This window comes from Sorex araneus, chromosome 2 (genome assembly GCF_027595985.1).
Source record: "Sorex araneus isolate mSorAra2 chromosome 2, mSorAra2.pri, whole genome shotgun sequence".
Taxonomy (NCBI): Eukaryota; Metazoa; Chordata; class Mammalia; order Eulipotyphla; family Soricidae; genus Sorex; species Sorex araneus.
Window position 1 is genome coordinate 265,164,188 of NC_073303.1, and position 104,389 is coordinate 265,268,576.

The 104,389-nt window shown below is 60.5% G+C and overlaps 3 protein-coding genes across 4 annotated transcripts; 1 reads left to right on the forward strand and 2 right to left on the reverse strand.

Moving 5' to 3' along the window:
* The first annotated feature begins 25,694 nt into the window (after positions 1-25,694).
* Positions 25,695-42,248, forward strand: ARHGEF26 (Rho guanine nucleotide exchange factor 26). Of its 2 annotated transcripts, none has more exons than XM_055127998.1 (14): positions 25,695-26,257; positions 27,406-27,445; positions 29,608-29,726; positions 32,314-32,370; positions 33,710-33,930; positions 36,587-36,739; positions 36,838-36,967; positions 37,357-37,431; positions 37,866-37,955; positions 38,220-38,374; positions 38,493-38,702; positions 40,012-40,079; positions 40,805-40,909; positions 41,536-42,248. In XM_055127998.1, exons 1-14 carry the CDS (start codon positions 25,829-25,831, stop codon positions 41,676-41,678), a joined length of 1,995 nt encoding a protein of 664 aa, XP_054983973.1. In that variant the 5' UTR covers positions 25,695-25,828; the 3' UTR covers positions 41,679-42,248. The 2 variants fall into 2 exon arrangements, with proteins under 2 accessions (XP_054983973.1, XP_054983974.1); XM_055127999.1 differs by having other exon boundaries at positions 25,696-26,257; positions 33,770-33,930.
* A 1,708-nt stretch (positions 42,249-43,956) lies between these two features.
* Positions 43,957-67,064, reverse strand: DHX36 (DEAH-box helicase 36). Its single transcript, XM_055127997.1, has 25 exons — positions 66,892-67,064; positions 65,352-65,479; positions 64,748-64,979; positions 61,932-61,970; positions 60,740-60,910; positions 58,568-58,647; positions 58,160-58,234; positions 57,909-58,075; positions 57,732-57,813; positions 55,811-55,951; positions 55,371-55,473; positions 54,894-54,981; positions 53,890-53,945; positions 52,925-52,989; positions 52,285-52,428; positions 51,105-51,222; positions 50,450-50,548; positions 49,136-49,309; positions 48,969-49,055; positions 48,348-48,431; positions 47,572-47,671; positions 47,393-47,483; positions 46,334-46,454; positions 45,907-46,059; positions 43,957-45,544 (listed from the first exon to the last, which is right to left on the reverse strand). The coding sequence occupies exons 1-25, from the start codon at positions 67,060-67,062 to the stop codon at positions 45,356-45,358; spliced, it is 2,958 nt and encodes a 985-aa protein (XP_054983972.1). The 5' UTR covers positions 67,063-67,064; the 3' UTR covers positions 43,957-45,355.
* Positions 67,065-71,849: 4,785 nt separating this feature from the next.
* Positions 71,850-102,876, reverse strand: GPR149 (G protein-coupled receptor 149). The gene is made up of 4 exons (XM_055128000.1): positions 102,179-102,876; positions 100,986-101,163; positions 97,733-98,115; positions 71,850-73,397 (listed from the first exon to the last, which is right to left on the reverse strand). Exons 1-4 carry the CDS (start codon positions 102,836-102,838, stop codon positions 72,819-72,821), a joined length of 1,800 nt encoding a protein of 599 aa, XP_054983975.1. The 5' UTR covers positions 102,839-102,876; the 3' UTR covers positions 71,850-72,818.
* Between the last annotated feature and the right edge of the window lie 1,513 nt (positions 102,877-104,389).

Below are 104,389 nucleotides of genomic sequence, written 5' to 3' on the forward strand. Positions count from 1 at the left end.
GCCCGCGTCTGAGCCCGCCAAGGGACTTGAGCACTGAGGCCAGCCCGCGTCTGCATGGCCAAGAGGGGAGGAGGCGAGCAGGCGCCTCCTGTCACCCGTGGGCCCCGGCCCAGCCCCGTGCCCCTTCCTCTGAGTCTCCCCGAGGCCTCTCCTCACGTGAAGGAGGGAGAGGAGCCCAGTGACAGAGCCCGCGGGAGGAACAGCAGAGGAAAGTTCTAGAACCTCCGTGAGACCTGGAGCCCCGCGAGAAGAGCACCCTGAGAGGAGCTTCCCTGGGGGCAACGGGGAGCCTGAGCCACATGGGGCCACGGGGCCACGCAGCAGACAGGAGCGCCCGCGGGTCTGACAGAAGCTGAAGACCAGGAGCACTTGCGCGGGCTGGTGCGCCTCCGAGAGGCTGAGGGAGGACCTTCGGGGAGGAGGGAGGAGGAGGCGCCGGGGAGCAGGTGCTCGGCCCGCGTGGGCAGGGCTGCAGTCGGCACCACAACCCAGGCTGACGGGCCTTACGGGGGTCCCCGGCCCCTACACCCCTGAGAGAAGGCAGAGGAGATTGTGAAAAAGGAAGGAGTGAATTTCGCATCCAGGGCTGGGTGGGGGGGAGAGACCCCCTTTGTCCTGCCCAAGAGCGTCCACAGTGAGGAGCGCTGAGGGGCCAAGAGCAGCGGCCGGCAGAGGAGCAGCTGGACAGCCCAGGCCCCAGCCTGGGAGGAGGGTCCGCAGGGCTCGGACCCAAGCCTCGCACAGCCCCGACCCCCAGGCTAAGAGGCGGGGACTGGAAGGCCTTGAGTCACAACAGGAAGCAGAGCGGGGCCGGGAGTCACGACAAGGCCACCCCAGCAGGGCGGTCAGGGGCAGCGTCTGCCCTGCACCACCGGGGGGACGGCTCTCTGGGCACTTCACTCACTTCACTCCCTGTCCGCGTTCACTGCTCGCCGTGCCAGCCATCATCAGCACCCACCGGCTCCGTGGGGCTCCGCGCAGTGGGCACCCGGGCACCCGGAGACCTTAACGCCGTTATTCACGTTAACAGTGCTCGGGGTGTTTGCTCTCAGCTCCTCCACTGGAGAAGGAAGGCCAGCTCGACCTGCATCGTCTACGGGCTCCGAGCACTGACCTCCGGGAGTCTCTGCAGACGGGCCAGGCCCCGGGTGCTGCCCCCTCGTCGTGGAGGGGCCACCCCCACCCTCCCTACCCCCCCAGGCCCTCTCCCTGGGGCCGTCAGGCTGAGACAAGGAAAGAGGCTTTCTTAAACACAACGTCAAGAAACAGTGTGCACGTTATAGACCCGGAAAGTGCTCTCTGGGCCTTTACCACTCTCCTCTGGCCAGTCAGTGATTCGCAGACTATTCCACACAGCCGGGCTGGGTCCGAGCTGGGAGCCTTCTTGTGTCCTGAGAAGGACTTTGTGCTTCAGAACCGTCTGTTTTCCCTTAAACCACTGCGTTTGTGGCTTACCCTCACGACTGGAGTTTTCGCTCTGCCAACGACACAATATAAGCGTTCTTAGACCGCCTTGCAGGGGGGCGGCCAGCCAGGCCTGCGGGGGCAGGGTGCGGCCTGAGCCGAGCGTCCCCTCGACCCCAGCAAGAGTCCGTCCTTTCAGATCACAGCTGAGACGCGATTCATCGGCCGTGACACCGTCTCCGAGGAATGCGGGTGCTGCAGAGGAAGCCGCCGGCATGAGGGAATGCGTGCATGCGTGGGTGTGTTCGTGTGAGCTGAGGGACGCGGCACGCGTGTTCGTGTGAGCTGACGGATGCGGCACGTGTGTTCGTGTGAGCTGAGGGACGCGGCATGTGTGTTCGTGTGAGCTGAAGGACGCAGCACGTGTGTTCGTGTGAGCTGACGGATGCATCTTTGTCTCCCACTCTGCGAGTCTGAGGGCATGGTTGTCGCCACCCGCAGCTGCACGCCTGCCCTGCCCCCGCGCTGTCGAGCTAACTGGAGCCAGCAGTTAGCCGCAGGCCTGCGCTCGTGCTGGTGCCCGTTTCCGTGCGGCTTCAGCTGTGGAGTCCCAGAGCAAGCGGCTGGAGAGTGAGTCCGGTCAGCCGGAACGTCGTCACGGGGCAGCATCCGGAATTCGGGTGGTGGACCTCACACCACCGAGACTGGCACACATCCAAAAGAACAAAGCAACCGCTGTCGGAGAGGATGTGGGGAGAAAGGGACCCTTCTGCACTGCTGGTGGGAATGCCGACTGGTCCAGCCCCTTTGGAACACAATATGGACGACTCTCAAAAAAATTAGAAATTGAGCTTCCATTTGACCCAGCAATACCACTGCTGGGAATATATCCCAGAGAAGCAAAAAGGTATAGTAGAGATGACATCTGTACTTACATGCTCATCGCAGCACTGTTTACAATAGCCAGAATCTGGAAAAAGCCTGAGTGCCCAAGAACAGATGACTGGTTAAAGAAACTCTGGTACATCTATACAATGGAATTCTATGCAGCTGTTAGAAAAAATTAAGTCATGAACTTTGCATATAAATGGATCAACATGGAAAGTATCATGCTAAGTGAAATGAGTCAGAAAGAGAGAGACAAACATAGAAAGATTGCACCCATCTGTGGAATATAGAATAACAGAATAGGAGACTAATGTCCAAGAATAGTAGAAATAAGTACCAGTAGGTTGGCTCCACGGCTTGGAAGCTGGTCTCACTTGCTGGGGAAAAATCATCCCAGATAGAGAAGGGAACATCAAGTAAAATGTGGTTGGAGATCCCGCTCGGGAAGGGAGATGCATGCTGAGAGTAGTCTAGAGACTGAACACAATGGCCACTCAATACCCCTATTGCAAACCACAACACCCAATTGGAGATAGAGAGAGCTCAAAAGGGAATACCCTGCCACAGAGGCAGGTGGGGTGGGGGGGGAGATGGGACTGGGGTGGAGGGATACTTGGTTTATTGGTGGTGGAGAATGGGCACTGGTGGAGGGATGTGTTTGTGAACATTGTATGAGGGAAAACAAGTTCTAAAATGTGTGAATCTGTATCTGTACCCTCATGGTGATTCACTAATTAAAGAATAAAATAAAAAAATTTTTAAAAAAAGAGTTCGGGTGGTGGATAACAAGAAGCGCCCGAGGCTCTGCAGAAAACTCGGGACCCGTTTCTGGCCATCTGCCCACCCCCTGCCCATCCCTGTCCGCCACCAGCCAGCGTCCCTGGGGCCCCCGGGCTCCTGCTGAGGGACTCGCCTCGCCGGCCTCTCACCCGCCCCCTCAGGCTCAGTGTCGCTGGCGCAGTGTCTCCTGTCCCATCTCTCCGGGCAGAGCCCCCAGCAAGCCCCCGAGGGCGGCAGCACCAGCCCAGGCCCTGGCAGGCGCTGCCCGCACTGACCCTCCCGCCCAGACCGTCCGAGCCGCGTCCCCTGGGCTCTGCTCACGCCCGCCGGGCCCCACCCCTCCACCTCTCACCTGCTGGCTTCTTCATTTATTCCCTTCATGAGTTAGTCCCTAGTCTGCGTGGTCGCTGTGAGCTGAGGGCTGGAGCCTGAGTGCAGAGCACTGTGGGGGGAGCAGGGCTGCGGGACCCTTACTCAAACCGTCAACAGACCAGAAGCCCCCATGCCCACACCTGCAATCGCCCGGCTGGGTCGGCTCATTCTAAAGCCACTTCCTGAGAGGTTTGTTGTGCGACTACCGGCCTGTCTCCCACGCCCTCCTCGGTGCTGCCCGGTAATCTCCTGCCCACGGGGGTCAGTTCACACTAAACACTGCTCTGAGACAGAGATGGTGCAAGTGTTTCCGAGAACCCTTCCTACTTTCCATTTTAAAGAATCACAGGCAATCATCCATCTCGAAACCACCTCACGTCTTATGGATAAATGTAGGAGCTAAATATTTTTGTCTAAAAAAATCTGTTTAGAGATGAACTAAGTCTGACATGGTTAAAAAATAAAACCTGGACACAATCTTCTGAGGTCAGAAACTCAGATAAGTCTAAAAGGATGAGCAGTTCTTCACATCTCACTTCAATTCTGAGCTGTTTTTAAGACACAGACACTCCCCCCGTCTCTCCCCACACACAAACAAACACATTTAAATTAGCAACTGCGTGAGTGAAAGCCATGGACTGGAGCAATAGCACAGCGGGTAGGGTGTTTGCCTTGCACGTGGCTGACCCGGGTTTGATTCCTCTGCCCCTCTCGGAGAGCCCGGCAAGCTACCGAGAGTATCCCGCCCGCACAGCAGAGCCTGGCAAGCTCCCCGTGGCGTATTCGATATGCCAGAAACAGTAACGACAAGTCTCACCATGAAGATGTTACTGGTGCCCGCTCGAGCAAATCGGTGAGCAACGGGATGACAGTGACAGTGACCGATGAGTGAGAGTCGCCCTGCCACGCGCCCCCAGGGCGGTCAGGGCTCGCTGTGGCGTCTCCACAGCTGGCTTGCTCTCGGACAGTCAAGGGCGGCTGGTGAGAGGGAGGGCTGGGGGGTCTCCAAACAGGGCGTCTGCAAAGGCGCGTCTCCCCAAGTCTCCAGTGTCTCAGGGCGTCCCGCCGCTGAGGTCGCAAGGGCCGTGCCCCGAGAGGGCCCCGGGCTGCCAGCCGTGGAGGGGCAGCAAGGACAAAGGACTTTCTCAGACAGCTGCAGGCTCCACGCACTGAGTGGCCGTGAAGGACAGGGCCAGTGGTGGGCGGAGATGGTGGTGGACACTCTAGAGAGTGGACACGGTCGGGGAGGGGACTCTGCAGCGGGGGCGGCAGGGAGGTCTCTGAGAGTGGGGACCCCACCCTAGGCAGACGCAGTCGGAGGGCCCTGTAAATGGTGGCACGGTGGGGGGGGCCACCAACCGGGCTCGGCCAGCAGTGGACAGTGTCCATGGTGGGCCCAGGCAGAGCAGAAACCCCCATGGTGGGCACTGTCGGTGCTGGACTCCATCCGGGGGACACCTCACAGTGGACACGACCAGCGGTGGGTCCAGTCACTGGGGGACCCAGACAGTGATGGACACAGTCCATTAACGGTGGCCAGGCTGCGCAGTGAAGGATGGGATGCGTGGACAGACCTCTGGGCCGGTCACTGGGCCTTGAGCACTGAGGCCCCGAGCACAGCCGAGACTCTCTGAGCACTGCTGGCTGAGGCCCCCAAATAGAGCTTTTAAAAGATATTTTTTCATTAGAAATAGATAACGGAACTCAAGCCCGGGTCTCTGGGAAGCCTCCGCCCGTTCCCACGTGGCCGGCCCAGCCGTCACGCTGCGTCTCCACGTGTGGGCCCACGCCTCTGCCCCCCCCCCCAGCAGAGTCTCTGAGGAGATGCCGTGGCTGTTCCCATGGCAACAGGCAACTGGGGGTTGGCTCCCCCGAGCTCCCGAGAGAAGGTTCCTACAGAGAAGCTCATCCACAAGCTGCTGAGGAGGGAGAAGCCCAGGGGCACTGTGGCCAGCCCGGGAGGGCCAGACACTGCCCAGCTGACCCCGGTTCCATCCCAGCTTCATGTACAATCCCTGGAGCCCTGCCAGCAGTGAGCCTGAGCACAGAGCCAGGAGTCATCCCTGAGCACTGAGCCAGGAATCATCCCTGAGCACTGAGCCAGGAGTCAACCCTGAGCACAGAGCCAGGAGTGACCCTGAACACAGAGCCGGGAATCAGCCCTGAGCACAGAGCTGGGAGTGAGCCCCAAGCACAGAGCCAGGAGTCAGCCCGGAGCATGGAGCCAGAGTCAGCCCTGAGCACCGCCAAGGTTGCCCCCCAAAACAGACAAACATAGAAGTCACATTAAGAGCAGCATCTTCCTCTGCAGCTGAGGGGAGCTGGGGTCTGAAGGAGGAGCCATGGCCAGGGGACAGTGAGCCGTGCTGCTCCAGGACCAGCCAGCGGGAAAGGGGGTCGTCTCCGCCTGGCCCCCAGGCACCTGCATGCCCCGGGTCAGCCCAGGGACTCGGTCACACGTCGTCATGGGAAGGGCCTCCTGCTCCACCCAGGCGCCCGCCTCGGCGTGGGGGAGACTTCCCTCAGAACCCCAGTGGGGAGCGGGAAGAGGACGCGTCCATGAGGGCCGAACATCCTGAGACAATGCTCGGAGGTGCAGGCCACGGTGAGCGTGAGACACGGCCCCACGCCAGCAGGTCGGGAGTGAGGACCCTGCGTCAGGCAGGACAGTGAGCCCGGGAGGGGCACGCGTGGGTTCCTCCCCGCAGCTAGGGCAGAGGCGACCCGGGTGCTGGGGGTGGTGAGCGAGCCCCGAGCACTGTGAGCTGCTGGACCCAGGGAAGGGCATCCGCCTGCCCTGGCCCAAAGCACGGACGGCTGGGAATTTATGCTGACAGGGTCACCGGCTCTTGCCCGCCCGCTGCCTGGCTCCCGGGCGACGGGACCCCTCCAGGCCGGGCTCTGAGACCCGCCCCTGGCCAGAGCCGGCCCGGGGCAGCGAGGGCCGAGAGTTGGTGACGTGGCCGGGGGGGCGTCTGACAGACACAGCACAGCTCCTTGGGGCGCCCACCCCGGGCTGTGGGAGAAGCCGCGGGCGGCCACCGAGACGTCCTGAGTCCCCGACCCGGGCCCAGAGCGCCCCCACCCTGCCCGCCCGCGCCCTGACTCTCCGTTACCCCCGCAGTGGGAGAAACGACGGGCAGCAGCGCCGTCTAGTGGCGGCTTTTGTCATCGCAGCCAGCGTCTGGCTTGCTCCTCAGGCCAGTTTTCCCTAAAAGTCTGAAACGCGGCAACAAGCGGCCGAGGTGGCGGTTGGTCCCCCTGGGCCAGGAGCCCGCGGGGCGGGACGGATGCCGAGGGTAGCAGACGTCTCGGAGGCAGCTCCAGCTCGGTCATCCCGACTCCGGGGAAATACCCTTGCTTGGGAAATCGTCCCTTGACGATGACTTTGCTGTGAGTCCCGAGTCCCGCCTGGGCCCCCCACCTGGCCCCGCTCCTGCCTGTCTGGCTCTGGCCGTGGGCAGGGCGGGGGGCCGGGCAGAGGTTCTGAGGCTGCCCACGAGCCTCAGGGGGCTTCTGACTGAGCTCCCAGAGCGTCCCCTAGGGCAGCGCCTTCTGCCCGCCCCGCCCTCCTCCCGTCCTACCCCCGTCCTGAGCGCGTGCTGCCCCGTGGCTGACCAGACCCCGTTGGCTCTGCTGGCCAGGCCGAGAGGGACACGCGGAGCCACACATGCTCCGAGCACAGGGACACGGCGGGGAGAACCGCCTGAGGCTCGACGCAGCTGGCTGGGGTACAAACGCCTCGTCACACCCCCACCAATCTAGGCTCGGGGACGAGAGGGCGGAGGGGCTCTGTCAGGGCCGAAGGACGAAGAGGACGGCGGGCACGGGAGGGGCAGGACGAGAAACCCAGAGTGGACGGAGCCGGGGGGGTAGGAAAGCGGCGGGCGAGGGCTCGCCAGGGACACAGCTAGGACACGCGGGCAGCTGGCGTCCACCCTGCCGGGGCCTCCTGAGCCTGAAGGGCTCCAGCCCCCCGGGGAGGCCCGCGCCCCGCAGGCCCGAGGGACAGGTGGGCGGCTGGGTGGCAGAGCCTGAGCTGCAGAGACGCCGACTGGGCACCCAGGCAGAGACCCCTCCCTCCCGCACCCCTGGGTGGGCTCTGGGCGCTCAGCAGGGCCCCAGAGGCCTGCCACGCCCTCCGTCTACCTCAGCAGGGTTTGCACGCCCCTTCCTGCTCACTGGGAGACTCTGGAAACAGTGCTCCTCGGCTGGCACTGGGCTGCCAGAGGTGCAGGGAGAAGCAGACAGGGGCTTGGCGAGGAAGTGAGGCTGAGGGGCGGGAACGGGGGCTCCTAGTGCCCGTGGAGGCCACTGCAGGACTGTCCCGGAGCGCAGAACCCCGCAGGAAGGGCAACCCTCCCCCACCCGCAAACGCCATCACGAGTCTAACCCCAGGGAGACCAGCAGAGAGAATCTAGTCACGAGGGGGAGATCGGCGTCACTGTGCTCGCTGGCTCTCTGGCGGAGGCAGCAGCCGGCCAGGAGACCCAGACTCAGCTCCGGGACCACGTGAGCCGCAGGGACAGCCCCACTGTCCCCATGCCAGCCGCCCCTGCCCGGCCCAGCACACAGACCCCAGAGCCGGGCAAACCCGAGACCCCTCCCCAGGCTCCGAGACAGCACGGAGGAGCTGGGCGAGAGCGGGCAGGGCGCTGCCCGGCCAACGTGGTCCTCAGGGCAGCTCAGATGCCCAGCGGGACCCAGGAGAAAGGCCCTCAGTCCCCGTCAGTGTCTGGGGGGGTCAGCAATGTCACCACACACGCACACTCACACTCATATGTACAGACACCCACAGTCACACACATACATACACTCACGCACATTCATACTCACATACATCTACACTCACACACTCTCACAGACACAGTCATGCATAGACACAGTCACACACATTCAATATGCACTCACACACATACACACATACATACTCACACACTCATATATGCACTCACACACATACACACATACACATTCACACACTCATATACTCACTCACACATACACATATGCATGCACACATAAATACACCCACATACATTCCAATACCTATACATATGCTCATTCACACACACATCCACAGACATACACACACACGCACTCACACACATGCATATACTCACATATGTTCACACACTCAGACCTGTAGTGATTCACATACACTCACATAGACTCACACACATACACTCACACACATACAAACACTCACATATATTCATAACGTATATTCACACACTCGGGAACTGCCCATGGCCGCGTCCACTGTCCCTGCAGAGGGAGTGACCACAGGCAGAAATGAAGGCGGGCCTGGGGAGAGGCGCGAGGGTGTCTCGGCTCTGTGACTGGGGTGGCTGGACAGTGACCAACGGGACCTGTGCAGGGGTCAGCCCCATTCTGACCTGCCAGCAGGGCTGTGGTGAGAATGGACCGCGGCCAGCAAGCTCAGGAGGAGAGTCCGCGAGCTCACTGCACGGGGACTCGGGGAGAAAGGCCCGCAGGGGGGCAGCACCCAGCGGTGCCCACCTCAGACCTCCAGGCCAGGGTCCAGCTGCTCGATGCAGCCTCTGGGTGGGGAACCAGCTCCCGGGTCTGTGCGGGACTGTGCGGGGTCTCTGTGGGTCTGTGCTTATCTGTGAGGGGCTGTGAGGGCCTGTGAGGGTCTGTGCGGGTCTGCGTGGGATCCGTGCGGGTCTGTGAGGGGTCTGTGTGGGTCTGTGAGAGTCTGTGCGAGATCTGTGCGGGTCTGTGAGGGTGTGTGGGTCTGTGCTGCTCTGTGAGAGTCTGTGAGGGTCTGTGCAGGGTTGTGAGTGTCTGTGTGGGTCTGTGCGGGTCTGTGCGGGTCTGTGTGGCATCTTTGAGGGTCTGTGTGGTCTATTAGAGTCTGTGAGGGCCTGTGAGACTCTGTGAGGGTCTGTGCAGGTCTGTGCAGGTCTGTGAGGGTCTGTGAGGGTCTGTGAGACTCTGTGAGGGTCTGTGCAGGTCTGTGAGGGTCTGTGAGACTCTGTGAGGGTCTGTGCAGGTCTGAGTGGGTCTGTGAGGGTGTGTGAGGGTCTGTGAGGGTCTGTGCCTGTCTCTGCAGGTCTGTGAGGGTCTGTGAGGGTCTGTGTGGGTCTGTGAGAGTCTGTGTGGGTCTGTGTGGGTCTGTCAGAGTCTGTGTGCATCTGTGAGGATCTGTGTGGGTCTGTGTGGGTCTGTGAGGGTCTGTGAGGGTCTGTGAGGGTCTGTGAGGGTCTGTGCGGGTCTGTGAGGGTCTGTGAGGGTCTGTTCAGAGTCTGTGCATGTTGGGTGCAGGGTCTGTGCAGGGTTGGGTCTGTGCTGGGTCTGTGCAGGTCTACGTTGGGTCTGTGTGAGTCTGTGTGGGTCTGTGTGGGGTCTGTGCAGGTCTATGTTGGGTCTGCGTGGATCTGTGGGTGTTCTTGCAGGTCTGTTTGGGGTCTGTGTGAGTCTCTGCGGGTCTGTGAGGATCTCTGAGGGTCTGTGCGGGGCTGTGCAGGGTCTGTAAGGGTCTGTCTGGGGTCTGTGCGGGTCTGTGAGGGTCTGTGTGGGGTCTCTGTGGGTCTGTGTGCATCTGTCTGCATGGATCTGTGGGTGTTCTTGCAGGTCTGTTTGGGGTCTGTGTGAGTCTCTGCGGGTCTTTGAGGATCTCTGAGGGTCTGTGCGGGGCTGTGCAGGGTCTGTAAGGGTCTGTCTGGGGTCTGTGCGGGTCTGTGAGGGTCTGTGTGGGGTCTCTGTGGGTCTGTGTGCATCTGTGAGGATCTCTGAGGGTCTGTGCATATCTGTGAGGGTCTTGTGAGGGTCTGCGCAGGTCTATGAGGGTCTGTGAGTGTCTGTGTGGGTCTGTGAGGGTCTCTGCGGGGTCTCTGCGGGTCTGTGGTTCTGTGAGGGTCTGTGAGTGTCTGTGCGGGTCTGTGAAAGTCTGTGCGGGGTCTATGTGGGTCTATGTTGGGTCTGTACAGGGTCTGTGCAAGTCTGTGAGGGTCTGTGAGGATCTCTGAGGGTCTGTGAGGGTCTGTGCGGGTCTCTGAAGGTCTGTGAGGGTCTGTGAGGCTCTCTGAAGGTCTCTGAGGGTCTCTGAGGATCTGTGCGGGTCTGTGAGGATCTCTGAGGGTCTGTGACGGTCTGTGAGGGTCTGTCTGGGGTCTGTGAGGGTCTGTGCGGGTCTGTAAGGAGTCTGTGTGGGGTTGTGAGGGTCTGTGTGGTGTCTGTGAGTGTCTGTGTGGGTCTGTGAGAGTCTGTGAGGGTCTGTGAGGGTCTGTGAGGGTCTGTGTGGAGTCTGTGTCTGTGTGGGTCTGTGAGGGTCTCTGCGGGTCTGTGTGGGTCTGTACAAGGTCTGTGAGGGTCTGTGTGGGTCTATGCGGGGTCTGTGAGAGTCTGTGAGGGTCTGTGTGGGGTCTCTGTGGGTCTGTGGTTCTGTGAGGGTCTGTGAGTGTCTGTGTGGGTCTGTGAAAGTCTGTGCGGGGTCTGTGTGGGTCTATGTTGGGTCTGTACAGGGTCTGTGCAAGTCTGTGAGGGTCTGTGAGGATCTCTGAGGGTCTGTGAGGGTCTGTGAGGCTCTCTGAAGGTCTCTGAGGGTCTCTGAGGATCTGTGCGGGTCTGTGAGGATCTCTGAGGGTCTGTGACGGTCTGTGAGGGTCTGTCTGGGGTCTATGAGGGTCTGTGCGGGTCTGTGCAGGTCTATGCGGGGTCTGTGAAGGTCTGTGAGGGTCTGTGAGGGTCTGTAAGGAGTCTGTGTGGGGTTGTGAGGGTCTGTGTGGTGTCTGTGAGTGTCTGTGTGGGTCTGTGAGAGTCTGTGAGGGTCTGTGAGGGTCTGTGAGGGTCTGTGTGGAGTCTGTCTGTGTGGGTCTGTGAGGGTCTCTGCGGGTCTGTGTGGGTCTGTACAAGGTCTGTGAGGGTCTGTGTGGGTCTATGCGGGGTCTGTGAGAGTCTGTGAGGGTCTGTGTGGGGTCTCTGTGGGTCTGTGGTTCTGTGAGGGTCTGTGAGTGTCTGTGTGGGTCTGTGAAAGTCTGTGCGGGGTCTGTGTGGGTCTATGTTGGGTCTGTACAGGGTCTGTGCAAGTCTGTGAGGGTCTGTGAGGATCTCTGAGGGTCTGTGAGGGTCTGTGCGGGTCTCTGAAGGTCTGTGAGGGTCTGTGAGGCTCTCTGAAGGTCTCTGAGGGTCTCTGAGGATCTGTGCGGGTCTGTGAGGATCTCTGAGGGTCTGTGAAGGTCTGTGAGGGTCTGTCTGGGGTCTGTGAGGGTCTGTGAGGGTCTCTCTGGGATCTGTGCGGGTCTGTGCAGGTCTATGCGGGGTCTGTGAGGGTCTGTAAGGGGTCTGTGTGGGGTTGTGAGGGTCTGTGTGGTGTCTGTGAGTGTCTGTGTGGGTCTGTGAGAGTCTGTGAGGGTCTGTGAGGGTCTGTGTGGAGTCTGTGAGTGTCTGTGTGGATCTGTGAGGGTCTCTGCGGGTCTGTGTGGGTTTGTACGAGGTCTGTGAGGGTCTGTGCGGGGTTGTGAGGGTCTGTGTGGCGTCTGTGAGGGTCTGTGTGGGGTTGTGAGGATCTCTCTGGGGTCTGTGTGGGTCTGTGAGAGTCTGTGAGGGTCTGTGAGGGTCTGTGTGGGTCTATGCGGGGTCTGTGAGAGTCTGTGAGGGTCTGTGTGGGGTTGTGAGGGTCTGAGAGAGTCTGTGAGGGTCTGTGAGGGGTCTGTGCGGGTGTGTGTGGGTCTCTGAGGGTCTCTTAGGGTCTGTGAGGGTCTGTGCAGGGTCTGTGCGGGGTTGTGAGGGTCTGTGAGGGTCTGTGTGGGTCTGTGTGGGTCTGTGAGGGGTCTTTGCGGGTGTGTGTGGGTCTCTGAGGGTCTCTGAGGGTCTCTGAGGGTCTGTGTGGGCATCCTGGTCACGTGGCCTTGCCTTGACCTGCGCCTTGGCAGGCCCTCAGGCCGGGGCAGTGGCTGCTCGTGGCTGAGGTTCTGCTGCCCCAGCCGGGGGTGGACTGTGCCCTGTCCTGGGGCTCCCACCACCCCCTGCGTTTCCCAAGCCCGCAGGCCGCTGCACATCCTGTCCGTGTGTGGGCAGCCGAGGGAGCCCTTCCAGCACAGGCCCGAGGCCTTTCAGCAGGCGCCAGAGGCTCTTCCTCGCCGGCAGCCCGGGCCAAGGGGCCTCCCATTCAGGACGCAGCGCAGCCCAGAGAAAGGCCGCGGGCACTGTGAAGGGAGCCTTTGTTGGCGGGAATAACCAGCCATTCATCCTCTCGGCACTCTCAGGGGCAGGAAAGTGGGGAACTCCGAGTACAGGCGGGTTCTGTCCAGCATGGCCGCCGTCCCTCCCAGAACACGTCTGACTCCTCAGGGACTCCGACAACCCCCCAGAGAGCAGGGCCCGGCTCCTGCCCCGCCCCCGCCACAGCACGCGTGCACACGCATGCTTACATGTCAGCGCCTGGCTGGGGCATGTGTGCCTGTGACAAGCACACCTCATATGTGTGCAGCTGTGTGCCCACGTGTGTTGTGGGCTGTGGCAAGTGTGTGCACATACATTCCTGTGTGTTTCTGTGTGTGCATACTCATGTGTGGATTGTGTGTTTCTGCCTGTGTGCAATGCTGGGAGATCTTGTCTCAGGTCTTGTGCTGGGTCTGTGTCCACACATGGATCATTCCTGTGCCCTGTGTGTGCCTACACGTGTGTGTGCAGGAAGTGTGGGCTGGGGTGTGTGTGTGTGTGTGTGTGTCAGTGTGTGTGCATGAGTGTGTGTGCATGAGTGCATGCAGGAAGTGTGTGTCTGTGTGTGCATGTGCGTGTGTATGCATGTGTGTGCGTGCTTGTGCGTGTGTGTGCATGTTGTGTCTCTGTGCGTGTGTCTGTGTGCATGAGTGTGTAGGAAGTGTGTGCACATGTGTATGCATGTGTGTGCGCATATGTGTGTATTGTGTGTGTCTGTGTGTACATTTGTGCATGTGTGCATGAGTGCATGTAGAAAGTGTGTGTGTGCGTGTGTGCATGCATGTGCGTGCTTATGTGTGTGTGCATGTTGTGTCTCTGTGCGTGTGTCTGTGTGCATGAGTGTGTGCAGGAAATGTGTGTGCACATGTGTGTGCATGTGAGTCTGTGTGTGCATGTGTGTGCACGTGTGTCTGTGTGTGCATGTGTGTGTGCTGTGTTTGTGTGTGTCTGTGCATGAGTGCGTGCAGGAAGTGTGTGTGTGCGTGCGTGTGTGTGCATGTGTGTGTGTGTGTGTGTGTGCGCGCACACCTTCAGGAGGTGTCGGCAAGGACCAGCCGTGAGCACAGGGACGCGTGGTCAGCGGCAGCCACAGAGGGCAGGGGCCAGTCACTGACCCTCAGCACCAAGACCTCCCAGCTCCCAACGAAGCGTCGTCTTAGTGCTCCTCTTAGTGCTCCTCCCTCAGGGAGACCCGCCCCAGGAGGCAGCAGGAGCCCTAGAAGACGCTGGGCAGGGCCCAGCCAGTGCTCAGGGCCACCTGGAGGAGCACAGCCGGGGGCTCACAGAGACGCCCCCGCACCGCGGCCTCGGCCCCTCTCCCATGTCCATGGCTCTTGTGGCGGGAGAGCCGGGGTGCGGCCGGCTACAGACAGGCTCAAGGGCCGGCCCGTCGCCAGCGCCCCAACCTGTCCCCAGGTGCCGAGACTCGATGCTGAAGCGCGGGGGCCATGTCGCCAGGAGCCACGCGGGGCCATGCTGGTCGAGAGTGGGTCACGGGACAGGGCAGGGAGGCCCGGGAGCGTGGCACGGCTCTGGGCTCGCCCGTGTCCCGCCTGGGCGCCGGCCTGGACACACCAGAGCAGCCCGTCACGTGCACGGCAGCCGCTGCCCGGTGCCAGGGCCCAGAGCCCGCAGAGCCCGGACCCATGCGTGTGTCCAGAAGCTAGCGGCAGAGGTGGGGGCTGCCCGGCCCCACGTCTGCCTTAGCCGGGCGGGCGGATAGGGGTGCCCAGGCCTGCAGGTCTCTGGGCCTGCTTGCCTCCCCCTCCCCTCCTGCCCTGCTCCTCCTCCTCCTGCTGCTCCTCCTCCTCCCTCTTCCTTCCTTCCCTCCCTCCCTCCCTCCCTCCCTTTCTCCCTCCCTCCCTCCCTCCTTCTTCCTTCCTTCCTTCCTTCCTCCCTCCCTCCCTCCCTCCCTCCGTCCTTCCTCCCTTCCTTCCTTTTTCCTTCCTTCCCTCCTCCCCTCCTGCCCCTGCTCCTCCTCCTCCTGCTGCTCCTCCTCCCTCTTCCTCCCTCCCTCCCTCCCTCCCTCCCTCCCTCCCTCCCTCCTCCCTTCCTCCCTCCCTCCTCCCCTCCTGCTCCTGCTCCTCCTCCTCTTGCTGCTCCTCCTCCTCCCTCTTCCTTCCTCCCTCTTCCTCCCTCCCTCCTCCCTTCCTCTTTCCTTCCTTCCCTCCTTCCCTCCTTCCCTCCTCCCCTCCTGCTCCTGCTGCTCCTCCTCCTGCTCCTCCTCCTCCTCCCTCTTCCTTCCCTCCCTCCCTCCCTCCTCCCTTCCTTCCTCCCTCCCTCCCTCCTCTCTCCCTCCCTCCCTCCTCTCTCCCTTCTTCCCTCCCTCCTTCCTTCCTCCCTTCCTTCCTCTTTCCTTCCCTCCTTCCCTCCTTCCTTCCTTCCTCCCTTCCTTCCTCTTTCCTTCCCTCCTTCCCTCCTTCCCTCCTTCCTTCCCTCCCTCCCTCCCTCCCTCCCTCCTTCCTTCCTTCCTTCCTTCCTTCCTTCCTTCCTTCCTTCCTTCCTTCCTTCCTTCCTTCCTTCCTTCCTTCCTTCCTTCTTCCCTCCCTCCCTCCCTTCCTCCCTCCCTCCCCCTCCCTCCCTCCCCTACACTGACTTCACACTGACACCAGCTGCCCTTGAGGCCTCTCAGGTGACTGGGAACGACTCTGCAGGTGCAATAACAGGTGATTTTTAAAGGTCCCTTTTCCCCATTTTCCTACACCAGGAAATCAGAGCAGGTGCCCCCTGAGCGCTGGCCAGGCTGTGATGTCCACGGGCTCAGAGGGTGGTGCTCTGTCCCCGCGGCCCCCCTCCTGCCCAGCACTTCCCAGGAACTTCTGGTCCTTCAGCGTGTTCCGGAAGTGCCGCCTGTGCTGCTGGCAGTGCTGTGACCAGACCGGCCCGGACAGAGGTGGCCGGCGCGGCCCCCTCCGGCAGCATGGCCTGCAACAGTCCCCTAAGAACCTGGGCGGGTCACTCACTCCCGTGGACAGGCCAGCCCTTGCTCACGGCCACAGCCGCCGCCGGGCCTGGAGGGGGTTGCTGCTGCAGGGCCGTCCCGCGGTGGGAGGTGGGCGGGCAGCGAGTCACCACGGGCAGGAGCGAGGGGCAGTGGTCCCAGGAGCTCCCGCCAAGGAAGCCACAGGCAGCTCTGAGTGGCCCAGCCTGCCCTGCCCTGAGGGTCTCTGGTCGTGTGTGTCACGGGGGCCCTGTCCTCGCTGCTGTGTCCCCGGCTGCTCTGCAGACAGTGTCAGCTCGTCTCGAGAAGGAGCAGCCCAGGGTTCGACCCGGGTCCACGCCAGGGAATCCCCCGAGCAAGCCACACGTGCCGCAGCAAGTCGGAGAAGCGAGACTGGCGAGGGGCCAGGCAGCTCTGCGGAAGGGGCCCAGCCCCGGGAGGGCCCTGCAGCGAGCGGGAGCAGCCCTGAGCACCAGCGAGTCTCTGAAACGGAAGTCTAAGAGGTCCAGACGGCCCCCAGCAGGCCGGGCAGAGGCTGCCCAGGGAGCGGGGCTGAGGCCGCTTTAAGGAGAGGCTCTTGGTATCGCTGATGACACACGGAGCAAAGAATCTGCAAAGCAGATATTTATGGCGTGGACGTGGCCGCCCAACACCGACCTTCCCGCTCTTCCAAATAAGAGCAGGGCTGTGCTGCAGAGGTGGACGGCGCATGGCTGCCTGTCTCTGTGGGGTGTATGTTTGCCTGTCTCTGTGGGGTGTGGTCACCTGTCTCTGTGGGGTGTGGCCTACCTGTCTCTGTGGGGTGTATGTTTGCCTGTCTCTGCAGGGTGTGGCCGGCCTGTCTCTGCGGGGTGTGGGCCGCCTGTCTCTGCTGGGGTGTGGCTGCCTGTCTCTGTGGAGTGTGTGACCGCCTGTCTCTGTGGGGTGTGTGGTCACCTGTGTCTGTGGGGTGTGGCCGCCTGTCTCTGTGGGGTGTGGCCGCCTGTCTCTGTGGGGTATGTGGTCACCTGTCTCTATGTGGTGTGGCCGCCTGTCTCTGTGGGTTGTATGACCGCCTGTCTCTATGTGGTGTGGCCGCCTGTCTCTGTGGGCTCGTGGGCTGCCCGTCTGTGGGGTGTGGCTGCCTGTCCCGTGGGCCTGCTCCCCCCTGCAGGAGAGCTCCTGTGCTCCCCACATCTCCCCCGCAGGCGCCGTCAGAACACCCTGTGCTTGAACACCTCCCACCCCCCACACACCGTCGCCCTGCTGTGGAGAGTCTGGGCTTCCGGGCTGCGGCCCTGGAGCAGTGCCCTCCTGTGTGCAGAGACCCGTGACCCTGACCGGGAGCCCAGGCCAGGCCGTCCCCGTGGGTTGACGGCTCGCAGCGAACGCCCCTCAGGCTGGTCCGGGGAGCCGGGGGCGGCTGCCCTCTCTGTGTCAAAAACAAATCTGGCCGCTTTGTGGGAGAAAAGCAGCAGAATCCAGAGGCCCACGCGGGGCCCGGAGCAGCTCTCGGCCCCATGCTCAGGGGCCCTGGACACGTCTCGGCCCTCCTGGGGCAGGTGCCTGAGGGCCTGGGCGCGGCCAGCTGCCCGCAGTGGTCTCCCCGCCCCGCATCGCAGGCCAAGGAGAGGAGACGCCCAGCCCTTGGCACAGCCTCTGCTCTGCTCCCTGGACGCTTCCCTGCCAACAGACAGGGACCCACGTGGCAGGTGGGGCCGGAGTCAGGGGCCTGCGTCTGCTCTGACCCAAAGACCACACAGAGGAGAGCGCTCTGGGAGGGGGAGAGAGAGAGAGAGAGAGAAGAAGGGGGAGGGGGAGGGAGAGAGGGGGAGGGAGGAGAAGAAGAGGGAGGAAAGGAGGGAGAGAGGGGGAGAGAGGGGGAGGGAGGAGAGGAAGAGAGAGGGGGAGAGAGGGAGGGAGAGAGGGAGAGGGGGAGGGAGAGAGGGAGGAAGAGGGAGGGGGGAGAGAGGGAGAGAGGGAGAAAGGGGAGGGGAGGGGAAAAGGAGGGAGAGAGGGGGAGAGATGGGGAGGGAGAGAGAGGGAGGGAGAGAGGGAGAGGGGGAGGGAGGAGAGGAAGAGAGATGGGGAGAGAGGGAGGGAGAGAGGGAGAGGGAGGAAAGAAGGAGGGAGAGAGGGAGAGAGTGGGAGGGAGAGAGACGCGAGGGGCGGGCGGGCGGGGGATGGGAGGGACGCGGGGAGAGACTCTCCCTGTCTGTGCTGAGACTCGTGGGCTGATGAAGGTCTGTGAGCCCTTTCCTGCCCAGGTGCTCTGTGCTGAGTGCCGGGTGGGGAGGCAGGAGCCACCAGTTCTGCCCACCCCTGGGGCTGGACATGCCTTGGGGCGGCCCCCTCCCCCGTCTCAGACTTGTGTGCCCGGCTGCCCTCTGGCCCCCCTGTCACTGCCCCTCGCAGCCGCCCTGTCCTGGGCCTCAGGACTCTCAGTCAGCCTCACAGAGCACCCAGCTCGGGACACAGTCGATGAGAGAGGGACGGGGTGTGTGCCTCTGTGCATGCATGTATGCATCACACGCATGTGCATGGGTGTCTCTGTGCATGCGTGTTTACATCACACATGTGTGCATGGGTGTCTCTGTGCATGTGTGTTTGCATCACACATGTGTGCATGGGTGTCTCTGTGCATGCGTGTTTGCATCACACATGTGTGCATGGGTGTCTCTGTGCATGCGTGTTTGCATCACACATGTGTGCATGGGTATCTCTGTGCATGTGTGTTTGCATCACACATGTGTGCATGGGTGTCTCTGTGCATGCATGTTTGCATCACACATGTGTGCATGGGTGCCTCTGTGCATGCGTGTATGCATCGCACGTGTGTGCATGGGTGCCTCTGTGCATGCGTGTTTGCATCACACATGTATGCTGGCTGCCTCTGTGTGTGCCTGGGTTCACATGCAAAGCCATGCGCTTTCTTCTTGAGGACACACTGAACACGCTTGAACACGAGAGCGACCGCGGTCAGCAGTGAGCAGTTTCTGCAGATGGGCTCAGAGAGCACTGTGGTGCTGAGTGTTGGGAGTCACAGGCTGGGCTGGTACCGAGAGGAGGGTCCCAGGCCCTGAGTCTCAGCAGGGAGCAGGGCACTGGGCAGCTGCACGCCGAGGCCCGCCTGGACCACCCGCTGCTGCCCAGGCTCAGTGCTTTGTCCAGGGCGGTTCCTACAGGTGCGCCAGGCCCCAGGACTCCTCGTGGCAGTGCTCAGGCCGGCTGTGCTGGGATGCCCCAAGACCGAGCAGAGTCCGGGTGCAGCTGGGTCACGGCAGCCTCTGGGCCCAGCACTTGACAGCGAGGCAATGAAGGTGACGCAGGCGGGACCCAGAGCACCTACGACACTGATGCTTGAGCTCGGTCGGAGCCTGTGGCTGCCAGAGGCAGGAAGCAGAGCAGCAGCAGGACGGGCTGAGCAGACAGGCCAGCGCGACAGCGGCCCAGGGCTTGACACGCAGCCGCACACACAGCCGCACACCCAGTGCCCTACACACACAGTCACACAAACAGCCTCACACACAGCCACACACCCACTACCCCACACACACAGCCGCACACACAGCCACACACACAGCCACACACACAGCCACACACCCACTATCCTACACACACACAGCTGCACACACAGCTGCACACACAGCCGCACACCCACTACCCTACACACACAGCCACACATACAGCCGCACACACAGCCGCACACCCACTACCCCACACACACAGCCGCACACACAGCCACACACACAGCCACACACACAGCCACACACCCACTATCCTACACACACACAGCCGCACACACAGCCACACACCCACTATCCTACACACACAGCCACACATACAGCCGCACACACAGCTGCACACCCACTACCCTACACACACAGTTGCGCGCACACAGCCACTACCCTACACACACAGCTGCACACCCACTACCCTACACACACAGTCGCACACACAGCCACACACCCACTACCCTACACACACAGCTGCACACCCACTACCCTACACACACAGCCGCACATACAGCCACACATACAACCTCACACACAGCCACACACCCACTAGCCTACACACACAGTTGCACACACAGCCGCACACCCACTACCCTACACACACAGCTGCACACACAGCCGGACACTCACTGTCCTACACACACACACACACACACACATACACACAGCACACCCCACAGGGCTGGGAAGGAGGTGACAGCTCTCCCCACCCACTGCCTTAGTTCTTAGTGAGACCCTGTAGGTGGGTGTGGGGGTCCCACAGCCTCAGCTCCAACCCTCACACGCAGCCACTCCCACCCCGGGACCTCTGGTTTGTCAAAATCCTGGGCCTATGAACACGCCCGAAGTGGCTCTGGGCCTACGGACCCCCCTGAAGGTGGCCCTGGGCCTACAGATGACCTGAAGGGCCCGGGTCAGCACTGTCGCTGCGTCAGGTGTGAGCCGAGACGGGTTCCAGCACCTTGTCCCCTGCCCTCACGGCACCCCCACTCTGCCCTGGGGGTTCCGCCTTCCAGAGCAAGTCTAGCGGCCGCGCCCACCCCAGCACCCCCAGAGGGGCCTCGGCAGCTGGTCCCAGGCCCCTGGCTGTCCTGCCGCAGACGGAGGCTGGGCACGAGAGCAGGACCTTCCCCGGCCTCCAGGCAGGCTTCGCTCCGGTCCAGCAGGCCGGAGCCGCCCTGGTGGGCCGCGCAGGCAAGCGCCCCCTGGAGCGAAACCAGGGCTGCCTGCAGCCCACCGGTCCCTTCACCCCGGTGTCCTTCCCTGCCCCCACCCGCCGTGCCCTTGCCGCTCGGGACTGTGTCCGCCTGAAACATTCCACTCAGGAAGCTGGAGAAGAACAGAACAGGTGGTGCAGAAACGCAGGCCGCCTTGCTCGAGCAAGGAAGAAGGGCCGGGCCGGCGGTGAGGGTGTGAGGTACAGGGGCCTCCTGTCCAGGGCCCCAGCCGGCTCGTCCCAGGAGGCAGAGGTGACCCTGACGCCAGCCTGGGGGCAGCCCCCACAGAAACGAGGCGAAAGGAGGACGGAGAGCGGTGTGTGCGGACAGGGCCCGGCTGCGAGGAGCTTGGGAAGGCGCCCCGTGACTCCGGCACGGAGAAGTGTGGGCCGGCCTGCAGGCACCGCACACCTGCCCGAGGGCGGGGGCTCCCCTCCTGATGCTCACGAGGGCTTTCCCGCCCTGCCCGAGACGGCCCAAGCGCCCGCCCTGCACCCACCGTCAACACTCCCCGCACAGCCCCAGACTCAGGGTTTGTCTGGGTCCGGCCCCTGCCTGGCCGTAGCTGAGCCCAGCCCGATGCCCGGCACCGGGCATGCCCTGAGCAGGAGCCCGGAAAGGCCCCCGAGCACCGTCAGGTGTGAATGAATGAAGGGAGGTGAGGAGAGCGTTGGGCCCGGCCGCTGCTGACCGTCACTGGCTCGGCCCTAGCACCCAAGAATGGAAGCCAGAGACGCTTAGTCACGCGACCCTCTGAAGGAGGGGTGCGGCCGCGGCCCGGCCGGGACTGGACGTACCGGCCAGCCCAGTGACACGCACGTGGGGGTCCACCCCAGGAGTGTCACTGCCCCTCCCTGCAGGCTCAGCCCCCGAGCGCCAGGCTCTGCTCCTTCCTGCCGCTGACCTGCTTCCGGGGTGCTGGCCTGTGTTCTGGGGTCTGCGGAGTCCGGGAGGAGGAGAGGTGGCGGGAAGGCAGAGCCAGGCCCCGCCCAGCTGGACACTGCTGGTGGGGAGCCGCATGGATGGGCAGAGATCCCCGCCGGACCCCCGGCTGGTCCCCACCCCGCAGCCCCCTCCCTGGGGCCCCTCCCCCTCTCGGGCCCTCAGGCTCCCTCCGCCCTGTGCCCCGGGGCCTTTGATCCACGAGGGCAGCAGCTCCGGTGAGGGGCCATCCAGGGCCCAGCCTGAGGGCCTGCCCCCTGCCGCACCAGGCAGGCCCCCGTCCGGTCCCGTAGACCCAAGCTCCAGCCCAGCTCATCTGAATTGCAGATAAACGAGCCTTTCGGTGCAATCTTTAATCTGTCTTTCCCCTGCCAACCGCATTTCCAGACCAGCTGAGCGGCGAAATGAAACCAGCCTGCTAATCTGCGTGTCTCTGCCCTGAGAACAAAGCCCTCCACTCCCTCCCAGCCTCAGGCCCACCCAGGGCCTTGCCACTTATCCCAGGGCCCTGGGGGTCCCGGCTCTGGGGGGTTGCTAGGCACCCGCCTCGACTCTGGAAGCATTTTTCAGATGCTGTTACCAGTGCGGCGGCCCCGGCTTGATCTGGGCCCAGGCGTGCATACTTGCTCGACTGGGCTCTGTTGCCGTGTTTTACTTCCAGCTTGAAAGTTCTGGCCCAGCAGAGTTTAAATAACACTTCTGAAAAGTTCTGTCGCTTAGCCAAGTGCCAGAATGTCTAGGTAAACAGCGCTGCAAGCACTCACGGGCTTGATTTATTTCAGCTATTTTCCCCGGCTGGATTTCTGAGATGGGTTCAGGCTGGATTTCTTCCAAGCGGCTCTGGGCAGGAAGAAAACTAGAAGGCCCAGGGCAGCGTGAAGTACCTGCACTCGGACCTGATGCGGTTACCGGGAGCTGAGTGTGTGCGATCTGAATTCTCCCCCTTGCCCCAGGTTCTCCTGCAAACTCAAGACTCGCTCTTCACACGCTTCTCTGGTCCGAGTACGGGACACACATGGTGAGCCGTGAATCGACTCCACACACTCAGTGACGCACAAAAGGAGCAGGCTCAGTAAAAAGCCTGAAGACGGGGAGCCAGGCCCCGACAGCCCCGGAGAGAAGGGTGAGGGGCCCTCCTCAAGGCCAGAGATCTGCTCAGAGCGTAACTGTCCCTTTCTGCTCACATTTATTAGCTACTTGGTCTGAGGACCACGCCAGCAGTGCTCGGGGCTTGCTCTTGGCTCAGTGCTCAAGGATCGCTCCTGGGGAGGCCCAGGGGACCATCCAGGGCTTGGGGACAGAAGCCGGGCCAGCTGCCTGCAAGGCAAGCAGGTCACCTGCCGGCTATCGCTTCGGCTGTGATTCTGCAGTTTGGTTGTCACATGCTCAGTGCTCAGGGCTCTGCTGGGAGCCGGGCCCATGTGCTGCTGATGCCCCGGACCCAGGCCCCATTTCCGCCCTCGCTGCTGCCCGTTGTGGGATGAGCATCGTGCTGTGACCGGCCCCATCCACGGCCCCTTCTCCTTCCCTAAGGGTCTCCGTTTTTCCTGCTCTTTGCGGAGCCGAGACTGGAACCCAGCTCTCTGCACGCAAGGCCCGCGCACTGGCCCGGGGCCCCAGGAACGCTCAGCAGCAGATTGGCTAAGGGGCCGTCCCGCGTGAGATCTGGAGGGGCCAACGGAGAAGGACGCTGGCTCCGAGAGCCCCGCCTCCTGCACGCCAGCCCCCTCACTCTGTTCTCCTAGGCCACACCCGGCTCCCTCTGGCGGGTTCGAGGACCCCGTGTGGTGCCGTGAGGGACCCGAGCCTCCCCTGGTTCTCTCCTACCCAGCTCGGCCCTGCCTCTCAGGCCACGCTGGGCGGGGCAGACGGGCGTGTGAGCGCACACTGATACCGCGTCTGTGTCCGGGTCCTCATGTCTGCGGGCAGAGGCTGCACCGGCACCTCCTGTCCGACATGCCGAGAGAAAAGCAGGAACATCACGGAACGTAGGACGGGCTTAGTGCAGGCACAGCCCTGCCGACAGGGTCCCGGGCACCGGCGAGGGGCAGCCACACCCACTGCAGAGCCCCCAGGGGCCCTGGCCTGGCCTGGGAGAGGCGAGCGGCCCGGAAAGGCAGAAGCTGGGAGGGAGGGAGAGAAGCTTCTCCCGGCCAGAGCCCCTTCCTGGGGACAGTCTCAGACGCCCCCTCCTCTCTCGATGAGGAGGCAGAGGCAAATCCGCTGACCAGGGGGCTGACCCCCGACACACGCAGCAAAGGGGGGCTGTCAGGGACACACCCCGACCCGCAGGAGGGAGAGAAGCATCTCGGAGCCACCTCCTGCCTGTCCCAGGCTGCGCTTCATGGCCAGGGGCCCAGGGACTCGGCCACCAAGGGCACTGCGTTGTTCTGAGGGCCATGTCCAGGGGCCGGAGCTCGGAGGGGCCCCGTATGAAGGCCCCGGGTCGGAGGAGCCCCCGGCCTGCGTCTTTGGGTGGATAGTCTTTGAGTGGAGGCGGCTGTGTGGCTCGTCGCGGTCATGAGTTTTCCTGGCGAAGGTGACACCAAGGCTCCTAGTAGCTGTGTTAGGCTTTGTGAATCTGAAGGGTTCATGGGGGATTTTTCACTCCGACTCTGATGTTAAGACTGACTGCACTCGTCTATACAGTGGAATACTACACAGCTGTTAGGAGAGGTGAAGTCATGAACTTTGCTTATAAATGGATAGACACGGAGAGTATCATGCTGAGTGAACTGAGTCAGAAAGAGAGGGACAGACATAGAGGGACTGCACTCATTTGTAGGGTGTGGGGTAGCATCACATGAGGCTGACACCCAAGGACGATAGATACAAGGACCAGGGGGATTGCCCCATAGCTGGAAGACTGCTTCATGAGCAGAGGGGAGAAGGCAGATGGAATAGAGAAGGGATCACTAAGAAAATGATGGTTGGAGGAACCAGTCGGGATGGGAGATGCGTGCTGAAAGTAGATAATGGACCAAACATGAAGACCTCTCAGTGTCTGTGTTGCAAGCCATAATGCCCAAAAGTAGAGAGAGAGTATGGGGAATATTGTCTGCCATGGGGACAGGGGGAGGGTGGGAAGGGGGGGGGGGTATACCCGGGATATTGGTGGTGGGGAATGTGCACTGGTGGAGTGATGGGTGTTTGATCATTGTGAGATTGTAACCCAAGCATGAAAGCTTGCAACTATCTCACAGTTTAAAAAAAATAAATTTAAAAATTTTTTAAATTAAAAAATTAATTTAAAAAAATTTTTTAAAAAAGACTGTACTTTGGGAGTTTTGGCTGCACTTGTCAGCATTCACGGGGCCACACTCCTGTTCTGTGCTCAGCCTCATGCTGGATGTGTGAATAACATGACTGTCACTGTCATCCCGTTGCTCATCGATTTTTTTGAGCACCAGTAACGTCTCCATTGTGAGACTTGTTACTGTTTTTGGCATATCCAATACGCCATAGATAGCTTGCCAGGCTCTGCTGAGTGGTGGAGATACTCTCGGTAGCTTGCTGGGCTCTCCGAGAGGGGCAGAGGAATCGAACCCAGGTCAGCAGCGTACAAGGCAATTGCCTTACCGCTGTGCTATGGCTCCTATCAGCCCTTTATTTTATGTTTACATCGTTCACAAATCATTGAGGGAAAGATAACAATGAAAACGTCTTTTAGGGCCAGAGAAATAGTACAGGTGCTAAGGCCTTGGAGGGCCATGCCGGGTTCGATCCCTGAGCACCTCCAGGATGAGGCCTGAGCCGGGAGCGGCTCTGGGCTTAGGGCCTGGGGCCCAGGGGACCAGCTGCCCCCAGCACCTGGCACCAGCCCAGGGTCTCTGCAGCCCGCACAGCCCCCAGAGAGCCGCTCTGACCCCTTCAATCCGCACTCACCGCAGCCAGGGGCTAGGGCGGTGGGGCCAGTGTTGGGGCAGGGCCAGGGCGGGTGGGGCCAGTGTTGGGGCGGAGCCAGGGAGGGTGGAGCCACTCTTGGGGAGGGGCAAGGGCGGGGCGTTCTGGAGGCGGGGCCTGTGTTGGGGAGGGGCCAGGGCTGGGGCCAGGGCCTGTTCTGGAGGCGGGGCCAGGGTTGGGGGCGGGGCGGAAACCGCGGGGGGTGGGGAATGGGGCGGGGCCAATGCGGAGACGGGCTATCCTAGGGAAACCCATGAAGCCCAGGGCGCGGCTTCACCGGAGGACCAGCACCTCCTGGAGGCGGAGCCTGTGCGGGAGGGGCGCGGAGGGACCTCCTGGGGGCGGGGCCTCCTGGAGACGGGGCGGGGCCTCACGAAGGGGCGGGGCTTGCGTGGGCGGAGCGGGGCCTGCGTGGGCGGGGCGGGCCTCCCGGGGAGGCGGGGTCTGCGCAGACGGAGCGGGCCCTCCTGGGGCCGGGGCCAGTGCTGGCGGGGCGGGGCCTCCTGGAGGGGCGGGGCCTGGCGGGCGGGGCGGGGCGGGGCCTCGGGCGGGGCGGGGCCTGCCCCGCCGGGTGGGGGGGCTTGCGCCTCCCGGCTGCGCCCTCCACCGCTCCCGCCCGCCCGCGGCGACCCGGCCACCCACGGGGGCTCCGCGCGGCGCCGACCCCAGGGCGCGGCGGCTCCCGCGCTGCCCGGGACATGGCCGGCCGCCCGCAGTCCTACCTGAGCCCGCGCGGGGTGCTGGTCACCGACTTCCCGGTGCACGACGAGAGCCCCCCGGACCCGCCCGACCCGCCCGACCCGCCGGACCCCCCGAGCCCCCCGGACCCCGCGGAGCCCCCGAGCCCCCCGGCCCGCGCCCAGCGGCAGCTCATCCCGCGCGCGCTGGCCGCCGAGCCCCGCCGCCGGCAGAAGGCGCGCTGCCCGCTGGACGCGCTGGACGCGCCGGCCGCTCCGGCCAGCCCCGGGCCCCCGCGCAGGGGCCTGCGCTCCACGTCCTACCGCCGCGCCGTGGGCAGCGGCCTGGAGCCCGCGCGCAACGCCAGGAAGAAGAGCCGCGCGTCGCCGCCCGCGCTGGCCGCCGTGGCCGAGGGCTGGGACAGGCTGGCAGGCCTGGGCAGGGTTCAGGTGAGCGGGCCGGCGGGGCGGGCGGGCGGGCGGGCGGGGACGGACCAGACCCGCTGAGCGCGGGACTCCGGGGCGCAGCCAGGCCCGCCCGGCCGTCAGCACCCACAGGCAGAGTCCGGCGGACTGGCTTTCTGTTCCGATTTGGACCACACCAGGGGTGCTCGGGGTCACTCCTGTCCCTGTGCTCAGGGCCACTCCTGGCTCTGTGCTCAGGGTCACTCCTGGCTCTGTGCTCAGAGCCACTCCCGGCCCTGTGCTCAGGGTCACTCCCGGCTCTGTGCTCAGGGTCACTCCTGGCTCTGTGCTCAGGGCTGACTCCTGTCCCTGTGCTCAGGGTTGCTCCCGGCCCTGTGCTCAGGGCTCTCTCTGCTGGGGCTCTGGACCCCCTGCCGTGCCGGAGCCTGTACCCCGGTCCCCTGCAGCAAGGCGAGCCCCTTCCTGCTGTGTCTGGCCCCAGTAGCCGGCTTCTTACTCCATGGATCACAGCCCCGCGTGGGGTGGCGTAAACTTTTGAAAAACATACTCTAAAGTGCATGTCCTGGGGACTCCTCGTGGCAGGGGCCTGATCTGCGTCCCCCTCTCACGGAGGAGTGGGTGGCAGCAGCTTCTCGGGCCGGAAGGGGCAGCAAGTGGCAAAGCCTGTGCCGTCCAGGCGGGAGCAGTGGGGGCTGAGGCACACGGGCGGCATCGAGGGGACGTGCCTGCCTTGGCCGACCCGGAGTGACCCTAGCACCCCAGAGGGTCCCCTGGGATGTGCCGGGTGGCCTCGGGGGTGGAGCCGGGATGGCGGTGCCGGGCCGGGGTGTGCCCGCAGGCTTCCTGGAGGTCAGGGCTGTGGGTGCTCCTAGGCCAGCGCTGGGGGCCCCAGAGGGTGGTCAGTCTTCCCCGGGTGCTCTTCCGGGCGGCCACGCACGAGCGGCCAGGGGACAGGGGACAGGAGGGGGGCCACGCAGCCCCCTGGGGGCCGTTGCTCACCCCTCGCTCGTGCGTGGGCTTCCCCAGCACCCTGCGCTCATGGTCCTGGGGGTGCTGAATCTCCCAGGCCCAACAGTGCTCCCCGCTGACACCGCCGCGTCCCCATCCGTCCACTCGTACATAGTTTGCCTTTCCTTTCTCTCGTTTCTTGTTTTGCTTTTCTCGTTCCTCAGAAAAAAATGCTGAAAGGACAAGGGACGCTTGCCGGGGAAGGTGAGTGTTTCGGTGTCCGGACTCAGCTGTGTCAATGTGGAATATCCATCACACGCGGAGGCCCCGCTGCAGCGAGCAGACACTCTGAGAATGAGAAAAACGGCCGGCCCGTCCCTAGTGGCGCGGCGTGGAGAAGTGCGTGCCGCTGGGTTTCCGTGAGGGAGGCTGAGCTCACGGCGTCCGCCTGCGGGCTGCCCGTTCCCCCGCCCTGCCTCTCCCTTCGCAGGGCCGGGGAGCGGCCAGCCCGGAGGGGCAGTCCCTGAGCTTGGGTCTGAGGTTGTCTCCATCAAGCCTTCCCCAGACGGCCACGTCCTTTATTGGGGGCTTCTGGGCGGTGCTGGGGCCCCGGGGTCAGGCGCGGTGACACCCGGTGGCCCGGGCCCTGCTAGTCCATGCAGGCCCAGCGGTGCTGCGGCAGGAGGCCCCCTGGCAGCGAGGCAGCTGGCGCGGTGCCTGGCCACCCTGCCACCTCCCCAGCCCCCTGCCCACTGTCCACTGTCTCAGGGTCATTTCTGACTCCCCGTTCTCGTCACTCGCCTCCCACCCACAGAAACAAGGGCCCCAAGAACTTGCAACTGCACATTCGGGGGCTGAGAAAAAAGCCCCTTGCCAAGTGCTCAGCGGTCGCTCTGTGGGCGGGTGGGGTCTGCTTCCAGCTGCAGGAGCCTGGAGGGCAGCGCAGCACTCCGGTGTCCCCGTGCCGTGGTCAGAGGAAGGGCCAGCAGGGCCCTGGCCTGACTCGGGTGGTAGCCGGCCCCTCCCCAGCTCTGTCCCCTTCCTGCATGGGACCCGCGACCGTACTCAGGGCTTTCTCCTGGCTGCACGCCCGGGGCCCTCCTGGCGGGCACACGTGGTGCCGGGGTGAAAACGGGTCAGCGCGTGGGGGCCCAGGGCCCTGTCCGCCGCCCGTCCCTGCAGCTCTGACGCCGGGGCTGGGTGCGGGCTTGCCCGTGGTGCTGCTGGGGCGGGCACACGGGTCAGGCGTGTTGTCTGCCGGGTCTCACGGACCCAGGTCCCGCTGTGTGTCGGGGTGAGGGGCTGGGGCTCTCCCGTGTTCGGGCGTGGCGCCTGCTCCCAGGAGGCCGCCCAGAGCGGGGTCAGTCGGGCGTCGGGCCGAGGGCGCCCGGTCCCGTGAGAGGGAGCGCGTGGCCATGCGGGCTCCCGTCTGGAATGCGGCGCTGAGCCCGGCCACGGTCGGTCGGGGCTGGAGAAGGGCGCGGCCTCCTGGGAGCGTGCTGTGCCCTCCCGCCGACAGGGCGTGTGATAAGCGGGAGCCCCCGCACCTGCCTGCACCTGTGGAATGCGGCCGGGCCCCTGCAGTGCGGGGGGGAGTGGGGGGGCTGGGCACTGCTGTCGCCCAGTGCTGCAGCCGGACGCCCTTCCCCAGCATCTCAGCCTGGGAGCTCGGGGCCAGTCTCGAGGGAGCGTCCCCCGCCCCCACCCAGCTCTGCCTCTGACACCCCTCCCCCCTCTCCGCACGCCCAGGGCCGCGCCTTGCCCATGCCCAGCCTGGCACTGCCTGGCTGCTTGCCGGCACACCCGACTTCCGTCCAGCTCCTGTCTCTTGCCCTGCCCGGGGCTCTGAGCCCCCACCCTGCAGTCTGTCCCCCAGGCCCTGTGCATATCTCCCAGGAGTCCCAGGGACCCCTTCTCGCTGGGCCAGAAAGCCGCGTGTTCCCCGGCACCAAGCTAGGCCTTCATGCCAGCTCTTCAGCCCAGCCCGGGTCCTGGCACATGTAGCTTTGGAGCAGAGCCTGCCCCAGGGCCTTTGCACCTGCGGCTCCTGTACAGGCCTGTCACTGGGGCCGTCCCGGCCCTGTGGGTGCTGCCTATCCTTTCTTGGGCTTTTCCTCTCTGCCGCGCTCCGAGTGACTGGTCTCCCGGCCTCTCCGCTCCCCACCCAGCTGACCCCCAGAGAAGCAACTTTGTGTCCTTGCTCGGGCCCTGAAGGCCAGTGGCTGGGACACGAGGGCGGGGAGTTTGGGGGCTTGGGGTCTTTCCCTCATGGTGGTCTCGGCCATGGGGCCTGTCAGCTGGCCCAGGCTGGAGGGCGGGGGAGGGGCGGGCGTGTGCGTGGCCGTGGGTGTTGCCCATGTGCCCTCCCCTCCTGCAGCGGGTGGGCCGGGGGTGGCGGGCGGTGAGCTGCCCGTGTCTGCCCGCAGGAGACGCCGCCCGCCACCAGGGCCAGCAGGACGCGCCGGAGCTCGGCGAGCGGGAGGCGGGCGAGAGTGCCGGGGCCCAGCCCACGCCAGCGCCGGCCACCTGGAGCCAGCTGTCTGCCGTGAGTGGCCTCCTGGGGGCGGGACTCGTCCCCGGGGTCTCGCAGCTCCGGCTGTGGCTGTGGATACTGGGTTCTGGAAGCTTCTCCTCCTCCTCCTCCTCTTGGGTCCTGCTGTCCTTGCAGGGAGTGGCCGGGCAGAGTGGCCGGTGCGGGCAGGGCTGGTGTCTGCAGCGCAGTGGGGCTCCCCTGGGTGGCTGCAGGGCACAGTGCTCCCCTGACCCCCCAGCCCCGCCACGGGCTGTGGCGCAGGGCGGCCTCTGAGCCTGCTGCTGCCCCTGCAGCTGCCTGGAGACCACTGAGGCAGCGACGCGAGGCCGTGTCCTCTCGTGCGGACGCCCCTGGCCTCTGGCGGCCTCACGGGGCCTGGGCACTCGGTGGCGGCTGGTCACTCCCTGTCTTGGCCAAATGCGTGTTTGGGTTTGGGGGTTGGTGTTTTGGTTCGTGTGTTAGACCACACCTGGGGGTGCTCAGGGCTCACTTCCGGTGGGCTCAGGGACCCTCTTGGTGCAGGGATGGAGGGCCCTCCAGTGACAGGCCAATGCGGGACCCAGGGCTGGCGTGTGCGGGGCTGGCGTGTGCGGGGCCTGGCCTCATGGGGACCTGAGTGCCGGCCACGGTGCCGGACACGCCGCTGCCCCGCGTGTCTCGGAGGCAGGGGCCTAAGCAGGAGCAGGGAAGCGGGTCGAGTGGGGCCACTGCGGGGGTCCCCGCCGGCCGTGCAGGCTTTCTGGGCCGCGAGCGCCTTGCCTGACCTGACTGGCGTGGTTCCCGTCTGGACGGCTGTGCCCAGCCCTGCCCCGTGCCCTGCCCCGGCCGTGCTTCGGGCTAGCACTGGGCGTGGGTGCGCCTGGTCTCCGGCCTCTCCCTGGGAGGACAGATGTCCCCAGCCCTGCCTTGGAGGGCAGGAGCCCAGGGGGCGCGTGCACCTGCAGGGGGCCGGCTCGCTGCCCGCTGACCTCAGGTCATCAGCGGCTGCACCGCCACGTCCCTCCCAGTCTGGCCGCCTGGGTTCCGGGGCCTATCGGCTCCTGCCTCTGGGACATGCACCTCACCTTTCACATCAATGCGTGCACATACATGCACACACAGGGTACATGTATTTGCACAGGTGCAGGTATGACTGCAGTGCACGTGAATGAGCCCATGTGCATGTGGGGTAAATGTGTGTGCATACATGACTGCGGGGCACATGGGTAAGCACATGGGTGTATGCCTTCACATGTATACACCTGGGACACATGTGTGCATGTGTGACTGCAGGGCATGTGTGCTAGTGAGCCCGTTTGTGTGTGTGTGTGTATGTATGTGAGCATGTGTGTGTACACACAGGATACATATGTATGCACATGTGCAGGTATGACTAGTGCATAGAACATGGACATGTGGCCTTTTACATGTGTGTGCACATGTGACTGTGTGAGTGAGCATGTGGACATGTGCCTATATGCATGTATGAGCGTGAGTCTGCATACATATGTGAGCACATGGGGTCTCCAGGGGCTTGTGCACATGTGTGTATGTGCGTGCATGTGTGCATGTGCATGCATGTGTGTATGTGTATTTGTATGTGTATGTGCGTATGCATGTGTGCATGTGTGTACGTGTACGTGTGTGCATGTACATGTGTGTGGGGCGGGGGTGTCAAGCAGGCCTTGCTCTCCCCGCAGCTCTCTGCTGCTCGAACAGTGCCCTTGGCATTCCTGCACACAGCAGCCTGGCCCTCTCGCCTCCTTGCAGAGAGAGGCCTGGAACCTGGTTTTCCTTTGAGGAGAGACGTGTTCTGTGCTGCTTCGGGCCCAGGCCCTGGTGCTGGACAGACAAGACAGAGACCTCTGTGCTCCTTCACAGAGATCACAAGGACCGAGGGGTCACGGATAACGGCCAGGGAGATAGCTCAGGGAGGTAGCTCAGGGGTGGAACTGGCGTGGCCCGAGGCCGACCCAGGTTCTGTCCCCGGCACCCCATCTGGTCCCTCGGGCACTGCCCGACGTGAGCCCCCAACCGGGTATAGCCCTGAGCACTGCCAGAGGGCCCTGGGGGAACAGGCTGAGCCCTCTCTGGCTGACGCTGGGGAACGCCGGGTCTCAGCAGCACGGGGGTGGAAGAACCAGCCCCGCGAGCCAGACCTTAGCTGAAATCCTTCATCTGCTGAAGTTCTTTGTAACCATCATTCTTGACTTTTGAGTCAAAATTCTCATTTTCAGGATTGGTGTCAGAACACGTCTCGTCTGCTTGAGACCTAGGGTTCCTTCCAGTACCCGAGGCTGAGTGGCTGGATGGATGAGGGATGGAGGAGGGACGAGTGATGGATGGACGATGGGCGGGTGGGCGGGGGGGGGGGGGGAGGAGGGGGAGGGCAGGTGATAGTGGATGGATGATGGCAGATGACGACTGGAGAGTGTCCAGGATGAGGGTTGGAACACGCTGGCCTCACTTGTCTGTCCCCTGTCCCAGATTCTTTCTGGGTTTTGACATGCCTACAGGGCTGCGGCTCACGTGAGCTCGAGGCATAGGCCGAGGGGCACAAGCGTGAGCTGAGGTGGCCCGACACTGGCCACCGCGACTCAGCTGGCCGCACTCTGCCTAGGTAAGAAGGAACGGACTCTCCCAGACCGAGAGCCAGGAGGAGAGGAAGAGGCAGGAGGTAGGTTCGGAGGGTCCCGGCCCAGACAGGCCCTCCCCACGCCCGCCTGAGGCCTGCGTGCGGCCTGGCACCCGGGTGGGTGCTCCACTTAGCGCCCGGGAGGGAGGCGTGACGGTCCCACAGCTTCTTAGTTTCCTGGCGCTTTGGTTTGTCCTAGGGCCCCCTCAGCAGTGCTCAGCTCCCTCCTGGCGGGGGCGACTAGGGGTACCTGCTGGCTCCGCGGGGCCTGGGGTGTGACCCGGTCAGCGCGCTGCCCTCCGGCCCCTGCTGTCTTGGTCAGTACCGGCCATGCTCTGGGCACCCTTGGGCCCCCTGGGGCGAGGCCCCGCCTCCCGCACTGAGTCCCTGGCAGGCTCCGAGCTGGAAGGAGGCTGGAGAAGGGACGCCAGTGGACGAGGCAACCACACCAGGCGTGGTGGGACCTGGCGCCCGTCTCGAGCACGGTGCCCCCCACGCACGGCCCAGCCTGACCCCAGGACCGCCCCTGGGGAAGGGTTTACTGAGAAGGTGGAGCCGCGTCATGCCAGCTGGGAGAAGCCGCCCGTGTGGGCACCGGGTGCATGTGCTGCCCATCTGTGTCTGCCAATGTGTCACGTCCCGCTCGTGCCTCGATGGCACCACACCCAGAGGCCAGCCTGAGTCTCGTCCACAGCGGAGGCTGCTACTCGCCCTGTTGCACCCCCGGGATTGTGCTCCGGTGCCCGAGTGTCCCCAAGTCTGAGCACCCGTGTCCCTGGGCGGGGGGCCGGCCAGCAGGGCCACCTTGTCATTCTCCCTGGTTCATAGAGGAGACAAAGCCACGAAGCGTCCACCCGCTTCTCCCCCTCCCTGTCTCTGGGGCCTTGTGGGCGCCACCAGGACGTGCCTGTACTTGAGCTGTGGACGTTACAGTCGGGGGAGTTACAGCTGGAGCCTCCAGCAGGTCACAGCCAGAAGCTTTATATAGTTGGAGGGTTGCAGCCCAGGGTCAGTCAGGATTACAGTCGATCACAGTTGGTGTCCTAGTAGGGGGTCACAGTCAGGGCTCACAGTCAGGGGTCACAGAGGTCACGATGGGAATCAGGTCACAGTCATGGCACAGCCAGGCACACAGTCTGGGAGTCACAGTCAGGTACAGTCGGAGGTTCCCATCAGTACCATCGGAGGTCATAGTCAGAGGTCACCGTGGGTACAGCCAGGGGCTCCCATCAGAGGTCACAGAGATCACAGTCGGCGTCACAGTCGTCCACAGTCGGGGTCACCCTCGGTACAGTCGGGGTTCCCGTGAGGGGTCACAGTGGTGGGTAGTGAGCAGAGGGCTGTGGGGCATCAGCTGGCCGTGACAGCCGTGTGCCTGCAGCCCTGTGCCACGCGTGGTGCCGCAGACGAATGCCCTGGCAGACGCCCGCCCTCCCGACAGGCCATCCTGGAGGTCATCTCGTCCGAGCGCTCCTACCTGCTCAGCCTGCACACCCTCATCCGGATGTTCAAGGAGTCCCAGGAGCTGGGCCAGACCATGACCAAGACTGAGAGGCATCACCTGTTCTCCAACATCACCGACGTGTGCGAGGCCAGCAAGAAGTGAGTGCTGGGCTGAGGCTGGGCTGAGTCCTCTCTGAGTTCTGGTTGTGTCTCTGCCCCAGGACTGTCCGACCTCGGGGTCGGGGGAAGGTGCTGCGCCCTTCCTTCCTCGGTGCCCCTCACCCCACCCAGTGCCCTGGGATTTCTTGTGAGGTCATTTCTGAATAGTGGTCACATGACCGTCGTGGTTGCTCACATGCCATGGGCACCAGTGGGAGAGATTTTGTTCTTGTTACCTGAAGGCCTCCCGACAGTGCTCGGGGCTGTGGCCACCCCCCTGCCCACTGGCTGCTCCGTGCCGGCCCAGGGCTGCTGGCGGGGACCTGGCTGGACTGATGTGCTCTAGCCCCCGAGATGCTCCTCCAGGCCCCAACATCTCCCAATGTGGTTGTTTGGGCCGCACCCCCGGTACTCAGGCCCCCCAGCTCTCCTGCCGGTGCTCCGGGGAACGTGCAGTGTTGGGGACGGAACCCGGGCTCCTCTGGGCAAGGCCTGCACCTGCCACCCTGCCCCTGGGGCCTCGGCCATAGGAAGACTCTCTCTCTGGTGCTCCCTCTCCTGGCCTGGCAGGGAAGTAGTCTTCAGTCACAGGCCGGCCGGAGGGGAGGGGAGCACAGTGGGGCTCTGAGGAGTCTCCGGCTCCCCGCGGGGAGAACAGGTGAAGGCGGCCGCTCTGGGTGAGGTGAGAAATGCACAGGGGGCCTGGGCCTGGGGACGTGTCCGCGTGTGTCCTGTGGTGGCGCTCACCCGCCTCCCTCCGCTGTTCCCCTGTGGTGCTGGGCGCAGCCCCCGAGAACGGCCCACATGAAGGTCAGGCCTGTCCCGGGTGCAGGTGGATGGAGGGAGAGAGTGAGGCTGTGGGTGGGACACGCATGGGCGGAGGTGGGATGGGCGGCCTTCATGATCCCAGGAGATGCTCTGGCTCGGCCCCGAGCTGCTCTGGACGCTCCGGTTTCCAAGGCTTCGGGAAAACAAGTTTGTCCTTCTTGCATGCAAGAATCCTTCCTAGTGGGGCCACACCGGCTGTGCTCGGCTCCCTGGGCTGTGTGGAGTCCCAGGGGCGGGCAGGGGTTGGCCGTAAGCCGGGCCCCTTCACCCCTGGAGGGTCCTTCCGGGCCCTGGGGGCAGGAGCCCCTTACGTCTTGGTGGCAGTAAGTGCTGGGGCTGTGTCTGGGAGTGTCTGGTGACCCTGTGGGCCTGGGGCTTCTCGGGGGTGGGGGGGGGGGCAGCGGAGGGAGCCTGCGGGGCCCGGCTTAGCTCTGAGAGGCTCCGAGGAATGGCCTGGACTCGGGAGCGAGGGGAAAGGCTCCCTGGGGGCCAGGGGCTGGGAGCTGCCTGGTCAGTGGCAGGACCAGACAAAGGCTCCTTTGTGGCTGCCGGGGCCTGGCTGAGTGGGACAAGGGCGTCTGTGTGCGCCCGAGGCCGTGCCCCCACTGTGCTGTGCGTGAGGGTCTGCAGGACGGGCGCCCTCCCCGCCTTGCCGAGCCCCTCCACCCATCCCAGGGGGGGCTGGGCCCTGACCTCCGAGAGCCCTCCACACTGACCCGGCACACTTCTGGTCCTTGTTGCAGGGTCCTGAGATCCTAAAGCAGGAGGCGGGTGGAACTTGGGGAGCAGGGCTGGGGGGAGCAGGGCTGGGGGGAGCAGGGCTGGGGAAGCAGGGCTGGGGGAGCGGGGCTGGGGGGAGCGGGGCTGGGGGGAGCGGGGTTGGGGGAGCAGGGCTGGGGGGAGCAGGGCTGGGGGGAGCAGGGCTGGGGGAGCAGGGCAGAGTCCTGCCCAGTGATCCTTGTCGCCTGAAATGCTCATGAACATGTCAAGTACACACATGTGCTCACACAGGCACACACATTCATGCACTCACATCCACACACGCGCACACACACACATTCACACGCACACACATTCATAAACATGCACACATGTACACATGTGCATACATTCACACGTGCACATTTACACACATTCACACTTGTGTATGCACATTAACACATTTATATACATGCACACATATTCACACACTCACATTCACACACTTTCACAATCATGCACACACATTCACACTCATACACTCACACACATTCACATGTGCACACATTCATATACATGCACACACGTGCACACATTCACTCATGCACATGCATACACACTCACATTCACCTACATGCACACATCCACACACATTCACATATGCACATACTTCACACACATGTGCACATTCTCATAAGCACATTCTTACTGACACATTCATACACTTCACACATTTATGCACTCCCACACACAACATTCACATACTCAGATTTTCACATATTCCCATTCTCACACATTCACACACGTACTCATACACACATCACTCACACAATACACTCATGTACACACAATGCTCATGTTCACACAGACTCACATGCACCCATACATACAGTCACACTCACACAAAGGCACACACACGTGTTCATACACGCTCACTCACAGCAGCACCCGCACTAACTCACACTCGGTCTGACACACCCGTCCAGGCTCACACACTCGCACTCTCTCCGCCCGTACTGCTGAGGGCCAGAGTGGCCGTCCGCCCCGGGCGCTGCCCGCTCCTTGCTGGGCGCGGAGCTCTGGCCCCGCCGGCCCCCTGAGGGCAGGCACCTGCCGCCCGTCTGTGCAGGTTCTTCTCGGAGCTGGAGGCCCGGCACGGCGGCGGCCCTGGGGTGGACGACATCAGCGACATCGTGGAGAAGCACGCGGCGTCCGCCTTCGAGCCCTACGTGCGCTACTGCAGCAACGAGGTGTACCAGCAGCGCACGCTACAGCGGCTGCTGTGAGGCCCGCCCGGGCCGGGCTGCGGGGCGGGGTGGGGGCGGAGGGGCCCGGGGCAGGATGCGGGCGAGCGGGTGGTCTGAGACCCTGTCTCCCCAGGGACACCAACGCCGCGTTCAGGGCAGCGCTGTCCCGCATCGAGGCCCACGAGGACTGCCGGAACCTGCCCATCATCTCCTTCCTCATCCTGCCCATGCAGAGGGTCACGCGGCTGCCGCTGCTCATGGACGTGAGTGGGGCCGCCCCACGGCAAGGGCTGACTCCCAGCTCTCCTGGCCCCATGGACGTGACCGAGCCCACTCAGGCTGAGGGTGGACCTTCACGCATGGAGGGGGAGGCCTTGTCCAGGGTGGCAGGTCCGCTGCCCCCGCCCCTGGCTGCTCCCTCACCACCGCCAGTGTGGCCTCACGGCCCCCTGCCCCTGCCTCCACAAGGCGGCTCCTGGCACGGGGAGGGGGGCCCCCCCGCACCTGGGCCTCCGCCCTGGCCACACTCTCGACCCTGCGGGTGGGGGGTTAGCAGGCGACCTCTGCATGCCCTTCGCATGTGCGACCGTGAGCAGACAGGTGGGGGGCAGCAGGGGTCCTGTGAGGCGGCCTGACTGCTCTGATTCTCCAGACCATCTGCCAGAAAACCCCCCGGGACTCCCCCAACTACGACGTGTGCAAGCGGGCCCTGAGGGAGGCCAGCAAGGTGGGTGCCCGCTCCGTCCTGACCGCCCTAGCCCTCTCCTTCTCTCCCCTCTCGGTCCCTCCTCCTCCCTCCCCCTCCCCCCCTCTCTCCCTCTCTCCCTCCCTCCCTCTCTCTCTCTCTCTCACGCCCCCCTTGTGGAGCAGTGGGGAGGTGAGTGAGCCTTCTGGAGGGGAGTGAGGACCCCTGAAGCATGAGTGGGGGCCCCGTGTGTGTGTGGGGGGACAGAGGGCGACACTCGCCTAGTGACCCCGAGGGCAGGAGGGGCTTGGGGTGGGCAGGGGCAGGGCAGCGGGTGGCACCTGCTGTTTGCTGGGTCCAGGGGCCTGTCCCGGGCTCTCTGGGGTCCCTTCTCCCCCTGGGCTATGCCCGTGGGTCCCGGGGGCCATCCTGAGTGGGTCCTGGTCCCTCAACTCGCCTTGTCTGCCCGCCCCCAGCTCGTCCGCCTCTGCAACGAGGGTGCCCGGAAGATGGAACGCACGGAGCTGCTGTGCACCATCAACTCCCAGCTGGAGTTCAGGGTCAAGGTGCCGCGGGCTGCACGGCGGGCACGGGGGCGGGGGGTGGGTGCGGGGAGAGGCAGGGTCGGGGCAGGCAGGGCTGGGGCAGGGCAGAGCTCACCTTCCAGAGAAGGGATGTGAGTGGGGCAAGGTGGGTATGTCCCCGAGTGGTGGGGAGGGTGCGGGAGAGGAGGGGAGTCCGTGTCCTGCAGGGATGCAGGGAGAGCAGTGGGGGTGGGGCCGTGGGGAGGGGCTGCTCCATGCCCCCCCCGCCCCCCCCCCCCGCCGCAGCCCTTCCCGCTGGTGTCGGCGTCCCGCTGGCTGGTGAAGCGCGGGGAGCTGACGGCCTTCGCGGAGGACGCGGGGCTGTTCTCCAGGAGGCCCTGCCGGCACCACGTCTACTTCTTCCTCTTCAACGACGTGCTCCTCATCGCCAAGAGGAAGAGGCGAGTCCGAGGGCAGCTGTGGCGGGGGGGGGGGGGGGTGGGGGGGGGGCGGGCAGGGCTCTGGGCCCTCCTCCCGGCCCCAGCCCCAGCCCCCTGACCGCGCCGCCCGCCCTCCTAGTGACGAGAGCTACGTGGTCACCGACTACTCCCTGCGGGACCAGCTGCTGGTGGGCTGCTGCGATGGCGAGGAGCCAGCCCTGTCCCCCGGCCGGGGCAGCCCCGCAGCGCTGCCCTCCAGACCGGGGGCCGCCGGCCGGCTCTTCACGCTCACGGCGCTGAGCAACCACGCAGGCGAGCGGGTGCGGCTGCTGCTGGGCGCCGACACGCAGTGAGTGCGGGAGCTGGTCACGGCACTGCGTGCTCGCACGTGAGAGCAAGACTGCGAGGGCGTGTGTGTGTGTGTGAGAGAGAGCCTCTGACCGACGGTGTGTGTGCGTGTGTGCACTTACGTGTGTGAGAGCCTGTGATTGTGACGGTGTGTGCGCGTGTGTGCGCTTATGTGTGTTAGAGCCTGTGACTGTGACAGTGTGTGCATGTGTGTGCGCTTACGTGTGTGAGAGCGTGTGACTGACGGTGTGTGCGTGTGTGTGTGCTTATGTGTGTTAGAGCCTGTGACTGTGACGGTGTGTGCATGTGTGTATGCTTACGTATGTGAGAGCGTGTGAGTGACGGTGTGTTGCATGTGTATGTGAGAGAGAGCGTGTGACTGTGGGGGATGTGCGTGTGTGCGTGTGTGTGTGTGAGAGAGAGCATATGACTGACGGTGTGTGTGCATGTGCGTGTGAGAGAGAGCGTGTGACTGTGAGGGGGTGTGTGTGAGCGTGAGAGACTGTGTTTGAGAGTGTGTGTGTGTGACTAAGAGTGTGAGTGTGGGTGGGTGAGGGGAAGCTGCTGAACCCACCGCAGTGCTCCCCGTGGACTCTGCACTGCCAGGACGGGGCTGAGTGGGCGGCAGGTGCTTCCTGCAGTGTGTTCAGTCACCCAACTGCTCTAGAAGCTACGGCGGCTGTGGTGAGACCCTGGGGTCTCCTCCGTCTGTGTCTGTGCCCCTCCTCCAGCTGTGGTGAGCACTTGAGAACAGTCTGAAAACAGGCCCCAGGATTTCTTTCTCAGCCAGGTACTTACTTGGCTGTTTCATTTGTCTGAGAGGAAAGCACCTTAAAATAGGCCAAGACCCTCTCCAGGCTCAGGGCCTGAGGCCGGGCTGTGCGTGCAGGGGCCCTGGGCGCGACTCAGAAAACAAAGTCCAGTTGCTCGTTTGGGGTCAGTGGTTGAGGGTGAGGGACAGACTCGCTGGCTTTGTCCATGGAGCTTGTTGGAGGCGCCGACCCTCTGGGTGTCACAACCCCAGCTCTCGATTCACGGGATACAGCTTGTCATCCCCACCACACACACACACACACACACACACACACACTCACACACATATACACTCACACACAGTCACACACATGTACACACACGCAAACTCACACACATATACGCACACTCACATGCACACACACACACACACTCAGAGCCTTGATAGGGCCTTCCCCTGCTCTTCTGACAGTGCCCATGGTGAAGCCCCTCCCTGGGTTGTGTCTGTCTGGGGGCCCCTCCTGGACCCCCGGGCTGACCGTGCCCTCCCCGCCCAGGAGTGAGCGTGCCCGCTGGATCTGGGCCCTGGGGCAGAGCAGCAGGAAGCCACCCCCGGACCGGACCTGTGAGTACTGGGGCTGGGGTGCTCCGCCACTTCCTGCTGGTCCTGTGCTTGGTGCTCACCGTGGGAGCTGAGGGCTGGTAGCCATCCTGGAGGAGGTGACCACTCCTTTTCCATGCCCTGGCAGAGCACGGAAGCTGGTCCTCTGCTTCCTGGTGCCTCTAAGCCAAGGCTTCTCGGCGGGTTCCTGCCCCCGGGGCCCCAGCTCAGAGACCCTGCGGGGAGCCGGTGTCATGGCTGAGGTGTGGGGTGGAGTGGGCACAGAGTGGGCACAGAGCTGCCTGTATACCACGGCGGGGCGGGGGGTGGGCGCAGCTGCCAGGCCAGTAGTCCCTGAGCTCAGACGGGCCCTGCAGCCTTCCACTTCCGGAACCTTCCTCCACTGCCGCCACGGCCCTCCCGCACCCCACACCCTGCCCCTCACCCCCGCACCCTCTCCTCTGCCCCACACCCTCCTCCGCCCCATCTTCCTGCAGCCCCGCATCTCCCCGCACCCCCGCATCGCCCTGCACCCCTGCATCTCCCCGCTCCCCTTCCCCGCAGCCCCGCATCTCCCCGCACCCTTTCCCCACAGCCCCTGGCACACGCTGCGCTTGCTGCGCTGCCCGGGCTCACACCAGAATCCCAGCGACAGAACCCACTGCCCCCGGGAGGGACCAGAGCTGCGCCGGGCAGCGGGAGGCTGTGGTGGCCGCAGCCTCCAGCCCAGCTCACACACCCTCCTGCAGCGCTGACCCAGGTGGAGATCGTGCGCTCCTTCACGGCCAAGCAGCCCGACGAGCTGTCCCTGCAGGTGGCAGATGTGGTCCTCGTCCACCAGCAAGTGGGCGACGGTGAGTCTTGGGGAGGGTCCCAGCCAGCCACAGGCCGCGCTCCCCCTGGGCTCCCCTGCGATTCCCCCTGCGCTCGCCCTGCACTGCTTCCAGGTGGGGCCGCACACGGTTCTCACTTCCAAAGGTGCTCCACTGTCCCTCCCAGTGCTCAGGAGAAGCCCAGTCTCTGGAGTGAGAGGTGCACGTGCACACGTGCACACATACATGCACACACAGACACAAGTGTGGTGCACACGTGTGTATAGGAGGACACATCAGCAAACAGGCATGCACATGATGCACAGAGTACACAAGAATACACGCATGTGGGATGTGGTGCACATAAGCACTCACAGTATACACACAGTATACACACGCATGCAGTATATAGAAAAACAGCGTACATAGTGTGCACAAGCACATGGCACATATAGGCACGCACGGTGTACACACAGTCTGCACAGGCATGTCCCCCACTGAGATGCTGGCCCACACCCGGGGTCCAAAGTCCAGGCAGGCCCTGAGCCTCCTCGTCACCTCAGCTCCGTGCCGCCCCTTCCTGGCCACCAGCGCCGGGGCCTCCTCACCCTGGCCAGCCCCTCCCGCGCTTTCCCAGGCCCTGCCCTCACAGGTCCCCCGCCCCACAGGCTGGTACGAGGGGGAGCGGCTGCGAGACGCGGAGCGGGGCTGGTTCCCCATGGAGTGCGCCCGGAAGATCACCTGCCGGGCGACCATCGACAAGAACGTGGAGCGGATGGGGCGGCTGCTGGCGCTGGAGACCCACGTGTAGCCTCGCGCCAGCCTGCAGGACGGCAGCGCCTGCCGCCCGCTCAGCGTGGCCTGGGGTCCCTGATGGCCACAGCACGGCTGCCGCACGGGGTCCCTCGGCGCATCCTGTGACCCTGAGGCCAGGCGAGGCTGCGGGTCTGCGTGCCGCTGCCCAGGCCGCCCCCGGAGGCCCTCGGGGCTGCGTCCCCGTCCGCACACAGCCAGGAGGGGCCACCAGTGGCTCCCCACCTCGGGGCGTCTCCTGACGCACGGCCCTCGGGGCCTGCGGCAGCCGTGAGTGAGGCGCTGTGGCCACACGGCGGAGGAGGGCCGGGCAGCAGCCGCCTGGGTCACCACCAGCCCAGTTGGGACTGAAGCGCAGCCCTGGTCCTGCCCGTGAGTCTGCGTGGAGCTACACGCCCGCTGGGTCGACACGCCGGGACCCACTGAGGTGGGGCTGGAGCCCCGAGCACCCAGCCTGCCCAGCGTCACCTCCGGGCCCGACGGGGACCCGGGGTCACAGGAAGGGACTGCGTGCTGCCCAGACGCGCGTGCACTTTCGGCGGGATACTTTATAAAGTGTTTGTACAGACGTGCTGTGTGGCTTTGTTCTGTGCTCCAGGGGGCCTTGAGAGCTGGCTGCAGGGGTGCGGGGCCCTCCTGCGGGCACTGTGGCTGGGGGAGCCCTTCCTGGACCGAGCTGCCTCTCTGGGACCTCTCGGCTGTCCGAGTTGTCCAGCCCCTGGGAGCAGTGGACTTCAGCCCCTGCTGGCGTGGGAGGGGCTCTGTGGTGGGGGCCACGAGGCCTCGGGGGCCAGGAGACTGGGAGACATCTGAGCTGGGACCGACTGGGGCCCCGGCTGAGGCATGAGACCCTGAGTCTGAAGGGGGCCTGACGGCACACGCCCCCCCCACACACACACACGGTGACGCCCATGACGTGGCAGTGGCCCTCCCCGAAGGGGTCCTGCTGGGCCCCTTGCCCAGAGCCTAGGGCTGTGACCAGAAAAGGCACCAGTGGCAGAAACATCACCTGAAGCTGAGCCCAAGGACTGTGCCAGTCTCGCAGGAAGTGGGGCCAGGGCTGCCCCCACCAGGAGGGGTGCACGGCAGCCGCAGACTGCGCTAGGCAGACAATGGGACGGAGGGGCAGGAACGGGATACGGGGTCGGGGAGTGGGACACGCATCAGGGAGGGGACTGGGGGTCGGGGACTGGAGTCAGGGAATGGGACACGGGGTCAGGAAATGGGCTGGAGGGTCAGGGAACGGGACACAGGCCAGGGAACAGCAGAGGGGTGGACAGTGGGGCAGAAGTCAGGGAATGGGACAGATGCTCAGGGAGGGGGCGGGGGAGGGGCGGGGATCAGGGGACAGCCCATGGCCACTCACTGGGCATTTCAGAGCTGGTGTCAAACGCGGCCACGGCTGCAGCTCGAGCCCCGCAGACCCCGCACCTCAGGCCCCTGGACACAGGCTGCCACTTCGTGTCTGGCAGAGCCACAAGAGGCCGCGTGCCGTGGCGAGGGCACGGGGAAGGGCTGGGCCGTGCTTCCACAGGGTGTCGACCCCGGCGCCTCATAGATCTCTGTGGCTGACGGCCCCAGGGGAACCCCGGGTGCCCAGTGGGGTGGCGGGGCTGGTGCCCTCACAGGTCCCAGGGAGGGAGTCCAGATGACTTTGTGCCTGTCAGGGCCAGGAAGCGTGAAGAGGGTCCCGTGGCAGGTGCCCGCCTCACCCTTGGTCTGGAAAACATGCAGCAAGCCAACAGCAAGGGAGGAAAAAGGCTGGGCGAGAGGCAGCGCCCCCTCGTGGCCAAGGGAGAGCCGGCACTGCAGGAAGCAGGTCTGGCCAAGGCTGGAGCCAGGACACCGGCCACAGTGGGCCACGGCCACGGCCGACGGACAGACAGATGCAGCTGTGGAGGCACAGACCTCAGACTCATCCAGGCCAGGGGACACAGTGCTGAGGACTGGGGACACGGTGCTGTTCAGAGGGAGAGCACACACGTGCGCCCACTGGCTGGGCAGAATCCTAGACAGAACAAATGCCTAGGAACAGGAAGTATAGCACAAGGACGCTAGCCTCTCTTTTGCTGCCTCTGCAGCGAGCACTGCACAGTGAGTGCCCTGGGAAGGCCGGTCACAGTCCAGGAGCGTGAACTGACACCCACCCAGCCTGCAAAGCACTCATCAGGGGGACAGGGCCCTACAAGGTTTCCCGGTGGCCGAGGGTGGAGGGGCAGTTGGAGGGAGTGATCTTGGGCAAGGTCGGAGCAAGCAACTGACAGGACAATACGTGGTCGAAAGCAATGAATTATACACTTGATTTTATTATATATATATAAAAAAGAAACTTAAAGCTTAAAAAAAGTCTGGAAATACAACAAAATATAATAGTGACACCATGCTTTCCTCTATACGTTCCACTCCAAGCAGTACAATGGAACCGGAGCTTGACCGTCGAGTAGGAATGCCGTTCTGAGACCAGCATTCTGGAGGGCGGCCTCACCCGTGTCCTCCACTGGCCCCGCACCGCAGCTCACACTGGGCAGGCCTGTCCCTGCCGGACAAGGACGCTGGTGCCGACTCTGACCCCAGACTGAGAACACAGCGCACTAAAAGCTTCTGCCTCAACTGGCCACTGGGCCCGGCAGTGCTCCACGAGATGTCCTCCCAGAGGGAGCTCCGGCCAGGTGATGCGAGGCTGCTCTCTGCTGGAGCCTCCCTCACAGAGCCTCTGGTCGCTGACACGTCTGGCCAATGGGGCTGTGGAACAGACATGTGGGGACAAAGACCCACCACTGAGCCCAGGGACAGGACCCACGTGACGGGAGGTGACAGCCCCTGGAAAGCAGGGGCCTGCCGAGGGTGTGCAGGGAACTGAGGGCATGAGCTCGGCAGGCACCAAGACCGGGCCGGCAGCTCGAGCAGATGGGCAACTGGGGTGTGGCCCATTTCCTGTCTCCCTCAGGCCTCGGGCTTCCATAAGGAAAGCCGCTGGCAGCAGTGGCTGGAGGGGCCATGGGGCCTCGGATGAGGGAGTGGAGGTCACCTGGAGCAGCAGCGCGACCCCTCAGCCCTGAGAGCGTGCTGTAAGGCAGCGGGCGCTCAGCAGGTGCCAAGGGGCTAAATGCGCGTGCGAGGGGAGCAGGATGGGTGAAGGCCACCCCCCGCATGCACCGTCTCCGCCACACGAGGTGGGGAGAGCCGAGGAGGAGCAGCATTCCCGGGGCAGCGAGGCCCTGGACGTGGTGTCTGCAGCCAATACCCAGGCCAGCCGAGCTGACACGGCACGGTCCATTCATGGCGGCTTTATTGCACCGGCCCACATCGCCGTGAAGACTGGCAGGGACCAAACCCGCGCCCGACAGCGTCTTCCAGTCGCTCACTCCATCGGGGTCCCCTGGGCAGGGAATGAGCGTCTCACAGCAGAACGAAGGTTTCTCGAGAGACACGGCATGTGCATGCGAGGTCTGGCGCGTGGACGCGGCCATGGTCACCTGAGCCCGGGGCCACCAGGGGACATGCATGTTGTGCCAGGGCAGCACCCCGCTCTCGTGCTCGCTTACCACCAGGGCGCCATCTACCACACACACCACTGATCCCCGCGCTCCCGCGTCCCGCCCTGGCGTCTCACCAGCACTGCCCTACGTGGCAGATGGCCCCCACCCCTGGGTCCGCAGACCCTGTGTGACGCCGTCAGCTGCAGTAGCCCCGGTCTTGGAAGCTGGACGGGCCGTTCCTGGGGGCCGCCTTCTCCTGGGACTTGATGAGGTCGGTGATGGCGGAGAGCACGGCGCAGTCCCGGGACCCCGTGTCCTTCCAGTCGACGGGGTGGGGGCTCTCGATCTTCTCCTGCAGCAGGGCGTCCAGCTCCTTCCTCAGCTCCTGCGGGAGAGACACGCCCCAAGGATGGCCTGAGCAGCAGAGGAGCGACTCCAAGGCCGTGAGTCAGCCACGTGCAGGGCAGGGACGAGCGTCTCAAAGCAGAACAAAGGGACAGTGCAGTGCAGTGGCTCTCTCCCTGGCACCCTGCACGGCCCCCGAGCATCACCCGGAGGCTCAAAAACCAAAAGAGGAAAATCCCACTGGCAAAGCCACAGAGAGGCCTGTAACTTCAAAAAAGAAAGTTCAGAGCAACAGCCACCCCTCAGCAGTGCTGGCTGTGTCCCACCGACAGCGAGAACGGCAAGACTGCAGTCCACCTGCCTCACGCCTTCCCACCGGGGGCGGCGGGCCCGCACGCTCACCTTGACGAGATGGGCGATTCTCGCCGGGGACTGGAAGATGATCCACTCGTCCACGGCGATCGTCTCCTGCTCCTTGTCCTTTTGGATGGAGATGTCGCCCCCGAAGAACAGCAGGCAGTACGGGGAGACCTCCGTGCAGTCGTACAGGTAGATCTGCGGAGAGCAGCGCCCACTCAGCCGAGACCAGGGACACAGCGCCCTGTACCCATTTCCGTTAGAAGGATGCAGGCCGCTGAAAGGACACTTGACAGGGTCCCAGAGGGCTAACGGCCGTGCTGAGCACTGAGGCGTGTCCCCAATGCCGTCAAAGAGCTCCTTGCAAGCAGCCTCTAAAGGGGAATGGCCGTATCACGTGTCCTGTCGCAATGGGCTGGACTAGAGCCTGCGACAGTGACGCGTCTGAGGAGGCGCCGAGGGCTCCACTCACGCTGCTCGTCCGCATCTTCAGGTGGTAGATGAGCCAGTTGTAGCGGAAGTCTGTCTGCTCCACGTTCACAGACTTGGGGTGGATGGCAACCAGCCCGTCCGGCTTCGTGTACACCTTCACCCTTCGGAGAGTCCAAAGGGAGCTCGTTGGGATAAAATTCTGGGGGAACAGAGACAGCCCGAGACGAGGGCTGTTCCCTGGGCAAACAGGTTTACCATATACACTGCAACTGGGACTGAGGAAACATGAAGAGTGGCAGTTAAGAACACCAGAGATGGTGAGCCCTCGTCAACCGAGAGGTGGCAGAAACCGGAGAACACACCGTTCCCTAAAACCACGAGGATTCAGGCAAGATGGTCACCATGGCGCTGACGGAACAGTTGCCAACGGTGCTGATGGGGAAAGCCACCATGGCATTGACGGGACAGTCCTGTGGAGCTGACAGTCGCCACAATGCTGACAGGGACAACTAGTCAGGCAGGTCACCCCCAAGATGCCTACACGTGTAAGGAGGATTCTGCTTCCAGGGAGTTTTATTGTTTCTACTGGGCTTTGTCAAGGTTTGGGGAAGGCGGGAAGGCCACTACAGGAGAACACACCCTGGGGCCACACCTGACTGGAGGGCTCTCTGCAGCGCCTGAGGGGAACACGGCCCACTCACAGTCAATCTGGAACGCACCCGGGTCGGTGCAACAGATGGGCAAGGCCCATGCCGGCCCTGCACTCCCAGCAGCGCCCGTCCGCGTGCCTGTCGGGCCCACCCTGGGCTGACAATTCAATCCCCGGCACCACAGAAGGGTCCGCCAAGCACCGCTGTGTGGCTAAACCCCGCCCCTCCCCCTCAAAGCAGCAGCAAGCCAGGGCCCGGGGTCTGCCTGGCACCTCTGCCTGCCACCGCCACGCGCTCCTCCAGGAGCTGGGACGGGCATCTCTCCCCAGGGATGGAGAGAGAGGAAAGGCCCCAACACGGACAACAAAATGATGGGAAAGGCACACGGGGTACCGGGATTCTGGACACGAGACAGGAACAAGCAAGGCACAGCCACCCCCAATGCTTACATTTTTCGTCTTTTACCAGAGTTTAAGCGAATCTTCGCGACTTTGGGATATAAGCCAGCACAGATGACAGCTTTGATAATCTTCTCGTTATCTGTCAGGGGTGAGGAGAGAGGTGGGTAAAGCGCCGATCCCGTGAGCCACGACCAGGGCAGGCCAGGGGCCAAGGGCTCCCCCTGCACCTGAGTTGATGTTCGATTTCGGATCTTTCGGGTTCCTGCTGCTCACGAACCCAGCCCCAAGGAGATGCTCGGTGAACTGCGTCTTCATGTTGTGCAGCATCTGGGGAGAGGAGACGGCGCCTGGCACGGGCCCTCGGCCTCCACTGCTGCACCTTCAGCGCGGAGACTCCTGGCGGCTGCGTGGCCTCTGCAACCTGGCCCTCGCTGACCTCCCGGGCCCCTCTGACCGGTAAGTGTTTCCAAACGGGCCCCCACACAGCAATTCAAACAAGCCCAGGGCCAGAGGGGACGGGAGGGAGGGTGGGTGGCAGCTGACGCCTCGGCACACGACTGTCCCGCCTGCCCCAAGGCCCCTGCTTCTTCCTGCTCTCCTGGGAGAAGGGGCAGACCCAATGAAGCTTGTCCCCTAGGCGGCACCCAGTTCGGAAGCGCCAGTGACAGGTGCCATGCAGACATGTGCCCACGTTCCAGTCAGCAGAGCTGCTGTTTCCCAGGGTCTCCCTGCAGTTCCGGCCCCGGCCCCTCCCTGTCCACGAGACGCAGGGGCAGGGCTCAGACACGCCGTGAGGCAGGGCTGTCCTCTGGCTTCGGCCCTCATGCTGCCCCTGCACCCCCTGCCCTCCCCTTTCAGCGCTGCCCTCAGGGCCACCCTTTGCGCCCTGGTGGCTCTTCGGGCTTTGGACGGGTTTGCTGAGCACTCCCCACGCGCGAGCAGGCCGAGGCAGAGCAGCAGGAGGGCCTGGCCCGCAGCCTGGCACGTCCCGGCAGCCCCATACCTGCAGAGTGTTGGAAGACAGGAAATACTCCCAGCAATAGTCTTTCTCGTAGCGGAAGCCCCGGCGCCTGGCTTCCTCCCAGCCCTGTGGGGACACAAAGGAAGGGGAGGGTCTCGCGCCCATCTACACTCGGCTGCTACGAGTCCCCTGCGGAGAAGCCAGACGGGTTTTCTGAAACTGGGAAACTAGACGCGCCGAGCCCCAGGGCACCCTGTGCTGGGACAGTCGCTCGTGTGAGAGTGGGCCTCTCTGACACTGAGCCCAACGGGAGGGGAGCCGAAGTCACGGTGCGACCTTTTCCTTCAGCCAGACCATGACAGAGAGAAGCTCCTGACACAGACCGAGCCCAGAGCACACACAAGGGTGACACAATCTGCCCTTGAAGCCAGAGTGGGGTCCACATCGCAAGCATGAGCGCGGGTTCAGCACAGAGGGAGTCTCCCTCAGGCACGACCTCCCCTCTGCGAGCTGCAGCCGGGCACAGGCACGGAGGCCCTGAGACAGACCCCGCAGACGAGCTGCCAGAACAGATGCATCCCTCGGCCCGGGCCCTGCAGTCCCCCCTGTCACACAGGCCCCGGGCGCGGCAGGGGAGCACGCCCTGACCCGGCGTTTCTGTACCTCGAAGGCGTTCACGACCGTCAGGTGGTCACTCCTGGTGTCCTTGGCCAACTCCTTCCTCCTGGCGTCTGCAACCTTCTCCTTCCCCTGTCAGACAGCGGCGGTGACACCCCTGCATGATGCCAAGGGCGGCCAAGGCGGGGCTGGCCCGGACGCCCACCCCTCACCAGCGGAATGACGAAGGGGTCTTTGAAGCTGAGGCTGGCTGCGATGGTGAGGACGGGGTCCAGGCAGCAGAACAGAGCCCCGAACAGAATCATCTTCCCGATGTGCGGCTCCACCGGCAGCCGTGCCAGGTGCACCCCAAGGGGCGTCAGCTCCTCCTGCTTGTCCAGGGCGGTCTGTGAGGGGGAAGGGCCATGTGAGCGCCTGCACCCGTCGCCTGCTAAAGGCCAACTCCTGGCGAACGGCTGCTCAGCCTCACTCCTTGATGCGGCAGCAGCGACCAGATGCTGGTGAGATCAGCTCTGACAGGGAGCTGGCGGGGAGGCAGGGGCCCAGCACACACCCCAGAGCTTGGGAGGCCAGGCCCTGTGGACCAGGGGCAGGGACGATGCGTCCGTCCTGCTGCCAACGAGTCCTGCCACTGCTCACCAGCACCAGCCCCGAGCCTGCACCCCTGCCCTGAGCTTCCCGACTCCCACCAACAGGCAGGCGCCTGCGAGGACTCAGCACACGCCCTCAACGCCCACTGCTTCCTCTGCTCCGTGACCATCCACACCCTGCAGACGCCCCGCTCGATGGGAGCCACAGGACTTGAGATCCACGGGGACCACTGGGAAGTGTGGCATGCCCCCAGCTCCTCTCCCCTTCCCTGGTTCTCACGGAAGCACCCACCTGACCTAGGGGCGCCATGTCCCGGGAAAGAACTGGAGCAAAGGGGGCTGGGTGGGCCGCGGGCCACACCCATGCCGCACCTGTCACGAAAGCATGTGGCTTCTATAAGCTGCCCATAAATCACTCAATTTGACAAAGGTTCTGAAAACACCCTGGCAAATGAGGCAAAAGCCCAGCTAAAGATTGCAGATTTTTATGGAATTTTCAATCAGACCTAAGAAATGGTGAACGACAATCTTGGTGATTTTTGTAATGAAAAATCACTGAAGCTATTGGGGCCAGAGTTGGTATAGTATGAAGGGCACTTGCCTTGCATGTGGCTGACACAGCTTTAGTGCCTGGGAACTAACTCAGAGGGTCCCTAAGTCCTGCTAGAAAAAGGCCCGACTAGGTGTGGCCCAGAATTAAAAAAACCCGACCCCCCCAGAAAAAAAGATGACAACCACAGACCCCTTCGAGCTGCCATAAGAATCAATCTGGTAACCAACTGACCCGTGAGTTGAGTCCGGATGCAGGGCTTCCTGAAGCAAGTTCATCTTGCACGCTAGCAGCCCATCTCACACCAAGTCCATTGCACAATGAGCCAGTTTGCGTGCTTGAACGCTGAGAATTTTTACAGAAAGAAAAAAAAAAAAAAGACTTACCAGTTCGATCAGGTGTCGTATGGAAAGTGACACTGCTTCATCAGATGGGGGGTCCATCAGCCTGCCCAGAAAGTCAGCAATGCCCCCGAGCCTCAAGATCTGGGGAGACAAGACAGTCATGACACAGGCCCTGCCCGTCAGGTACACACAGTATCACACAGAGTCAGTCAGGACACAGGCCCTGCCCGTCAGGTACACACAGTATCACACAGAGTCAGTCAGGACACAGGCCCTGCCCGTCAGGCACACACAGTATCACACAGAGTCAGTCAGAACACAGGGCCGTGCCCGGTCAGTCAGGCGCGGTGTCAGACAGAACTAGAGCTTGACTTCTCTCATCCAAGCTCAAGCGCTGGCTCCACAAACACAAACCCCAAGGCTGCAGGGAGCAGCCCAGCAAGTGCTGCTCGTCAGAGCCTCCAGCAGTGCCAGAACGGAGCTGCCGAGGCTTCCACAGGGAGGTGTCCACAGCGGAGCCCCAGGCCCCAGGCCCCGCCGAGGCTAAAGGGATAAGCCTCGGATACAGCAGCACCCGCGGGTCAGGAAGAGCCGGGCCCGCAGCAGAGGGGCAGCGAGGGACCAAGGACCTTTCCCGAGGGGCGGCCTGGTGCACAGGGAGCCCGGGGACTGCTGGGAGTGGCCCAGGCGGGCTCACCTTGATCTGTAGGCAGAGCTCCTCCAGAGGGGTCCTCAGGATCTCGGGCAGCTGGTAGTCATCCAGCAGGCTGGCTCGGAGACCGTTGTACAGGTGATAGCAGTGGCCAGGCTGGACCCTGAGGGACGTCACCATGACATGTTAGAACTCCAGTGGGACACGTTTCTTCTCGTGAGCAATACCGGCGCGAATCCCTCCTTACTTCTCTCATTTCTCCCCAGGGTCCATTTCGACCCGCAGACTGATTCTCATGCTCACTGGTCATCCATGAGCCCCAGCGCTGTAGTGTGAGCTCTGGGCACACCTTGGGGACCACCCATGTGAGCACTGAGCCCTGGCGGTAGGGGGGCTCTCAGAGGAGCTGAAACCTTCTCCCATGCGCCGAGCTCAAGCCTCAGTGTACCACTTGAGTCCATGTTGGGACGGAGGTCCGAGGGCCCAGAAGGTGGGAGCTGGGGCCCCAAGCCCATTCTCAGCCTGACCAGGACTCGGACAGGTCCTGCCGTACCAGTGGACGCTGCCAGGTACAAAGCCCTGCTGGATTTCCCAACTGTCCGGGGGCAGAGCCGACGGCCCTGGATATACAGCCCACAGCTGAAAACAGGCCTGGCCCTCCAGTGGGAAGGCTTCTCAGGCAGAGCCCAGGCCAGAGGCCTGCATCAGGGAGCCGACCTGCCAGGTCCCTACTCGGGCTGCCCCTACAACAGGACAACGACCCGGCGAATCTGCAGTGCTGGTCGTCCCTATCAGGAGTACCTCGGAGTGGAACAGTGCGGATCGTAAGAGTGAGCAAACCCTGCTCCTCTCGGCCAAGCAGCCCCGTTCCTCTCGGCCAAGCCAACTGAACTGGAGGGAGAAAAATCCCTCACACCGCCAGCGACACTGTGTCCCTAAGGAACTCCGCCTAAACTTCCTCAAACAAATGCACTGCAGAGCCATGTCCCAGAGGCCTGAGTACAGGCTGTGCCCACAGGAGTCCTGGGTCCAACCCGGTTCCGTTGGGCTGAGAGCACTGGCAAGAGTGAGCCCAGGAATGCACGGAGCCCTCGAGCACTGCTGGGTGCCCCGAACAGAAGCGAGAGAGAAGGGAACCCCGGCCCGACGTTCTGAAGTCACAGGGACCTGGAGAGAAAAGGAAGCAGCCCGAGGCAGGTGTCCCCCTCAGAGCCGGCCCACTCACCTGCCAGCTCGGCCCTTCCTCTGCTTGGCGTTGGCGTTACTGACCCACTCCGCAGACATGGTGCTGATGTTGTTCTGGGTGTCAAAGTGCGTCTCCTTTATCTTCCCGCCGTCGATCACGTAGACGACATCATCTATGGTGATGCTGCGTGGAAACACACGGGTGTCACGATCCACACCATGGGCCACGGACTCGCAGAAACACGGGCATGATCCACACCATAGGTCACAGAAACCCACAGGCAATGCTAAATCCGAAGGACACTAATTCTGAGCAAGTATTGGAGCTCAGGGTTCCCAGCAGGCGTGCACGCATGTGGTCCTGTGGGTCTCCTATGGCTACAGTGGGGGTAGGGCCCGCCTGTTTCTGGACCTGGCCTGTGTCAGAGCCCCTAGAGATGTCTGGGGACACACGGCGGCTTTACAGGCTGCAGATCAGCCAACATCTGCCACCAGGCCAAACTGGAAAAGGCCTTGGTCCCCAGACCCGGCTCGCTCGGTAGCACAGGCTGGGCGAGCTGAGGGCTGGTGCCGTGGGTCTGGTCCCAGTACACTGCTAGGAGGGCGCCCCCAGCCAGAGCTAACAGCAGACCACACTGCACACGGAGGCCCGGCCAGGGACTGGGACTGACGGTCTCTACCTGGTCTCGGCGATGTTGGTCGCGATGACTATCTTCCGAACACCAGGAGGGGTTCTTTTAAACACCTGTAAGGAAAGACATGCCCACGTCCCTCTGGGCACTCTCCTGCCAGAACTGCTTCCAGCTGGATTTCTACACGCACTGGCCCACCCACACCAGGCCCGTCGAGCTCACATCACTGTCATTTACGACATTCCCTTCTCAACCCAAGGAAACCACTCAGATGCCAGAACCTTCTAACATGTGTCCAAGTAAAAGAGGATCACTGAATTTATGAGATGTTTTAGACAAAAACTGGAGGCAGAATTAAGGGAAATAAGCTGGAAGATGAAGACCCCAGATCTCCAGGAACTGGAGCAGAGCCTCTCTACCTGTCTGACCTGCTTCCTTCCTGGCACCCTGCCATATCCCTGGGCCCCTAGTCTTGTGCCGTGACCCCCCCATTTACATGAGTTTCACCTGTGACCCCCGTGGCGTATCTCAGGGCCCAGGTGAAATGTGGGATAGAGGGTGCCAGGTACCTGCAGGCGCCCACATCAGCGCTGCCAGCTGGCTGCCCGCAATCAGCGGCATGAGCCCCAGCCCGGGCACACAGAGCCACTGTGCCAGCCCTAGCGCCATGAGGTCCTGCTGCCAATGGGTGCTACCTGCTGCCTCCCACCCTAAGAAATGTGGCTGTCAACAGGGTGCACAGATCCTGCTGGCCGTGTTCTGAAGCACCTGGCTCCTGCCAGCTGTGTTCTAAAGTTTACCCCCAAGCCCAAACAAGTCACTGGTGAAGCCACTTTAAACCTGAGCATCATGCTGATAGAACTCATTTGATCTGTAAAGGTCAGCCTGTCCCTGGAGCACAGGCCTGCCCTGGAGACACGCCTGCCGAGGCTCTCTGAGACATACTGTCTGGACTAGGCGAAAGCAGCAGCTCTGAAGGCATGTGTCAGATGAGAGCAAGAATGCACACCTACCTGGGTCTGGTTCACGGTGGGCATCAGTGAATGCAAAGGGATAATCAGAAACTTGTCTGAAAAGCAGAAACAGAGAAGCCTTAAATGGACCCTTGATGTGATCACACACACATACACACACGGATCGATCTTGGGATTCCTGGCCGACGAGAGGAGAGTTCCCGAATCCCGTCAGTCTCCCTTTCATGCCCACGGGGAAGCTAGCAGAGACCCTTCCTCCTTCCTCAGGCGCCTCCGAGATGACGAGCTTCATTTCTCACTGACCACCGTGAGGCAGGGACAGCACTCTTCATGACCGAGTATGTGTCACACCATGTCCCTCCCCCGTGCAGATTGGTGCTGCCCATTCCCAAGTCTCCCAGAAGGCGAGCCTTTTGATGACAGCCAACAGGCTGCCCTCCTGCCACCTTCTCAGCTAGGTCTCGCACTCAGTAGAAACACAGTGATGTCATTCTCTTTATGTCAAGGGAAGGAGGGGCCGTTACAGAGCTTCCAGGTGTCCTCCTGTCAGGAGGACGCTGTGTCCAGAGAACGTGCTGGTAAGCAGAGGAAGCAGTCCCCGGGATGGGGAAGGCAGTGTCGCCAGACAAAGGCAGGGCCCGGCGCGGACGAGCACGCGGTTTCCTTACAAGACTGCCTGGCGCCTCCGCCCTAGGGGACTGAGCAAGTCAGACCTTTGCTAAGTGGGGTTCCCAGCTTGGTGAGGGCCACTCTCTCACACCCACTTCTCCCCACCTGCACTGCTCTGAGGGCCCGGGCGTCTGTGTGCGGGAGATCTGCACAGCGCAGCTCTGGCTCCAGCTTATCTCCCGCCCGTGGACACAGCAGTGCCGGAGAAGCACCATCCCACCCCCGCACCCCCACCGGGCCTCAGCAGGAGCAGGGTCCCAACCCGTGTCCACGCACGGGGCGCCGGACACTGCAGCATCCTTCAGGTGCGAAGGAAGTTGCTCCCTTTGACCCAGCCCCGCTACCGAGACTGCGGTAGCTCATGTCCAGGTTACCTGACTTAAACATCACTTGTGACATCAAGAGGTCATGTAAAGTGCTGATATTGTCCCAGCCAGGCAGGAAGACCAGCACGGCGCCGTCCTGTGGGGGAACAGCTATCAGCAACGCGCCCTGCCCAGGCCCCATGTCACGGGCAGGCACGGGGCAGCAGCCACTGTTCCTCACTAGAAATGGGACTTACAGCCTCTTTCTGGCTTTGGACAGTGCCTAGGGCTCACCCCTGGCAGCACCTTAGGGACATGTGGCATGGGGATAAACCCTGCTAGGTCGTGTGCAAGAGCCTCACCAAGAACTTACTCTAGCCTTGTCTCGCAATGGGTCAAATGTCTAAGCATTCTGATATACGGGGATTCTTATTCTTGTGTCAAAAAGTAACTTCTCCCATAGGCTATTTTAAAAACAAATGACACTGTTTTCCTTTTGCACGGCCTAGACACAGAAACCCTGGTGGTGCCCGACACCCAACTAACCTCCTCCTTCAGAACAATATGTCGGATGAGGGCAGCGACCAGATTCAGATCCACTTTATCGTCGTCCATCATCTCAAGCACATCGACGGTGCTGGAAGAATACCTGCGCAGACACGGCCGTGAGCACGCAAGGCCCTCGCCCCGCCTCGACCAAGCTCAGAGACCAGAGTACACAACCAGAACTCAAGTATTTCACCACCGACTCGCCACAGAACTTTGGATGTGACCATTACTACGTGAGTTTCTCTTTAAGACTGTACTGGTCTTAAATCACTTATCACTGAATGTCCCGGGAGCCCAGGTAAAACAGAGCTGTCCGGGTCCCGCACATCATCGTTAACGACAGCCCAGGGTGCTTCCTGGGCCCAAACAACAATGAACACAGGCTGTACTTGGAGCCCCGGGGAGCACTCCACACGGGGCGGTGCCACAGGACTCACTTCTTCCGCAGCTGCTGCAGGTAGCCAGGCCAGCGCTCTCGGTACAGGGCTTCCTTCTCCTCCTTCTCCGGCCTGTGGGAGTGCCCTTGCATGAAGCCCCTCTTAAACTGGGATCTGTGCTCCCGCTGCTCGGGGACGTATCTGAAATGCAAACACCATTCGACAGTGTCACTCCCGGGAAACTTCTCTGAGGTTCTGGAGCGCGAGCGCTCGGAAATGGGAGAGCAGCCCAATGAGCACAAAGAGACAGATGCTAGGGCACAGCATGGCTGGCCCCGCACCCGGGTCCAGACTGACGTCGGTGCCCAGCGTGCCCAGAGAAAGGCAGACGGGGTCGCTGAGGGAGGCAGCAAGAATGAACACAGACCTGCCCGGCCACTGCTAACCTGCTCCCGGGCCTAAATAATCCCCCAAAGGGTGGACAGTGCCCAAGGAGCAGACAGTGGGCTGAGCCTGCAGACAGGAGCTGCACAGGAGGCCGTGGGGCCTGGTGCCGCCCAGGAAAGCGTGGGCATGGACAGGCTGTAGGGCTGCTGGGACTCTGACTGGTTTAAAGCCACATCACTGGCACTGGGAAGGCTGGAGCCACCGTCACTCATTGCGTCTCCAAAGCAGGTGCCCTCCGTCCTACTCCTGAGCTTGCCCCAAGCTACCCAGGAGGAGGGGACTGTGTGGTGTGGACAGTTACAGGACCACTCTATAATCTGTCCACGCAGATGTGATGCCCTCACCCAGAGCCGGTTCCCAGATGGGCACCCCAGAGACCAGCGGCTCCTCGGTCAGACCAGGAGAGGCAGGTGGAGGTTCTGCCCGCTGCAACATGCAGCTGCTGAGACCCTGGCCCCACGGGGCTTTCTCGCGTGGGAGCCCACTGAGTCCAGCCACACGCTGCCCGCGCCGGCCCCAGGCCAGGATGTCTGACGGGCAGCGTGACTAAACCACGCACCTGGACAGGGAGAGCACTAGAGAGGAGTCTGTGTTCTGCCTCCTGCTGAGAGTCAGCCATCCCCTGCTCTGCAGGGTCATGAGCCGCCCAGTCATGTTTCACACCCAGCCATGCCCAGCAGTGCACGCTCCAGAGCATCCTCCGGAAGCACTGCGAGTGAAATCTCGAGCCACTCAAACACCCGCTGACCCTGGCCACGGCTAAGGAGGGTACCTGAAGGGCGGAGCCCTGACCCAACCCTGCACCAGGAGTGGTCAGCCCCTGCAGGAGACCCCGCAATGAAATCTGGGTACCCGCAGGGGTCCTGGCTCCCCCTGCCAGAACCTGCAGCCCCGAGCCACACTGCCTGGCCTGCTGCGTGACACAGGATGCCCAGCGGGGTCCCACCTGCAGACCACCCCCAGAACCTCAGACAGACGGGAGCAGGCAGGGTGGACAGGGTCCTTGCCCAGCACTGCAGTCCTCAGTGGAGACGTTCGTTCTCCAGCAGTGTCAGCAAGGGCTCACGGTCATCCAAGCGCAGGGGCGGGGCTGCCCTCACTGCCTGCACCCACGCGCCCATCTTCACATGCACACACCTGGTAGGGGGGCAGGGGATGGGCAGAGTAGACCGTCCTGGCAAATCCACACCCAGGGGCCACGGCCTGCACAAGAGCTAGAAGGACAGGGATGGGTCAGATGTGCCAGAGGGGTGGACGGACGCCTGGAGCCCTGGAATGAGCAGAGCCACCGTCCCCCAGAAGCTCACGGCCAGTGAGGGACACACACAATGGCTCAGGCCTGGCAAACGTGGGGTTTCCTGGGGGATGGTGCCCACTGAAGGCCGGGAAGGCCGCAGCCTGGCCACAGCACAGTGGGAGCCACGTGTGACCTCACCCAGGAATCCGGCTCTGGGGAAAATCGCGCTCAGACAACAGGAGCTCGACGGGAGGCGAGCCCCGAGACTCGGTTCTCCCCTCTGCCATGGCTCCTCACCTGATCTTCTCAATGATGTCCTCCAGAAGATACTCCGCCACCGGAAAGGTGAACCCAGGGATGTGGATCATCGGGCAGTGGCCTGTGGTGCAAGAACAGGGAGGCGCGCCCTGAGCGGGAGGCTGCTAGACCCACCCATGGGCGCCCTCCACGCCCCCGCCCCCAGAGTCCCCTCACCGAAATACTCCGAGAACTTCTCGGCGTTCAGCGTTGCGCTCATGAGGACGACCTTCAGGTCAGGCCGGACGCCAAGCAGGTCCTTGATGACCGTCATCAGAACATCGGACTGCAGGTTCCGCTCATGGATCTCGTCCAGCACCACGTGGCTGACGCTGGCCAGCCGCCTGAGGAGGCCCAGCGCATCAGCACTGCCCCCGCCAGCCCACCCGCACCCACCCGCGCCCACCCGGCAGGAACCAAGGCCTCACGGGTCTGACTGGAGCCACTGCAGGATGATCCCCGTTGTGCAGTACAGGATGGACCCTTGCTTCCGGGGCAGCCGGCTGCAGGGACACGAGGACAATCAGCTCGGAGAGGGGCAGAACTCTGCTCCCAGGAGCACCTCCCATTTCCAGGGACAGAGCCTCAGAAACTCCTCAGGAAGGGAGGCTGAGGCTTCCTGCTGTCGCTTCCTCGGGCGGGGGCTGGCCCAGCAGTGCTCCTGCCGGGGCCCGGGAGCGGACGCCAGCTTTCCGCACGCTGACAGCTGCAGAGCAGGGATGGGCGCACAGACTCAGGGATGTGGGACGGCTCTGGGGACACTCTGTCACTCACTGCCTCACAGAAACACGGGCTGAGGGCGCAGTGGGCCGGAGGTCCAGACGCCCGCCCCTCACCTCTGTAGGCGGATCTGGTAGCCCGTGCTGCAGCCACCTCCACAGGACTCTGCACGCTCTGCAGCCACCCTCTCGGCAACCTGGGCAGAATCCAGAGTTTCTGACAAGGGTCAATGCCTCGATACAGACACCCTCCCCAGCACGACCTAAACGCGCGGGAATCCTGACCCCACTTCGTCACCTCCCCAACACACACACATGAAAAGGTTCCCCTGGGGCTGGAGTGATAGCACAGCGGGGAGGGCATTTGCCTTGCACGCGGCCGACCCCAGTTCTAATCCCAGCATCCCATATGGTCCCCTGAGCACCGCCAGGGGTAATTCCTGAGTGAAGAGCCAGGAGTAACCCCTGTGCATCGCCGGGTGTGACCCAAAAACCAAAAAAAAAAAAAAAAAAGAAAAGGTTCCCCTGAGCACCGGCTGAGGGAGCCGAGCTCCAACTTGCTTCTAGGGTCTGCTCCCAGCGGCAGAGGCCCCTGGAGGCCGAGTCCTCGCCAGGATCGGCAAAGCGCCTTTCTCTAACTTCCTTCCCTTAGTCTGTGCCGTCGGCCTTTCCCGTGAGGAGGAGAAAAGCCAGAGTCTACACACTCTACGCTTAGCTTCACGCACTTTTAAATTCCAGCTTTTTAGGGGGAACCTCCCAAGGGGTATCTGGGGCCTGGGGTTCGGTGTTTAGGGGGGAACTTAGGGTCACACTTGGGGCTCCCACCATGCGTGTGATCTGACATGAAAACATATTCTAGCCTGTGTGCTGCTTCGGCCAGAGACGAGGGCACTGACTACCAGGCAGAAGCGAGGCAGCTCCATATGCCAGCCAGACGTGTGCACAGCACACATACCACCCCGTGCCCACCGCCCCGTGTCCCCACACCCACACTGCCCCAGCCTTCTTGCGGCCTGCGCTTGTCGCTGGCCGCAGCAGGTAGAGGTGAGGTGGGAGACAGGAGTCACCAACCTCGAAGGAGTAGTTCTTGGGAATCAAATTCTCCCGTCCACAGATCTAGAACTGATGACGAGCGTTTCACTTTTTACTACTTATTAAGTGACCCACTTAAATTCCAACAGATCTCAGAAAACCAAGCAGAAATAAATGCTGGTCAGCAGTCTTCCTGTTGTCACTATATCACTTGCTGCCATGTGAAAACATTAAATTCTAATACACCTTAGCCATATCACCGTGTTATAGTCAAAATATTTATTTTTCACAGTTCCTAAGAAATCCCAGAATATTGTCAGAATTGACGGAGTTCCTGACCGGATCCTGTCTCATGAGTCAGAGATGTGACAGAATATCATAAAACCAAAGACAGTCAGTGATTTTAACGTAAACTCACATACTACAGAAATCGCTTATGCACACGAGGGTTTAGAAGTTAACGCGGTTTGGTGACTCGCGTGTTTAGGTTACCTAACTAAAAGGGAAACACTGTCTGCAAGAACATGTTCCCTCAATGGCTAATGGTAAACTTAAACCAATGCCTCTTTTTCACGAAAAATACCGTTACCGAAGCACTTGATTAAAAATAGTCAGAGATTTTACTGCAGAGTATACAGCAGAGCACACAGGGCACCTGCCTGACGCGCAGCTGACCTAGGGCCCATCCCTGGGCAGTCCGTGTGCCCCCATCCCTAAAACATCAGAGATGCAGTGCTGCCCTGACCACTGGCGAGCGAACAAGCCCCAGCTCTGAATACTCAGGGAGGGGGAAGCTCAGGTCATCCCATAAAGGGATCATTTAGCTTATGACCAACAGGAAAAGGGGAGGACGCCTGCCGTGCATGTGGCTGACCCAGGTTCAATCCCAGCACTCCAAAGGGGTCCCCGAGGGCTGGAGCAATAGCACAGTGGGTAGGGTGTTTGCTTTGCACGCGGCCGAACCGGGTTCGAATCCCAGCATCCCATATGGTCCCCTGAGCACCGCCAGGAGTAATTCCTGAGTGCATGAGCAAGGAGTGACCCAAAAAGAAAACAACAACAACAACAAAGGGGCTCCCGAGCCCCTGAGCACACCAGAGGTGATCCCTGAGCACAGAGCCAGGAGTCAGCCCTGAGCACTGCCGGGTGTGGCCCCCAAACCAATAAGAAGTTGATGGTTCTCCTGTAAGTGTCTCTTGGATCGCCGACCTCTCTCCTCGGAGGGCACAGGCCTGAGACCACTCAGGCAGTACTCACCGAGATGGCGCTGATCCTCCGGGGCTGAGTGCACACGATGCGGCACGCAGACCCCTTCCCTCGCTCGATATAGTCGTCCAAGATGAACTGGGTGACCTGCGTGGTCTTGCCACAGCCAGTCTCGCCACTTATCACGGTGACCTGGTGGCCATTGATCATATCCACCAGCTCCTGTTTCAGAGGAAGAACAGGGTGGGACGCTGACCCGGGCGAGTGCACACTTCCCCCAACACCCAAGGGCCGCCCACAAGCACCCCCACAGCCCTGAGCTCTCCCGCACACCCCGGCAGCCTGCACGCAGCCCGGCACCACGGAGGAGAGAGACAAAGACTCGCTCCACGGGGATGATGGCTCGGGCTTCTGGCAGGCCGGCCAGTTCCCAAATGCCCGTTATGTCTACCGGGGGCCCTTATGGACCAACACGACAACCCAGAATCCAGCTCTGCCTGTGAAACAGTCCGGTGCTCTGTCTAGGAGAGAGTGCTAGGCTGGCTGACCCGAGTTTCATCCCAGGAACTCCTTATGGTGGCGGGGAGTGATCCCTGAGCACAGAGCCAGGAGTAAACCCAGGTAAGGAAGAATATCGTTACGTTACCATTTCCTGCAATGTTTAACTCAAATGAGTGAACTTCAAAGACATCTGACACTCATTTGTGAAACGTGGTCTTCAACTTTCAAACACTAATGTTTATAATATTAATATTTACCCTATTCTAACACTAAGAAGAAGCGAGGGGTAATGGGTTATTAATATCTACCAAAATCTAAAAAAAAGTCACTCCAATGCCACCTTGTAAAACTCTCCCTTCGATGCGAATATAGTACCCAGACAAGAAGCTGGGCACTGACAGCTGGTGACGTGACGAGGGCCCAGGACGGGAGCCAGAGGCCAGTCCCTGCCCTCAGCAGGCTCTTCAACTGACGGGCAGTCTTGTTACTCAGCAGACTTTACTGACCAGTTTTCATTTCTAAACTCTACAACTCAGTGATAAAGCATGAGAAAAGCACAAGGAAAACTTTCTCATGACCCAAAAATGGTGCCTGAATACGTCAAAGGAGTGAAATGGAATTCCAACTGTATCTTTCAGAAGAAGGCTCATCAATTTCCTTTTCTTCTTGACAACAGAGCAAAAATAAAAGAGTACGCTTAAATATTTCAGATATCACACAAAACAATATGAATTCGACTTACCTTTCGCATCCCGAATGAAGGCAGCTTTTCTCTGAAGCGCTGAAATTAAAATAAATAAATAAATAAATAAAGATCAACTTTCACAGGATTCCAGAAATGTCAGTTGAAATAAATGACAGTAAAATCCAAACACATCGCAGCCTAGGTTCAAAGCCCTTTTATGATCCACTGGGCACAAGAGGTCGGTCGAAACTTAATATGTGTCTGAAAAGGCCCTAACGGACCTGAGCTGAACTGCCCGCTACGTCGTCCAGATCACTGGTGGAGCCCCCAGCCTCCTGACCAGTTTAGGACCCCACCCCCACTCTCTCATAGGGAAATGAGCCTCAGTCTGAACCAAAGCAAATGGACCTGGCGTGAGAGAGTTAAAGGGCAGATCTGGGTGTCCTCGAGGCCCTGGTCTCTGCCTCTCAGGGTTTACATGCCAGCCCGACCCCTGGCACCACACGGGTCCCCACAATGAACAGCTGACCCATTGTCACAAGGCACCCACGAAAATGGCAGACTGTTCTAAAACCACCTAAGTGACTTTTCCCTTCTTCTACTGTTTTTTAGTTTTGGGTCACACCCAATGGATCTCAGGGCTTAATTCTGGTTCTGCACTCAGGGATCACTCCTGGCAGGCTCGGGAGACCGTCTGTGGTACCCGGGATGGAGCCCGGTCAACCTTGTGCAAAGACAGGCTCCTCTGCGCTAGCTCTGGTCCACTCTACACGGTGTCTGGTATGAGAACATCCCATGCAGCCTCTGCAAATCCCATGTGTGTGGGGGGGGTGGGACTGGGAGGGGTAGGGGCTTGGGGGGGGGGGTGTCATGGAGCTTTTTTAAATGTTGTTTTAAAATAAACTTAAGTATACTGGGAAATGTCTGATTTGCATACACACCAATTTTAATAGACCGATATATCTAGGATCATGAAAAATCTCAGGCAAAGGGGGTCATGCCGGGGAATGTTTAGGGCCTGTGTGATCACAGTATTAGTCTTAATACGAGCGATAGCCCCTGCTCAACACACAAATCACCAGCTGCCACAATGCATGCGTCTCTCAGAAGGACAAAGCATCGGTTCTCAAGCTGCAGCCTCAAACCCAGAGCCCATGGCATGATGAGCTGAGGAGAGCTGGAGGTCTCACTCCCCTCACAGGAGCACCACACTCCAGAGATTTCCACAACCACACAACAATGGTTGGTCCACGGTCACAAACCTGTCACCAATGCATCTATCCCCCGATTCTAAATGTGCTCCCGATTTAGAATTCCAGATAAGAATTCCAGCAGCAACTGGAAAGTTATATTTACTAAATAGTGACGGGCACCAATAGCTTATTGACAAGGGTTTAGAGGACGCGAGCACACTGGGCCCCATTTCCTTCGCCAACGTTCACGGAAAGCTTTCTTGGCTAAGAACAGCCCAAGAACTGTTCGGCAGAGCTGCTGGGCAGTTCAACGTGAAACCAAACAGATCAGTATCCTTTCTTCGAAACTATGAAACTGGTTCTCATGCAAGCAGGAGAGGGTGCTGGATCTCACTCATCTGTCACCACGGAAAAAGGCACGAGGAGAAACTGGGCTGCAGCATCTGGCCCTGCAGGAGACCGGGCTGTCCCAGCCGCGCGCCCAGACACGTCAGACACCTACCATCCACATCCCCAGGCTGTCGCAGAGAGGAGCCGCCTCCCCAGAGGGGAAGCAGGGAGTCAGAGGGCGAGCACAGGAAAGCGCTCGCAGCCGACCTGGCCAGCAGGAAAGCCACTGTGCTGTTTGTCTGGCCCACATGAGCTAAGCCAGCCATCGCTGACGACTTGAATTGTACTCCCGTGCCAAACAGATGACCACAGCCTCTCCTGGTTGCTGAGGCTACAGAAGCCGCTCCACTCCCTAACACAGCCCTGAATCCATGTCTGCTTCTCTGACATCCCCTTCTGCAGGACACTGACCTTCGCTGGTGACTGTGAATGGGTCCTCCTGAACACCAGCTGGCAGCATGTGCTGCAAGCAAAGATGACCTCCAGAATCCCTCAGTATCTCCTCTCCAGAGACAAGCCCCCCCAGAGTGCAGCAGAAGCCCACGCAGCAGCTCTGCAGAGCACAACCCCTGGCAGCCCAGAGCAAGCCCTGAGCCAATGGATGTGCCCCATCTCCAACCCCATCCCACCACACACACAAAACCCAACAAAACCCAGCGGCCTCCCCTGGCTCCATCCAGGGCACTGCGTAAGGTCCCCAACACTGCCAGGGCTTAGTCCTAAGCAGTGCCAGGAACTAACCCTGAGCACTGTGAGGTGTGGGCTTACCACCTACCTCAACAAAATCTTTGATCACACTCTTTGATCACACATCTTCCTAGAACCACCATGTATTAATCTGAGCTGAACGAGGCAAGGATGGAACATGCTGACCGTCTGTGACTTAAGGACCCTGATTTTGAGCCACCAAAGGGGACAAGGTGCTGAGGACTCAGGAGAACCCCAGCTGTCAGTCCTGACGCTGAAACATCAGGGGCTCAGAGTCACATGGCATCTAATTCCAGGGGCTAGTAAGAATTTTATTCTCTGTAAAAGGCAGGACTATGTTCAGTGGCCCAGGAAAAGCAATCCTAACCCCATTTCTTCAAGACTGACAAAGGCATCTGGGAGCTAAGCAGACGCGTCTGGTCACCTGCTTTGGCCTGGACTGGAGGCTGAGTGTGTCCGGTCCTAGAGCGTCTGTGTGTGGGCTATGCAGGGTCCTCATCCTGCCACAGCTCCTCCACCAGACACGTTTTTACCAAGCAGGGAAAGAGCTGCGGTGTGTCCCCCCAGTCTGCTTTCCAGTACCTGCATCTCGATATATCGGAGATCCGTCTTCTTCCTCTGCAGCTCCTCCAGTAACTGCTGGTCCAAGGCTCCGTCTGGCTCATTGTCTTGGAAGATATACTCAGCATCCCGGTCCCCGTATCTGTCCCTGACCCTGAAGGGCACCTTTTCGGGCTTCACCAGTCTCTTCTCGTGGTTCTCGGGCTTCTTCTCTGAGTGGGGCTTGCTCTGGGTAGGGACCTCGGTGCCGTACCTGTTGGACACAGGGGAACATGCAAAGGTTCAATGAGAGGAACCATCTTGATCCAGTGCATCATTTCCCCCAAGTCACCAGCAAAGCTGTTTCTCTGGGGAGGGGTAGTGCCGGGGTCTCTCCCTGAGCACTGTGCTGTCCCCACATCGAGGGCTCCCTTCATGGAGTAATGCTCTCTCCAGGACAGCTGCTGGGACTTTCCCCAAACAGCAGGGTCTCAGGAAACAGGTGACTGCTAAGAGCCGTTTCTCTGGATCAACGGTTCTAACCCTTCCAGGTCCCAACATGGATGACCGTGCTCCATCTCCCCAGGTACCCTTTCCCCTCCTCCAGTCCAGGTGCTCCTGACCCAAGCAAGGTGAGCGCGTGTACCCGTGATCCTCAGGCTCGAACCAGGAAAGCTGGGGTTCCGTGCTGTCCTTCTCACTCTTGGTCTGCACAGAATGCAGCAGCTGCACGATCTGCTCCTCCCGGCGCTCATCCATGTGCACCACGGCCCTCTAGGCAGAGGAAGAGACTGTCAGCTCGAGAACACACACAGTCAGCGGGCCGGGCGTGGAGACGCCACACGCGGTGCCCGGGAGAATGCCCTCAGCTAGAGTCTTCCAGCCCCTCTTCTCTCTACTGGCTGGCAAAGGGAGCAGATTCTGCCACACGAGTCTGGCCCCTGATGGCCCGTGCTCAGGCACGAACACAGTGCTACCCAGTCTCAATCCTCACACCCACGATTAGTTATTACAACCAAAAGTGGTTCTGAAGATGCTGGGAACTGAAGCACTGTCCTGGTTTGCGGCGAGCACTAGGGACTCCTGCACAGGAGGAGGTGATGAGCAGGCCCCGGGCGGGGAGCGGTGACGACCACGTTGCATACAGGAACAACAGGAATGCATGAAGATGGCTCTTCTGCAACTGCACATTCCAGCGAACAGAGATAGCCCTGATGGCCACAAACCCTCGTTCGCAGCAGGAGGCTGGCGGGGCGCCACAGTGGGCAAGGGTGGCAGCGGACTCTGGCACCGTGAGTACGCACGGCTCGTCTGTGTGCGTGATCGCCAGTGAAGGAAACAAAGATTTTTTAAAAGAGGATGCCAGATCTTGGAGGGAATTCCAGAAAGCTTCTGCTGTCTTTTTGGGGGTGGGTGAGGGAAAGTCTGGGGCCATATGGGGTGCTGGGGACGGACCCGGGCAGCACCCTTGTCCCGCAGTCCCCGAGCTGGGTGTCAGGCAGAGAGAGACTGAACACGAGCAGACCCTGAGAGAATTCATTCGTGTGTTCGGGGTGTTTAGGCCAAATGACACTCCTGTCGCTGGCGATGCTCCCCCTGGGCGCGGGAGAGTTTGGGGGCCGTGCCCGGGCTGCATTCCATGTTAGCAGGCGTGGCCCCCTTTCTGGACACTCTCAGACATCCCTCCCGGGCCCGGAGACCCCCAAAGCCGCGTACAGGGAGCCCACTTGGCCCGCCTAAGTTCCCGCTGCCCGGTGCCCTCCGGCCTGTCCACCTCACCCGCCTCGCGGGGCGCGGGTCTCTGGAGAGGGGCTCCCCGCGCCCCCACCGCCCCCACCCCCCGCCGGCCCGGCGCGCACTTCCGGGCCCGCGCGGCTGTCCGAGGTGCTGAGCCGCCGGCCGGGCCGGGCCGGGGCGGGCGCCTCTCCGGGCCGCAGCCGGCAGCCCCGGGCCGCTCCGTCCGCGCGGCCCCCGGGCCCCGCCGCCCCGCTCCGCCCGGCCCCCGAGGCGCCCACCCGCCGCGGCCCGAGTCCGGCCCCGCGCGCACCGGGAGCCGGCAGCGCTGCCCACCCGCCCGGCCGGCCCCGCGCACACGGCCCCGCCGGGACGGCCCGGGCGGCTGCGGGGCTCCGGCTCGGCCCCGGGGGGTCGGACCGCGTCCGGGGTCCGAGGCCGCGCCCGCTCACCTCCTGGCGCTCGGCGTCGCGGCTCTTCTGGCCCTGCTTCTTGGCGTACCACAGGCCGATCTCGCGGCCCTTGAGGTGCCCGGGGTGCCGGCCGCGCCCGCCGCGCCCGCCGCCCCGGCCCGGCCCGCGGCCCCCGCCGTCGCGGCCCCAGCCCTGCTGCTCGTGGCTCATGGTCGCCGCACGCCGGGCCGCGGCCGTTGCAAATGGCGCCGGGCCGGAAGCGCTGCGCGGCCCCTTCCGCCCGCCCCGCGCGTCACAGGCCGGCGACCGCGCGCCGCCCGCGTCCCCGGCGTCCCCCGCGGCCCCCCCCCCTCCGCCGCCCGGCGTCCCCCGCGCCCCCGGGACCGCCCCGCGCGCCGTCCCGGCTCGTCACTGGCCGCCTTTGTCCGGCCGCGGAGGCGCGTGTGCGGGAGCGTCCGCCGGGAGAGCGGCCACTGTGGCCCCGAGGGCGGGAGGAGGCCCGGGGCCGCCCCCAAGCCCCGCGACAGAGCCCGGCGCCCGGCACGGCGCGGGTAGTGCTGAGAGTTGTACCAACCCCTCCTGAGCCTACGAGTCGAAGCGTCTGCGCTTCCCACGTTTCTCTGCCCGAGCAGCTCCCGAAGTCCCTTCCCCGACCGGGGCCGGGAGACAGCGCTGGAGGGGCTCACGCCAGCCCCCGCACAGACGCGGCTCCACAGCCTCTCGGTGCCCAGGAAGACGGCAGGGGGCAGGGGGCCCTGGTCAGTCCCCTGCAGAAACCGCACACTCGTGACGGCTCTCCTCTCACTGACCCACCAGTCGGCTTAACCTGCGGGGTCCCCAGACTAACCCCAGAAGGGGCAAGGATTGTGCCTCCTCCCCCGTGCCTTGACACGTCACCCCAAGGGAGTTTGATGTGGGAGCAGGTAGGTCTGGTGGGGGTATCAGCAGTTGGCAGGGGCTTTAGGGAGAAGCAGCCGGGCTGCAGGGCAAGGGACTGCAGGGCAAGGGACGGCCGGGGTAGGGGAGAGTCAGGGCAGGGGGAGGAAAGAGTCAAGAAATGGGGAGGGGGAGTCAGTGCAGGAGGGAAAGTCAGGACAGGGAGAGTCAGAGGCCAGAGACGGGAGGACAGTGGGGGAGAGGGGATAGTCAGGGCCAGTGGTAGGGAGAAGGGCCAAGGCCTGGGAAAGGGATAAAGCAGACAGGGCAGCCGGGAGCCGGCAGAGGGCCGTGCACAGGGCAGTTGCTGGTGGTAAGGCTGGCGGGGCAGCAGGAGGGTGGGTGAAGATGCTGGAGTCAGTAGTCTCCGTCTGGGGCCGGGAAAGAGCAGGGTTTGTCCGTTCAGTCCCTGACACCGCACAAGGCTCCCAAGCACTGCTGGGTGTGACCCAGTCCAGCCCCCCACAATATTTCTCAGCATTGGGCGACTCTTTAGCTAGGGAGCATTGGAGAAAACGCCCAGTGACTCCATTTAAGGTCTGAAAACCCCAAGTAAGGAACATACTGTGCGGTAACAGGCCAAGGAGGCTGTCTCTTAAGACTGTGTGTATGGGGCAGGGGGGGGCGGGGGGCCCTTGCCAACACTGTCTACAACAGCATCTCTCCACCTCTCTACCTTTTCCCGACCACAGCCCCTTCTGACTTGTCTCCCTGTGCCCCCCCCCGCCCGCCCCGGATATCCCGGGTCCCAGTTGAGAGACGTTGATTTACTCTACAGGAATGAGCCCTTCCCAGAAGTACATGGGGCATACAGGGCACTTGTCCAGTGGGTAGGGTTGGCTCTGACAGGGCAGAGAGCCTTAGAGACACCGTGAAGGGACTTGGATTGGGTGTCTGGGAGACGGGGAGGTGGGCCCTGACCTGATGGGGTCAGGGCCCCGTAAGGACAGAGTCAGAAAGCTCTCCTCAGGAAGACCAAGAGAACTCGGCTGTACGTGGCCACCGTGAATGCACTCCCCACAAAGCTGCCCATTCCCCGGAACCATGAGAAGCCAGGCGGAAGCTGTGGGGGTGGCTGTGGTGGCCTCAGCCTGCTGGCACGGGTGGGGGCAGGGGCAACGCCAGCCTCCACGGATCCTCGAGCTTGCTCAGTTGGGGTTAGCAGATTCAGTTCCCACTGTCACCTCTGGCCCTTGGGACTGTGTCCCACGCACAGCGTGTCCCTCCTAGAGCGGGGCTTCTACCTGGAGGGCCTGCAGGGGCCTCGGGCAGCACCAGTGGCACCCAAAGTGGTAGGAGGTCAGACTCTGTTGCTCCCTCTGGAGGCCGAGCGTCCAGGCCCAGGAATGCAGGGGTGCAGCCAGCCATGGACTGCACGAGGAAGCGCACCCAGTGTGAGCACCCCCTCCTGCCCCCTACTTGAGCCCGTGAAGGTGAGTTCAGGTCATGTGTGTGCAGCAGCACCCTCATCCCACACCGTCTGCATGCTGGCCCAGGAGCAGGAGGCTGTGCAGAGTCCTCCAACGTGAACACGAGTCCCCCCACCCCTTCTGCAGCATAAAGTCACACTGGAGTGCCCAAGTTGTTGCTTTAGAACGGATGTCACTTTGGGGAAGTCTGGAGAAAAATGTGTTCCTTGTGCTTCTTCCTCCCTTGGTTGGAAATAGCAACTCTCCAGTGTGGGGCCTGACGGTGTCCTGGCTCAGGACACTTGTCCCTGCTGGCTCAGTGGCTCTGGGCCCGGGGAAGGCTGGCTCAGCTCTTCTGCAGATCCCATGCTGGACTAGACATCTGTTCCCACTGTCACACCTGTACCCCTTGAACTGGGTTCCCAGTTGCCAGGATCTGCGGTGTAGCCAGGGGGACTCCTGACCCGCCTGATGGTAGTCCCCACGATGGCAGCCCTGCTCCGGGATCTGGCATTGCTCTTTCTCCTTGCCCCCAACCCCGAGCAACAGCTTAGTTCAGAAGGGCGAGAGGGGAGATTTGTCTTTTCGAAACAGAGGCCTCCTGGGCATGGAGTGGGACCTGCAGAGAAGAGACTCGGGGCCTCCAATGGACAGATGTACAGGTTTGGCTTCGGAGAGGCAGTTGAGGGGTGGGCTTGCTGGGGCGTCACCCCCACATCCTTCCCAAGAATGCCTCCCTACCCGGGAGGAAAGTGGGTAAGTGGCCACGGGGACAGGACTTTGGAAGGACACAGCCCTGGGGGAGGGGAGCAGTATGCCGGATACACCTGTCTTCTGGGGGCCACGGCTGTGCCATTCACACACGCCTCAGCTCTGCTGGGCTGGATGCATCCTTGTCAGTCATGGCTGAACTCGTGAGGTGGAAAGCAGCGGCCGCCTGGACAGGGAGCTGCTGTGGATGCTGCCTTCATGTAGACGTCTTCCGCCTCCAGCTCACACCCAGATGGGTGTGAGCACTCTTGCTGCTCTCCTGCCGAGCAAGTCACACACCTGGTGGGACCGCACAATCCGTCTGCTTCCTCAGCTGTGCCTCGCTGCACTCCCACCTGTGCATGCCTCATGCCACCGAGCAACACGCTGGGTGCTGGGGCACAGGAAACTGGAGGCTGGTCTATAAGAAGCCATGGTAGTTTCCAGTGTTGCTGCTTAGCGGCGGGCACGCAAGTTTCCCCAGAGGCATCTTCTGGAACAGTGACAGCATGCTCCTGGGAAGGGTGTGCCAAGGTCTGCAGAACAGGTGCTCAGGGACTGGAGATGCCCTCCTGGCACACCTACAGCTCTTCCTGCCATCCTTTGGGCATCTTGGCTTCCTGTTGTGAGCACTGGGCTCGTTTCTGCAGTGAGCGGGTCTCCACGCACTCCTGTGTGTTGAAGCAGAGATCTCACCCATGGGAAAGACCCCTGCCGCCTCAGTGCTGGCCTGGAGGCGACAGGGCCTGCATCTGACTGTGTGTCCCACAGCCTCAGTGCGCCAAGGCGCTCAGAGCAATGCGGAGTCAGGCAGCACGGCCCTGTGAGTGGGCTGCGTGCCGCAGTGTGACAGCCATCACCATGTGCACTGGGCTCTCGTGCCCGCGCCGAAGATCATCTCGCTGATCACTCGCAGCTCTTTAGTTCAGCAGCTGAAGATGTCTATTGCTGCAGGCAAACGGGTAGCGGCAGGTCAGCAAGCAGTGAGGAAGCGGCAGGGGCGGCTACGCCGGCACCTGGGTTTATATACCTCCCATGCCCGGCCCCTTGGTTGTTTCTGCTCTTTGATTGGGTCCATACTATGAGACCACCCGATTGGAACAACCAATCAGTTCGCATATGCAAATGAGGGCATGAGGCGATTGTGGGGCAACCAATCAGGTTGCACACGCCCTTATATGGGTGCTAAGGTGACCGACCAATCTATTCACATATGCAAATGAGAGCATGAGGTGATTGTGGGACAGCCAGTCAGGTGGCACATGCCCTTATATGGGTTCCTAAGACACTGTCTTATGGAACAAGGTCTAGAGATGGCCAATCAGATCACACATGCCCTAATATGGGCATTATTGTGCCTCTGTCATGCAAATTAGACCTGTCGAACAACCAATCATCACATATTCAAATTAGGGCGTGTCACAGGCTCCCCCCCCCCCATATCTGGTCCCTCCCAGCCCTTCCTCTATGACATGGGGCCGCCCAGCCGTCCGAGTCCCCATCCCCAGCGGTACCCCCATCCCCATCGGGTCCATGTGCCGTGTCCAGCGCGGGAAGCTGCAGTCCCGGGCAGGTGGGCGGCCAGGAACCCGACTCCAGAACACAGAAGTCCTGTCCCTGTCTCCCAGCCTGGCTTCTGACAGGAACCCGGACAGGCCCCAGGAGACACGTGGAAGAAGTAGGTCATTTACTTAGGTCACCCACAACATGCTCCTCTTATTAAGTCAGAGTCCCACGCTGTCCCCTTTCCCTAGGGCCATCACCACACCTTGCACGACCCAAGTGACAGGAGGGCAGGGCCACCTCAGGGCTTTGTACTAGGGCTGGGGTGTGTGTGTGTGTCTCTGTGTGTTAGGGTGGACCGTATTAGGGGCGGGAAGCAGAATTAAAGACCACTCAAAATAACCTTAAAAATACATTTAATGCGTGTTTACAGAATAACCCAAATAACTCAATTTGAGGGAAAGCTTGAGATGCATCCCCAAGAACCTGCCTTTTCTGCATTCCCGCCTTTTCTCATCACAGCCCATTTGAAAGAACATGTTTCGAATTCTGCTTGGACAATGCATCTCTGGAAAAGAAACTGGAAGCCCCTAACGTGTATTGGTTCCATGCTCCCAGAATGGTACAGAAAGTCGGGCAGAGCTGAGGCTTTTGAAACATACTTTTAGAATCAGCACAGTTTGATTTTGCTTTTTCCTCTGCTGCAACCAGACTTTTGTTACTGTTGTTGGGGGCACCTGACATAAGCTCATTCTGTGGCGTTTTCCTCAATTTTCATCCGAATGAACAGAACCTAGAAAGGCTGGAGTGTCCGTTTACAACCGTTGCCAACCGCACTGGGGTTAGGACGACTAACTTGAAGCACATGACATTTGTTGCAGACCAGGTTTTTCAGAGAGAGAAAGCACCCCATCGGCATCAAGAGGGGAGCAGCGCTGCTCTGCCCAGGGCATGCGTGGCTGAGAGTGGGAAGTGGTTGCTGTCTACACACGTGTGTCCTTCCCAGGCGTCAGTGGGGAGTTGCTGCCCGGTCTGCTGGGCGGAGGAGCCTGGTGCTTCTGGAGCAGCCCGGGGCTCCCCTTTTTCAGCAGCCCCCACCCTTTGGCCAGCATGGCCAGGAGGGGCCTGTGCCCAGGACAGCCCCTCACAGCGCACAGCGAGTGTCTGCTGGCTCTGAAGCAGAAACAGGTGGACACACCAGGCCAGTCCGACTCAGGAAGGTTCTGGGAAGTCCAGTGAGAGACACTTCTCCCCCACGTGATAATACTGACCCCTCACAAGCCACCAACAGCACTTGTGTGTTCACCGCGTCCTCGCTGTGGTGAGAGGGGGTCAGCGAGTCCAGGGAGCCACGAGCACCCAGCAGCCTCAGGACGGGGTTGCGGTGTCCTGGCCGCCCTGCTCCCTCCTGCGGTAGGCCTGGTTCAGCAGCTGGATCTCCTCCTGGTAGCCCTCCCCCTCCCCGTGCTGCCGCCCGCTGTTCTGCCGATGCGCCTCCACCGTGTCGGGGATGGAGATGCTGAGGCCGCGGTCGGGGCAGCTCGTGGGCAGGAAGAGCGAGTAGGAGGCGCTCTCCCCCAGGTCGCAGGACACGAACCTGTTTTCTCTCCGTGAGTAGCGCAGGGAGGGCGAGCGGACCTGCGCCGAGGACTGGCTGATGTTGCTGACGATGGACACGGTGTCCAGCGCGGCTTCGTTCTCACAGATCTCCAGCACCTCCAAGTGTATCTTCACGCTGGTGTCCGCCACGGCGGGGGGCGAGTCCTTGGCGCCGGGGTCGTGGCCCACGCTTTTAGACCGGTACACTTCCGTCTTCTGGGAGGCCGGGCTGATGGTTTGCCCCTCGGTGCTCACCTCATAGGTGGAGAGGGAGAGGGTCTTCCCGGTCGGCGTGTGGAGAGACACAGTTCCCTGGAACGCACACAGCGGGATGGCCCCTCCGGAACGCTGGGGACGAGAACAGAGAGGTGAAGGGGCGCCAGCAGCCCAGCTGCCCTCCCAGCGGACACAGACCCGGGGCCCTGGAAACCCTGAACTCCGCTGGTAAAGTGCTGCTGTTCTCCAGGTCAGACCCAAGGCCAAGGTGAGGCTGGTCTGGAACCTTCTAAACGGAAGTTCAACACAACATATGCCTGGGCAACGGCAGATATGGCATAGAAGGTGAGATGTTTGCAACATGAACATTTTGTGGGGAGGGGCGTACCAAGAGGTGCTTACTCCTCTGTGCTCAAGGATCACTCCTGGCGGGGCTCGGGAGACCAAACGGTGCCCGAGGCCAACCCGAGTTGGTTGCGTGCAAGGCAAGTGCCACTGGACTGTTGCTCCAGCCCCTGGATGGCTATATTTCTGTTTCTTGTTGAGTTTAGCTTTTTACAATTTGCTAAATTGGGGGTCTTGACTGATAGCACAATGGGTAGGGCATTTGCCTTGCATGCAGCCGACCCAGGTTCGATTCCCAGCATCCCATATGGTTCCCTGAGCACCGCCATGAGTAATTTCTGAGTGCAGCGCCTTGTGCATCGCCGGGTGTGACCCAAAAAGAAAAAAAAATTGCTAAGTTGCGCCAGAGAGATGGTACAGGGGGGAAGGCACAGCCAACCTCAGTTTAACCCCCAGTACCATGTAGGGTTTCCTGAGCACTGCCCTAGGTGATCCCCGAGCACAGAACAGGAGAACGTCTAGAGCACTGCCTTGTGTACTGCCTCAGCCCCCCAAAAATTGTGAAGTTGAGAAGTCAGAGGGAGAAGCACAGCGCTGGATGCCGCCCCTGACCTGGGTACGTAGCGCAGCAAGATGGGGTGGGTTCAGGGCAGACCTGCGGCCTGAGCCACAGCAACAAGCGTGTCCAGGAGCATGCCCGGGTATGGAAGCACGCTGTCCCATGCTCAGGCCAGGAACCAGTGAGCTGCTCATTTCTGGGCCCACGAGGCTGACACGGCCCCACCCCACTGGCCCTGGGCAGGAGCTGCGTGAGGCCACGCTGTCCTGCAGCTGGTGCCCGGGCCTGGGCTCAGTGGCGGGCATGTGGGGGCTGGGGCTTCCCCAGCAGCTCTTGGATTCTCTTCGCCTCTGCCTGGACCTGGGAACTGGCCCTTGGGGCCAGCTGGGCCACACGGAGGTGGCCAGAGTCCAGCTGCCCCTCTGCTGGGCCGGGGACTCTGTCCTTCCCCGCCCTGCTAGGCCAGAGCCAGGATGGGGAGGCGGTGGGCACAGTCTGAGTTTCCATGTTTGGTCACCCTGGGGTGAGGAGCTTGTTCTACACCAGGCGGAGCTTCCCAGGCTCTGCTCAAAGACCCCCTCCTCCCACCCTCACCCCTGAAATTGGGTGAGAAAGACACAAAGCAACAAAGTAAAACAACGTTCAAGTGTAGATGTAGGGGCCAGGGTCCCTGGCGCTGATTCCTGAAAGGGCCGCATCTAAAATGGGTTTTCAATATCATGACATTCTATATTGGCGCCCAGGGAATAGAGCAAGGGCTGTAGTTCCCGCCGCGCTCAGGGCAGCAGCTCGGGTCTGGCCCACGAGAGGCCCCCGGGCACAGCCGAGCAGAGTCGCAGCTCCGGGGACCTCGCTGTCCAAAACTGAAGCTTTGGAAGTTGAAAACTTTGATCTTGAAAAACTGTTATCCAAGTAAAAACTTTGTTTCTATTTCAAGTCAAATGGCCTGAGTCTGGAACTTTTCTCCCGAAAGGAGCAGCATGACGCCCACCTTAGCCATGCCACCAGACCCCGAGCCAGGCTGTTTCACTCAGGGCGCCCCAGAGGGGGGCGGGTGAGACCCCTCCCCGCCCCAAGGGACCCAGCCCCGGCAGCCGGCAACCTCCAGAACCCAACCGCTGCCAAGCTCAAGGCGGCTCCCCACACCCCAGGCTGAGCCTCACGTTCCAGTGAACGTATTCCTGGACCACGTGGCCACAAATGTGGCTGCACAACACATCATAAGACACTCCCTACTCCAAGAGCACCACACTACATTTGATGAGGTTCAAATAGTAGGCAACCACTCATGGAGGGAAATATATATATATATATATGTATATATATATGCATATGTACATATTTTCAGATATATATACTAAAGTTCACATCACTCAACCTTTAACATTTAGTGATATCCTAAAGAATGTCTCAATGGCCCCTGCCAAAATAGAACAATCTTCACACTGTTTCCTCTATGGATACTTTTTTTGTAGCATTTTCAGCAGTTTTTCATAACAATACAAAATATATTATTTTGGTTGTGCTTTGGGACAGGGATTGGGGCTTGGGATGGAAACATCCCAAATATGGTGGTGGGAAGGTGTAATGGTGGTGGGATGGTGTTTGGATATTAAATGTAATCAAGTATTGTGAACTACCTTATAAAATAAAAACTTTTTAAAAAATGGACTGAGACCTTCTTTAAGCAGACCATTGCCATGGCCACCCTGGACTGTGGACAGCAGGGCCTGGAGAGTTGGCATGCCCCTCCCTTCCCACAGAGGAAGGAGGAGGAGCAGCAAACAGTCCCGAAGTTTTCTCTCTGACACAGTACACAGAAGCAGTGCCAGCTTACAGAAGACAGAGGAAAAAGATAAACAGTTTACAAAGGAAGCACAAGTCAGAGAGAAGTAGCTGGTCAGACAGAGCCCTGGAGTCTGGGGTCGTCCGTCCAACTCAGAGAACTTGACCAGCACCGCACAAGGGAACCACATCTGCATGTGTGCCAGCTGGCATCACCGATTCATATCAAAGCAAATCTGATAAAGAATGTTTTGCTCTTCTTTTATGCATCTGCATAATGCAGATTTCTAAGACTCCCCCATGCTACCCTTATCTTCAAATAAAAAACAAGCTCTAGTGAGTTATCAGATGACAGCTCATTAAAATTGGCATTTGAGAATCGCAGAGTGCCTGAGTTGAGCTAAGTTTGAAGTCTGGTTGTGCTGGAATTGCACAAAATGCCTCAGCGTTAAGAATTATGGTACACAGCCTGATTCAAAGGGATGGTATTCTTTGGAGGTTATAGGAGTGAAAACGTTACATAGGCAGCATATATATATATATATATATTTGCTTTTCAGGTCACACCCAGTGATGCATAGGGATTACTCCTGGCTCTGCACTCAGGAACTACTACTGGCAGTGCTGGGGGACCATGTGGGATGCTGGGAATGGAACTCGGGTTGACCAGGTGCAAGGCAAACACCCTACCCACTGTGCTAACACTCCAGCCCTGGCAGCATATACATCTTTATGTATGTTAGTTTTAATGGAATAATACTGTCATATGAAGCTAATCTAGGTGTAGTTTTACTGGTTATAAAAAAGTTCATGTAAAAACTTCTGACTTCCATAAGAACTAGAAGTATACAGTACATTGTACATCTTGGAGCAAAATCTTAAAATCTTGACAATTTTATCCACATTCATTTATGTATCTGTAAATTTAAAAGACTTCCCCAAATGACTTGTGTTTTTTGAGTTAGAACATTTCCCTAGGTCGGGAGAAGCAGGAATGGAGACAGAAGTTCAGGGACGGCTCTGACAGAACTTGAGTGAAAAGAATTCTCCAGCTCTTTGAGGACATGGAGTGGGAAAGAGGGCCTCGGATTAATGAGCACTGTCACACAGGAGGTCTGCCGCAGGGCGAGTTGCAGCTCTGGGGGAAGCTCCTCGGAAATAGGCAATTGTTCATCTGCAATTGTTTTGGACATTCATGCTGCACCTGGGAGATTTGATTCTGAGACCCAGAGAAGCCACGCTCAGAGGGAGGGCAACGAAGAGTCCTTTCTGAAGCGGGGCTTACCCTACAGATGAGCGGAAATACCGAGTTGAACGCTGTTACTTAATATTGAGCCCCCAGTCCAGGCTGGGCAAAATCCAGGAAGAGGAATATACGCCTAAAGATACTGAGCATGAAGACACAAAATTGTGGTTTACACTTGAAAATATTAGGAAAGTTAGAGAGGCAAACCTGAAGTTTGCATTGTGTTTATTTTATTTTATTTATTTTCTTTATTTGTAAATAAAGACAGTTAATTTACAATAAGGAGCCATGGACATACAGTGGGGAAATAAAATAATGCTGAAGTTTAATGGGATGGTTAAATTCTAGGTAAACATTAAGAGATCAGATGCAATTACCTATTGACAGTAATAAGAGAATTATAAAATATAAAAATATTTTCTCACAGGTCCACACATATAATTATATATATAATTATATGTGTGGACCTGTAAGAAAAATGCTGGGATAACAAATGTTATGGATAAATAGACTAAAGGAACATGGTCTCCGATGGAAAGCCCCAGTAAGACTATTTTAGCTTACTAATTCCAGATACTTTTAATAAAAATGTCAGTGGAATATTGATGGAATTTTATTTTGTAATTTGGAAACCTCCCTCTAAGACTGTTTACCAAGAATAAATGTTTGTGAGAATGAGAAATCTTTTCAGAAACCAAAGATACACAAAAGGGGGTCTGACGGAGTAAACAAAAGAGAAGAGGAAATACAGAAAGTATGCGCCAAACAACAGAATATGGCTGGGATAAAGGAACCTGGGGGCAGAGACTCTCCACCATCTCCTGGTCTAAGCCACGTGCCACACTGAGATGCTGATGGGAGGGAGAACGGAACAAAACGCTGGCTCCAGTGAGCTCACCGCCGGCAGGCTCAGTCTCAGAGAGGGAAGCTCGGGGAAACGGGACCCAAAGAAACTATTGAACCTGACACCTAAAGGAACACGAAAAAGAAATACGAAGCCAGTTGTCAGGAGAAAAAAAACAGTAACAAATGGGAGTAGAAAATGGAATCAAACTCCCCCCACCCCCCCAAATAATAGATGCCTGAAATAGGGAGTTTTCGTCTCTGAAAGCACAGACGAAAACTCCCCAGGGAAAGCTCTCATCAAAAGAATCTGATTCGAATTTGATAAGATTTGATACCCTAAGATAAAACTTAAAAGTTCATAACAGAAGGAATATGCCTCAGCACAATAAGGGGTGTATATGATAAATCAGCATACATATCAAGCCATGCACATCATGTATCACACATGCATAAACGTTAGGATCAGCAGTCACTCTCAATGGCGAAAACATGGAAGCTTTTCCTGTAAGATCTTCACAAATCAAGTTGCCTGGTCTTGCTCCTACTGCTCAAGATATGTTCAGATGTGCTCGCCAAGGCAGCTAGGCAAGAAGAACTGAGGCAATCCAGACTGGGAAGGAAGTAAAAGCCAACACTATTTGCAACTATGTAGTATCCATAGAAAACCCTAGAGATGCCACTGTAAAATTGCTGGAAATAATAAAGTGAAGATAGTAAAGTAATATGCAAAATCAATGTACAAAAACTTTCATTTCTATATGCAAACATTGAATCAGAGGAAAGAGAAATGGTGAACCAAATCTCAGGGTTGATCTTACCCAAATGAGAAAAACACCTATAAGTAAATCAAGGAGGCAAAAGATCTTTTAAACACCAAGACATTGTTTTAAAATTATAAGGATAAAAGAAAAGAACACAAAGAAATGGCAGTGCCTGTATTCATGGGTTGGGCAAACAGCACGGAGAAAAGAGCCATGTTACCGATACACACAATCTCTGTCAGAGTCTCAGTGGCAATTTTCAGGCAATTCTGTATTGAAGCAGTGCAGTATTAGAATGAAAACAGGAAATAACTCCCCACACGGAAAGACAGTTAATTTACAATAAGGAGCCATGGACATACAGTGGGAAAAGGAATGTCTCCAGTAAATCTGAGTTTGAATCCTGGGTATAAGACCTAAAATCAATATATGTGTACCTGTAGGATTACATTACTTTGTCCTCTCCCCCCTTACCATGAGGAGCTTGTCCCGGTTTTTCCCAGAGTTTAGGCTTATCCCAGTCTTACCCATCAAGGTGTTCCCAAATCTCTCCCATCCCTTTGTTTAGCTGTAATCACTTCTCTATGCTCTCTTCCCCCAAAAAGAGTTAAGAGCTTCTCCCCCTAATCTGACTCTGCTAATTTGTAAAGTCAGACCTTCCTAGGATACTGAACTTATATTATAAGTTAATGTTGCCTTCCTCTCCTTATGCCTTTTGAATAATTTACTTTAAAGCAATGTCCTTTTTGTATAGACACAAGAAGACAATATTATGCTTTTGTTACTTGGGACTTAATTGTCTTTGAATATTATTCATTCCTGGGCATCTGCTTTCTCCACTTAAGCCTCAGTTGCCATCAGTTCCTAGCACCCCAAAAGCAGGGTCCCGATGAGGGACGGGAAGGATCCAGGGCAAGCAATGAGTTATGTGCTACCCTGTCATCAAGATGGGCCTGGCCAAAGTGCCTAATTCTTAACTATAAGTTAAGAGCTTGATCATAGACAAATACTGTCATGATCCAAAAGTAATGACAAGACTAGGTCCCTGCTAGGGATAGGAAAGACTGATCTGGCCTGAGCACTGTAGTCTGAGATCGAGATGGCCCCAGGAGAGCAATTCTATAAGCTTTAATGCATTTCTTATTGTGTCCATGCAAAATGATCAATATTATGAATGCTTATATGTTTGCTGGATGAGGAGAGGAGAAACACACTCACGGGACTCCACCCTTGGGTGGATCCTCCTGCTGAAAGAGAATTAAGTCCTAGGAGAAGCATCCCCTGAGGGAAAGGAACCTTACCCTATTGATAGTGACCACACCTATGGGTACACCCCAACCCCCTCATTCTTGGGGGATTTAACTAGGCTGTAAGAGTGGGTTGGGGGGCCAGATCCAGAGATCCTGAGAGAGATCCAGAGCCGGGAGAGAAGCAGAGAGAGAGAATGAAATAAACTGATCGAGCAACCAGTTTGGCCTTCTTCCTTCCGTCGCCTGCCCTTGACCGACAGCACACATAGCGGTTCCAGAGCACCGAACGTGGGTGGTGAGACAGAGCCACTCGGAGAGCCCGCGAGTGCACACGCCCCTTGGCGTGCTTTAGTTTTATACATGTACCTATATGTATATCACTGTATCACTGTCATCCTGTTGTTCATCGATTTGCTCAAGTGGGCCCAGTAACATCTCCATTCGTCCTAGCCCTGGGATTTTAGAAGCCTCTCTTTAATCATCCTTCCCAACGGTGCCGCATTGGAGGCTCTTTCAGGGTCAGGGGAATGAGACCCATTATTGTTACTGTTTTTGGCATATCAAATATGCCACAGGGAGCTTGCCAGGCTCTGCCGTGTGGGCAGGATGCTCTCGGTACCTTGCCAGGTTCTCCAAGAGGGAGAACTAGGCTATTCACAGCCACGTGCTTCCTGGAGCTTTGTATATGTAATATGTATATACACATACATAAGGACGATATGACGTAATGTCTTCGAGACTCCAACAGCAAAAGAAACAAGAGTGAAAGTAAGTCAGTGCTCTCATGCAGAGAAAGCATCACTGCAAGAACCAACAGGCAGCTGCAGACGGGGAGGAGGTACTGGACACCAGACACGGACAAGGAGCTGAAACCCAGACTCTAAGGAACTCATTTACCTCAACAAAGTGCAGCCCAGTCAGGAAACTGCAGATTTTAAGGCAGCTACCTGGTGAGGACACTGGTGAGAAACTCCCTTCAGTAGGGCAGTAAAGATGAGAAGCAGAATGAGAACTCCTCAGCCCCGGGAGAAGGGAAAGGCGTGTGTCCGCGAGCTGAGTCCGGGCGTGCTGCCCGGGAACAGAGGCAGAGCACATGGCCAGCGAGGAAAGCGGAGAGCGAGTGCTTCAGAAACGAAAGCTAAAGCCTCCGCAGGGCACAGCAGTGCAGCCCGAGCTATTCGTCCAGAAGACATGGAAACTTAAATTTCAAAAGATACTTATACCCCTGTGCTCAGGGCAGAGTGAGTGGACTCTGCTGCACCAGCCTTCCTGAATGCTAATGGGGCCGGGGGCTCAGAGGGGCTCGCTGGGCTGTGGGGTCAGGACGCTGAGACCTGCCACTGGCCACATTGTATTTTTTTTTTTTTTTTGCATCACACCTGGCGATGCACTCAGGAATCACTCCTGGCAGTACTCAGGGAACCATATGGGATGCTGGGTCACACAGACGGGGTCATGGAGAGAGCGGGCTGCGTCTGCATCTCAGGTCACCCTCGGGCTCGGCCACCTGCAGGGAAGGAGCAGAGACTGCGGCGGGTCTGAGGCCCCGTTCTCAGCACTGTCTCCTGAGTCATCCCACCACCTGAGACCAACTCGGGGCATGCTGTCTCCCCTCCAGCTGGACTTCGCCATCGGACACACCCTGAACACGTGTGGTTTGGAAAAGGAACCCTGAAGCTGTTGGCGGCCAGCCTTCACCGCACCTTCCTGGAGGACAGAGCCCGGGGTGCCGGGAGCAGCCCTGCTGGTCTGCTCAGCTCCGTCACCGTTTCTCTCCAGCGAAGGGACGTCATTGATGCCGCGTGTGACTCAAGGACCAGCTGCCTGGGGAGGCTGCCCTGCAGAGCGAGGTGACGCTCCGGCTGTCTGTAAACTGACCAGCACAGACCCAGCCGTGGAGCGCCGCAGAGCAGGGCGGAGAGAATCAGTTCCTGTGGGAACGCCCACCAGAATCCACGCAGCAAATCACCCAGCCTCGGTGTGAAGAACAGACACAGAAACTCGGTCTTTAGTTCAGAGGCCTCCACACCGTGTCTGCTGGGGGACCCTCACTGGTGGTTTGAAAATGGATTTTTAAAAAAAATTTTATCTCTAAACGGAGGAAGATGCTGATGGTTTTGCCTTTGGAAGGTCCTTATGGAAGTGCCAGGGGAGGCGAGTGTGCAGGGAGAACTTGGGGCCCCCAGGATGAGGGGCGGGATGGAGGCTGTCACCTGAGGCCTCGGTTGAAGGGTCACGTTGGGGTTTGTGCTGTGTGTGGGGTTCCTGCTGCTTCTCGGGTCGGTGGACAAGCTCTGCGTTTGCTTGGCTCCGGCTGGTGAGGGCTGGGTCTCGGGCCTGTACCCGGCGGTGCTCGGGAGGCTGGGAGTTGCCACTGGGGACCCCGAGGCTGGTGGCGTAGTTCATGCTCAGGAGAGTGGGGCCATCAGTGATGTTCGGGCCACCAGGGCTGTCCCCGGCTCTGCTTACGTGCACCGCACCTGCGCCCCCCGTGAGAGCAGCAGTCTGATGAGCAGGAGTCTCCCCGCTAAGTTCACGGGAAAACGGTTCATAAACACTCGAGTAAACAGCTGTCATTTCGGAGTTTGAGTTCAAATAGAGCCTCACTTCAGGGAGCTAATGAACAACCGTGGCTGGAGTCGTTCAGAGATGTGAACCCTCACAGAGGGCAGGAACCACTGATGGGCAGGAAGGCGAGAAGCAGCCACCCTCGGGTGCGGGCCAGGCCGCTGGCTCATCATCTGCTCTCGGGACCGGGCGAGCTTCCCCGTCTCAGCACCTGAGGGCAGGGACGCCGGCCCACAGGTGCTCACGCAAGCTGCCCGGTCCTCTGGAGACAGCCTGGGCACTGCTCCCCACTGCAGGGAGGCCCCTTCCTGGCCTCCACAGGCCACCCACGCAGCAGCGCGAGCCTGAGGGGACGATGTGCACCCCCGTCACTCTCTAGAATGTGGTCTTCTGACGTCCAGTGCACAAAGCCAAGCCCCCTTTCTAAACCTTTCCTGTGCGAAATGCCTCTTCTCCCTTAACAGTCCTCCTCAGTAAGAGAAAGCCGCAAGGGCAAAGGAAGACAGGCTGGAGCCTATTCTTCTCACAAAGTTAAAATAGAGTATCAGGGGGCTGGCTTGCCGCGGAAGCGAGTTGCACGAGAAAGAATGATAGATTCCAAGCCCACAGAAGTGCTCCTTCTGTCGCTCTGCTCCCTGCCTTGCAGTCTGCACATCAGCACACGCTGCCAAGTGCCGGATCCATTGTTGCTGTGCTCCCGGGCGTGGGTGCCCAAGCCTCTCCATCTGGAGCTGGAAGCACGGCTCACCTACAAGGCGGCTGCTCCGGGCGGCTGCTTGGGGCGGCTGCTCTGCTCGGGGGTTCTGGGGCTATTGAATCCCGAGACCTGCCCCACCATTTCTCCCCTAGCGAGGTGACATGTTGGGGGGAACTGGAGTCCCTCAGGAAAGAGGGTCACGCACCAGCTGGAAGCCTCAGAGGACGGGCTGGGGGCGTCTCCGGGGCCTGAGAGGGGTCGGGGTGGAGGCAGGGTGCTGTGTGGGCAGCGGGACGGCCTGGCCTTAGTCCTGCCCACTGCCCGCTGCTGCCACCAAGGGGGAATGCCGCCCTCAGGTCCCGGTGAGCGCCCACACCAGCCACGGCGAGTCCACAGCCAGGCCAGCTCCGAGAGCGTTTGCTCCGGCCATCCTCCGCTGCAGGGCAGCGGTCAGGACCGAGGTCCCGCACTCAGTCCAGCCAGAGCCTCAGTGGCCCGCGGGAAGCAAGAGGGAAGGGCTGGGTCACAGGGACGCCAAGGAGCTCTCGGCGGAGGCGCTGATGAAGGTAGCTGCATTCCGGGTGGGGCTCTGAGGTGGCATTTCCCGAGGTAGAGCAGTCGGAAAGGGTCTTCCAGAGAGAGATGCAGAGCCATGGTGGCCAGCCCGGGCAGTAACGGGGGGAGGGAACAGGAGGGGGGCCGCAAAGGCAGCCAGGCCCGGGCAGCGACGGGCAGCCGGGACCCCAGAGAGCAAGGCGGAGTGGTGGGAGTAGGCGGGTTTCGAGTCCTGTTCCCGGCACAGAGCTTGGTCGCACCCTGCTTCTGCCTCTGGCCCTGAGCTCAGCCCACGGCCGGGTCGGGGGGCCCACAGCCTGCTCAGGCCGTTGTCTCCTCACTCCTCGGCCACCGCTGCCTTCTCCACAGCATTCTCGGCGTTGATGCGGTTTTCTCATACAAGATTGTTGTGTGCCCCTCCCATGGCAAGTGCTCCTTCAGAGGCAGTGGGGGAAGGGGGTGGGGAGAGGGGCAGGGGTGGGTATCTGGCCACTCAGGGTTTCCGCTGCTATTGAGAGAATAAGCTTAGGCAGATGTACATGATTTAAAGCTCTAACGGCGATCACCTCATAATCAGACAACAGATGCCTCTGCAAGCTTTTCTTCTAAAGGGCTACATATACTAAATAAAACAGCAGTTACTGCGGCTAGAAAGATAGCGCAGCGGGGAGGGCACCTGCTTTGCATGTGATCACCCGGGTTTAATCTCCTATGTCCCATTCGGTGCCCTGAACACCACCAAGAGTGATTCTTGAGCACAGAGCTAGGAGTAACCCCTGAGTACCACCAGGTGTGGACACACACACACGCACACACACACACACAGAGAAAGCAGTTATTTCTGGAGTAGACTGAAACACAATTCAGCTCCATAGCATCTATAAGAAACATTTCAAGTATCAAACATGATCAGATAATCTGATAGAGGCAGACTGAAAGTAAAAAGACAGAGAAACTCTCACGCAAGCATCAGCCAACAGAAGGGCAGTGTCTGATGTCAGGGCAGGTGCAGACTTCAGACCAAAGGGAAGTGGAGTCTGGTGGCCGACAGGGTGTTCCTGCTGTTGGCGGGCTCGGTGCTCTCCAGATGAGTGGAGTGACCCACCAGGCACCATATCCAGTGCCGGCGGGCAGCCTGGGGTCAGGGAGGCCACGTGGGCAGGTGCAAACACAGCTGGCCCGGGTCCGATCCCCCACACCACTCCAAGCACCACCAGGAGTGACCGCTGGGCACAGAGCGGGGGCAGGCGCGGGGAGTGGCCCTTCCCCGAGAGCCGGAGGATGTTACCCCTTGGAAGAGGACCCCTGTCCCATCCATCTGCGCCCTCTAGGCACATGGGGGTCCTGCTGGGGGTCTTGGGTCCTTTCCTGCCCTGCCTGGAGACCGGGGCCGGGCACTGGGCTGGCCGGGGAGGCTGGCCCGCGCTCTGCAGAGGCTGAGGCCGGCCTCTCGCTGGCTGCAGGGGGTCTCTGAGACCTGGGACGGCTGCAGGCCAGGCCCGTGGGGACCAGCGCCGCTGTGGCCTGCTGCCCAGACGGAAGCTGAGACAGGGCCCCCAGGGTCTCTCCACGCCACCCCGGCTGCCGGCACAGAGGCACCCGGACTCCCAGCCCTCCCGCTTGGTTCTGGCTCTTCACAGCAACCAGTTCCACAGCCTTTGGGGCCCATCGTGCCCAAGAAATACTCGATTTTTACTAAATTCTTAACATGATCCGCGCACCCTGCCAAGGCCCCGGCACAGGAGCTGAGTCCCCGCCCGCCCTGCTCCTCCTGGCCACCCCCCTCCCCGCCCTGCTCCTCCTGGCCACCCCCCTCCCCGCCCTGCTCCTCCTGGCCACCCCCCTCCCCGCCCTGCTCCTCCTGGCCACCCCCCTCCCCGCCCTGCTCCTCCTGGCCATCCCCCTCCCTGCCCTGCTCCTCCTGCAGGTGGATTCCAGCCCCTCTGCTGGCCACCCCCCTCCCCGCCCTGCTCCTCCTGGCCACCCCCTCCCCGCCCTGCTCCTCCTGGCCACCCCCTTCCCCACCCTGCTCCTCCTGGCCACCCCCCTCCCCGCCCTGCTCCTCCTGGCCACCCCCCTCCCCGCCCTGCTCCTCCTGGCCACCCCCCTCCGCGCCCTGCTCCTCCTGAGTGGATTCCAGCCCCTCTCTTCCTGTGCTCGGCTTATGCTGGGGTTTTAAAAGGGAGAGCACATGTTATTTTCGTAACAATGAGGCATTATTCTCAAGACAAAAGAGAAGTGAGGTGCATTACTCTTCTGAAGAAAAGATCGAGTAAATCTCAACTCTCAAAGTTGTATAAAAAGACTGCGCCATTCTTCTCACACTTACATCCCGTCTCTTCTCACTACCTACAGCGCGGGGAATGAGGTGGGGGAATTGTTCTCCTAAGGCAGATTTGGAAGTCAAAGTTTCCCAAAACCATCCCGTCCCACACAGCAAATAACCAGGCAACTCTTTTTAAAGGCATATCACGAAGATCCCTTAGAAAAACAGTATCTTCTTACACATTAAACCCCCGAAGGAGAGAGGCCATGTGTTGGCTCTACACATGACCTCTACACATGGCCTCCGCTCCGTCATTAGGATTTAACCACCTGTGAGGGCCACACGCACACGGGTGACACCGAGACATGTGACACCCAGACACAGGCTCATCCAGCCTCAGCATCTGCTGACGGAAATAGCAGGTGTTGGCGGTTTAACTCTAGGTGGGTGTCCCTCCCGGGGCCCTGTGAGACTGGCCTTCCCGGGTGGACACGGAGGTCTCTGCACAGCGCTGGCAGCGTCACGGACTTGGGGCGGGCAGCTGCCCTGCTGAGCCCACCTGAGGGGCGGGTGGTCTGTGCAGGTGCCTGGTCTTGAAACCGATGGTTCTCTTGGGGCTGGATCGGCAGTGCAATGGGTAGCGCGTTTGCCTTGAACACAGCCGACCGGGTTCTGGCTCTGGCATCCCATGTGGGCCCCCGAGCCCCTCCAGGAGTAATTCCCGAGTGCAGAGCCAGGAGGAGCCCCTGAGCATCGCCGGGTGTGACCCACCAAAACCCGAATCAGAACTGACAGTTCTCCTCCCTGGAGGGGCTGCAGGCCATCAGCCCAGGGGACGTGTGGACGGTCTCACCGCTCCTGGCCAGCGGCTCTGCAGCTCCTGTGACTCGAGTGTGGGGTCTGACCCCAGGAATAGGCTCGGGAGTGTGCAGAGCTGGCACTGACATGCGGACAGACGGGGGGCGGGGCAGGAAGCTCAGGCGGCATCCCCAGGGGAGCTGGTCCCCAGGGCGTCCCAGTGCTCGCAGCCCTGCACTTGAAGGGGCATCTGCGCCAGCCAGGAGCCTGGCAGGGGCACACTCACCCGGCACCACCACGGCCGGGGCGCGGGGTACCAAGGGGCACCAGGAGGCAGGAGGGCATGGGGGCCGCTCACCTGGGCCTGGGGCCTGGTCTCTCCCCGTGGGCCGTGGGCCAGGCTCCTGGGGTGTCGGCCCAGTGGTGACGGGAGCCAAGACGGTCCCCAGGGTCCTGGCTGGTGTCTCCTTGAGAAGGGCACTCGGGGAAGGAGGGGCTCGGAGGAGGGGGCTGTGGGAGAGGGAGGGGGCTGCCCGGGGTCCGCAGAGCAGGAGCCTCCAGGGACAGGCAGGTGCCACACAGCGTCCAGGACGAGGGAGTGGAAGGGGGGGCAGCCCCCGAGGCGTGAGATCCCTGGACGCCCCACATGGCGGGCAGAGGGGACGAGACGGCCTGAGCACTGTGCTGGGAGGCAGGGCACACGCGGCGGGCAGAGGGGACGAGACGGCCTGAGCACTGTGCTGGGAGGCAGGGCACACGCGGCGGGCAGAGGGGACGAGACGGCCTGAGCACTGTGCTGGGAGGCAGGGCACACGCAGCGGGCAGAGGGGACGAGATGGCCTGAGCACTGTGCTGGGATGCAGGACACATGCAGGAGGCAGAGGGGACGAGATGGCCTGAGCACTGTGCTGGGAGGCAGGGCACACGCGGCGGGCAGAGGGGACGAGATGGCCTGAGTACTGTGCTGGGAGGCAGGACACATGCAGGAGGCAGAGGGGACGAGACGGCCTGAGCACTGTGCTGGACGGCAGGGCAGAGCCCCGCACAGGGGGGGCAGAGGGAAGCCAAGGTGGCGGCAGGCACTGAGTTGGGGGACACGTGGTCGGTGCAGGTGGCCCCTGAGCACTCGGGCAGTGGCCCGTGACGAGACAGGGAGCAGCCACATTGGAGCAACCCTGCGGGCACTTCTGCCTGTTGGCCCCCAGTCTGGGGTCTGGCTGCTGCAGGCTGCAGAGGTGGGCCGGCCCCGCCTTGCACGGCCCTTGGCTCCTGGATTGCCCAGAGCCGCACACGTAGCCTCGAGAGGAGGAAGCCGCGGGCTGCTCCAAGCCTGCTGCAGACCCGGCACCCCCCGGAAAGAGGGAGGGAGGGCGGTGCCACCAGCAGGTCTGCCTGGACCCGCGGGGAGGGGGGGACCAGCAGCCCACGGTGCCCTCGGGCTTCCTGACACCCAGAACTGCCGCTGTGCCTCTGGCCGGACCCCAGCAACTTGGGACCAAGTTTCCTGGGAAAGTGAACCACTGAAAGTCAGGTAGGTGGGAGCAGCACCCACAGACCTCCTCCGGCCCAGCCACACAAGCTCATTACGGGTCTTGCTTCAGAGACCCACAAATATATCTCGAAAGAGATCAAAAGCCACAGTTAATCTCGGACCCGCACAAGGCTGAACAGATCAGGGTGGATGGGAAGGCGGGGGGGCCGGGGGTCGACCTGGAGCCCACCCAAGCAGAGCTCCTGGCAGCCGCTTGCTCCCATGATGCATAAAGGCCGCCATGCCCCCGCCCGACTCCACCTCCTCAGGACGGTCCTCACCAAGATATAAACCTGCTGAAAATTCGGGTGTGTGAGTTTTTTGACTGAAATCTCCAGGCTTTCTCGGGGCTGGGATGGGCTACCTCCCCCCATCTCCCTGTACTTCTGGAAACCTTGGCAGTCACATCCACACCCAAAGCTGCCACCCAGACAAAAAGCTGCTCCAGCTGTGCCTTCCCGGTAAAAATACTGAATGCCCTGAAGAAGCACCATGGCCTCCTAGCACCTGTACTGAAACCCATAATGCACAAAAGGAGAGAGAACAAGAAGGAAAGTGCTTGCCATAGAGGCAGGCCGGGGTTGGGGGGTGTTGGTGGGGTGGGGAGGGAAACTGGGAACACTGGTGCTGGGAAATTACACTGGTGGGGGGATAGGTGCTAGATCACTGTATGGCTGAAACCCAACCACGAACAGCTATGTAATGCTCTATCTACGGATATCCAATTAAAAATTTATAAAATAATAAAATAATTTTTTAAAAGGATGGGAAGGAAATGAAGGGAGGGGGTGAGAGCCTCAGCACAGCAGCGAGGGTGGTTGCCTGGCGCACGCCGACCCGGGTTCTATCCCTGGCATCCTATACGGTCCCCCGAGCACTACCAGGGAACAACATTTGCAGTTCCCAAATGATTCATCTTTGTAGAAGTTTGTTCCCTCCTTGCGGAACTGTCTTCCCTTCATCCTATCCTCAAAGCAGCCCTCTGAGCCGCCCGTCCTCAAAGCGGCATCTCTGGGGGTTCTGCCCCGCTGAGCTCAGGCAAGTCTTGGGAACGAGACAGTGTCCACCAGGGGACCAATGGGCCGGGACATTCCTCTCCGTGCTGGACAGATTCTAACTGACACTTCACCGTGAATCACATTTCACTTCCTCCTAACGCACCCCCGCCCTGGCAGTCAGTCTCGCAGCAAACCTCACGAGTGACGAAGCACGCAGACATGGGCCCACGGCCCCCACGACCAACGTCTGCAGTGTCCGACTTTCATCATTCGGTCTCAGCCATCCGACCTCAGTCCAAGAAGACAAGAGGTTCCTCCCGGCAGCGCCTGAGTCCCTGTGCGGCTGGGTTCCTCAGCCTGTGCGTCATTCTGCTCCGCTTTCCCATCCCTGGCTGGTCTGCTGCTCTGAAGATACTGGTTTGGTTTGGAGGCCACACCCAGCAGTGCTCAGGGCTCCCTTGGGCCCCTGCACTCAGGGGCCACTGTCTGCTGGCGGTGCTCAGGGGGGACGAGCTGCAGTGTGGGGGCAAGATCTGGGCCGGTCAAGGCAAGGCAGGCACCTAAGGCCCTGGGCTCGCCCCATGGGTTAATTTGTCTTATTTTGTTCAGGCATTTGTGTGTTTTCTGTGAACCACAGATGAGTGGGACCAAGTTTACCTCTCTCCCCCTGATTTACTCCGTGAAGGTGACATACATTTCTGCACCCTGTCAGTGTCCCAGCGACGTGGTGTTTGCGTGAGCATCGCCTCGTTTAAGCCGTTCCTCCCAACATACATCAGACACGTCTGAAAAAGCAGAATGTATCTAGAGACGACTTATGGAAGCAAACTCAAACGTCTGTCAGGAAACCAGAGAAACGGCGGTGAAGTGTTTACTCTGGATCTGCGTGTATTTACACCCACTAAGTGTCACTGTGGAGAACTGCGGGTGACACATCTGTAGTGGGAACATGTATGCCCCGTTCAAGCTCGGGGCGGGGAGGAGGAATAGCACGCACTCACCGGGGACTGTTTGGGCTGGGGCACGGCACGGCACAGCTTACGCTGCACCCCTGCTTACAGCCCACCTCGCCCCTTAGATCTGGGGGTCCCTGACAGCTACCCTGTGCCTCAGTTTCACTCCGTATAATCGGTGGGGGGTAATAGCATCAGTTACTAATCACCAGTCAAGGCAGGCTGCAGGCCCAGGCCTCAGCCTCCGGCAGTCAGAATGGAAGGCCAGGGAGAGGGCTGGGGAGGCTGAGCTCGGGAGGGCTAGGGAAGGGATGGCAGGGCCAGGGGGCGGCCGGGCGGCTCCTGGAGCAGGGGTGTCCGAGAGGCAGTCCCCACGCTGCAGTGCAGCTTCCACGGGACCCTGCTTGCCGAGAGGCGGGAATTCCATGTTCCAGGCATCACGGGGAGGCTCGAACTCTGTTTAACAAGCATCACTGAGTTAGAATCCCGTTTGTGGGTGTACTGAGAGGCCGGGACCCATTTGCCGGGTATTGAGTGACACAAGGCCTGTCCCCAGGTGGGACTCCCAGGGTCATGCTCCAGGTTAGGCTGCGACGCTGCGACCTCGCTCGGGGACATGGTGCCCTGCTGTAGCTGTTGGCTGTGCCACGCTCACGCGCCCACAGCAGCTGCACACGGGCCTGCAGTCTGCAGAGGTGTCGGATCATAGCTCTAAGTACTTTAGGGCGCTCATAGGTCATCCTTTCTCATCCCAGGAGCTTAGGCCGAGTTACTCCCACCACAGTGCTCCCGGCACACCAATCCCATCAGGCAGCCGCAGTCCTCCGTGATTACCCTGGCCCTCTGCTTTGTGCTCTTTGCCATCAGCTAGTCACTAATATCTCCAAACCAGGCCCCGCAGCACTAGGTCAAATCTGGTGACTATGGATTTTGTATTTGTAAGTGAAATATTGCTTCTCTCTGTCCTTTCTGTCCTTGCATAGTTTAGAGCAATGTCCCTTTTGTATAGAAACAGGAAGACAGTTGATGCTATGCTTTGTAACATGGGAATAAATGGGCCCTAAGTAATATTTACTCTTGGGCACTGCACTGCACTGTCTGCATTGTAGTGCCGTTGTTCATCGATTTGCTCGAGCGGGCACCAATAACGTCTCCATTGTGAGACTTGTTACTGTTTTTGGCATATCGAATACCCACGGGGAGCTTGCCAGGCTCTATCATGTGGGCAGGATACTCTTGATAGCTTGCCGGGCTCTCTGAGAGGGACAGAGGAATTGAACCCGGGCTGTACGCAAGTCAAACACCCTCCCCACTGTGATATCGCTCCAGCATCCATCATATTTACTTGTCTTAAGCCTCAGTTGCCCTTAGTTCCTAGCACCCCAAAAGGAGGGTCCCACCGAGGGATTTGGATGTATTGAAGACAAGCTGTAACTACCGTGGCTTTGAGAAGGAACAGGCTAAGCACCATAAGAAGTACGATGAGTTACGAGCACAATCATGGACAAACTCTGTCATGACCCAGAAAGAAATAACTGAATAAGGACCCTGCTGGGGTTAGGAAAGACTCGCCTGACCTGAGGACTGTAGCCTGGGATATATAGAGAGGCCCCAGGAAGAGCCAACTTTTAAGCTTAATATATCTTTTACTGTGTTCATACAACATGACTAGAAATATTAGTAAGAAGTAAATTTCCTATGATTGTTTAGATGGGCACTGGCTGAGAGAAGGAGAAAGCAATACCCGTGGTTGCAACTCCTGGTATCAATGCAGAGTGCCGGTGCCTCTGGATGAGATTCCCCCCTTGGGTGGATCTCCTAGAAGAACTTCCCCTGAGGGGGGACTTTGCATCTGCTCATTATTTATGTCAATGTTCAGCCACACCCATGGGGAGTTGCTGCCCCCAACCCCCCATGATGTCTCTATAATTAGTGCTGAGAGACTTTAATAAAGGGCCTTTGATTACCTGCCCAGCCACCAGCTTGTGGCCCGTGCTCCTTTGTCTATTTGTCAGCTGGGGGATGGTCATTGGCTGATGCACAGGGGGACCCTAGTCACTGTGGGTCAGTGTTGCTGACCAAGAGGCCTGGCTGTGCCTGCCGCCTGCGTCTCTGGTGGACACTTTGATGAGAACTTGAACGGCAGCCTCTGGCCCATCACTGACTCAGACTGGAACCAGCAGCTCAGAAGCCCCCTCTGACCTGGGCTTTGAGTCCCCTCAGAGCAGACTCCCCAGGCAGCAGCTCAGCGGAGGAGAGGAAGGCTGGGAGAATGGAGACTTCGGGGGAGGAGGGGGCTGTCTTGTACCCACTGGGCCTGATCCCCAGAATGACGGGGCCTGAAGAGCATCCTTAGGCTCCGGGAACCCCCAGCCCAGCTGGCCGAGTGCTAAACACGGTGGGCTTAGGAGGCCCCTGAACAGACTAAGAAACAAAACGAGCCAAGAAGAAAATACACCAAGAGCAAGATGTAAGAGAGCAGACTCGGCACGCAGCCGTCAGCAACCACGCTCGGACTGTGCAGGGGGGCCTGGGGCTGGTGCCAGCTCCTGAGTGGGCGACGCGGCTGCCCCCCCAACAAGCATCTCAGGAAGCTGTGGCAGGTCCAGCACCGCGAGCAAAGGGGGAACGCCAGTGGAATGTTCTGGACTGTTTTGTTTGATTCTGGGTTTTGCAAGGTTGAAGGGCTCTGAGCCACTCGTGTGAATGCGTTTGCTGTGAAGAAGGCTGATGAAGGCAACAACGCACCGAGGAGGGGGACTAGAGCCATGAAGCCTCACCCCCAACCAGGACTGGGATGAGATCCGGCACCAGGAACCAGAGTGGGGTCCACTACCACAAAGCAGAGTGAGGTCCAGCAGAACTCGCCAGCATTAGCTCAGCCTCCGTTAGAATGGCATTACCACTAATCGGACTGAGACCCACCCCACTAATGAGGATGGGATCCCGCAGGGCCTCAGCTGCCCCGTCAGCCCCCGCCTTCCCACCCTGTAAGCGGGAGCCCCTCCCCGACAGGCCCCGGCAGAATCTCAGCACCCAGGCCCCCCGGGTCCTTCTCACGCTGACTCTTCCCCGGGACCAGTCCCACTCGGCCATGGGCAGTGTCGCTTCCAGCTCCTCCTGGCCTGGCCCTGTTCGGCAGCTCACAGCCCCCACGGCCGGCCCACGCCTTCCCCGTGACGCTCCCTTCTGGCCCACAGGCCTCCTTCCTGCCTGCAGTGGTGGATCACTAAATTCCATCATGTTCTGTTCAGGGGGAAATCAGGGTCCCAGGGAGTGGAGTTTCTGTTCCTCTGAAGGACATGAATTCCTAAAACCATGTTTCTGCTGATTTCATGACCCTGATCATCCTGATGAAGCTGCCGCTGGGGGTCATGGGAGATGAATGTGTGGGTCACGGCTGTTCAGAGACATCCATGGTGCCTTGCTCCATGGTGCCTTGCTCCTAAGTGCCCGTATGACCACAGCCGGTCTCTGTGGGTTTCCACAGCTGTGTCTGGATGCTCAGCCTGGAGCCAGCAGTGCCCCTCAGCAGCTAGACTTCCCATGGAAGACGGTCACCACTCTGGCTGCAGGAGCTGTGACCAGTAGGGTTGGACGGGGCAATGCCAGCACGCACACCCAAGTGAATCGGGGGAACACGCGTGTTTGCGGGCACACAGCTGACCTTTGGAGCTGGTGGCAAAATATTTTTGAAGGTGGTTTTAACCGTTTCCCCACCAGCAGTGGGACGAGTCTTGGCGTCCCACTGCCATGAGCTCCTGGCTGTGTCAAGCGGCTTAATTTTAGCTTTTCCCGTGGGTGCTCAGTGATCTTTCCGGCTATTTTAATCGGGATTTTCTAGAGCCTTAACGAGGTGGCACAACTTTATGGATGTCTATGACTGTTCTGTCTTGGAAATTTCCTCACGTGACATGGAGTTAACATATTTTGCTAGTATCCTGTTGGGCTGTCTTAATTTATTTTCTTGACTTATTCATAAGTTCCATATTCAAAATACAAGTCCTCTGTGATGTATGCTTCGCAAATAGCCTCACCACATGAATTTTGAAAAACAGGCGAGCAAACACTGACCCCCAGATCTTACTCGACACCTGCAGAAGGAGGCTTTCTGGGAGAGGAATCGTGGCACTTCCCAAGGTTGCCCTAGCGACACGGGTTGGTGCCAGAGAGAGAAGCCCCCAGAGAGAAGCCCCCAGCCTCTGCAGGGTACACCGGCTCGGGCACAGAGACTGGAGGGGCTTCTCGAGCTCAAGCTGGGGAGACAGTCTGCAGAGCAGCGGCAGGAGAACAGGCTGACAACCCTACCCACCTCGTCCTGCTGCCTCAGGCTGGGCCTTGCCCACTTCGTCCAGCTTCCAGAGACACAGCACAGGGCTACGACCCCCAGGTTCAATTCCTGACACCATGCGGCACCCTGAGCCCCGCCAGGAGTGATCCCAGGGAGCAGGACTAGGGGTCAGCCTTGAGCACCGCCGGGGGTAGCCGTCCAAACAAGCAAACAGAGTTTGTGAAAAGGAGAGAAGGTGGCTGGTCTGGGGAGCCTGCCGCTGAGGGAAGGCCGAGAGCAGAGCCACCAAGCTAGCACCCGAGGCTGGGGACTTTAGCCACGGAAGACACGACTTCTGGCTCTACAAAGTCAAGGTTTCTGGGAGAAGCAGCCACGCCAGCATCAGTTAAATCTTGAGACTCACGGACTTGACAGATTTTTCTTCTTAGAAAGCATTTGAACAACGAACAGCTTAACTGCCAACTGGGCACCCAGTGGAGTGATTTGCTGGGAAGTTGGACACCAAACCACCCCAGCTGGCAGTGTCGGGTGCTCACTCAGACCCCACCTTGGCTTCTCTACCCCTCATGCTGCCTCAGTGCCACAGTTCCCGAGACTGCGCACACCTACCACACTTACGTCAAGGGGACAGCGGGATGCACGCCTGTCCTTCCCATCGAGCCGCCCCCACCCCAACACTCTGAGCACAAGGGAGAGGCCGCACACCATTCAAGCAGCACCACCCTCACCCCCACGTGCCATTCACAGCCGCACAGTGAGAGGAGCAGGGTAAGGTCAGGAGACAGAGGGCAGCTGCAGGGAACAGCCCCAGAGACAGAGGGCAGCTGCGGGGAACAGCCCCGGAGACAGAGGGCAGCTGCGGGGAACAGCCCCGGAGACAGAGGGCAGCTGCGGGGAACAGCCCTGGAGACAGAGGGCAGCTGCATACACAGCCCCGGAGACAGAGGGCAGCTGCATACACAGCCCCGGAGACAGAGGGCAGCTGCATACACAGCCCCGGAGACAGAGGGCAGCTGCAGGGAACAGCCCTGGAGACAGAGGGCAGCTGCAGGGAACAGCCCTGGAGACAGAGGGCAGCTGCATACACAGCCCCGGAGACAGAGGGCAGCTGCGGGGAACAGCCCCGGAGACAGAGGGCAGCTGCAGGGAACAGCCCCGGAGACAGAGGGCAGCTGCAGATACAGCCCAGGAGAGCAAGAGTGAGTTTCTGGGGTCCTCACAGTGTGGCCAGCACTGAAGGGCACAGGGTTGACATGGCGAGTTTCTGAGCCAATGCAGCCCAGTGGGAGGGTGAGCAGGGAACCTGTTACAGGAAAGTTCTGTCCAGAGGCACGGGGAAGGTTGTGACACTGCACCAGCCTGTGGCCTCAGACAGACGACAGCCTCTCTGGTCTCGCTCAGTGCCTGGGTGTCAAGTCCTCCCGGCCCAACAGTGCCCTGTCAAGCACTGTTTCCTGGCGTTTCTCACATGGTGCCAAGAGTCGTTCCTTGCCGCTGTGACTATGTCAGCGCTCACGGAGCAGGTCCCTGCAGCTGAGGGAGGGACAGACTGACCAAAGGACTGGACTCCACCAGGAGCTTGGCTCTTTGTTTCAGAGATGTGTACAGGTAAGTGATGTCTCACCATCTCTCAGGGCGACATGCTTTTGTGCAAACTTATCTCTGGGCCTTAACAGGTCACTCTCTGAACCGTAGACATTTTAGTGAGGAGGATCAGCTGTGGTACTCGAGGTGACAACTCCCCATGTTTTGACAAAATACCTTAGAAAGCAGAATCGTTTCAAGTCACATGGGATGGGGGTGGGGAGCAGCCAAGTCCCAAGAGCCACAGACAGTGGCGCCATCACGGAGACGCAACACTAGAAAGCATGTTGTGTCAGAGACACATTCATGTGTGACAGGTTGCAGATAGCTGCGACCCTCCGGAGACGGCATGAAGGGGGAGTAGGGAGAAGAGCAGGAGAGTTAGGAAGGATTGGTGACACACAAATTGTCATACACTCTCTCACACACTCTCACAGACACACCATTCACACATATACACATACACTCTCTCACATACTCACACACACAAACCCCCTCTCACTCACTCTCACAGATACACCACGCACACATAGACACACACATCCTCTCACTTTCATACACTTACCTTCTCTCATGCACACGTGCACACTCTCACACTCACACAACACGCCTATACATTCTCACATGTATTCTCACACACATAGGCTAACACCCTCTCTCACACACACTTACACTCTCACATATATTCTTTCGCACTCACACAAGCCTCTCTCACCCATACACTCTCACGTATATTCTCACACACACACGTACTCACGCCCTCTCTCACTCTCACACACGCCCCTCACGCCCCCCTCATACACACACCTACACACTCACACATACAAAACCCTCTCAGTCCCACAGCACTCACATACATACCCACACACGCATGCTCACATGTACTCTCTCACATGTACACTCACAGCCTGTCTCACTCTCACACACACAACCCTCTCCATCACGCACTCTCCCCTATACTCACACACTCGTCCTCTCACACAAACTCACACTCTTAGCTACAGATTTTGCCTCTTGGGGCCTTGCGGGGACTCGGGGTGAGAGAGTTCCAGTGGCCTAAGGACAGAGTTCTGGTGCTGCCCTGGCTGTCCTGCCTTTCTCCGAGACTGACTCCCCCGTCATTTTCAAACGTGTCTAACTTGGAAGACAAGCTCCCCCGCACCCGTTTTCAAACACTGCGACCCCGAGCCAGAATGATAGCACAGCGGGGAGGGCGTTCGCCTTGCAAGCGGCCGGCCTGGGTTCGATCCCCGGCGTCCCATCTGGTCCCCCCAGCACCGCCAGAGCACAGAGCCAGGAGTCACCCCTGAGCGTCACTGGGCGTGACCCAGAAAGCAAAACAAACAAGAACAACAAACACTGCGACACCTTGCAGGGGCACCCTGCTCTGAGGTGCTCTGCCTGTCACGCTCAGACTCTTCGTGGTCACCGTACCTGGCGTGGCGTCCTCTCCGACTTACTCCGGCTCCACTCCCAGTCCCAGAGCTCCAGCTTGCGGCTCTCCCCGCCAGACAGCCTTCTCTCAGGCCCTTCGCCGCGCTCCTCGCCCGGGCTCTCGGTGCTGTCCACGGTGCTGGCGGGGCGGCCGGTGGGCCTCGGGGAGCTGTCCGGGGAGGGCGCGGTGCTGACCTCCACCTGCACGGCCTGGAAGCTCTGCGGGCCCCTCCCTCTCTCCCGCGTCGCCTCACCCTCGTAGCTCATGAGATTGTGGCAGGACGTGGAATTCTGGCCATCGTCGTAGTAATCCTCGCGGGCGATCTTGTAGATCCCGTAACTCCGTTGGAACGAGAGGTTGAACTCAAAAGCCCGCCTCCTGGCTGAATGGGAAATACAAGTAAGATTCGGTGGCTCGGGAGCTCGGCAGACTCAGCAGGCGGGTGTACACAGTGAGAACAGCCAGTGCGTTCCCCCACTGGCTAAGAATGCCAACAGGCTCTTACTCACCTCCCGGTCCTGCAAAGACATCATTGCCCCCTGGACCTCACCTTTCTTGCTGCCCTTCTGTTGGATATCATTGGTCACACCCTTCGAAGCCCCTGAGGCCCAACCACTCCCAGGGAGCCTTTCACCTTCCTGGTAGCTTGATGAGAGCCAGGAGCTGGCGCAGGGGCCGTGGCGTGATCCCTGAGCATCCCTGGGCGTTCCTGGAGCCTGCAAACACTGCTGGGCTGGGCCTGGTGTCCCCAGCACCACAGGGTCCAGACAGCTCAGACCTCAGGTCCTTGCACTGAACTGTCATCCCGACCCACGGGCCCCTGAACTCTGCCAGGGGCCCCTTCAAAGAAAAGTAGAAAATAAATGAAGAAAAACTTAATCATAAATTAGAAAAAAATTAGATATGTTGTTTCAGTTTCTTATTTTTTTAATCTATCAAATATCTTCATATTTTTCCAGGGCAAAATATATTTTATTTATATTTTTACTTGAATTTTGCTAGGAATTATTAAGTAGTCCTTAGTATTATATGGTGAATTCATCTGATAGCAGTAGCAGCTCACAATATTGCTTTAAACACTTTGATACATGCCATTCCTGATGTTTAAAAATTTATAGTTGCAGGCCTTAACATTAGACAATACTGAAATGCATTTTTTAAACATTTAACTATAACATGTACATTTATGATACATAGAAATTTGGAGTGACTTGGGGCTGGAGCAATAGCAAAATGGGTAGGACGCTTGCCTTGCACTCGGCTGACCCAGGTTCGATTCCCAGCATCCCATGTGGTCCCCCAAGCACCACCAGGAGTAATTCCTGAGTGCATGAGCCAGGAGTATCCCTGAGCATCACCGGGTGTGACCCAAAAAAGAAAAAAAGAATTTTGGAGTGAATTACAAGAGTGAACAGGTTTATATTTTTGTGAACTGAAGCACTTGACAACATCACTATAAGTCTTAATTACAATTTGAGCTTAGAAGGAATGCACAAAACCTTTTAGGGTTTCGTCAGGTGAAACATGATGCTATTTTAGTCTGGCTTAACTTGCTGGATCAGACACACTAGCAGATATTGAGCCTTAGTAGGTAACAAGGCAGAAGAGAATGGAAACTGAGTTTCTGTGTGTGGATGTCATTAAATAAGCATTCTTTGTTTGCTTTAGGAGGCCGTGCCCAGTGCCCAGGGCTTCTCCTGGCTCGTGCTCAGGGATCATTCCTGGAGGTGCTCTGGGACCCTCCCCCGCCCAGGGCTTTGGAGGGGTGCTGCTCCATTGCCTGCTGGATTTATTGTTATCATTGTTAGTCCGGTTTGGGGTCACACACCGACTCTGGGCTCGGGGGCAGGTACCCGATGCTCAGCCCGAGGTGGGCACACGCCAGGCCTTCACTCGCAGGCTTTGTCCCTGGTATGATGCCAACTGATGCTTTCCTGGGGGCCAGGCGGCACTTTGGCCACACCGGCCAGGGCTCGCAAGGCTCCCCGGATCTGCTTGAGGGTGATGGGGTGTCAGGGATCAGATCAGGGTCAGCGACGTGCAGAGAGAGACCTAAGCCCTTGAACCTTCCGGTGGAGTTGCCAAAGACCCGCAGCTACACAGGGTTCGATGCACTGGTGCATAATTAAGATGGGCTCAAAGCAATGTGAGGATAATAGAACCCTTTTCTCTAACCCAGTGCAGCTCTGTGCCGTCTGGTACCATCTCACCTGCCCCGGGGGCTGTGGGGCCCTCTGGGCCACCACTGCCCAGAGGTGTTTGCTGAGCAGGTGAGCAGCCGGTGGCGTGGCCAGAGATGGACGGGCAGGAGCCTGGGCTCAGTGGTGCCAGCTGGACAGAAAGGACAGCTCTCAAACCGCCTCAGACAGCCGAGCGACCAGCTCCTGGTTTCAGACCACTGCGAAACATTGGTGAACTGCCTTAAAACTTTTTGCTGGTGGGGGGTTCCCGAGGGCTGGAACCCAGACTGCACGCCCAGCCCAGCACTGCAGGGGCCCTGAGCACCCGGCCAGAAGTGGCCCTGAGCACTTGCAGATGTGGCCCCATGCCAGCAGCCCAGAGCTTGCTGTGTGAACCAGGGGGCTTTCACAGACAGATGCTGACCGACCGGCCAGCACACAGCTGCGACCGTGCACACACAGCCTTGGTGCGAGACACGCGCGTGCATCTGCTGAAGAGCAGAATGCCGTAGCCCAACGCCCTGGAGAGAGCTGAGGCTAGTCATCCTCCCATCTCACTGCTGCCACAGGCTGGGAGACGACAGCTGCCCAGGAAGAGTGTCCCTGCCGGGGTCACCAGCAGCCAAACAGTGAGAACAATGAAAGAACTGCCCTGGCCCCTTCTGGTTGGGCCCGCGGTGTGGGTGCTGATGCCCTCTTAGATTGGTCCAGCCAGGTCCTGTCCAGTCCACACCGGGGAAACTGAGGCTATGACCTAAACAGTCCCTCAGCTCCCCTCCTGGGGCCTCACCCCTGCAGCGGGCGCACAGGCTGGCACTGTGTTCTCTCGGGAGCACTGTGTGGGGGACGGGAGGCACCGAGACCCTGTGTGTGTCTGCCAGCCAGTGTCGGCCTCTCCGCGTCCTCTGAGAGCTGCCCCTGCCTGGGAGAAGTGCCGCGGGCACAGCGGAGGCCTGTCCAGGCTTCTCCATGGGCTGCGGGAGCTGCCGCCTCCCCTGTCCCCTGCCCCCGGCACGCTCCCCTGTTCCGGCCTCCCGCCCCTGCTCTGACACCCGTGGGCAGCCAGACTCACCGCCTCTCCCCCCGCGGCTCTGCTCACAGTCCACGGCGCAGCCGCAGGGCAGGTGGCCCCAGTGTCTGGACAGGACGAAGGCGGGCGTCAGCGTGGCCGCCAGCAGGGTCAGCAGGAAGCTGAGTGTCTCCAGGGGGAGGCTCTGGAAGTCCACCACGTGCTGGGCCAGCAAGTGGACCTGCAAAGGACACCGCATCAGCCCTGCTGGCACTGCATACACACACACGCGCACACACACATGCACATATACACACTCGTGCGCGCGCGCACACACACGCAGACTCTGGCCGGGGCCACTGGTGCCCACAGTGAGGAGGGGACTCTCGGCCCCCACACCCTGCCCACTGCCCCTGTGTGTCCCAGCTGGGCAATCACGCCTGGGCTGGGGGCCAGCTGCCTGTCACCTCTACTCTGCCCTCTCAAGCCCCGTGTCCCTCCCTGTTGGACCTTCCCTCTCCACCCTCCCATTCCCCCCCACCTTGCTCCCTCCTCCCCTTCGCTACTTCTCTCTCTCCATCTCCCCTCTGCCACTCTCGGTACAGAACAGGGTGGCCTCAGCTTGGGCGACCAGTCTCCCAACTCTTCTCTCTCTCCCCCTCCCTCCCTCTGTCTCTGTCTCTGTCTCTGTCTCTCTCTCTCTCTCACTCTCTCTCTTTCTGTACAGGACAGGGTGGCTGCAGTTCGGGGGACCCTCTCCAAGTGCCCAGTCTCCCACACCCTTCACTCTCTCTCCGACCCTCCCTCTCTGCCGCTCTCGGTACAGGACAGGGTGGCAACCGCGTGTGCGACCCTCTGCGAGCAACCAGGTCTCCCGACTCTTCACTCTCTCGCGCGGTACAGGAGAGGGTGGTCGCGGCACGGGGACCCTCTCCCAGCGCCCGGTCTTCAGACCCTTCACTCTCTCTCTCCATCCCCCCTCTGCCGCTCTCGGTACAGGACAGGGTGGCTGCGGTGTGTGCGACTCACTCTGAGCACCCGGTCCCCCCTACCCTTCACTCTCTCTCCATCCTCCCTCTGCCGCTCTCGGTACAGGATGGGGTGGCGGCTGCTCGGGCGACCCTCTCCGAGCGCCCGGTCCCCCGGACCCTTCACTCTCTCTCTCTCTCCATCCCTCCGTCTGCCGCTTGCGGTACCGGAGAGGGTGGCCGCGGCGTGAGTCCCGGTCCCCGGCCCCGGCCCCGCGCCCCCGTTACCATCATGGGCAGCCAGAGCGCCGCCTTGCCGAGCGCCAGCGCCAGCGAGAAGCGGCCCTGCGCGGTGCTCTCGGCGTGCTGGCGCGCGCGGCCCGGGCCCCGCGGCTCGGGGGCGCACAGCAGGCGCGGCGCGAGCGGCACGGCCAGCCCGGCCAGCCCCGCGAGGCCCGCAGCGTAGACGGCGCCGAGCAGCAGCGCGAAGGGGCGCGAGCCGGGCCGGCAGCCCCAGGCCGAGCGCACGAAGGCGCCCCAGCCGCACAGGGGCAGCGCAGCCAGCCCCAGCCCCGCGGCGCCCAGGGCCAGCGCGCCGGCCAGCGCCCCCGCGCGCCCCGGGCCCGCCGCGCCCCGGGCCGCCCGGCGCAGCGCGCAGCGCGTGTAGCAGGCCAGCAGCGTGGCCTGCAGGCAGCTGGACAGGCCCTGGCCCAGGTAGAGCGCGGCCCAGGCGGCGCACAGGGGCGGCGGCGCGCGCGGCCGGAGCAGGACGGCGCCCGCGGCCAGCGCGCCCAGCAGGTCGTCGGCGGCCCAGGCGGCCACGAGCAGCGACAGCGCCGTCCGCGGCGGCGTGCCCAGCAGCGCGGCCAGCGAGAAGAGGCTGCCCGCGCCCGCCGCCAGCGCCAGCGCGCCGGCCAGCCAGAGCAGCGGCGGGGCCGGCGCGGACATGCTGGGCGCCCCGCCCGCGAGCCCCGACTGGGCGCCCGAGCGGGGCGCGCGCGGGGCGGAGCCGGCGCGGCAGGCGGGGACGCGGCGCGCAGCCACCCGCGCTCGGGAGCCCGCGACCCCCGCCGCGCGGAGCCGGGAGACGCCCACGGGGGACCGCCCGGAACGGCCCCAGCCGCACGCTCTGCCCCACGCCCGGTCACGCGGACCCGAGAGCGCGCGGGGTCAGCGCCGAGAGGGGGGAGAGGGCGTGTCCACTTTGGACCCCGTCCGCGGGCGCCTGCGGGGAGCCCAGAGTTCACGCCCCCCACCCCCGTCGTGGCTTGGCGGGGACGCGGGACGCAGGGTCGTGGTATTCACGACCACCCCACCCGCAGCGCCAGGAGCCCCGTCAGTGGGCCCAAGGGGCCGGTTCCGTCCAGGGGTGAAGTGACCGGTCACTGGCGCCATGGACACACCTGCGGAAAGGCGGGCCGGGCGGCAGGCGAGGCCCAGACCTCAGCGGTCAGGCAGGGGCCACGCCCAGCCCCAGAGCTCACAGCTCCTCCTCTCTGCTCCATCCCGTGGCTCAGGTGCCCTGTGCCACTCGGGTGGAGAGTCTGGGGGCCGGGCTGGAGGGCAGCAAGGCAGCAGGGGAACCGGTGACCAGCAGCCGAGCCCGGACACTCAGCTGGGCGCTTGGGTGGCGGTGGGGGTGCGTGTTCAGGCCCTGGCCCTGGTCTCCTCTCAGGGCTCAGCAGCGCCTGTTCCTGCAGCTCCCAGTGAGAGGGGCGCCCGCTGATGTGGGCACTGCCCCCTTCTCCTGCGGGGCCCCCAGAGGTGGGGGCTGTCGACAGGAACCTGCAGAGCCCCAAGACTCCAGTGATGGGCGGGCGCGGGAGTTGGGGACTTGGGGCCGTGTCTGGGCGGGGTACCCCAGTATGAGCCAGAGCTGCAGGCAGACGCCTGAGCAGAGCCCTGACGCCCGTTTCTGTGGCCTCCCGGCTCCGGGCCCCAGGAGTGGCAGTGCCCTTGGAACCGTGTTCCAAGTGTCTCCTTCAACGTGCGCCCACCACGCCGTTAGCAGGTGTGGGGGTATCACAGCTTGGGCTCACAGGAAGGCCCACATTGAGTGGACACACAGCTGTCCCACAGACAGTCTCCAGGTGCTTAGTCCTGGCTCCCCACACCTCGTTCCCCTTACACTGTCCGCTTGAGTTGAAACACCCCAGCCAGGACCTTCACACTACCCAGTGAACGCACCAAAGGCCCTTAGTGCCCAGAGTGGTTTTGAGGGACCAAGAATCCCCTTTTTGCCTCAAAAAGTAAAAAGACAAGCAATAAAAGCCAAAATGCGGACATGCTTGGTTTCTCAAGACCATTCATGTTGTGTTCCAGTGGCCCAGTACTGCCCACGGGACAGGCCCGAGGCCCGAGACAGCCAGCTCAGCAGTGCCCACGTGCCACCTCTGCTCTCCTCTCCTCTGGGGAGTGGACCCTGGCCGACAGCTGGCAGCCAAGATTCCGGCTCTGGTGCCATGGGGCATGTTTTGCACCAGCTTCAGGCTCAGTTCT

What these genes read in the sequence shown, in the direction of transcription:
- DHX36 (XM_055127997.1), bottom strand. Translation starts at nt 67,062, where the DNA reads ATGAGCCACGAGCAGCAGGGCTGGGGCCGCGACGGCGGGGGCCGCGGG. An exon ending in CTTCATTCGGGATGCGAAAG is followed by an intron (nt 60,911 to 61,931) that starts GTAAGTCGAATT and finishes CCTCTGAAACAG; the next exon opens with GAGCTGGTGGATATGATCAA. An exon ending in CCACCGTGAACCAGACCCAG is followed by an intron (nt 52,990 to 53,889) that starts GTAGGTGTGCAT and finishes CTTTCCTTACAG; the next exon opens with GTGTTTAAAAGAACCCCTCC.
- GPR149 (XM_055128000.1), bottom strand. Translation starts at nt 102,838, where the DNA reads ATGTCCGCGCCGGCCCCGCCGCTGCTCTGGCTGGCCGGCGCGCTGGCG. An exon ending in CGCTCTGGCTGCCCATGATG is followed by an intron (nt 101,164 to 102,178) that starts GTAACGGGGGCG and finishes TGTCCTTTGCAG; the next exon opens with GTCCACTTGCTGGCCCAGCA. An exon ending in GAGCCGCGGGGGGAGAGGCG is followed by an intron (nt 98,116 to 100,985) that starts GTGAGTCTGGCT and finishes TTTCCCATTCAG; the next exon opens with CCAGGAGGCGGGCTTTTGAG.
- ARHGEF26 (XM_055127998.1), top strand. Translation starts at nt 25,829, where the DNA reads ATGGCCGGCCGCCCGCAGTCCTACCTGAGCCCGCGCGGGGTGCTGGTC. An exon ending in CCCTGAGGGAGGCCAGCAAG is followed by an intron (nt 37,432 to 37,865) that starts GTGGGTGCCCGC and finishes GCCCGCCCCCAG; the next exon opens with CTCGTCCGCCTCTGCAACGA. An exon ending in CTGCTGGGCGCCGACACGCA is followed by an intron (nt 38,703 to 40,011) that starts GTGAGTGCGGGA and finishes CTCCCCGCCCAG; the next exon opens with GAGTGAGCGTGCCCGCTGGA.